Source organism: Coffea arabica, chromosome 7e (assembly GCF_036785885.1).
Source record: "Coffea arabica cultivar ET-39 chromosome 7e, Coffea Arabica ET-39 HiFi, whole genome shotgun sequence".
Classification (NCBI taxonomy): Eukaryota; Viridiplantae; Streptophyta; class Magnoliopsida; order Gentianales; family Rubiaceae; genus Coffea; species Coffea arabica.
The window spans coordinates 9332083-9446127 of NC_092323.1; the positions used below are offsets into that span (position 1 = coordinate 9332083).

Genomic DNA, 114045 nt, shown 5'->3' on the forward strand with positions numbered 1-114045 from the left:
AAATGCATCCCCAGAGCGTTACCTTTGCATTATCTGTCATCATGGTAGAAGTCTAATTAAGGGTGGCTGCGTGGAATCTGTTTCACCGATTAAGCTAGAAGGAAACTGTTTCCCACCATTATATTATAGGTCACCTTTGTCAGAGACAAAATTTAGTAGTGTCTCTCATCATTCAGCATATATATATATATAGATTCTTCACTTTGCACGAGCCATGAAAAGCTTCTTTCTTGGAGAAAAGGTTACTAGCTCCCTTGGATATGTATTTTGGCCTCCACTTAATTAAAGGTGGCATTCTCGAAATTTTTTGTTATTTTGAAGTCATGAAGCATTTTATTTAGTACTCGTTGAAGGGACTGCTATTAGTTTCAAAGATTTCAATGAAATAAACGATTACATTATTGTTATTAATATGGATTGATAGAATTTTAACCATGAGCTCTAGCTTGCATGCGCTTCTTTTGAAGAGAACACTATAACCTGTAAACAAAATTCCGGAATGGCCTTATTTCATGCCTCAAACGACGAGCTTGAAGAATAGCCTGCCCAACGAATAATGAGGCCATTGATTCATGGTCCGGTACTTTTCTGGTGCCCCTTCTTTTTGGCAAACAAAAATCCAAATGATGGCCTCTTCTTCAATTTCTTTTCTCCAACTGAAGAGCTTGAATTTACTCCCTCTTGACGATGATGAGGACGATCATCTTCTTCTTTGCTAATAATCACTCGAGTTAGCAGTGGAGGACTAGCAAACTTGACTGACCTCTTCCTTTCGAGCTCCTCGAACCCCTGAGTTTGTGTACTCTTGACTTCAACTTTGGTGCTTGCGTTTTCAATGAACTTGAGTTCTTCAATCTCAGGATCGAGTGATGGTGTTGGTTTGTGATGATCAGTTAATTCCCTCGAGCCCTTCAGCTGCTGTAGCTCCTTCTTTGTCTGCTCAAGCTCTAGTTTGAGCGAATGAAGGTAGTATGCCATTAGATTTCCTTCTTCTTTAGACTTTTCAAGGCTTCTTTTTGTCTCTTCAAGCTCGGCTGTCACTGTTCCTATTTTAGATTGGTGTGGCTGTTCAGCATCGCCTCTTGCTTGCATCTGAACACAGAAAGAAACGCATTCAGTCAGTCGGCCGTACACAATCAAAGTCATTTAAATACCCAGCCCTGTACCTAGTGGATTGTAAACTTCAGCAGAAACTGACTGAATATTAAAGAAAGAAACTAACAGTAAGGAAGTTTCTTGCGTACAATTCACTGACATTAAATATATATCTCGAATGTCTTTCACTTAAATTTCTCCAATTTCAAAGATTCTATAGAATTCTTTGCTATTCATTCAGAATTTTCGCTTAAAGGGTGCATGCTTGAAATTCTGTGGCTTGCCTGGAGTTGCAAGTTAGTACAAAATGCATGACTGACTATTGCGTGCCTCACATGACCACCATGATTTGTAGAATTTGATCAAACTAAGGTAAATGGATAATCCAGTATATATATACGCTGCCTGAATTGCTTATTTCTGATTAGAACACAGGAATATGATAATACAGAAAGATTAAAAGGGAGACAACGTGAGTTTAGGTAGGGGGGGGGGAAGAAGAAAGAAATAACCGGCTAGAACCTGTTTAAGCTTGTTTCCAATGACTTCACCGGCTAGAACCTTTTCCCCAAACAGCGTCACTGCTTCCTTCACAGAACGAAAAGGTTGCCTCATGTCGATTTCTACTCTTCCCCTCACCACCACTCCTCCTCCTTCACCCTCCATGTTCATCACTTGACAGTCAGCTGCCCAGCCTACACAGCCCACGGCATGTAATGTGTATTATTTATTCCTTCCTAGCACTTCGATCAATGGTATTTGAAGCTAGTTGATCGATGACCAAGACGACGATGTCTTTAATTCGGATGATTTCACTTCACCATGGTATATACTAGTTGAAGATCGAGAAGGTGTTGGTTGGTTAGTATTAGTTATGGTGGTGGTGGTGGTGGTGGTGGGATGCTGGGATATTGATTTTCCATATGATGATTACCTAAAGTAAGTACATAAAACGATATTGAATAAGTTAGTAAAACCATTTCTTCGCGTCCACTTCACTAGACATATCTGTTAATTGACGCTGATGTATAAGGTGGTTGCACCATCCTAATTCCTGTGATCAATCCCTTGCTACATCTTCTAAACTACATTTCTAAAGTGCGAAAGATAACGAGCAAGTTTACCGGAAGTGGACCTTTTATGGTCCCCCAATTCCGCCGCCTTGATTTCGACTTGCCTCCCTCTCTTATGGACCCCAACTACTTTTACACCAAGTACTCCCTGGATAATGCATACTGCGTATGCTATACGTACGTGAGGATATATAATGATGGTCAAAAAAATAGTTCCTTAAATGAATTCGTAGGATATAACGAACAGCTTCAATTTGATTGTTACATGTTTGGCTTAGCAGGTCAATTTCCTACTACGTCAGAAGTTGTTGCCTCCTTGTACTTAGCGTCGAGTTAAACATCAATCGGTTACGTTAACTCTTCTACTTCGCGCAGAAAGTTGTTGCTTTTACTCTGAATTACTCCGTTCACAAGAAGGCAAACATGGGAAGGTAAGTAGATTTTCTACTTCTTTACTTGTACATCATTACATTCAAGTCACAATACCGCATTTGTATTTGTAAAGGAGACCCAAAACGTACCTATGTATCAAAGCTGAAATTAAAGGTCCCTCCTAAAGGAACTGGCCAACCTTAACACTCGCGTGCTATTAAACCAAACTTCTTGTAAGTACAGAGTCAAGCAATGAATTTCTAAAATGTATTTGTTTTTCTTGGGTTAATTATAATTAATCTTCATAAAGTATACCCTGATTCTCACTTTGCCTCTTAGCATTTATTTTGTGTCGTTTAAACCCCTAAGAAATGAAAATACCCCTCTATTATGCTAAATTTTTTATCTTCGAGTTTTCTTCTTTCTTTTACAATGAAATTTTACTCGTGGTTGATCACTTTAGTTGATGGCGGTGAAAGGAATAGATGTAATTGATTACTTTAAAAAAATAATATAATAAACCCTAATAAACAATGATCCATTAGAGGGAAAAAAAAGGAACAAAAAATTGTCCAAATAACCGACACTTTACTATGCCTATAAAAATCGGTAACTGATTTTGAATCGTTCAGTTATAAAAATATATACAGTTTCTTTTATTTCAAAATTAAATAATGAATACCCTAAATTTCCAATTAGGATGAATTATAACACATAATGCAAAAAAGGAGGGACAAATTAATTTAGAATCTCTAACATGTAAGGAAATAATATTAATACATAAATACACTAAGGTTTGATTCTTTAATGAATAAAAGTTCTTAAAAGAGGAAACTCGTCGATAGAGAAAATTTTTTGTTGTTCAAATACAAATATTTGAAAAAAGAAAACTAATTTGGAAGAAACAGCTTAGAGAAGGCAAAAAAAAAAAAAAAAATCATAGCAGAGGAGTAACTTTACCTTATCGGGGTTTTTTTTCTTTTTTTTTCGGAGAAGACAACTGTAGTATATCCTAATCTATCCTACACTAGGGGGAGGGGGTGGACCTAAGGAGGTCCAAGTGTAACTCGGAGGAGATTGAACCACTACCGGACCAAATTGGTGCACTACGCACCTGTCTGGATTTTTTGAAGCAAATTCACATTTTAATGTGGTAATTGGTGTCTTTGCCTCCTACCCCACCAAGCCTTAAAGGTTTGATGGTGGCCACCAGCCAGACTGGTGGTTTAACTTATTGGGGTTAAGTGACACAAATTAATATTATAAAATAAATGAGAATTAGTATATACGTTAGGAGAATAAATTGTAAGTTTTTTTTTTTTTTTGCGCTGGGGTGGGGGCGTGGAGGTACCAACTTGGATTTTATTCACTATTCGGTCAAGAACTCGACTTTTTAATCTTCTATGTTGGAACGATCGGACTAGTCCGGTCCACTAATCTTATGGGCTAAGCTGTGACAAGCCTATCAATATCTCCGTACCGGGTCGCCCCGAAGCTCAACCATATTAGGATATACTACCGCCTAGTGAAATTTGAAATTTTTATACTTATGTGTTTTTCACGAATCAACCACATTTCTTTCATATAGTTATAAATTTAAACTTCTCTTTGTTCTTATTGCATTTTGATTGGTATGTATACCTAAACTTGAAAGCCTTACAGCCAAAACTATCTATGTTTTTTTTTTTTTTTTGGGAAACTACAGCATGAATTTCCTAAAAGTTTGCTTAAACAATAAAATGAAATCGTTTGGCAGAACATCAATCGAAAACAATGAATTGCATTAAAGTTACTACAATTTGCCTGGGGAAAAAATGATGAAAGATATAAATTTGTGATCAAAACGAAGTGCATCAATCGTTTTAACATGCAATTTGTGAGTGTATTCAGATAAGAGATTATTTGAGATAATTTTATTAAAAAAGTAATAATACAATGCATGTGAGATAAAAAAAAAAGATAATTAAAAAAATGTGTTGATGATAGAAGTAAACCAATGTGTATGTAAGTGATGTGTAAATAAGTTTTAAATGATGAAAGACATTTTTTACCGCTTAAGTAGTTTAAAGTATTCTTGTTCTTTATTTTCTTTAGCTTTCGAGTTCTTAAGGACAGCGGCAGCGAAAATCATTACAATTTTTTAAAACCATAATCTAAAATGACACTAGCGCCTCAAACTACAAAGCATGTTTCGTTCTTTTTGGGGAAAATATAATGTGTGAACACAAATTGTGATAATTGACATGTTAGCCAACTAAATATATTAACATATATTGTAACCTTTGCCAAATATTTATTCTGAAGAATGAGATTAAGGTTTCAATGCCAATAATTTGAGGCTCAATGTAGAAAATTTGTAAATTTAGTGTACTCCTCTTCATTTTGATTTTATTTTTTTGACAAAATAACGTATTATATAAAATAGCAAGGTGGCAAAATATTTGCTTATCTATTTTCCTTAAGAAAATTTGATGCAGTTGCAAAAATTTATGTAAGCAACCATTGTTACTAATTGTTGACTAGTATTATTACATCAAACAAGACACAATATACAACTTACCTCGTAAGAAAATTAATAGAATAGGGTTAAAGGCATTCTCTATGTTCGTGCACTTTTACTAAAATTAATATAATAAAAAAAAGAAAAAAGGGGAAGCAATGGACTTTTTTTTTTGGATTTTATCGTGGGTAATTATCTACCATCAGTGTGATTGGGTTGAGATATATAAAAGAGAACACTACAAATATTACACCATCCCCTTAGTCTTGTTTTTTCTAGGGCAGTAACAGAAATTGTGAAACATATTAAGATAATAAAAAGTAACCCTAATTAATATTGGTTCACAGGGCACAAACGAGATGACCGACAACTCGGGGGGCCAAAGTTGTAATTATGGACAAAGAAAATTACAACATCAACTAATATTATATTATTTTAAACAATTTATTTTTTGACGAAATTACATCAAACTCCTGGGCCAAAAAGGAGATTATAAAAAGAAAAAGAAAAGATTCGGGTGGTGAAGACACACTCCTACGGTGCGTGTGTGTATATCCTTTATTATTAACATATCTAGTCTATGCGCGAATGTCGTTGTTTCCAATTGAGTTTCAATTGCTGACGTGGCATCTCCTTATTGGCGAATTGGTGGTCGTCCTGCTCGTGTGAATTCCCTCGTGTGAATTGGACGTCCGGCAATTCTTTTGTTTCCTTGTTCGTTTGGAAGTCTTCCACTGAAATCTGGTCCCACGTGACTTTCACATCTTTTTCTTTTTTGTTTTTTACTTTGTAAAAGAAACCCATGTGGGTTTGGTGAGAATTGACTGCTCGATGCTTCAGAATTCAGAACTGTCTTTTCTCCTCCTCTCCATCCATTGTTTCTTGCTTTTCATGATCACCGAAACCCCCCTCAGCCTCTCATCTTCGTCTTCATCATCATCTTCATCTTCTTATCTTCTATCTATCTTGGTGAGAACAAATGGTAAGAAGAAAAAATAATTTGCTCTGAGGTTCTTTCTTCCTCTGCCAAAAATAATCTAGCCCTTTAATTTTTTTTTTCTTTTTTTTTTAGCTAAATGGGGGGGGTTTAGTTGTAGCTTTTTGAGCAAACTAATGCTGTTTATTTTTTTTATATTGCAGGATAAAAAGGCTCCAGATATTTCTACTTCTGCTTGGTCGTCTACCTCTCCTCTTCTTCTCTCTTATTTTTAATTTTTTTTGGTCAAAATCCTTTTCTTCCTTTCACCATTTTTCTATCTGTGTATGTGATGAGCAAGTGCCAGAGACAAATCTAAAATCCTTTTAGGTTTTGAATCTGAACATTTTGAGATTTTTCTTTCATTAAATTTTCTGTTCATGTTGTTTTATCATTTTACTTATTTGATCTGAACTTGACCTTTTTTTGTGATTGTAGGTGGGAAAAGTTGGTAAATTTCATGTTTTATTTTGGTAAATTAACTTTTGGTTGTAATTTTCCAGGTTTTCTGTTGTGAATTCTTGACAAGAAAATATTTTGTGTGTTCTTAGTTTCTGGGTTTTCTTTGACTAACGGCTAATAGCACTGTAAGTGATCATGGAGCCCTACTAATTTAGATACTTGTTTTAAATAGCTCTTCCTTGCGTATTTGCAGAGATCTTGCCTTTCTTTTTTCTTTTACACGAACATCATTTATTTATTTTAATTTACAAAAATGCCAATTTTTTTTGTTGTAAAAAAATTCCCGTTGATTTGGTTCTAAGAAGCTAAGATTGGCTTGTAATCATCTATTGGGGATAACATTTTGAGAATACAGCCTAAATTATAACAGATTCACTGGTCCCTCAAATGGTTTCAATCTTTGCAAGCAATAAAAAATTTGGTATGATATATTGGTCTTTCCAATTTTTTCATTTGTTGAAAAGGTATAGTTAATTTTTTGCAGCTGAAATAACAAGAAGATGTTAGGATTTGTTTGCATTCAGATTCTATTTTCTTACATTATTTGCTTTTTTTCCATACTGTTGGTTATGTTATTAACATACTTTACTATATTAAAGGCGTGACCAAATCAAGATTCAATCATTCTAAAACCAGTTTGTGGAATAGTAAAATTTCTAAGTTAAAAATGTTATATTTTCCTTTTTTTGTGGCTTTTTGATTGAAGGATGGTCACTATTGGATAGAGTGGTTCTTTAATTTTAGCCTTAGGTCCTTAATTATTTGCATGCTGCTAACACACTATTTTCAAATGGTAGATACCTTTTGAATTGTCTCAAATATGTATGATATTTATTTTGAAACAGTTTTGACATTTTTCCCCTTTTTTCTTTATACATACTATGACGATGTTGCAAAAAACACTTCAAATTTTGGTGCTATTGTATTGTACAAAGAACTGAATGAGTTTTACCCAATCATAGACTTATTGGATTGTGAAAGACACTACCACTGGAGGTCGTGGTTTTCTTTTTCCTTTTCATTTTACAGATGATCATTTTTTCCATAACTTTTTTAAAACTTGGTCCTCTGTGTATCTTTTCCTTGCGAATGGAAAGTACCAATTCGAGCAATCTTCTCAAAATTTTTTGGAAGATCTTAAGCCTCTGGACTGTATGCAAACCAAAATAAGATAGGTAAAGCATAGCTCTTCATCAATGAAATATCCTATCATCTTATATCTATGCTACCATTTTCTCTTACACTTTTCATGATTAATTTTCATATAAGTAGGAATGTATAGTAGCTAATAATATTTGTTAGAGAGCTAGGATGGTTTGTTATACTTTATGGCCAGTACTAATTCTCCAATGCATTTCATCACCGTAGAATTCCAAAGTTTAAATGGGTTCTATAGAACAAACATAACTACGATTTGGGAAAGTCAATTTCACGTCAGCAATTCTAAAGAATTATTTAAGGGTGCAAAAGGAGTTCAATAGTCACTTCTTTGTTTTAAGATTTTGACAATTTGCAGGGCCATTCAAATTTTAAGTTTTTTTTTGTTGTCAAGAATTTCCCAATTTGACACTTCATGAATGGTGTATATTGGTTTATCCTTTCATTTTTTTTTTGCATAGATGTGTCTTTTCACGAGCAATTTTCTCTTAATTTTTCCTTTGATCTAAATATTTCTTCATGTTTCCTTTTGTTTCTTACTAGGTTGTTACAAGTATAGATGGTAATTTTTTTGGAAAAAGGTGTAGCCTTCTGGCTGGAGTATTACACCAGATGAAAGTTATAAATATACTAATTTATTTTATTCACAATTGGGCTGTGATGATACAATTTTGATTTCTTTAGATGTATTTCAGGCTTTAAGTTGATTTGTCGTATCTTGGCGAGGCAACCCTAATGGCATTTGACGTTCATTCTCCCCTTCAAATGTAATTGGGTCTACAGCAATGGTGGTACTCTTATCTCTGTCTGACTTTTGCTGACAGACTTGAGCCTTACTTTAAATTATTATAATTGCTGCTTGATTTAATCAAAGATTTGATCACTAATTCCTTTTTTTTTCATTTGTATAATAATCTTCAGATCATGTAAATTTTTGATATTCTTATTGGTCGTTTTCGCCTTTGAAACAATCTCTAGAGAGCTATACCAGAAATTCTTAGGTGTGCTGCTTTGGTTTACAGTTATAGCTCATTCATCATATGATGTTTTACTTATGACAAAGCTTTAGCCTTTTCCTTTTGCTTTATACTATTTTGATCATGCTAGAGAAATTGCTTGATGCTTTGGTTCAATTTTTATAGTGACCCAAAATAAGCTTTTGTCAATGTGCCTTAAACTTTTGAGAAATTTTGTGGTCAAGTGTAGAAACTACATGATGTTTAGAATGAAATATCTAAATATTTGGGAGGTCTTGTAAGCATATACATCTTAATAGAGAAGTAAATACGATATTTGATGGTTGTTTTTTTTTTAAAATAGTGATACCTTTTTACTTCATTTTTTGGCCTCCTGGGTTCTAAAGAATTAGAGAAAAGAAGCATTTTTCTTCTTTGTTTTTTTTGTAAACTTTATTTTTTGGAGAAACGGGGATAGGCATTGCTGGAGTTATGTTACTTTCAAAGGGCTACATTTGATGGTCTATTTTGAGGATAGAGCCTTGTAAATCTCGAGCAATGGATAGTGCCATACAGCTGGCATTGCTGTTAAAGAGATTTGAACGTCTACAAGTGTGGAAGAAGTAAAATTGATCTGCAAGCACATAAAATAGAGGGAATATCTACAACAGTGGATGTGAATGGAATATTAGAATGAACAGTTTTCTCAATTCTTTTTATCATAATTGGTTTAGATTGACTAGATCAATTTCAAATCCCCTCTGATCACCCACCAAAGGTTTCTGAATAGCTTTAAATTGTGTACCCCTGACTAGGAAATGAATCACATTGCTACACGGTTATAGTTTTCCCTTTTTCTTTTTAGTTATTAGTTCAAAATCTCTTATATCTTTGCATCCATACAAGAAATGATTTTTGTTTCGTTCTTTTGATCCTATGTTACTCAACTAATTTGTTTGGTTTAATTCTTTTGCAACTTGATTGAGATGGACGACTATGAAGCTTAAAGAGTCAGTGATGGCAATTCTCTAGAAGCACTGAAGTTAATGAACTTTACTCGAGATGGGTTCAAAGTGAACTGCATGAGGTAACATGCTCGAACTAAAAGTTATCAACGGTTTGTTTTGTTATATGCCTAATTAACAATTTATGGATTTGACCATTTACATCTGGGATAGATAATACTGTCAAAATCCACAGTGAAAACACACTTTTTTTTGTGTTTCACATTTTTTGCTAAATAGCTAAAAGTGAAAGAATCTTTGTTATGCGGTTGACCTTTCTCTGTTTCTCTGATTTGAATGATGAAATGATGATATGCACATATTTTCAGCTTTTAGCTTCTACTGTTTGAAATTTTCTGCACTTTTTCTTTTGGTTTAGTTGATGTTCTGATACGAACTCGACCCAGCAAGAACCTGTCTTGAAGAACCAAGTCGATCAGGCAGCGGAAGGATATATCTTGATCAGGTTATGGAACAATAACTACCTTGCTAGACCTAAAGAGAACCCGCCTCTAGAAACCTAGTGGATTGGTTATTGGTTAAGGAACAATAACTACCTTGCTAGACCGAAAGAGAATCCGTCTCTAGAAACCTAGTGGATTGGCTATTGGCTTGAAAGAACAAGATGATGTAATCATCTTGCCTTGAACACCACAAGTATCCAAGCTAAATACTTGATACAGTTCAAGAAGAAACTCAAGTTCCATCAAGGAACTCCATAAAAGGAGACAACTCTCTTTTTATTAATTCATCTTCAATATCATGTCCCTGAATAGTTAAATAAAGTTGGCTATTTATAGCCTTACAAGACTCAAAACCCTAATCTAAATTGGAAATAATACAAACTTCCTTATTTGACTTGACACAACTTCCTAAATAAATTTGGAAACAATTAACTACTTTCCTAAAACTATAATTCAATTAGAAAAAGAAACTAATTGACTCAATTGGCTTAACTATGGTCAACATGACCTTAGCCTTTATTTCCCTTAATAACTCAAGACTAACTAACAAGTATTGCTGAAAACTTACTTAAATAAATAACAAGAAATAAGCATGACAAATCTTCAATGATTCTTGAACCCGATTGCACCATCAATCATCAATTGAATTTCCTTGAATTTGAAGGGAATCCAAATCTTCATGTTCTCATCATGTTCTATTGTTCATACATGTTATGTTGGTAAAAAGGTGGCATGAATGAAGGTATGTCCATGATTTCTAGGCTAAAATGTATAAGCTATTTTTTGACTTTCTATTCTTTATTTATTTGTCTACCATTCACGTTTTAGGAAAAATTGGCTGACAAGAGGTATTATTCAAATATAAGATGATGGCTCAAAATGCATATGCTGTTTATTTGCTTTCTATTGTTTATTTATTCATCCAACATTAATGTTTGAGAAAAAGTTTAAGTGGCAAGCTCAAACTTAGGAGTATGGAACATGTTCTTGATGACTTTATTTTTATATTTGGTACTTTAGTAGTTCCTTAAATTTTGGCAACAAAGCGTGGCAAAAACTACTGGTGCATTATTCGTGGTTTCACAAGATTGTCATTCTGGTAGTGGTTATTAAATTCTAATTTGATTCTTTTTTGGCAGGATTTAATTGATGTTTAGATAGTGGAAACTTGGTATCTAATGGAGTTTTGTCATGAATATTAGATACTTTCCCTTCTCTGTAATATCTTTAGCAAATTGTTATTACTTACTTCAAGAATTGCTTACTATAGTATAGATGTCAAATTTTGTGACAATTCTTTTTAATCTTTCAACACTAATACATAGCTCCAAGAGAATTGGCATTTCTCTAGATATAGCTGCAAGAGGGCACTTTTCGATGAATGTATCTTAAATTCTGACTTATTCCCTTTTCACAATTAGTGACATGCATAGTGCATTGGAAGAGCCTACCCCAATTATACGTGTTTTATACTCTTCAACTTTATTAGTATTATTTCATTTGTTAACTCTTATTTGTCTTAGTTTACACCTAAATTAATCACAACTGAAATGTCAACAAAATGCTTCAATTATCAACCACACAAAGAAAATTATATAAAAAATTAATTTTTAATTTGAAAATGCGACCATTGAGGGCTCTGGGTATATTAACCTTGCAACCTCACTTCTGGGCATATTAACTTTGTAACCTCACACCGCGCATCCCGCGGTGATCCCCTCCTATATTTATAAGGAGCACTTTGTGCTTCTACTGTTGGTGGGATTTCGAGTGCATCCGCTTGCTTTAAGCTGTTGTACGTTGGGCTGCTGATTTGTACGTTGAGTGGTGCGACCGTTCCTGCTAGATTGGAGCCAACCACTTGATGTGAGTGTTGCTGGTTTGTACGTTGTTGCTCCGAGTCTTGCTGGACTCAATGCGCCTGCTTCATCCTATTGTACTTTTGCACTGGTGGTTTGTACATTGACTGGTCCCACTGCTGCTTGAGCTTTTGCACTGATTTGAACATTCGACTGGTGGCTGTGCGGTTGGCTTTCATAGCTTCTGTTGTACTTCACAGCTGTGTGGATGGAGAAGGAAAAAAAGCTTTTTCTCTTCAAATTAAATAATTAACTTCACTTATAAATGATTATTATGATAAACTCCGCTTAAATGATAATGAATGTTTAGAATATGGAATGTCAAAAAAATTCCTTGTAGTTCACAGTTGTGTAGATGTGGAAAAAATTTCAACAATTTAATGAAAATGCTTAATTTCTGAAATACGCAAAAAAAAATCGAGAATCATGATGAATATAATAATTGGAGTCCATAGATTTACAGAAATATTAGATAGATTTCTGATATATAAATATACGTAAGTGATAATATATAGATTTATATATATTTTTTATATACGTTTGTGAGAAACATAAGATATACTTTATTCTTAAATTTTGAGCAACCAGTTTGATCATGTGTTATAGCGTTCAAAGTAACTTCACTTAAATGATAATCAATGTTTAGAATCTAAAACATGGAAAAAATTTTCTGTTCTACTTCACAATTGTGTGGATGTGGAAAAAATTTCAGCAATTTAATCAAAATACTTAATTTCTAAAATGTCCAAAAAAATTCAAGAATTAAATCAAAATATTTAATTCAAATGCAAAAAAAAGCCACGAATTGAACTTCGTCCCACAAATTAAATAACATGTTTAAATAAAATCCGAAATGTGGAAAAAAATCAAGAATTTAATCAAAATTTTTAATTGAAATGTACAAGAAAAAAATAAAACCATCAATTGCGTTTGTACGCGATAAAATTTCAAATTTGCAGAAATAAGAAATATACACGACAAATATGTGATATATAAATTTAAGAAAAATATGTGAGTACAATCTCTGGGTTTTTCTCGAACTTGTGGTGAGTTTCCCTCGATTCTCCTCCTCGAACGCCAATCCAAGGGCTTCGCAGCTTATTCTTGGATCCACCACCGATTCCTTCAAATCTTGGTATAGAAGATTTGAAGAACTTTTGAAGATATTTGAAGACTCAAGTCTTGATATATGGGAGACTTGGAGAGCTTGAAGATCCTGACCTTTGTAGCTTGTAGCTTGGAGCTTCAATGCTTTGAGCGTGTGAGATGCCTCTTGGTGTCTCTGTCTTTGTATATCCTTGATGTGGTTGAGAGACCACTATTTATAACTGTAGCAAGAGGTAGAAGTTGAAGACCTGTGTATCACTTTACTTGTCTTGCAAGACGTGCAGTCATATTAGGACTGTGCCAGTCAAATATTATCTCTTCATTTTATATTTATTAATAAAGAGATAAGTAATTCATCGATTGGCCAAACTCATGGGGACACGTGACGTGGCGCCGTTTGACTGGCCAAGCTATTGCAGTATATAAGAAATATATTTGGATTAAACAACTCTAAATATTATCCCTTTCATAAGAAATAAGTATTTAGATATTTATCCAATAGACATGTGACATGATATGATTTGGTTGGTGGAGATGTCCCTGCAATTTGAATTGATTTGGAACACCTCAACTTGACACGTGGCCATATATAATTGGCCATTTAATAACTAACCTTTCCAGGTGTACATGACATATGACAATATCCGATTGGATAAAAATAAACCATAAAAATGATTTATAGACCAATGGTAATTTTTAGAATTTAATTAAAATTCCATTGTCTACAAATGCCCCCTCGAAACTTGTTTGCGAAGAGTAAAACTTGAACGGACAAGTTTCGACATTCTTCATTTTTTTTCCCTCAATTTGATTTGAATGCCGCAAGGCTGAAATTTAAGCATCAATATAGCCACAGGTCTTGATTAATTCATACGATATAGCCATGGATCTTGATTAATTCACTTGAACTTCACATTTTATATGGGTTCATAGTCACGGGTCTTGATTAAGCCATACAACATGCCCGCCAGCTTCCAAGTAGTATTTGAATTCCAAATAGTATTCGATGTTGATGATGATTAGGAAAATACCGAGGCCGAATTACTCCATATTGGAGTCTTACAACAAAGTCCGTGAATGGACTTAAAGCTTTACAATTTCATGGCTTTTGAATTGGTCATAAGATGACCATACGGGGGCCATCAATCCATGCAACATTTAGTAATATCAATCCTAAGGTCAAAACATATCATGCCAAAGCTTCAAGTCCACCGTGCATCATCAAACAAGTTTTGGTGGCTAATTTCTAATATGACTCTCTCGTGGCCCACAAGACTTTTCCTATATCAACCATGATTGACCAATCCCAAGCCAAATTAGAATTCTTGACCGTAGTAAACTACCTGGCCGGCAATTACTGACATAGTCCACGAGACTCTTGATAAATTCGTTTCGGCTCAGTAAAGTCATTCCAACAAGGAATCGACTTCCTTTCCAAATTTTTACGGATAAGACTTTCTTTTAGGCTCGGATTCTCATCAAATTTTTTCCTATAAATAGTCATGTCTAGGCCACAACTTTTGAACGAGCTTTTTTTCTTCAGCTATATCATCACGCGGCCGCTGCTGCAAGGGACAGCCATCATCCGCCGGTTATACTCCAACAACTAGTACTTTCCTTCGTTTGTCAGGTACTTCAGAGTTTTTTTTTGTTTGCCTTACCCGCAACATTTAGTTGTTACAAGGGGTCTCGGTCAAGGCTCTTACGTGTCTCATCGTTAGATGCTTTGAACATGATCAGCACTTGAAATTTATTTCTTTACTCAGCGTGTGCCTTTGACTTGTATCCCCAACATATTACAAGGCAACTTGGCCCTTTGATTTATCTACTAAAATAACGCCAAGCATGATATTTGAGCTATTACTCATGGCTGAAAATTTAATCTCAATTTTCGTAACTTTTTTTTTTTTGGCTCATCTATTAGGATAATACCAATTATGATACTTGAGCCCTTTCTCTCTCTTTTTTTTTTTTTTTGCTCGTCTATTAGGATAATACCAAATATGATATTTGAGCAAAAACCTTTTCCCTTCTTTTGCTAGAACTCCGACCTTAAGTGTTTTTTTTTTTTGCCCCAATTCATGTCAATATTTCAACTTTACTAACTTGTTCTCCTGTAGATAATCCACCTCGTGCCCGAAAAGGAGCTTGAAACAATTTCAGAGATTTGAAGAAAGCCACCGATTAGGTAATTTAATTACCAAAATTTTGTAAGAAGTTCCCTTCATCGTCTAATACTTTCTTTTTCAAAATTTCAGCAAATATGCAAATTAAGGACTACACCACGCCATTGCCACATATTTCATTGACGGATGAACGAGATGGACCTCAATCAAAGAGTTTGTCACTACATGTTCATAAACAAGCAATTGGCCCGTTCGCTGAGTTTTTCATACCCCTTGCAGGATGTTTTCATCTCGAAAATTGGACTAGCAAGTGGACTAAGGAAGTGATGGCATCATCGACTTTCTCCACCACTTCGAGAGAAGAAGAAGTGATCGTATTAAACTCGTCACTTCACAATGGAGATTCGAAAATAGCCAAATTCACGCTTCCGTTCGTGGGTTTCAATATCGATAAGACTACATGGAAGATAGGCGTGCTTCACCTCTCATTATTGGGAGTGGGTTGAGGACATCCTTGGAAGATATAAAGAAGTGCTCACCCGTGCTGGCATATTTGAAGCTGTCTACGCGTCGAAATACTCCTACGACCGTTGTGAGAATATCTTGCGAGCATTCTCCAAATATTGGTGCCCCTCGACAAACACACTCCATACGCCCGTTGGGGAGTTGTCCATCACACTTTGGGACCTTTATCGACTTGGTGGCCTTTCGATCGACGGCTCGTTCTTTGATGAAGTTGTTCCTTCAGCGCAGGAACTTCTCACTCGTGATAAAGAAGGGAAGTCCTTTCTCCCTGAGAGCTGCAGGCATCTTTTTTTGGCTTACTACCACCTCTGGACGAATGACCAATGGGTATGGATGAAAGACTGGATTCGCTTCTGTTTCAAATGAGAGACTAGGTATAGGGCTCCTCCGAATAGGGCGAAGAGAAGAAAGACCACATCTAAACCGAAAATGACTTACAACCCTTCTGGAATCTTGGAGCCGCACGACCTTGCTGACACGAAGGACTTCAACGTCCCTTTCGACACACTGGGTATCCCGGGGTCTTTAAGAAAGAAAACCTATACTGCGACATTCATAGCGTGTTGGATTTGCAAGTTCCTTTTGCCAAGCAAAAAGGTCGATCGTATTCGCCCAAGTGTCTTCAAGGTTGCATACTTAATGGCCACAGGGAAAAGATTTTGCCTTGCAATCCCCGTTCTTGCGAGCATATATCATGGGTTAAGGGAGATCATCTACGCCCCTAACCTTGGAGAATGCGAGTTAACTTTTTCAATCCATTACGTTTATGCTTGGATTGATCAATATTTCGATGTATATTTTGAAAACAATCAAGTGAGTAGCCACCACGCGCGCATGACAAGATTTAGTGGTGAGAAAATGACAATATTTTATGGCCAATCAGAAGTTGAGAAAATCTTCAAAGAAGTGAATCCTTTGATGCTTCCCAAATTGTGCTGGACTGAGAATAAAGAAAAAGTGTTAATCGATGATGGATCCTTATCATCAAGACTCACGAGCTACTTTATTAGTTAACGCTCTTGCCATTTAACTCTACGTAAGGACAATACTTTCATTAATGAAAAATATAATCCTTGCAGGTTTAGCAGACAATTCGGCTTCTGTCAGGACATCCCCAGCAACTTGAAAGAGATCACTCACACTTATACCTTGGGTGAGGTTATTCAACTATGGAATTCCTCAGTTCGCACGCAAACGCAGTCTCAGATGATTATACCCACGCACAGAAAGTATCCATTGATCATAAAAGACTATGACGCCTGGTGGTCGACTCGGTCAAATAGTGTCTCTTCAACTTCCTTTAAATTCACCGTTAAGATCCCTCAGCAATCATCGAAGAAGGGTAAGATTACCTCCGCCAACGAGTCAGTGCATCATAATGGAGCTATAGAGATTGTAACGGGTCTTACCTCATCCACCTTGCGGAAGAACAAAATTACTAGTAGTCTCTCGAAAAATATTGTCACAAAAAATAAGTCTTTAAAGGACTACCGACAGGCCATCAAAGAGGCGCAACCAGTGATTCCAATAAAGAAGACGCCGTCCAAAATTTCAAGATCCGTATCCGTGACTCACATAGAAGAAGATGTCGAAATTGAAACGGTGGACGATTGTGATTCTATTGAGGCTATAGAAAAAGAAGGGACTCAAATTCAGGGCATCGGATCTACCCGAGAAGGAATCCATTCGTTGGCAAGCGGTAGCAGTAGTCAAAACCGTCATTGGAACCGATCAAAGAAGAGGACATTTTCTGATTTGGAGGAGGTTTCCTTTACACCACCGTCAGTTGGAGTGTCACCACTTAAGGTAATCATCTCGCTATATTTTTTTCCTTTTTTTTTTGTAATTTTTTTTCAGCCCCCGTTTCTTGAATTCTGTCAAGAAGATGTTGGTACCAACTCACCAATTGAACTTGAAACTGATGCTATAATTTCAAACAAGAAAAGTGACGAAATCGTTATCAGCATTCCAAAATAACTTGCCCCCAGTGGAGGTACCTCGTCAATGCATAAAAAGGAGTTGACTAGTTCGCACGAAATTCGAAAAAGATCTAAGGTAGCATTGGTTTCAGAGTTTCATGGCCAAAAGTTGATCCAGACGCATTGAAGAAAATACTTGCAGAGTTTGTGGATGGATTTTCGCGGACAGATTCTTGACACTCCTATTGAGCAGATCTTTTCTTTAAAAGAGTGCGCAGATAAAATCATTGCGAAAATCACAAGAACGGGTCCTACCAATGGTCTCCCTTTAAAGGACTTCTTGATAGAATTGTTTGCCAAGACGGAGGCATATGATGTTTCGGCATCTTCGTCATGAAAAAAGATGAGTAAAGAAACACATGCAGAAATCCTTTCCAAAGTGACCGCCCAACTCGGGAGAGTTAAGGCGAATGAAGAAAAACTAACTCGTCATCTACAAAGTCTTGAAGAAAAGCTGCAGTCTATTGAGGACAGGAAGAAAACTCTGCAACAGGAACTTATTGATTTGGAGAAACAATGTCTGAAAATCAGGTCAATTATCGATCAAAAGTATGAAACTTTCAAAGAAATCCAGACTGAAATAACCCGGGCACATGATGAGCTCTCTTCTATTGAAAGTACCAGCATCTTGACTGATGACGCAGTGAAAGAACTTGAAAACATGAAGTCTGCACTTGAATCATGCAAAATAACTGTAGTGGATTACAAATTTGACATTTAGACTTTTCACCATGTCTTTTTTCTGAATTTTTCTTTTTTTTCCTTGTAATGAATTTTCTTTTTTTTTATGAATAATTAAATGCTTTTCATTTCTTATCTCTTATTATATATTTTTTTTTCTAAGAGAAAAGTACTTTTAAATTTGGCATTTTATTTCAAAGAATAAAAAACGATTTTTTTTTTACAAGGAAAAAGGGTTTGATTTAGAAGATATAACTGAACTTAGAAGTTACCCACCAAACTGCCTACGTATCCCAACAAGGGAATCAAGTCACACGTAGTTCCTGCCGTTCACATTTTAATCTCATGCGGGTCAGGAGTATTTATTTGTTTACCACCTTAGACTTGGTGGAGTGTTTTAGCAGTTTAACCACATACTACACTATTGGTGGTTGTCATTCACAGTTTTAACTCATGCGTGCCGGGAGTCTCGCGCGGTTCCCATTACGCATAGTACTTTTTTAGGTACTTTCCATTAATGGGGCCAATCCTTAATCCATCCTCAGCAACCAACTTGTATGAGTCATTTGTGTACACTTCTTGAATAACATATGGACCATCCCACTTAGGAGTAAACTTTATTTGTCCGCCATGAGTGAGAATGATCGGCCTCCGAACGGTGAGCACTAACTCTCTAATTTAGAAAGAGCGAGGTCGAACGTGCTTATTGAATACTTTTGAAAGGCGAGACTAATAGCACTCAATCCATTGCTGAGATTCCAATTTCTTTTCGTAGAGTGTTTCTAACTCCTCAAGGCGAAGACGAACATTATCTTCTTCATTGAACCCTTCTTGAATCGCAATTCTTTGCGAAGGTATTTGACACTCAAGTGGAAGAACAGTTTCAACACCGTAAACAAGCGCGTATGGGGTTGCTTGTGTGGGAGTTCAAAAAGTAGTTCTGTATGCCCAAAGCGCTCTCCAATTCGAAAATGCCAATCCCTTTTCGATTTATCCACGATTTTTTTCAACAGATTACATAAGGTCTTGTTGAATGCTTCCGCGAGTCCATTTGCGGCCGCATAATACATGGACGAATTGTATTATTTGAAATGAAATTTTTCGCAAAGCTTGTTCATTGCTACATTGCAAAAAGGTTTACCATTATCAGTGATGATATAACGTGGGACTCCATACCGATAAATGATGTGTGAGCGAATGAAATCTACTACATTCTTCTTTTTGACCTCTCTTAGAGGAACCGCTTCGGCCCACTTTGAGAAATAATCCGTCGCTGCCAAAATGAAAATGTGTCCTCCAAAAAATTTTGGGAACGGTCCAACTATATCCAAATCCCAAGCATCGAATGGCCAAGAAGCCACAGTTGGATGCAATGGTTCAGGAGGTTGACGGATGAAATTGCCATAAAATTGACAAGCTTGACATCTTCTAGCAAAATCGATACAGTCTTTTACCATCGTCGGCCAGTAGTATCCCATTCTCTTAATGCAGAAATGTAATTTTGGGCCAGATTGGTGAGCACCACATATCTCTGAGTGAGCCTCCTCCATTACTTGCATAGACTCATCTTCTCCAAGACATTGTAAAAACACCCCATCGAATGATTTTCGATAAAGCTTCCCTTTGTAGTAAATGAAACGTGACGCTCGACGACGTATATCAACCTTTTTCTTGGGATCTTCTGGTAACTTCCCATGATTAAGGTAATCAATGATGAGGTGACGCCAATCCTCTTTTTTGATCTCGTGGACAAAAATATGATAAGCATTTTCTTCCTCACCAGCATCTTCTTCACCGAACATCAGAGGTATGACCCAATTTTGACATATTGAAATTTGATTTCGATGAGAAGATAGAGTGATTAGGGACGCCACCCTTACCAAAGAGTCAGCCTGTTGGTTGAAATTTCTAGGGATATGTTCTATAGTGACATTATCTAAATATCCCATGAGTTGTCTTGCATACTTATAATATGGGATCAATTCAGGCTTTTTGACATCATAAATACCAAGAAGTTGATTTACCATTAATTTGAAATCACCATAGACCTTAAGATGCAACTGTTTCATGTCTACGGCCGTTTCCAAACCGAGAATCAATGCCTGATATTCGGTCACATTGTTTGAACACCGACGTGTTAAAGTGAAAAAGCATAACAATATATCTGATTCAGGAGTATAAAAGATAAATCCTGCACCAGCTCCGTCACGATGCGCGGCTCCATCGAAATACATCAACCACGGGGATTCGAACATAAACACTTATTCTTCGGGGAGTTCATCAGTCAACTCCTACTCGGCAGGTATGGGATGATCGGCTAAAAAGTTTACCAATATTTGTCCTTTGACAGCTTTTGCAGGTACATAAATAATTTCGAATTGTTAAAACTGGAGGTACCATCTCACGAGCCGATCAGACAGTACTGATTTTGTAATGACATATTTAATGGGATTAGACTTTGATATGAGTCGAATAGTGTGTACTTGAAAATAATGTTTCAACTTCTGGATGACAAATATAAGTGCCAAACACAACTTCTCGATGGGTGAGTAATTTAACTCATTAGATGTCATCATCCGACTCAAGTAATACAGCGCATTCTCCTTACCTTCATCGTTTTCTTGAGCAAGTAAAGCCCCAACCGACCGTTCTTGAGTAGAAATATAGAGAATCAATGATTTCTCTGGAATGGGTGCAGCCAACACTGGGGGATTCATGAGGTACGTTTTGATGCTTGTAAAAGCTTTCCTACATGATTCATCCCATTCGAAGGGTACCCCTTTCTTTATCAGTCGACTGAAGGGTTGGCATCGTCCGGCCAAATTAGAGATAAACCTCCGGATATAAGCCAACTTCCCTTGAAGGCTTTTCAATTCATGAATATTTCGCGGCTCAGGCATGTTCACAATGGCATCAATTTTAGATCGATCGACCTCTATTCCCCGTTGATGAACGATGAAATCGAGAAACTTGCAAGAAGTGACTCCGAATGCGCACTTCAAAGGATTCATCTTCAGTTGATATCTTCGAAGGCGTTGGAAAACTCTTCGAAAGTCTTGAATATGATCATCTCGCTTCTTTGATTTCACCATAAGGTCATCAACGTAGCACTCCACATTTCTATGGAGCATATCATCAAATATTCTTTGCATTGCCTTTTGATATGTTGCTCCAGCATTTTTCAAGTCAAATGACATTACTTTATAGCAATAAATTCCTTAGGAGTGCGGAAGGCAGTGAGCTCCTCATTCTCGGTCGCCATGCGTATTTGATTGTATCTAGATGATCCATCGAAAAAAGATAGTGTTTCATACCCGGTTGTTGCATCTACCGTCAATTCTGTGATGGGGAGCGAAAAATCATCTTTGGGGCAAGCCTCATTTAAGTCCCGAAAATCAACACAAATTCGGATTTGCCCAATCTTCTTCTTTACAGGGATAATGCTAGAAATTCATATTGGATATTTCACTTCCCGTATGAATCCAATTTCAATCAATCTATTCATCTCATTTTCTATCAGAGAAATCAATTCGGGTCGAAAGCGCCTTTGAGTTTGCTTGACGGATTTTGTTCCTCGCTTGACAGATAAATTAGGAACGGCGATCATTGGATTCAAACCAGGCATTTCTGAGTAATTGCAGGCAAAGACGTCCCTGAACTCGAGCAGCAAATCAACATACTCTTTCTCTACTTCAGAAGTCATACAAGAGTTTATGTAAAATGGGCGAGGATCGCCGCTTGTGCCAAGCTTAATCTCCTTTAGCACATCGAGTGTATTTTTTACCCTTTGTTCAAGTTCAGGGGGAGCGTCATCCGCATCTTCTTTTTCTTGTTCGGGATAACTGATCGTAATATGTTGACAGGAAGCCATACTTTCTTGACCCTGTTCTTTAAAAATGATTTTAATTCTTACATTGAATAAGTCTCTATAGTGCATGAAGAAATTGGAGACTCGCTTTCTTGGTCCGTTCTTCTTTATTGGAGTAAGACTTTCTTCCTTGGCAACTTGGTACTCTTGCTTTTCACTGCCTAATCTTTCATAGACCGGCGGTTTCAAATTTTTTAGCTGCAGGCTGAGTCTGTCAAACACAGAAGTACGCTTTGACTTATTTCTCAACCTATCGAACACAGATCTCTTTCGACTTGTGACCTCAATTTTCTTCGTTCACGTAGTTACAATTTGCCCTTTTGATCATTATACGCACTGGAGAAAGCGGTTTATAACCAAGACCCATCGATAAACTTTCAACATTATAACCGTTTTCTTTCAACATTTTCTGCATAGGTGTTAATCCATGAGTCTTCTCACCAGTTATCTAAGGAGGGAGTTTGCCCAATGCATGCTTCTCATTTGGGTTATTACCGACCTTAGTCAGAAGTCTATATGCGTTTGGATCAAAATCTTCTTGAGTTCGATTAGTTGGTAGTGAGTAGTGTTCTACTGCCGGTTCTTCTTTGGGACGAACAAATCCTTGCAAGTTCACTTTCTCACTTTTAACAGGCTCTATTTTGGTGAGCGAAACATTTAATGTATCATTCCTGATAAAAGAAGACTGACATTCTTCCCTCTTTGATCTTGAAATATACCGCAAAATAGGTACTTTGAAATCTTGACTTTCTTCCTTTACTGATTCTTTTCTTTTTGCATCTTTCTGAGGGTAAAATTTGGCGTCGGTAAAGTGAGCCTCGATTTCAGTGAAAGGTTTATCATTGGCAACAATCTTCATAACTATCCCGTCTCGACAATATTTGAAACATTGATGCAGAGTAGATGGTATAATTTCATTCTCGTGAATCCAGGGTCGTCCCAAGAGCATATTATAAGAGGTTTTGGCTTCAATGATATGAAATAACGCACTTGAAAATAACTCACCAATGAGCAATTCAAGTCTTATGAAACCAATTGCTCTTTGCCCACTTGGTTAAATCCTTGGATCATGTGGCGGCTCTGGGAGAGTTAATCGCTTGAGATTTCTAGTTCTTTCATAGTACATACGGACATAATATTGACACCAGATCCCCCATCAATGAGTATCTGATTCATCTTCTGTTCTCGGACATACGCACTAACAAACAAATGTCGATTGTGGGTTTTGAACTCAACAGTTAAATAGTCAACATCAAAAATAATAATTGTTGCACAATCCACTGGTGGTTTATCATCGATTTTGAGTTTTTCCTCAAATTTAGTGCCAATTTGTGTGATTTGACGATTTTCAACTTTAACGACATTGCAAGAAGTGGAGTTATCAGTATCGTCTCTTAAATACCCCTTGGGTATAAATTCTCTCAATGTCACGGGCTGTCGAATCTCTTGAAGGAGCTGAAAATCTGAAAAAATTGGCGTTGTAGCCACCCCTTTTTGTTTTCTTTGTTGCATTTCGTTGTTTCATTATCACTTTAGACTTTGTCGAACGAATATTTTTTGAAAAGATGTGCTTCTTTGTTTTTGGCTTGCAAGTTCTCTTTCGAGTGACTAAAGTCCATCTTTCGTTGTCATCTTCATTAACGTCTTCAATTGAGGATTTTTTAAGCTCTTTAGACAAAGCACTACTTGATGTGGATAACACTTCTATCGGACAACACACAGATCTAAACATTATTGTTGTTTGGTTTGCCGATACCTTATCCTCCTCAAGAAAGATTTTTTCTTGATGGGTTAATTCCATAATTTTGTCCTTAAAAACAAATCATTTAGTGAGAGGGTGGCCAATCAAGCGGTGATAACAGCAATAATTTGGATCATTGACTTGCCCGGCTTCCTCTGGCCGCTTCATGTCAGGAAGTTCAAGGAGCTTCTTCTTGAAAAGATCATCGAACATCCCTTGTAAATCGGATTCAAGGAAGAGGTATTCCTTTTCTTGCATTTATTTTAGAGTGAGTTTTCTTACCGACCTATTTTGAGGGGAGTCTACCTTTTCAGTGACCTTTCGGTTCACCTTGGTGACAATCTTCATGGGAGTTGTATTTATTGTCATGGATTCCTTATTACTGAATCTTGAAGGAGACTAGCCCCCTTTTTTATTTTCTTGCCTTTCATTGCTTTGACGAGGCGGCTACACTCGCGGAGCTTGAATAGGAAGCCCATCAGTTGCATTGACTGTGATGCTTAACTCCATATCATGAGCACGAGTAGCTAATTTTTCAAATTTATTTGGACGTATACCCTGTAGAATGTAGCTCAGGCTCCAATGCATTCCTCGGATGCACATTTCTATGGCAGAGAGTTCAGACAGTCTGTTCTTGCAGTTGACACTCAGACTTCTCCACCTATCAATGTAGTTGACCACTGGTTCATCCTTTCATTGACGAGTGTTAGTCAACTCCAGCATACTAACGATTCTTCTAGTGCTGTAAAAGCGATTCAAGAACTCTTGTTCCAATTGTTTCCAACTGTCGATGGACCCCGGAGTGAGATCAGTATACCAATCAAACGCGTTGCTCTTCAAGGATCGGACGAATTGTTTGACTAGCAGGTCAACATAGGTTCCAACATTATTGTAGGTTTCGACAAAATGGGCCACATGTTGTTTTGGACTTCCTTTCCCATCGAACTGCTGAAATTTAGGCGGTTGATATCCAGCAGGCATTGCTAGGTTATCAATTCTAGCAGTGTAAGGTTTGCAGTAGGTAAAGCTTGACTTTGAACCACCCTCTTTTTTATCTTTGATCACGCCTTCAACAAGTTCCTTCAATTATTTCATAGGGATAGTTCCATCGGCGGTCACATATACTTCCTTCACCTTGTCTTTGCCTTTAGATGAGGGAATTTCACGCTCTTGGTGCTCCTTAGGGTTCGCATGGGTTCCTTCAGGAGCATGATCTTTTTGGGTGAGCAGTTGAGCAATAAGAGCATCTTGGTCCTTGATGCGTTTCATCATGGTCTCCATCATCTTGGACATTTTCAAAACTTGTTCTTCGAGATTTAAAGTATTTGTCATCATAGCAGGCATTGCAGTAGAAGAGCCAGCAGAATCTTCAATAAAAAATCTTGAATGAAGAGTTTCATGTGAAGAGGCTAATCCAGTGCTTGATGAATCATCGTCATGCTTAGAAAACTTGGATTCGGATCCAAATTCGAGCATGGCAAGACACTTCTCAATCGAGACAGAAAAGTCTTGGATCCCCATCGTGGAAGAATAGCTCATTGGTGATGTTGAACCGAAGACGGGCGTTGGCGCCGATGGAGCTTCCATGCTACTTTGGGTGGAGACTCGTCATACTCCTTGTTACAGGACCAATAGCGCGGGTATTGGTGGCAACATGTTCAGCTTCCTGAACAGGCTTAGCATCAGTAGCCTTGGAACGTGCAATCATGATTTTGTTGCTCTTTGGTGCCATTGATGATGCATGTAGTTGAATATTCGAAAAGAAGAGATGGAAGGCATAGATGGTCCCACCGGGCCAAAAATTTGCACGCGATAAAATTTCAAGTCTGCAAAAACAAATAATATACACGACAAATATGTGATATATAAATTTAAGAAAAATATGTGAGTACAATCTCTGAATTTTTCTCGAACTTGTGGAGAGTTTCCCTCGATTCTCCTCCTCGAACGCCAATCCAAGGGTTTCGCAACTTATTCTTGGATCCACCACTGATTCCTTCAAATCTTGGTATAGAAGATTTGAAGAACTTTTGAAGATATTTGAAGACTCAAGTCTTGATATATGGGAGACTTGGAGAGTTTGAAGATTCGGACCTTTGTAACTTGGAGCTTCAATGCTTTGAGCGTGTGAGATGCCTCTAGGTGTTTCTGTCTCTGTATATCCTTGATTTGATTGAGAGACCCCTATTTATAGCTGTAGCAAAAGGTAGAGGTTAAAGACCTGTGTATCACTTTACTTGTCTTGCAAGACGTGCAATCATATTAGGACTGTGCCAGTCAAATATTATCTCTTCATTTTATATTTATTAATAAAGAGATAAGTAATTCATCGATTGGCCAAACTCGTGGGGACACGTGACGTGGCGCCGTTTGACTCGCCAAGCTATTGCAGTGTATAAGAAATATACTTGGATTAAACAACTCTAAATATTATCCCTTTAATAAGAAATAAATATTTAGATATTTATCCAATAGACATGTGACATGATATGATTTGGTTGGTGGAGATATCCCTGCAATTTGAATTGATTTGGAACACTTCAACTTGACACGTGACCAAATATAATTGGCCATTTAATAACCAATCTTTCCAAGTGTACATGACATATGACAATATCCGATTGGATGAAAATAAACCATAAAAATGATTTATAGACCAATGGTAATTTTTAAAATTTAATTAAAATTTCATTGTCTACAGCGGTCATGTACTGGTTTCTAATATAAAAAACCATCAATTGCGTTTATATAATTTCCAATGTAAGGATAATGATGTATATTTATTCAAACAAAATTCAAATCTCAAAAAAAATTCACTAATTGCGTTCATGTGGTTTCTAATATAAGGATAATATAAGGATAATGATGTATATATTTATTAAAAAAATTAATAAATTGATAAAGCTAATAATCATGAAAAAAATCAAGAATTATGGTGGATATAATAATTGGAGTTCATAGATTTAGGGAAACACTGGATAAATTTTATATATATATAAATGTATGTAAGTCAAAATATATAGATTTAGATATATATCCAAATTACTGAATTGAAATCTGAAAAAAAGATTCATCAATTGCCTTCATGTAGTTTGTAGTTTGTAATATATTATTATTCTAAATATAAGGATGTATATATACTTATATTTATATTTCATAAAATCATGTATATTTATTAAGTGATAAGTGATAATATATAGATTTAGATATATATATATTTATATGGATATGTGATAAACATGAGATATACTTTATTCTTCAATTTTGACCAAAGAGTTCAATCATGTGTCATAGGGGTTAAATTACTTGTCTCCCACTACCTTCTATTTTTTACTGTTTTGGCCATTTAGATGCTTATTTTGTGGACCAGTTTCTTGCTAAGATTGGCTATATTTGTCATTTCCAGTTTCTTTGTCTCGATTTTGCATATTTCTTGTTTTTTACTGATGAACGATGAATACATAGCTACCAGAGATTTCATGCAAACAGTTTCCTACATTCACAGAACCAATTTACATGCAAATTACAGTGCATCTTGCATCTTACAACTTGCTTCATACAGTTTGCTTGAAATCAGGTATTCTCTTATGCCCAGCCAAACTTACTTCACATGAGCTGTTCAGTTGTTCCATGCTACTGGAAATTTCTTTTATCTCAATCTGTACTCAAGTGGTCGAAATTTCTTATAATACGCAGTAGCAGAGGTACTTTGATCAGCTTCGTCTGCTGTGTCCATGGAGGTCTTCTACTCTTTCTGCTTCATTCAGCTGCTTTTCTATTCTCTTTTAATATATTTAGTTCATAGCTCATTCCATCTGTACTGATAGCCTTCATGCTTTTTAGCTGAATAGTTTGTTCCTTACGTATCACCACATATATACCTATCTACCGATGTATGTACAAACAATATATATCTGTCCATACGCCTAGATTTTTCTCTGTCTATATTTGTTTCTTCCTTCGTGTACACCTATAAAAAACATGAGCTGCTCCAAGCTATCCATAAGGGATGATCCTGATAAACTTCGTGAGAAAAGGGGTAAGCGAAATCGTAAAAAAGAGAAAAATTTGCTGCTCTATCTGTCGAAGAGAAACAGGCTCAGCGTAAAAAAAAACAGAGAAGCTTATCAGAGGAAAAAATTGGAGAAAATGCTTTCCAAGTCCTTGCCACAACAATTTCAAGGGGCTTGTCAATCACCAGTTTCTGCATCTGTTATACGTAGCCTTTCTCCTCAACAATGTTCTCGTGGTACATAGTGATTCAAAAACTCTTATTATATTTTCATAATCTGTATGTCTATAGTATATTCATGATAACCTGTCTATTTCCCTTATTTCGTTCATGGTTAGCTTTGAATGATAATGTTACCGAACCTATTGCTTCTCAAACTTCCAAACACAACGAGAATGTTCATGGAATTATTGGTTGTAATCAAGGTTAGTCATAGAATTTATTGTTCTTTACCAATTTTTCTTACAATTTCAACCACTGGCTTTACGTATATTGAATTGCGAATTTTTTTGCCTGACCTTCAACTGATTCACGCAGTGAAATCTCATACTCTCATTTTACAGAACACTTTACAGGTACCATTTCTATCTACTTTAAATCAATGAATTCACCTAAACTTAGTTGTATATGTATCTGTGTTTCCTGTTACATTGTAGTCAATTAGACTGTTCATTGTTTCTTATCCTATTTCAATTCCATTTCCTTTTTTATAATATTCATGCCACCAATCTCAACTCTATCTATTGTAACAGGTGCTTCAAACCTGGTATTTGAATTTCTCTCTCTCCAAACAACAGTGATGAACTACCTTCTGCTGAGTTGGGTAGAAAATTAAAGCAACAGATTTCTTCCTTCTCAAGCTATGAGAAAGGTACATGGTGTAGTTTATTTTTAATATATCCCTCCTACTCAAATTATAAACACTATTCTATTGATACAATGCTCTACCTCCAATTTTTATATGCATGATCTGCTGCTAACTCTGCTACACAACATACATGTGTAGCTACTGACATGATACACAATGCAGGTCATTTAAGCTTCAAAATTGATCATTGATTGTTGCTCATTATATATAACCATCAACATTATGATCATCAGCTATATTAGTATTCTTCTTTACTTTTCAGATAAATCATTTATATGCATGAACTGCTGCAAATTCTTGACAGAAATAGCTGAACAAACTTCAGGTCATAAATCTTCTTTCAGCTTTTTAAAAAAACTGCTGATGCGATTGTGTCTAACAATTCCATGAACTTTATCTTGAATAGATTTGTCAGCTATCCTCCCAACATACCAGGTGTATCAAGTCCCTGATAATCGTTATGCTAAAACAATGAGAACTGCAGGTTACTAGCTTTGATGTGAATTTATTACCTTGTGTATAGAAAAACTCAAATTAGCATATCAGCTGCTTGACAATTGTCATAAGATTGTCATTTTATTCTCAATTTTGTTGTGTACCAACAAGTTTCTCAGTTCTGACTATGGTTGTTTTATCAGATGATAAGCACAAATCTCAACTATTTTAAATCTTGTTCTTCCATGCTCATACAGTTTATTTCAGACTCATATTTTAGTAAACTATTTGTAAACTAATTTGAGATGAACAATCCATCAAATAATAATCTGATTAAAATATATTAAACTCTTTAATTGCTTCTGATGTTGATCAAAATGCTTCAGTATGCATTATATAACCTCAAACCACTTCTGTTCATGCAAATAGCTTGGTCATATTGGTAGCACTATGTGTATAAAGGTTATGCCTTCTGTTTCTAATTATATATACTTGAATCATTCAGGCAAAAGCCATTCATCAGCGAAACAAGTGAAAGCTATTAATAACAAAAAGAAAAAAAACAGAGGTATAGATTACAAATCACTGATTGTTCCTCTTTTACCTCCTTATTTTCACTTCCAACCTTTAGTTTAGCTGAACTAATTGGTAATTCTATAGGTAATCAGGCTGTTGATGGAGTTCATGCACTCCAATTTATTAATGATCAGGCAGATAGATTACCTCCAAAAGCTGATTGTCAGTACTGTGGAGCAAAAAAACTGCACTCTGAGACACCTAATTTCTGTTGCTCTGACGGACAAGTAGTTCTACATGAAAATAAATTGCCAGATATTCTTGTGAAATTGTTCACTGGTCATTCTGATGAAGCTTTATCCTTTCACACATATGTCAGAACATATAATAATATGTTTGCCTTTACTTCCTTTGGTGTACACTATGACAAATCGCTTTGCAAAAGAACAAATGGCATTTATACCTTCAAAGTTCAGGGACAAACCTATCACTTTATCAAAGACCTTATTCCACATAGAGGATCTGGATTGTATCTACAACTGTATTTTCATGATACGGACCATGAGCTTCAAAACAGAATGGCAGTTTCAGAAAGATTAACAGAGAGTATAGTAATGAAAATCATGAAAGTCATGATGTCTAATCCATACGCATGTTTTTTCCACAATCTAAGAAACGTTCCAAATTTAGATTCATATCAGATAGTCCTGAAATCACATTCACAGAATGATCAACGAGTATTCAATCACCCAATAGCTTCTCAGGTTGCAGCTCTTTGGACGGAAATAGAAAGTTCAGGAACAAGTTATACTAGACACATTAAAATTTATACAAAAGAAGGAAGGGATCACCTCGTGCAGTACTATTATAGGTGTTACGATCCTCTGCAATATCCACTATTATTTGCACTTGGTGAAACAGGCTGGCATCCTGGAATCAGAAGATTGGTCAAAGAAAATCCCAAAAAGAGAAAAAATGTATTCAGAGAAACAAATCTACTGCTCTCCTGACCAATTACAAATCTGCTGAAAACATGATATCTGCTGCAGAACAAGAGGTATTCCTAACATGAATAACTAATACATTATCTATATGCAAATGATTTATACATTACTTATATACATTGCTCAGATGTTACTTATATAATTACTGATGTCCAGCTACTTGTTTCAAGAACATAGTACTCCCATTATTTTCCATTAACCTCAGATCATGCTATATCTTATCAAAGCATGCAACTTCATATGCTGAAACCAGTAACTGATACCTTATTTTTGTAACTTTCAGTTTCCAATGATCCTGAAAACAACGGTGAATTTGTGTCAATGCGAGAATATTATGCTTATAAATTGCAGATCATAGACAAATATTCTCCAAACATACTTAACACTGGCAGATTACTTCAGCAATATGTTGTGGATATATACATCAAAATTGAAAGTCAAAGATTGGATTACTATGAGAGCAAACAAGAATTTATAAGAAAAGAGCAGCTGCAAAGCATAATGGATAATGTTATAACAGGTCAATGCCAAGGTTCAAAAGTAGGCCAACGAGTAGTGCTTCCAGCTTCATTCATAGGAGGCCCTCGTGACATGAAAAGGAGATATGTTGATGCTATGGCTTTGGTCCAGAAATTTGGTAAATCAGATTTATTCATTACAATGACTTGCAATCCTTCATGGCCAGAAATAAAGAATCTCATGCTTCCAACAGATGAAGCGCATAACAGGTCGGACTTGCTCAGTTGAATCTTTCACACAAAGCTTGATGTTTTAAAACTGAAGTTATTCAAGAAAGAAATATTTGGATCTGTTGCTGCTTACACCTATGTCATAGAGTTCCAGAAACGCGGTCTACCTCTTACTCATTTCCACATAATTATGAAGCCATGTTCAAAACTTTACTCCACAGATTCTTATGACAGGATAGTTAGTGCAGAGATTCCAGATCAAAGCAAAAATTCACATCTTTTTAACATGGTTCACTGACACATGATTCATGGCCCCTGTGAAAACAAAAATCCAACCAATGTTTGTATGCGAGGAGAACATCAGAGAAAATGCAGGAACAATTATCCAAAACCATTTGCCGATAAGACATTTCATGGAGATAACACATAGCCCACTTATCGAAGAAGAAACAATGGATACAAAATAATGGTCCGTGGACATGAGGTCGATAACAGATGGGTTGTTCCATACAGTCCTTACCTTCTTGTAAAATTCAACTGCCATCTGAACGTTGAAATCTGTTCTACAGTCAAGGCAGTGAAGTACATGTATAAGTACATCTACAAAGGTCATGACAAGATTCATTTTCAACTCAATTCCCAGAATTCTAATGAGCTAAATTTTGATGGTCATGTCTCTGCAATCGATGAAATCAAAGACTATCAATCAGCTAGGTGGGTATGCGCTGTGGAAGGTATATGGAGAATATACAGATTGTTGATGTTTCAAATACATCCTGCTGTTATTCACTTATAGCTTCACTTAGAAAATTGTCAACCATTGAATTTCAGAGAAGACAAAGACCTACGTGATATAGTAACAAATAGATTTGCTAAGAGAACCATGTTGACAGAATTTTTTTACATGAATTCTACTGATTTTCTAGCTCAGAACCTCAAATGCACTTACAAATAGTTCCCTGAGCACTTTGTTTGGTATCCAGGAAGGAGAAAATGGGAACCAAGAAAACTGAAAGACTGTATAGGTAGGATAGTAACAGCCAGCCCAATCGAAGGAGACGATACTTTCTCAGATTGCACCTCATACATGTCAAAAGTCCAACTTCATTCGATGACTTAAGAACAATAAATGGAGCATATGCACATACTTTTCGTGAGGCAGCAATTCTCAGGGGTTACTTTGAGTTTGATAAGTCACAACAACAATGCCTTAAGGAAGCAGCTATGTATCACATGCCATATACTTTGAGAAGATTATTTGCCACACTACTTGTTCATTTTCCTCCTTCAAATGCCAGATATCTTTGGGAACAATTTGAAGAGCCATTATCTGAAGATATTAGCAGAACTCCACAAATATCAGTTGATCAAATCCGCTTCTAGGTGCTGCACCAGATAAATGAGTTCCTACAATCAATGGGAAAAGACATCAATCAGTATGCTTTAGTTCCAAATATCATGAATTTTGATAGCTTGAACAAGAACACTCGTGATACAATAGCTGAAACAAGAATCTGTGTACCAGAGCATGACCTATTAGCAATTGAGCAATTAAATGCTGATCAGAAATTTTTTTTGATATTATCATAAATGCAGTTTTTGTTGAGAAAAAAGGAGCCTTCTTCATTGATGGACCAGGTGGAATGAGAAAAACATTCCTTTATCGAGCACTACTAGCAGAAATCAAGTCAAAAGAATACATAGCTCTTGTTATAGCATCCTGTGGAGTTGCGGCTTCGATTCTCCCAGGTGGAAGGACAGCTCACTCAAGATTCAAGATACCAATTGGTGGAACACGAGATAAGCAATGCAGAATTAGTAAATAAAGCTCATTAGCAAAACTGCTGCAGTCTGCAATTCTGATAATCTGGGATGAAGCTCCAATGACACATAAGACTTCAATTGAGAGTGTTAACAAAATTCTGAGGGACATAATGGACTGCAACAATTTGTTTGGATCAAAGGTTATTATTTTTAGAGATGATTTTCGTCAAGTCTTACTAGTAGTAACAAAAGGATCAAAATCTGAATTTATTGATGCAAGCATAGTGAACTCATATATATGGCCACAGCTACATAAGTTGCATCTCACTCAAAATATGAGAGCAAGATATGATGCACAGTTTACTGAATATCTACTCCGTATCGGAAATTGAACAGAGCCACTTATCTCCAAGAATTCTATCCAGATACCTGTATTAATGCTGATAAGATATACCAATGAGAAAGAATCAATGAACACATTGATCCGGACAGTCTTCCCAGATTTGAATGCTTTTTGCCAGGACAATTTCTCTGCAATTAATCGTGCTATTCTGACAGCAAAAAATGACTTTGTCGATCAAATTAATCAGGGGTTCATTGTACAGTTAGAAGGACAATTGCAAGAATATATCAGCCGAGACAAGTGTATAGATAGCTCTAAGCAGACAATCATGGAAGATTTGCTAAATAGTTTGACTCCAAATGGTTTTCCCCCTCATAAGCTGCTTCTCAAACCATACTGCCCTATCATGTTACTGAGAAACATTGATCCACCTCAGGGATTATGTAATGGCACCAGACTGATATGCAAATCCTTGAGCTCCAATATTATACATGCAGTCATAACATGTGGAGAATTTGCTGAAAAAGAGGTCTTCATTCACAAAATCTGTTTCAGAGCACAGAATAATTCAGACTCACCAGTATTATTCGAACGAATTCAGTTTCCTGTTCGACCCTGTTTTGCTATGACAATAAACAAAGCTCAAGGACAAACACTTGATTTTGTTGGCATATATTTGCGTGAGTCGATTTTCTCCCGTGGACAGCTATACGTAGCAATATCAAGAGTTAAGAATAGTAGTTCTATTAAAATTCTGATTAAACCATTGATATTTGATGACCAAGAAGACTCAATTACTGAAAATATAGTATATACAGAAGTACTAGATTTAGCTTATCAATAACTCCCCTAACCATGTGTATATGAGTTATTTGTCTATATTTATGATTTTACATCTCTTTTTCCCTTCATCCAGTATTTACCTACTCTTATTATGAGTTGTAGGAGGAAAAAATATGGTCTCATTTGCTGAAATAATTCCTGGACTACAAAACTGGACAACTATGGTTCATGTTCTAGACAAGCAAAAGCCATTACTCTCAAAGACAGGAAATCGATATCAGAAGCTGATATTAATTGATCAGCAGGTAATCCAAATTGTCAATTTCAGCACATGTCCTTTATTACTCAATTTTCACATTCATATCAAGACAACCATGACTGTTCTCAGGGGACAACAGTTGAAGCAATGATTTATAAATTAGACATAGAGTTTTTCCAAAATCATTTCCAACTCTACAAGCGATATATTCTCTGCAATGCTAGAGTTGAGTACACACCATCAGAGTATTCCACTCATCCAAATCAGTGTACATGGTACATAGACAATTCTACTGTTGTTCAAGTAGTGAATGAAGTCGAACCACCTCAGATTCCAGCTGTGTTCAAATTCTCGCCCTATAGAAGATTCCACCAACATATGGATGATAACACAGATATAGGTAACCAAGAAATCTTACTACTAACTTGCTACTACACGTAATTATCATTAGAGTTATAACTCGGCAGAATTCAAAATCAGATGTCCTAGGCATTGTCATTGAAGTTCATCCCCGGATAGAAAGGGCCACTACAGCTACTAGAGAAGTGGTACTTATAGATAAAAGGTGTGTAAAACTATCCATTTATTCTATATCAGTTCTGAACCACCACACATTCATATAAATACTCTGTTCTAACAAATGTTTCACGTATCAATCAAATACACTACAACATGATGCCTGTTATTCTAACACTATGGGGCAAGCATGAAACAGATGAAGGCCAAGCACTTGCAAATATAATTGATACAATGCCACTGATTGTTGCACTTCGGATTCAAGTATCATCATATCACAGTGAGTACATAAGAAATTCATTATGCTCCACATATTTTCTAACTTAGAACATACTGATAATACCATATACATTATGGGGCGTAAATATTGCAGCACTGAACCTGTCAACAAAATTTGGATCAAGCATTCTCCTTAATCCTCCAATACAACAAGCTGCTGATCTCAAACACTGGTGACAATTCTTCTCAGAAAATATGATTCAAAAATATTTTCTATTAACTATATATTGTGAACCTTACAAATAAAACTTCTCTCTTCACTCACAAGGGTTGCTGAGAATGAAGCAGAAATCAAAAAACTGATAGCAGAAAAATCATACCACAACCGAGTTAACCTTCTACCATAGCCAAGGGATGACGAGCTGACCACTATTCAAGACTTCCTCGCATTTCCTACGGTAAATTTTACATCCCATCATTTATTGACAATAATATTTTCAGATTTCTAACTACTCACTATAATTCAATACAGAAAAAAGCTTACTGGTTGCGTGGTACTCCAAAATTGCTAGACAAAAGCCAGCGATTATGGTATAATACTTGTCCACAATGCCATAAATCATTCAGAGCAAAGCCTATCTGGAAAATTGTTTGCACCTCATGCAACAAACACGTGAACATAGCTGCAAGATGTCGATTAACTGTGGAACTTGTTGATTATTCTGGAGTTTTAACGTTTGATCTTTATGATAACGATGCCTTTCAATTACTACCTTTCACACTTTCGCAGATGCAAGAGTTAGAAAAGAAGGTAAGAAATATTGTTTCCATATGCATATAGAATATTGTGATTAACAAGTAAGTATAGCGTATCTGATGTCAACCTGTTGATTTTAATTGCACAGCATGAACTGAACTATCAAGCTATTGAAGAGGCCATTAACAACACTCTTATAACATGCTTTGTGAAGAAAATGGTAAACAGCCATGGATCTGGCAGTACTGAAAAATACTCTGCCATTATTCTCCACAAAACCCTCATAGCAGAGGTTATATCACAAGTTCCTTCGACCATTGGCTATTCAGAACCAAATCCATAACTTCCTTCCACTAGTATTGATGAAAATGTGGTCAGTACTACTCCAAAAGACACAAATGTGAATTCCAGTTGTCTCTCTACTCTTAAGATCAGTGAGAGCCCAACTAAAAAGCAATACAGCGACAAGTATCAAAAGCAAGATTGAAAATGCCATATACTGGTTTTTGCTATTACATATTTTTGAAGCTCTACTGGCTTAACTTTTGATAGCTGAAGCTTTCCTGTATTTTGTGGTCTTCAAATATTTTAGCAGCTTTTGTATACTTGCTCAGCTTTCCCTGCACTTTTGCTTAAGGATAGTTAGCTAAGCTTTTTCAAAGTGGAAACGTACCACAGTTTCATGTATAACTTTTGATATTTGCAACTTGGCTACTCAACTTTCTATCCCTTAACGTTTGGTTCGTCAAGTTTTAGTACAGTTTGTGATTTGCAAATATTTCAGCAGGTTTTGTACACTTCATCAACTTTCCCTGCATTCTTACTTAAGTATTGTTACCTGGGCTTTTTCAAAGTCCAAACGTACCAGAATTTCATTTATAGTTATTGAGAACCAATCACATAACCAATACTTGCACCACAGAAACTAATCTCCCTTCACTCCCTTTGTTTTGCTTTCTGCTATCAGTCAAAAGTGATTCGAAATTTACAATCATTTATTCATTCCACCTTCATTCCCAAAAAAACCAAACACCACACTACAATGCAACTGATTAATAACTCACTAAATACAAAAATAGATACACCAAGTACAAATATCATCCAACTGAAGTTGCTGAACACAATATCTAAGCACCAACTTACACATGGAATACACTAGAGTACAACAGCAAACAATTCCATACTACAAATTATAAAAACTCATGGAAACATGCATAGCTATCCCTTACAAATTTCTGCCAGCCGCATCAGAAAATCCACCCATAGCACTTTGAATTGCTTTTCTCTGTTCTTCAACTTCTACTTCCATACGACCAGCAATGATCTGCAGAAACGATAATTCTCCAATATTTTCTAATGTATTTTCCGTTGCACGAGCTTTCTCCGGATGTCGATAAAAAGATTTGAACAAATCATATATCTCATTCCTAAGTAGAATATTATTTGCTAAAACTCGATCTGCACCCCTCAACATCCCATTATCTTCAGTATGCCTAGCCAAATTTCCCCGCACACCACTTAATGATAACCGATTAAGCATAACCTCAATATTTGGATGCAAATCACAATATCTGGATGCAAATCGCGCAATACTCCAATACGATTGTGAGTGTAATTCATGTTAAACTAAGAAAAATCAGAAACATCAATCACAATATACCAACTAAATAATGAAATCACAGAACTAAGAAATTTATACACAACAAGTACATCATAAACCAAAAACAGACAAATACAAAAAACAAAATCATACTATACACATGTGAACCAAACAATAATAACAATGACATATATACCAGACAAAAAAACACTATACACACGTGAATCCCCTACTCTTTCTACAAACCAAAACAAAAGCAATCAATCGTCAAAACACATGTCAACCTCCCAAACATGAACCTGTCCCATTACATTGTCCCAACATTCACAAAAAGCTTGGTACTCTGTATTATCTTCAAACACACGCCTCTATCAATTTTATCATATCCACTCGAATCTCCTACAATTATTCATCATTCATTGGTCCCAAATCTTATACATAACATGGAACATATTAACATATCGCATAAATATCCTTCATTTTATTACGCATTTAATCCGGATGTAAATTTTTAAACACATTCATCAGTTTATAGATACAAATCTGTAAACACGTTCAATTCACAAGTTTTGCTTATTGCTTTATTGCATTTGTAAATTCTGATCTTCTTTGCTAAAAGAATTATATTCTTGGCAAAAACTGCACCCTACATTCCTATGAATTTTCCCCAATCGAAAACTAATACATTCCATATTTTAAAATTTTTACAAATTTTCATTGCATACCATCGTAACACACTCATACAAATAAAAGCATCAGTACTTTATACAACAGATACAAATACATATGATGCTACTTTATGTCGCAAATACAAGATTATCATATCCTTCACAAACTGACAAACACATCTTAATGGCTAAAAACCATACGCCAAAGACCAACAATATGCAAACTAACAAACACATCTTCGCAAACTCCAACTCCTTAATCACTTTCGCCATCCAGTCACTAGAAGATGGCGGACTGGGAAAGTAATACTTTTCTTCTAACACCTCCAGCCTCATTCTGTTGGCAATCAACCCCAAGATCGGATAGCCTCTTCCAGTCCTAAGCGCAGCTTCCAAAACTGAAGCCCAATCATCATGCCTGTAAAGCTCTTTAAACAAATCACATAATTCATTTTTCAGCAAAACATTTGTCACCTGAGCTCGTGCAACAGGTTCTGCCGGACGATTTCGACACCCATTTCCCATAGGATAAGCTGCTCCACGAACAACAGCCAGTTGATTGACCTCTTCATCCACCTCTGGATAATATAATTGAACAGTAGGAAATCTTGCGCTTCCGCTCGCCATTTGCAAACGCTAACTATCTACAGACAAGTACCGAATATATACTACTTCTCACTGTATGAGCTTCAACTACGTAAGGAACAAACAATACTACAGACCCGTGAATTTTCTGTACTTTTTACCCTGCTCCCTCCCTGCAAATTACACGTCTCATACCACCTGCACACGGAAACAACTAGCTGCCATGCAAATGTCAACACCAGATATATTCTAACACCGTGAATAGGGATGAACATTCTGGTACATCTATGCCTTTGTACGGTAATAAAACTTAATAGACTAACATCCCTTAATAAATTTAATAAACGTAATAAAGATATAATAACTCAAACATATTATAAACATATAAAAAATAAATACTAGTACATAATTTAATAAATATAAAATAAAATAATAATATATACCAATACTAATCTATATATAATTTAATAAACCTATATACTAATATATATAATACTAATATATACTAATACTAATTTACATATAATTTAATAAATTTACATATACACAATATTAATTTAATATATACACATACAAATTAAGCATTAATAATCCCCCCTACACGTACAAATAATTAAGTATTAATTATTCATCCATCTAAACCAAAACCTCTTTTTTCTTAACTAACTTTTTAAAACCATTTTATTCAACACACATTTACAAACCAGAAACCAAGGGCCTGTTTGGAAGCCAAGTTTTTAAGCAAGTTTTTTACCTACTAGTTTTTTAACAATTTTTGCTACAGGAACCCCAAAAAATTTATTCAAAATTTTTAACCTATACACTTCAAAAATACACAAAAACTTTCCCTTCAACTTTTCTTCTTTTTCCTCCCCCACCCAACCTACCACATCCTCCGCCGCTGGCCACCACCTCCACCACCGCTTTCGGCGCCGGTCACTATTCCGGCCGCCAGTTCCGGCCTTCCTCTTTTTTTTTTCTCTCTCCCTCACCCCCTCTCCACCTCTCCACTCCCCCTTTGACCGATCTGTTGGTGCCCTTCTGAAAATTTTTTCATTTTTTTTTCTCCCTCCCCCTCCCCTCTTCGCCTCTGCCTCCCCCGTCACTCTCCCCCTCCCCCTTTGACTGATCTAGTTGCGCGACCAGATCTCAAAAGAGGAGAGGGGAAGGAGAGGGGAAGGAGAGGGGCGGCGGGGGAAGGAAGGGGAAGGGGAGGGGCGCGACCAGATCGCTTCGCGAAGGGGGAGAGGGAGGGTGGTGGGGGCGGGGAGGGGCGGCGGGGGAAGAAAGGGGAAGGGGAAGGGGAGAGGGAGAGGGAGAGGGAGAAGAGGGATGGCGGGGAAGGGAGAGGGAGGGGTGGCGGGGGAGGGAGAGGGGAAGAGAAAAAAAGCAAAAAAAAAAAGGGGTGGCGGGGAAGGAAGGGGAGAGGGAGAGGGAGAGGGAGGAGGAGAGGGAGGAGAGAGAGGGAGGGGTGGCTGCCAAGGAAGAGAAAAAAAGCAAAAAAAAAAAAAAAGACAGAAAGAAAGTTGCTGCCATGGAAATCTCCGGGAGAGGGAACACGGAAGGGAGAAGAAGCGGGAAGGGAGGAAGGAAAAGAAAAAAGAAAGAGATTAAAAAAAGAAAAAAGAAAAAGAAAGAAAGAAAATGAAAAGGAAAAAAACTTTTTATCTTACAAAAGTTTTTCTACAACTTCTACAGTGATCTACAATAAAGTTTTATACAAACATCCAAAAAACTCACCTTCCAAACAAGCCCCAAAGTTTAGCAGAATTATACTCTCCTACCGATGCGCGGGCCAGTCCCCTAGTATATATATATATATATTATACCTCCGCTACGAGGTACCATTTCGGAGGAGCTGAGCAAAATGCCCTTCGTGACGGAGGGAAACAAAACAACCGAGCACCGCCGTGCTTCCTCTTCTTCCGAATTTCCTGTTTGTCAGATCACTAATTGAATTCATCTAACCTAGTAATAACTCCCCTTTCATCATTAAGTTCGCTTTTCTGTATTCGCCCCGGTTAAAAACCCTCCACCTCCACTCAAACACTCTCTTAAAACCCCCGTTCCCTTCTTCCTCAGTCCCCTCTGTACAGTTTAATTTTCTTTCCCTCCCTCTAATTTTCGCTGCTCCTTACCCTGAGCCTAACTTATCAGTTTTACCGGAGGAATCGTTTTTTAATCGTCTACAATGAGTCCAGTTCAGAATTTCGAGCAACATTCTCACCACCTCGTCGAACCCGACCTCCGTATACTCTCTTCCCTGATGCCTTTATTTTGTAACTGTTTTTTTTTCTTTTACATGTAATTTATTGTTCAATTAATTTTTTTCTTTTTTGTTTGGTTGTTTCTGGGAGCAGCAATTAAGACGAGGTTACAGATGGCAATGGAGGTTCGGGATAGTTTGGAGATAACACATACGGGGGAGTATTTGAACTTTTTGAAGTGTTATTTTCGAGCATTTTCAGTAATTTTATATCATATTACGAAGCCGCAATTTACTGATAACCCTGAGCATAAGCTGAGAAATATTGTGGTTGAAATTCTGAACCGTTTGCCACATAGTGAGGTTTTAAGACCATTTGTTCAGGAGCTTCTTAAAGTGGCAATGCACGTGTTGACTACCGATAACGAAGAAAATGGCTTAATTTGTATTCGTATTATATTTGACTTGCTTAGGAATTTTAGGCCTACACTAGAGACTGAAGTTCAGCCCTTTTTAGATTTTGTTTGCAAGATTTATCAGAATTTTAGGGTTACTGTTAGTTACTTTTTCGAGAGCGGGGCTGTGGCAGTTCCCCCACCTGTTGCACCAGGGTCATTGGGGTCTGCATTGAGTGGGGATGATGGGAAGCCAATGGATGTTTCTGATCAAGTGGGCCCCTCAGGCGGGCATGTTACGCAAGGGCAGCTTAATCCTAGTACTAGGTCATTTAAGGTTGTTACAGAGAGCCCTTTGGTGGTGATGTTTCTGTTTCAGTTGTATAGCCGGCTTGTTCAGACAAATATTCCACATTTGTTGCCGCTAATGGTGGCTGCCATATCAGTTCCGGGGCCTGAGAAGGTTGCTCCTCATTTAAAGAATCACTTTACTGAGCTCAAGGGTGCACAGGTTAAGGTATGGAGTAGAAAATCTTGACATCAATTTTTTGGTTAATATCTGAAGTTGTTACCTGTACTTTTCCTTTTCGTCTTTTAGATATGGAAAACTTTGCTATTGTGAGGTGGTGTGTCCATGGGATCCTTTTTCGTTTTCAATTCTTTTTTGGGGGGTGGGGGCAATGGGAAGGTTGAACTCCCATAACGTCCCGTGACAAAGTCAGGCCACTATACTGTTTGAGAGACATTGAAAGACTCTGGAAAAGTCTATTTTTCTAATTCATGTGCATGTTCCAAATTGTACTGCAGTTGCAGTTGATTTAGGGGTATGCTGCTTGTTTACACGCATAAGCATATTGTTTGTCGTAGTTGGTGTTCCTGCTTGACCAACTGACAAAATTTTTAAGTTCTGTATACTAGACTGTATGATACTTGACCATCTTATGAAATTTACAGCTGAATGGACATATGGACATTCATCTTTTCTTTTTTTCTTGCTGTAATTCTCTTGATATTTGTTGCTAGGTTAGTTTGACACTATTAATCTAGTAGACACCAGTGAACTTTCTTTGCCACTGGTTCATGTACGTGGTATCATTGTTAAGCAAAGAATTGTGCTGTGGAGATTGTGAGTGGAAGGTTGGTACTGTGATGTGGAGTTTTAGCTACATGGTTATGAGAAGGGGGGGGGGGACTTGAAGTACATATATGCTTGTCCCATATCTTTGAGATCATGTGGAATTGTTTACCATTTTTCTTACTCCTTTGACTTGTATGTGTATGCAGACAGTTTCATTCTTAACTTACCTGCTGAAGAGTTTTGCTGATTATATTAGACCACATGAAGAAAGCATTTGCAAAAGCATTGTGAACCTGCTTGTCACGTGTTCTGATTCTGTTTCTATACGAAAGGTGAATGGTTTGTCGTACTTCATCTAATGCAGCCCCTTTAATTGTGTATACATATTTTTGACCAACAAAGCTTCTTGGCTGCAGGAATTGTTGGTAGCTCTAAAACATGTTCTTGGAACTGATTTTAAGCGGGGTTTGTTTCCTCTGATTGACACGCTATTGGAGGAAAGGTAAACATTTTACTTCTTATTTGATGTTGCATCCATATTTCTAAGGTTGTCAAGTCACTATCCCCTTGTCTTGACAAACCAGAAAAAATATCATTATTTTCTCTATCTGGTTTGGTCTGATATGTACTGCATTCTGTACTATATTGCTGATTTTGTGTATTCTGTAAGGCCCTGAATTTGTTGTATGCAGTGTATACGATATAGCTCGGTAAACTGCTTGGCATGCCTTAATTCTTCCCAAAACCTTAATTAATGCTTGAGTCTAGTAGTGCTCATCAGCGTGTATTTAGATCTATTAATTGATGAAATAAAGCTTTTGTTACATCATTTCTCTCCATATGTGGTGCTTTGTGGGTGAGTCATTCTTTCTGTTAGCTTTTAGAGGTCCCACTATTATGTGATCAATCTTTTGTGAAAAAAATATTTGGCCTTTGTAGACTGAATGCGTGAATTACTTCCTGATGCATGCATCTTTTAGTTGCTTGTTTTCTCAAATCTATTGGTTTGTTACAAGTAAAAGGGTAATTAATCAATTTGCTCTTTTGCTTTGGAAGTCATTCTCACCTCTGAGATTTATGTTGCCATGAATTGTATCAGGGTCCTTGTTGGAACCGGGAGAGCATGCTTTGAGACTTTAAGGCCTTTGGCCTACAGTTTACTGGCAGAGATTGTTCATCATGTTAGGGGAGATCTTTCTTTGTCTCAGGTATGATCAGAGTAATGTTGGTTTATCATTTTCTTAGAAACAGTAGCGTAAATTTCTTTGAGTGATTTTGGGAAGTTGGTGTTGGTTGTAATGCAACTTCCTTTCTGCTGGCTTTATGACTATTCATCATACAAGAAGCTTGCCCTGCAGAAAGTTTGTGGGTTAAGGACCATGTTGTCAGTGGTTTTTTTTTGGGGGGGAATAGTTGCTGTACTGATGTGCCTTTTTGCTGGCATTGTTAGGAAGTGTTATGATGTTGATCCGTATTCTGATATTCTATTCTTTGTGCGGGTCTGTGAGTGCCCAAAGTTGTACATTGACCCTATAGGATAAAGATAGTTGGATTGAGCAGAAACTTGTTAAAACAGAGTGTGATGGAAAATATCTGATTTTTTCTCTTTCTCCTTACTATCACTTCCTCTTGACTTAAGAGTATGTTTAGAAGACAACTGCATTTGAAATTTGTCTGGGGACATAGCAAGGATTCTGGATAAATAATGGTGCAAAATGTCAATGATAAGGCTAATGTCTCATGAGTACTGAAACTGCATTTCTTGCTAGCACGGCAGCTAAGTTGTGGGCTCAGTTTTTTAGGAAAGAGTTTAAGCTTTTCCAAGGAGCTTTGTGAGATGAAACCTTTTTGAGGTTAACAAGTTATGAGGTTGTCCAGCATTGGAAGGCTGTGTAACCTCAGATGGGCATGTCTAGGACCAATGAGCATGTGTTCCCATTTTAGCACATTTGGGGTTGAGATGAAGTATGATGAAGGGGATCGGACAAACAGGGGTGAGGAGCAGCTCAGATTCTCAGGAATCTGTTCTTGAAGATGTTGGCAGAACCCTTTTCTAGAGGACTGCAAAAGCTGAAAATCATTTGCTTGGTCAGCTTTTCAAGTGCTTCCGGTTGGAGCATAGAAAATCTCTTTGAGCAAAGTTCATTTTGATGTCTGTGCACTTGTTTTGGTGTTTGAACTCCACGAACTTCTGATTACTTTTAATGAGAGCAAAAGTTTTTTTATCATATCAGATGATACTGGGACGTTATTCCTTTGCTGGAAAATTGAACATGGGATTTAGTTGTCCTCTTCCTAAAAAAAGTTTTGCCTGAGATTTTTTCTTTGAGTGTCCATGAACTTTCTATGAGACTAAGCACTACAGGATTATCTGGTGTGCAACTTGGGTTGTATTGGATGTTCTTTGTAGTATTTCATCAATAGTGCCCCAATATGAGCAATTGAGGTTTGCGCAAATCCTGATTTTGGACAAATAAGCCAATTTACCTTTAAATTATTAGTATTTGGAAGCAATTTATTTGGAGATGTGGAAAAAAGGTTGATTGTCCAAGTTACTTGGAAAATAACTTTTTTTTATGTTAAATAATTTAAACCCAAAACGTGGGTACTCAATCTAGACCTGGTGTCATTTTGTTTGAACTAACAAGTTTTGGCAACAGCACTTTTTCTTATAGGATTGATTATACATTTACTTACAGTTCTCACAGTGTAATTGTCATGGCATTCATGATTGATTTGTAGTCTATGGATCCTTACATGCAGTCGTAATTTGTTCCAGCCTGTGGTATCATATGAACTGTGACCACGTGTCTCCGGAACTTGGACAATGTTTTCCAATAATTGATCCATTGATTTCCTTGTGGTGCAGTTATCGAGGATCATTTACTTGTTCTCAAGTAACATGCATGATGCTTCATTGTCACTCAGCATTCATACTACGTGTGCTCGCTTGATGTTAAATCTGGTAGAACTTCTAATCAACTCTCTTAGAAAGATTATTATTTCTTTTATCGAGCAAAATATTTTCTCAATACTAAAGCCTTGATAATGTGAGTTTGCAACTGCTCTTCTGATGATATGTATAATTGTCCTCTTTTTCTGATTGTAGGTAGAGCCAATTTTTGAGAAAGGCGTTGACCAGCCATCGATGGACGAAGCACGGATTTTATTGGTTAGAAACCCATTCAACCAGTTTGCTATTTCACACACACACCCACACAAAAGTGTATGAGTTATATTTCCAGAATTGGAATAAATTATGGTTCTCTTCCATTTAGGGTCGAATTTTGGATGCTTTTGTTGGAAAATTTAATACTTTCAAGCGCACTATTCCCCAGGTATTAGAACTTTCACATACTTTTCAACATTTAGTTCCTCTTAAATCATATTTAGAAAAGTATGTGCTAAACTATCTGAGCATTTCCAACTTTTTGCTAGTTTCTCTGTTCCTCTATTGGTTGGCTGGTCACATCTTTGCTGAATTGATTCAGGTGGTGCTGCTGGCGTAGGTTTTGGTTTTATGATGTATGACTAAAACAACCATGTAATATAGACTGAAAGAGTTGCTGTTATCAGGCTAATACAGCCATGTTAAACATTGACCAATTAATTGCAATTTGATTTCTGCTATAAAATCCAATACTTTTACTTTGAAATGGGCTTTCTAGTAGCCTGTGTCTTGTTAAGAATTGTAAACCAATTGCATGATCTGCACGCTACCTGCATAAAAGAACCTGATGGAAGTGATGGTCCTCCTTTTAGATGACTTATGACATCGATAAACATCTGGTTCAGCATTACCTAGAGTAATCTGTAGTTTGAGAAAAAGGAGAGCCTTTTCAACCAATAATCTTTCTGAATGTGAATGGAAAACCATCTCCAACTTTGTGAGAGATAATCTAAAATTCAAGGTACTACACTTCTGATTTGAACTACACAATTTAATTAGAAAAGCATCTCAAAGTTTGCAAGAAATGATTTGTAGTACAAGCACTTGTAAGATGAACTGCTCACCTCTATAATATAGGTACTTGCTTTAGCATGTATTACATGGAGGTGAAACATGTCGCTCTATGAAAAATTTGTAATTTATCAATTCATTCGGTTTCTAGAGGCTCTAAAAGATTGTTCATTGTGCAGTATTCTTATCATGTCATTGATATTTTTTAACCGACTTTGTCCCCCAAAATTTAGATTTGCTGGAAATTTTTGGCCCCGTGCGCTGATGAATGCTTAAGTTCTTCATCAAAATGTGCTCTTGTTTTCCCCCTCAAGTTTATACATATGCAAATTATTTTGATCACTGCCATTTCTCATAAATTGAATTTGTTGCTCCAAAATACTCCCACTGTCCCAAAAAGTTTGTCACTTTTTTGGGAACAGAGCCTTTTGTGAATAGTAAAGAAAAAGAATAAATAAACTCCTAAACTCGCTAAAATGGCCATTATTGGGCTGCCCAAACCTTGTACAAAGTAAAGCATTTATGCTGCCCAAATTGTGTCTGCCGTCAAGTCAAAGTGTGGACCCCATACATTTAATTAAAGGTACCAACCCACTTATTGTTGTGTGCTGCATGCACAAAACCAGTTGGTGCATACTGTTGACACACTGCCTTAATGCATGCATAATTTTTGATAAATTTTGTTGGACCCACACATATAATTGTAGTACTTTGAGGATAAAAACGGAAGGAGGAGAAAATTTCACTTGCTATTTTTGGTAACATGACATAATTTTGGGATAGATCAAAAAGGAAAGTTTGACACTTTCAATGGGATGGAGGGAGCACGTTTTATTTGTTTAAAAGTTCGGTGCTGGTTATATATGCCTTTACCATTTTCCATTTGATTTTACAAAGTCGTTTGCTTTGCTATTACGTGTAATATGACTTTTGGTTATTTACTTTTCTGTTTTCTTGTGGGCAATAGCTACTGGAAGAGGGAGAAGATGGGAAGAATAGGTCAACTTTAAGGTCAAAATTAGAACTTCCAGTCCAGGTACTTTGAGAACTTTACTCTTCTGTAATGAAATTCTGCTTCTAATTTTTTCTGTTTTTGGGTGATATGCTCATAGGCCTTTTGCTATGATTTTGCGGAATGTTGTCTAATATTATGATTAATAATAAAAATTAGGAAAAAGAATTGTCAGATCTACTTTATGACCGTCTTTCTCTAGAAGCTAATGATTGCAGTTGCAGAGAAGTAGTCTGGTGTAGTTCTAATCCTGTGATTTTTCGATTATATTGGTTATTTCTTCGTTACCGTAATGGTTTTGAACGAGTTGTGTACCACCAGTAGCAAGTCCACATAGATGAGGCCACATCCAGGAGAAGGTTTAAGTAACCCCAAGAGGGGATAAATATTGTGCAAAAATTGTCAAGCTAATTTGGACATGTTCAAGTATGGGATAGTGGAACTCACTATGAGTGCGTCTCATGAAGTTGCAAAACGAATATGGATACTCGTGGATTAAAGGAGGGACTGTTTTGGATCGAGTTAAAAGTGGAACAAGATTATAAATAGGACCCTGAGTAAATGGCTGTCAAGTTTAGTGGATACCTGTCTACAGCTACAATTCTTCCTTTTGGAGTATAATTTAACTGTATTTTGGCCATTTTGATTAATTTCCAAAGAGGGCCTACGAGTCACTGAAAGACTAATTTCCGATCAGAAGCTGCATGCACGTGGAGTATAAGAATTTTAACAACAGTAAAAAGCAGTCCCATGCAGAAGTACTTTCTGCGATGTTTTTTGCAAATGCTTTCCTGATCTTCAACAGAGCTTACAGCACTGTTTCTGGATTTTCAAGTCTTACATTTCATAAATCAGAGGTTTCCTTGCTTTGATGTTGACATACTTTTGCCATATAATGTTAAAACTGGGTATGCATTTGACTGCCTTGCCTGCATATTGACTGCATGCATCATGACATGTAAACTCTCTGTTGTATCTGTATTTCTATATTTCCCTTTTGAATTAACACTGCCTGCTTTTGATCACTTGTCATACTTTGCAGGCAGTGCTAAATCTGCAAGTTCCTGTGGAGCACTCCAAGGAAGTTAGTGATTGTAAGCATCTGATTAAAACATTGGTCATGGGTAATTGCCTTCTCCATTCTTTACACTTCAAATTCAGTTGACTATTTTGAATTATTGAAAATTTGATACCTAATGTATGATTTTTTTATTTTTATTTTTTAAAATGAGTTCCTCTTTGTTTGCTGATTGCTTATTTTGTATTATGGGATTTTGTTGCTATTCCAGGAATGAAGACCATTATTTGGAGCATCACTCATGCACATCTACCCCGATCACAGGTTTTTCACGTCTCTTCCTTTATAATTCATTTCTATCATCGGTTAGTTTTATATCAGGTAACCTTTTGTCGTTTTAGGTTTCACCATCAACACATGGGACATCATCTCAAATTCTTGCTTCTGCAACATCAGGTTCATCAGTACCACAGCCCTTCAAAGGGATGAGAGAAGATGAGGTACCATCCTTATTATGAAGTTTGCCTAGTCATTCTTTTGCTAGGATGTTCTTACTCAATTTTCTACAGGTGTGGAAAGCTTCTGGCGTATTGAAGAGTGGTGTGCATTGCTTGGCTCTGTTCAAGGAGAAGGAAGAGGAAAGGGAAATGATTAATCTCTTTTCCCAAATTCTGGCTATTATGGAACCCCGAGATTTGATGGACATGTTCTCCTTGTGCATGCCTGAGCTGTTTGAGTGCATGATTTCAAATACTCAGCTGGTCCACATCTTTTCAACCCTTCTGCAGTCAGCTAAGGTTTTTCGGCCATTTTCAGATGTTTTGGTGAATTTCCTTGTGACTAGTAAACTTGATGTTCTGAAGCAGCCAGATTCACCTGCAGCAAAACTTGTTTTGCATCTTTTCCGCTTCTTATTTGGTGCTGTTGCAAAGGCCCCTTCGGACTGCGAACGCATTTTACAGCCTCATGTGCCTGTTATAATGGAATCTTGCATGAAAAATGCAACTGAGGTTGAGAAACCAATTGGTTACTTGCAACTTCTTAGAACAATGTTTCATGCACTTGCGGGTGGCAAGTTTGAACTTCTTCTCCGAGACTTGGTTCCTATGCTGCTACCCTGCTTAAATATGCTGTTGGCTATGCTTGAAGGACCTACCGGTGAAGACATGAGGGAACTTCTTCTGGAACTCTGTCTAACTCTGCCTGCAAGGTTAAGCTCATTGTTACCTCATCTGCCTCGCCTTATGAAGCCTCTGGTGATGTGTCTAAAAGGAAGTGATGACCTAGTTAGTCTTGGTTTAAGGACACTTGAGTTCTGGATTGATAGTTTGAATCCTGATTTCTTAGAGCCGAGTATGGCGAATGTTATGTCTGAGGTGATTTTGGCATTATGGTCTCATTTGAGACCAGCACCCTATCCTTGGGGTGGAAAATCATTGCAACTTCTTGGTAAATTGGGTGGTCGTAATAGACGTTTTCTCAAAGAACCTCTTGCACTTGAATGCAAGGAGAATCCAGAGCATGGACTTAGATTAATTCTTACATTTGAACCCTCCACACCTTTTTTGGTTCCACTTGATCGTTGCATAAATCTTGCTGTGGCTGCTGTCATGAACAAAAATGGTGGGGTGGATCCGTTTTACCGAAAGCAGGCTCTAAAGTTTGTCTGTGTATGCTTGTCATCTCAACTTAATTTGCCAGGGATTGTTACTGATGAGGGATCAACATCTAGGCAGTTGTCAACTCTCTTAGTTTCATCTGTTGACCCATCTTGGAGAAGATCTGAGACAGTAGAAATGAAGGTTGGTTGTGTGGTTGATTGTCTGTGTCACAGTACCTTACTGGTTGATTCTATTATTCCACACCTGTTGTACGGACGTTTTTCCCTGTTGCTTTATAGCTTCATTGACTGATTAAATTTTCCTTCTGATACTTGCATGAGTTGTAATACCAATTTTTTTTTTTTTTTGTGGGATTTATTGCTAGCCTTACTTCTCACTATGACTGCTGAGTAGTGGCACTCAGTAATACGTATGCTACAAGACCTTATCCAAGTACTCGCTTACATGTTTACCCATCATGGCACAGCTTTTCATGAGCATATGTAGTCTTCTGGTTATTTTTTGACCTTTCAAATGGTTACAGTTCTAAGCTTGCTGCTTCTCACCACTGCTTCCCTTCTTGTCGTAATTGCAATTTTAGTCTTTTTTAGTCTTTTCTTTTTATCGCTGTTTGTGTTATTATAGGAGTGGTGAAAATTAGGATGAACTTTTTTTGGTTAATCAGTTTACTTTCAAACATGCAAAGTAGTGAAAGCTATCATAATTTTGCAGTTTTTATCTTTAACACAAGTCTCCTGATGATATTTTGTACTTTTTACGCAGTTCCCGACTGATTTCCATTTTTAAAATGGATTTGTTCTCATCTTAGTAAAATAAGTGCTTCTTTGTTTCAATGACCAATGAGAATTAATCCAAAAATGAAGCTTGATGTGTTTTACTTGCCTTGAATTTGTGCTTTCATAAATTTTGTTGCTGAGTGGTTCTGAACATTTTACGGCAATAATCTCTGCTACATTCCAATCTATTTATGTAGGCTGACTTGGGTGTCAAGACGAAGACCCAACTCATGGCCGAGAAATCTGTCTTTAAGATTCTCTTGATGACCATCATTGCTGCAAATGCTGAACCTGATTTGCATAATGCTAATGATGACTTTGTTCTCCATGTTTGCCGACATTTTGCCATGATATTCCACATAGACAATTCTCTGACACATACATCAATTGGTGCCTCTTCACTTGGTGGTCCTCTTCTTGCTCCCAGCTCCAGTATTAGTTCAAAATCAAGAAATACTGGACCTTCTAACCTGAAAGAGTTGGACCCATTAATATTCTTGGATGCTTTGGTAGATGTACTGGCAGATGAAAATAGACTACATGCTAAAGCAGCTCTAGATGCTCTGAACATATTTGCTGAGACACTTCTGTTTCTTGCTCGCTCAAAGCATTCAGAGATTTTAATTTCAAGAGGTGGTCCTGGCACCCCTATGGTTGTTTCTAGTCCATCAATGAGTCCTGTGTATTCACCACCTCCAAGTGTACGTGTTCCAGTTTTTGAGCAACTCCTGCCACGGCTTTTACATTGTTGCTATGGCAGTACTTGGCAATCACAAATTGGAGGAGTTATTGGCCTTGGTGCCATGGTTGGGAAGGTTACTGTTGAAATTTTATGCCATTTTCAAGTACGGATTGTTCGGGGGCTAGTATATGTTCTCAAAAGGCTTCCTATCTATGCATCAAAAGAGCAGGAAGAAACCAATCAGGTGCTAACCCAAATTCTTCGCGTGGTGAATAATGTTGATGAGGCAAACAGTGAAGCACGCAAACAAAGTTTCCAAGGAGTTGTTGAATACCTAGCATCTGAGCTGTTCAATGCAAACTCATCCATTAATGTAAGAAAGATCGTGCAGTCTTGTTTGGCACTTCTGGCAAGTAGGACAGGCAGTGAGGTTTCTGAGTTACTTGAACCTTTGTACCAACCTTTGCTTCAGCCTCTTATCTTGCGCCCTCTTCGGTCAAAAACTGTTGACCAACAAGTAAGTTCTTGTTGTGTTTGTTTTCTTGCATTTGTTGTTTGTTGTTCATTACAGAAGAAACAACATAAGATTTATTTTGTGGTCTGTTTTATACAATTCCTAGGTTGGGACGGTCACAGCTTTGAATTTCTGCCTAGCTTTGAGGCCTCCTCTGCTTAAGTTGACTCAGGAGCTAGTCAATTTCCTGCAAGAGGCTTTGCAAATTGCTGAAGCTGATGAAACTGTGTGGGTTGTGAAATTTATGAACCCAAAGGTGGCCTCATCATTGAATAAGCTACGGACGGCTTGCATTGAACTGCTGTGTACTGCTATGGCGTGGACAGATTTTAAAACACAGAATCATTCTGAATTGCGTGCAAAAATCATTTCTATGTTTTTCAAATCTCTAACAAGTCGGACACCTGAAATTGTAGCTGTTGCAAAGGAAGGTCTAAGACAGGTCTGTTGAATTTCTTTTCCGTTTGTTGTCTTCACTTTTTCTTCTGGGCTGTACTCTATAATTCAGACACATAGCATTATTACCCCAGACCTGACCTAGATCTAAGTCTCTTGTCTGATTCTGTCTTTTGAGGCTTTAGACCCTAGCTCAGCAGGGCACCTGTGTTAAGGGGTCTGGAATTTCTTTGAAAAACATTTTCCTATGTCTAGTATTATGAAACATTTCTGTGTCACCACCTGTACTTGCAATTTTCTGTTCTTTTCCTAGATTCACAAATTCAATTACTGTCAATCCACATGGTTTGGACTTTCCCCGTTGAAGTTTTAAATTTTTTCAAAATTTGAGGTCTTGCCTTTATAATCTCCCGGCATAATTTCTACTTTCCAGAAATAGAAACTCTAAACACAAATAGTTGCCTAGCTTTAAGAATTGTGGATTCACATCTTCTCCACTTGCTTTTCAAATTCAATTAACCATTTATGAGTGGTTTCCTGTAATTTTATTTTCTCTTTAAGTTGATTATTATTTACTCTTTATTAAACCCTGTGACCAGCAAATTAGGTCATTTAGTTTTAATCTGGGCTGAAAGCAGGGTATATTTTTCAATTAATTTTTATTCATGCCAAACCAAATCCAGACATACATTTTGAAGGGAAATTCTATATTTTGATGTGTGTTTGTTATTTTAATTTTTTTTATTATTTCAATGGGTGATGGTGATATGTGACTTGACTAAATTGTGTTTCTTTGATTTCTAAAAGTATGTTAGCATAATTTTGTCAATAGTTTTCCTCAAAGCTCAGGTGTCTTAAATTTTCTTTTAGCCCTCATTGAGCTTTAAAGTTGCTCCTGACTGCATATGATGCATTCTGATCAATTGTTATTGAATTCCTTATTCCATAGCATTAGTGGTTAATAGTTGCATTGAAATCTGTTTGACTATTGCGCGTCTGCCTGCAGTGCCTTAAAGCACTAAGACTAGGAATCTCTTGCCTACACATCTCCACCTGCACATTTTTCTGATGAAAGATGTTGTGATTTGCACATATTTACTAGTTTATGCTGAGTTAGGTTTTATTTTTACATCCCTAGTAGTTAATGATGCTACACAAGCGCATGCATGTTACAATGCCTAATCGTCATGCTTAATAGGGTTGGTTCTTAAATAAACTCTGCTATTTGATGTCATAAAAGTTACCATCCAGCAATTTAATAGTTGTTAATAACCTTTTGTAGGTTATACTTCAGCAAAGAATGCCTAAAGAACTTCTGCAAAGCAGCCTGAGGCCTATCTTAGTTAATTTGGCACATACAAAAAATTTGAGCATGCCTCTTCTGCAAGGGCTGGCCCGTCTGCTTGAGCTTTTGTCCAACTGGTTCAATGTAACTTTAGGCGGTAAATTGTTGGAGCATCTGAAAAAATGGTTAGAACCTGAAAAGCTTGCGCAGACTCAGAAGTCTTGGAAGGCTGGTGAAGAACCTAAAATTGCTGCTGGCAAGTCATATAGCCTGGAATTCCTTTTATCGGTGTCTGATTCATTAAGCGCATGTTAGCATATACTGTTGTTTGTCTAGATGAACTTATATTTTTTTCGTTTTGTTGGTGAATTTTCTTGCAGCAATTATTGAGCTTTTCCACCTGCTTCCTTCAGCTGCTGGGAAATTCCTTGATGAGCTTGTAACTTTGACTATTGATTTGGAAGGTGCCCTTCCACCAGGGCAGTTCTATAGCGAGATTAACAGTCCTTATCGCCTTCCTCTCACTAAGTTTCTAAATCGATACCCAGCTGCAGCTGTTGATTATTTTCTTTCTCGGTTATGTCAACCCAAATACTTCCGCAGGTAATATTTGTTTTGCAGATCAAGAATTCTTGGTGTACTTTTAGGTTATACCGCTGATTGCTTTTTATTCTATAATTTGTGCCTTTTAGGTTTATGTATATCATACGGTCGGATGCTGGCCAACCCTTGAGAGAAGAACTTGCTAAGTCACCTGAAAAGATAATAGCAAGTGCATTTCCTGAATTTTTACCCAAATCTGATGCATCAACAGCCCAGGGATCTTTTAACCATCCCACCACTGTGGGGAGCGACGAATCACTTGGCTATAAACCTGAGAGTTTAATTCCGATTTCTACCAGCACTAGTGGATTGGCAGATGCTTATTTCCAGGGTCTTGCTTTGATCAAGACTTTGGTTAAACTGATGCCTAGCTGGTTGCAGAGTAATCGGGTTGTTTTCGACACATTAGTTCTTCTGTGGAAGTCACCAGCAAGAATTTCACGGTTACAAAACGAGCAGGAGTTGAATTTGGTGCAAGTAAGTTTACTGCTAATCTGAAAGTTCATAGCCTAAAATTTCTTGCCTAAAATGAAAATGAGCAGAATTTCAGATATCTGTTTCATGGTTGGAAAGTTATCTGTCTTGATTTTGACATGACCAGGATAACCATACTTTATGATTGATGTATCTGTTGGTGCTGCCAGTGACAAATCATTTATATGATGTCTGATGTGTTGATTTGTAGTGTTCTTATGTTGTTGTAGTCATGGTTTTTTCCTGCCTCCTTGCAATGTTTATTTTTTCCTGGGGTTAGGTTAAGTGTACCTCTTTGCTATCACTTATACTTCTCATATCATTTTTGTTCTGTCACTAGTTTTCAATCTACATCATACCTAGGGTCTCTTTTTCCTTACGTGTGGGGAGAGGGTTGATTTAATGGTCGAGGAAGAATCTTGGCCTCTCTAATCTCTATTGTGAAGTCAAAAGGAGAAAAAGCAGGTAAAAAGGTTTCAGATAATTATGATGCCATGAACACTTAAGGCTTCTCCGACCTTTTCTTGTGGGATTGGTTGCTTTGCTTGAACTTAAACTTTATGCTGTGTCATGCACCATCAGCCCAGCATTTGAATGGACATATCTGTGTGCGATTATCAGATTTGTAAGTTGTTGAATGTTCTTCCTGTCTTTTTTGAATGTACATATCTACGGCTTCAAGTTTGAAAGGTGCAATTGTTTTCTGATGTTGGTGGGCTAATTGTTGTGCCTTTCAACTCTCCTGACTTGGAGGTCTTTATGATACAACTGTCTTGTGCTTGTATGACAAGATTTTTCCAAATCTGTGGCCAAGTTTTTATTAATTGGCAATAGCTGCAGTTCACCTAAATGGTTTTAATCCCTCCCTAACTAGTCAACCTCGACAAATTTGGAATTCAGGGAAGGTAAATGGGTGTAGTTGCGGAAGGATTAATAAATGTCTGTCACTTCCTCTCTCTCTCTCTCTCTCTCTCTATATATATATATATAACACAAGCACAACGCTTTTTTTTTTTTTTGCGGAGAGGAGGTGTAATGCCATCATGGACAGAGCTACCAATGATATGATTTATCCTTTGCCTACTGAGTTCTTATGTTTTGCATTGGATGATGTCATCATGAACTGCCAACTGCTCCTTGAATCCTCTCTCTCTTTGGTGGATGAGAAGGTAAAGATGTGTTATTTTGTGGTGAACTTGCTAACTCATTTTCGCACGGTTTTGTTGCATACAGGTTAAAGAAAGCAAATGGCTGGTCAAGTGCTTCCTGAATTACTTCAGACATGACAAAAACGAAGTCAATGTTTTGTTTGACATTCTTTCCATTTTTCTTTTCCGTACTCGAATAGACTTCACCTTCCTGAAGGAGTTTTATATAATTGAGGTATGTTAAAATTGCTGTCATGTTTATATTTTTTAGCATAATGTTTTACAATTTTAATTCTTAGTGTGCTCTGTTTAAATACAAAGTAGCAATCTGTGGTTTAGGTTGCCGAGGGTTATTCTCCAAACTTGAAGAAAACTCTGCTCCTGCATTTCCTAAATCTTTTCCAATCAAAGCAACTAGCTCTTGATCATTTGGTGATTGTCATGCAAATGCTCATTCTTCCAATGTTAGCCCATGCCTTCCAGAATGGCCAGACCTGGGATGTTGTTGACACTACTATTGTTAAGACAATAGTAGACAAGCTTCTTGACCCTCCAGAAGAGGTAATCCTTTAATGCAGTGCTGCCTCAGTGCTTCACCACATTTTCGTTCTCTTCGTAGTTAATTTCTGTGTCTTCTGTAGGTTTCTGCTGATTATGACGAGCCCTTGAGGATAGAGCTTCTGCAGCTCGCCACTTTACTTCTCAAGTATCTCCAGACTGACCTTGTTCATCACAGAAAGGAGCTTATCAAATTTGGGTGGAATCACCTCAAGCGTGAGGATAGTGCTAGTAAGCAGTGGGCCTTTGTCAATGTCTGCCACTTCTTGGAAGCGTATCAAGCGCCCGAGAAAATCATACTGCAGGTAGCTTTATAACCAAATTGCCATGATGTCAAGATCATTACAGCAGAATACTGTCTTACTATTGACTACTTAATGTCATCTGACTGGCATGGCTAGTTTATAGTTTGCTTGATGATAGTGGTTTTGCAACTGGTGGCATTATCTAAGACACAAATTAAATCTCTTTCTCTAAATATGTAGACACTATAATATTGAGAATAATATAAAACGATGGCAAATATGATAAGCATAATATCTTCAAGGTGATCCTACTAACTTGAATAGTGTTTTTTAAACTCTCTATGCTTAATCGGTATGGCCTAAACTGGGTTTTGTTTTGGTTTTTCTTTTCCTTTTCTGCTGGGAGTTCTAGATAGGAGGGAACAAAGCAGACTTCTGGAGAGCTTTTCTGTTCACACATACCCTTCTAATAACGTCAGATATTTGTAATCTATGAGCATTTCTCTCTCTTTCTTGGCTTTTTCTGTTTCATCTTCTTCTTCGTTTTTTTTTTTAATTAACTGCATTTGAGTATCAATCTGTACATGATCTCTAATTGCTTTCTCCAATGCCTTCATGTTCAAAGCTTGCTATTAAGTTGTTAATCGTGTTCTAGGCGTTTCTTCTTTTCTAATTTTAGGATTAAATGGGGGTGCCTTATTTTTTCTTACATGAGAACATGATGCAGTCCTTTTAGCTGAAATTGGTAGTGAAAGATGGGGTGACCTTAGGTTTGTCACTGGCGTGAGGATTCCAGTCAGAGTGATGATTTCTTTTTCCTGATGTGGATCTAGCATATTAGATCGCTGTCCTTGTTATTTTCAAGTGGTGCTTTGAATTCTCACTGTGGCCTTTTCAAACACACATTGTTTTGCGAGATAGTAAGTTTCATGGATATATGTATATTTTTTGAGAACGATTATCATGAATACCGCTCAGTATATTTTGGGGAATGCTTGAATTAATAATTTGGGCTTTGTTTGGATTAGCAGTTTTTGGGGGTGTTTTTGAAAAAATTTACTATAGCAATGCATATGAAAAACTTTAATATAGATGTTGTGGTGTATTTGGAGGTGTTTTTGGGGGATATTCTGGGATATATTTTGGGTATTTTTATAGTTTAAAACTTTTTTGGGTACTTTTTAAAAAAACTCACCACCATCACCCACTGCCACTACCAGCCTCTCTCTCCTCCCCTTCTTCCTCCTTCCTCATCCCCTCCCCTTCCTCCCCCCCCCCCCCCCAACCCCAACCTCCCTCCCCTCCAGAAGCTGCAACCTTCCAGTAGTGACCAGAAGCTGTGACCTAATGGCAAACAGAGGGCGTGGCCAGATCTGGGTGCGGCCTTCCAGTCGCGACCAGAAGGCCGCAATGGGGAGGGCCGGAGGGGAGATCTAGGGTGGTGGGGGAGGGAGGAATGGGAGGGGAGGAGGGAGAAAAAGAAGGTGAGGAAGAGGGAGGAAGAATGAGAGGGGGGGGGAGAGAGGAAGAGGAAGGAGGAGGGGGAGGAGAGGGTGGTGGTGGGTGGGTGGGTGGTTTTTTTATTTGTTGTTTATTTTTTTTGATTAGTTGTATTTGAAATGTGCATGGATAGTTGTTTTTGGGAGTCTATTACTGTGGCATTGTATATGAAAAACTTGTTTTTGAAGAAACTTGTGTATGTAAAGCTTGGTTTTGCATTGGAAATAACAAGCTGAACACAATTTCAGGTATTTGTAGCACTTCTGAGGACCTGCCAGCCAGAGAATAAGATGTTGGTAAAACAAGCACTTGATATACTAATGCCAGCACTTCCTCGAAGATTACCGCTTGGTGACTCTCGTATGCCAATTTGGATACGTTATACAAAGAAGATTCTTGTTGAGGAAGGTCACTCAATTCCTAACCTCATACATATATTCCAGCTGATTGTACGCCATTCAGATCTGTTCTACAGCTGCAGAGCGCAATTCGTGCCTCAGATGGTAAATTCTTTAAGTCGCCTTGGTTTGCCATATAATACTTCGGCTGAGAACAGGCGTCTTGCCATTGAACTTGCTGGATTGGTTGTCAATTGGGAAAAACAAAGGCAAAGTGAAATGAAAACTGCTGCGGCTTCAGGTGGTGGTCAGAATAATGATGTATTCAACCAAATTACTGCTAGTGGTGATCCAGCAACTGCCATTGATGGATCAACTTTCTCTGAAGATCCAACTAAGCGAATAAAGGTTGAACCGGGTCTGCAATCGCTTGGTGTCATGTCACCTGGTGGTGTCTCTTCTATCCCTAACATAGAAACCCCAGGGTCTTCTGGACAGCCAGATGAAGAATTCAAGCCAAATGCAGCAATGGAGGAAATGATCATCAATTTTCTAATAAGAGTATGGCTCTTTTTCAGTTTAGTGTTTTTCAGTTATTATTTTCTAGGTTAGTGTTCACAACAGAACTTGGATGCTATCTGATAAATTTTAGCTTTTTCATCCATTTTCAGTTTGAAGAATATGATTAACAATCCCAAGGTTTATTCACATTTATTAATAGATAATCACCTGGCTCACAAAATACTAGTATTTCCTTGATTTTTGACATTAACTGCATTTTTTTCCTGCTTATCTGTCCTCCTTTGAGCTGCATATCTTGTTATCCAACTAAGGGTATAGTAGATATCAGATGTACCTTGTTTTGCTGGAAGATGTTTCTAGTGCCTTTAGTATTGAAGCTGAAATTTCATGGTTTCCTTGTATCCATCATATCTGAATTGCTCATTTCTGGCTTTATTCCGCATGGATTGTAAATTTGTACCACCTACTAAGTATTTATGTTTGATCAGCTGCCCACATTGGTTTACATACAGTGCAACATCTATGTAATTTCTGGTCTTAATTTTTTACTTTAATGCCCTTGTACTACTCGAAAGTTTTTCTGTGGTCCTAACTAGCATACGTGATTATTTATTGATTACTTCTAGTTATGAGCACTTTGGGTTGATAAATAATATCGTGGGGTTGTTGTCATCAGGTCGCATTGGTGATAGAACCAAAGGAAAAAGAAGCAAGTCTCATGTACAAACAAGCTTTAGAGCTGCTATCACAAGCATTGGAGGTGTGGCCAAATGCAAATGTTAAATTCAATTATTTGGAGAAGTTGCTAAGTAGTATTCCACCTTCGCAATCAAAGGATCCATCCACAGCTCTTGCCCAGGGCCTTGATGTGATGAATAAGGTTTTGGAAAAGCAACCACATTTGTTCATCCGAAATAATATCAACCAGATTTCCCAAGTATGTGCCTTGGCCTAAATTCTTTTTCCAGTTGCATGTCCTCTATCAAGTGTCATTTATATTTACTATTTATTGGCACATTTTCTCTGGCAGATATTAGAACCATGTTTCAGGTATAAGATGCTAGATGCTGGGAAATCATTGTGCTCTCTTTTGAAGATGGTTTCCTCTGCATTTCCTCCAGAGATGGCCAGTACTCCGCAGGATGTTAAGATGCTGTATCAAAAGGTGGAAGAGCTTGTACAAAAGCACCTTGCTGCAATTGCGGCTCCTCAAACATCAGGAGAAGACATCTCAGCTAGCATGATTAGCTTTGTCCTCTATATCATTAAAACTTTAACAGAAGTGCAGAAAAACTTTATTGACCCTTCGAATTTGGTTCGTGTACTTCAGCGCCTGGCACGCGATATGGCAGCGGCAACTGGTTCTTATGTAAGACAGGTACAGCCCTGCTTAATGATTTATATTTACCTTGTCTGTTCGGTTATCTGTTTTGCCTACCTACATTGTCTGTTTTAGTTACTCTGAATCCATGAACCGAAACATTTTGCCATCATCTGATAAGCTGAGGCTGTCAAAGCCATGGCCCCTTTAAAATACACCCAAAAAAAAAAAAAGAAGAATACGTGTTCTAGTGCATAAAAAACACAGAGAAAGAAGGTCAAGCATCAAAGCTTCTTAGGTGAGTTGGACTAGTGGAACAGATAAGGGAGATTGTTGACTGGTGTTGGGTGAAAAAATCCTGTGGAAAGAAAGAAGGAACAGGCTATCAGTAGGCTAAGGTTTTCTTTTCGCACTTTGTCTTATCTCAGTAACTCCATGCTTTGCTGGAGCTGCATTGGTGCTTTTCCAGTTCTATTCTATTTGTTGGTGTTTTTGTTGGGCTGGAAAAGTTGGTTTTTCTAAGAAGTAGATAAATTTTCGCAAGTAAAAGAGAGACATTGCTCTGTCTGCGTCTCTCTGGGAATTGGTGTCAGCCTTCTAACACTAAAAAGGGATTATATCTATGTTCTTGTTCTAAGAGATTGCGCAGGAATTGTAGAATTCATGCGGCATTAAAGACTGGTGAACTTTTGTTCATCCTAATTGTTCAAAATGTGCTGGTTTTCAAAGTCACTTATTCGGAATGTTGGTTCTAAAGAAATTTAAAATTTCAAAGGAGGCAATTAATTTGACAAAATTCAGATCAGCCTTACTTATTATTCTATGTCAGGGATTTTCAATTGTCCTCTAAAATAGTAATTTGGAGCATATCTCCAGTTTATGCTGTAAGATTCTTTGGACATTCCTGTCTGATTTCCAGGGTCAGAAAGCAGATGCAGATTCTGCGGTCACTTCTTCTCGCCAAGGTGCTGATGTTGGAGTAGTTATTGCTAATCTGACTTCTGTCCTCAAACTGATAAGCGAAAGGGTCATGCTTATTCCAGAATGCAAGCGTTCTGTAACTCAAATTCTGAACTCCTTGCTCTCTGAAAAGGGGACCGATCCTTCTGTGCTTCTCTGCATATTGGATGTAATAAAAGGATGGATAGAAGATGATTTTAACAAACCTGGAATGCCAACCACGTCATGTAATTTCCTTACTGCTAAGGAAGTGGTTACTTTCCTTCAGAAGCTTTCACAGGTTGACAAGCAGAACTTTTCAGTCACTGCTGTAGAGGAATGGGACAAGAAATATCTTGACCTTCTTTACGGACTTTGTGCAGACTCCAATAAGTAAGTAAATCCTTATTTATTTATTTGTTGTTGTTCTCGTAAGGTATGTGGACAATCATACTATCAATCTTGACTTTCAGATACTCTCTTTCACTAAGACAAGAAGTGTTTCAGAAAGTGGAGAGGCAATTTTTGCTTGGTTTACGTGCAAAAGATCCTGAAATGAGAATGAAGTTCTTCTCTCTTTATCATGAATCTCTTGGGAAAACATTGTTTGTGAGACTACAATACATTATCCAAAATCAGGACTGGGAGGCATTATGTGATGTCTTCTGGCTCAAACAAGGTCTAGATCTTCTTTTGGCCATTTTGGTTGAGGATAAACCTATTACACTGGCTCCAAACTCTGCCAAAATCCCCCCACTTATGATGTCAAGTGCTGTTCCGGATTGTAGTGCGGTACAACCAATGGTTACTGATATCCCAGAAGGTTCAGATGAGGCATCTCTAACATTTGATGGCCTTGTCCTAAAGCAATCACGGTTCCTAAGTCAAATGAGCAAGCTTCAGGTATTTATGTTTGTCTCCTTTCCTTGTGAGATGGCCTTCCAACAGGCGGTTGTCTTCTTTAACATTATATCAAGCACTCATCTTGCAGAAATCTTCATCCGCACAATTGTTTAGTCTAACTTGTTTGATCCAAGCAGGTATAAATTGGAGAAATTGTGTTCTGTTGAAGACTATGGCCAGAGTTAATCATCATATTATGTAACTTAAGGCATGTTTAGGGTTTTCTACTTAATATGTGATAAAGGAATGGTGTTTTCATTTGATGATCTAGTTTGTTACAGTTGAGACAAAAACCTTGGTTAGGTGGTATTGTATTGACTACTGATTCCTCTGTGAGAATTTATCTCTGCTTGTGTCAACATTTTTCTGTCTCCAAAATTCTGTTGTCATTTTGCTTTGTAGCAGCTGTCTTCATTCTTGAGTTATATACATTGATACCACTAGCAGCTAGGCATAAAGTTTTCCTTTACCACATTTTTCTCATTTTACTCCTTTTTTGTAGGTTGCAGATCTTATTATTCCTCTCAGAGAGTTGGCTCATACAGATGCCAATGTTGCATATCATCTGTGGGTGTTAGTATTTCCTATTGTCTGGGTTACGTTGCAAAAGGATGAACAGGTAGCTCTTGCTAAGCCAATGATAAATCTCTTGTCAAAAGATTATCATAAAAAACAGCAGGGGCACAGGCCAAATGTTGTGCAAGCTCTTTTAGAAGGCCTTCAGCTGAGCCATCCTCAACCTCGTATGCCTAGCGAACTCATTAAATATATTGGGAAAACTTACAATGCTTGGCATATTGCACTTGCACTGCTGGAAAGTCATGTAATGTTGTTCTTGAATGACACAAAGTGCTCTGAGTCTCTGGCTGAGCTCTATCGTTTACTCAATGAGGAAGATATGAGGTGCGGATTGTGGAAAAAGCGGTCGGTTACAGCAGAAACTAGGTCTGGGCTTTCGCTTGTACAGCATGGTTACTGGCAGCGGGCCCAAAGTCTCTTCTATCAGGCAATGGTCAAGGCAACTCAAGGTACTTACAACAACACAGTGCCTAAAGCTGAGATGTGTCTTTGGGAAGAGCAGTGGCTGTGTTGTGCTAGTCAACTCAGTCAATGGGATGTGCTGGTAGAGTTTGGCAAACTAATTGAGAATTATGAGATATTGCTTGATAATCTCTGGAAGCAGCCTGATTGGACTTATTTAAAAGATAGTGTTTTTCCAAAAGCTCAGGTAGAAGAAACTCCCAAACTTCGTATAATCCAGGCTTACTTTGCTCTTCACGAGAAGAACACAAATGGTGTAGCAGAAGCTGAAAATATTGTGGGCAAGGGTGTTGATCTTGCTTTGGAACAATGGTGGCAATTACCTGAGATGTCTATTCATGCAAGAATTCCTCTATTGCAGCAATTTCAGCAACTAGTCGAAGTTCAAGAATCAGCAAGGATAATCGTAGACATTGCCAATGGAAACAAGCTTTCCGGGAATTCTGTTGGTGTACATGGTGGCTTATATGCAGATTTGAAGGATATTCTAGAGACCTGGAGGCTTAGAACACCAGATGAGTGGGATAATATGTCTGTCTGGTACGATCTCCTTCAATGGAGGAACGAAATGTACAATGCAGTGATTGATGCATTTAAGGATTTGAGCTCCACAAACTCACAGCTGCATCACCTTGGTTACCGTGACAAGGCTTGGAATGTCAATAAGCTTGCCCACATGGCCCGTAAACAGGGGCTGCATGATGTTTGTGTATCCATACTGGAGAAAATGTATGGACACTCCACCATGGAAGTTCAGGTAGTATAAATCTTCACAGGATATAGTTTTGTTTAGCAAATTTTTGTCTCTATGCTTTTATGTTCCTGGAGATGGCATTTAGAAATACTATAGTGTAGTTCTTTTACACTGGTTTCTTAATTTTATGCATGCAGGAGGCCTTAAAATTTACGTGCTGTCTCACTGGTTTCTCAATTTTATGCTTGCAGGAGGCCTTTGTGAAAATTAGGGAACAAGCCAAGGCTTTTTTAGAAATGAAGGGAGAGCTTACTAGTGGGCTTAATTTGATCAACAGCACTAATCTGGAATATTTTCCAGTTAAGCATAAAGCTGAAATATTTCGTATTAAGGGAGATTTTTTGTTGAAACTGAATGATTGCGAAGGTGCTAATGTTGCATATTCACATGCCATAAGCCTTTTCAAGAACTTGCCAAAAGGGTGGATTAGTTGGGGAAATTATTGTGACATGGTACGCATCTCCTTGATTGATTCATAAATCTGATTCTGGTTCATATCTATACTAGTTGAATCTTTAGTTGCTGATGCTGTGAATTTCTCAGGCTTACAGAGAAACACATGAAGAGATGTGGCTGGAATATGCTGTGAGCTGCTTTCTTCAAGGCATAAAATTTGGAATTCCTAATTCTAGAAGCCATCTAGCTCGTGTTTTATATCTTCTCAGTTTTGACACTCCCAATGAACCTGTGGGAAGAGCATTAGACAAGTACTTGGAGCAAATACCTCACTGGGTGTGGCTTTCTTGGATTCCACAACTGTTACTTTCCTTGCAAAGAACTGAAGCTCCACACTGCAAACTTGTTTTGCTAAAAGTTGCCACTGTCTTTCCTCAGGTAAATATTAGGTTGATTTTGGATAGGTAAGTGATTCTTATTTTCCTCAACAATATTTTGACTGGCTTTAAATGTTAGGCTTTGTATTACTGGCTGCGCACATATCTGCTTGAGCGTCGTGATGTCGCAAACAAATCTGAATATGGTAGAATAACTATGGCTCAGCAAAGAATGCAGCAAAATGCATCTGGTCCTGGTACATCTGGTTCAATTGGCTTGGTTGATGGAAATGCAAGAGTGGCTGGTCAGGGTGGAGGTCAGTTGGCATCTGATAATCAGCTTCATCAGGTAAATCAGTCTGGTGGAGGTGTTGGATCTCATGAAGGAAGTAACACTCAGGTGCAAGAACCTGAAAGGTCAGCAGCTGTTGAAGGGAACATGCCTGGGACTGACCAATCATTACATCAGAGTTCATCATCAAATGATGCTGGTCAGAATGCATTAAGGCGTAATGGTGCTTTGAGTTTGGTTGCTTCTGCTGCGAGTGCTTTCGATGCTGCAAAAGACATAATGGAGACCCTGCGGAGTAAACACACTAATCTGGCTAGTGAACTTGAGGTACTTATTTTGACCTTTCCTGTTAGACGTTCATTTCTTTAATCATCTTTTGGCTTTTTCTTTTTTCTTTTTTGAGAAATATGCAGGTTTCTCTGCTGTTGTCTCTCTTTAGTGAATTTACCATAAAATAGAAAAGGCTGTTGATCTTGTAATATTTTCCTTGCAGATTTTGCTCACAGAAATTGGTTCACGGTTTGTTACCTTGCCTGAAGAAAGACTACTGGCAGTCGTTAATGCTCTCCTTCACCGTTGTTACAAGTATCCTACTGCTACTACTGCTGAAGTTCCACAATCTCTTAAGAAGGAGCTTTCTGGTGTTTGCCGAGCCTGCTTTTCAGCAGACGCTGTAAACAAGCATGTAGAATTTGTGAGAGAGTACAAGCAGGAGTTTGAACGTGATCTTGATCCAGAAAGTACGGCAACATTTCCTGCCACCCTTTCTGAATTGACTGAACGACTGAAACACTGGAAAAATATCCTCCAGAGCAATGTTGAGGATCGATTTCCGGCTGTTTTGAAGCTGGAGGACGAGAGCAGGGTGTTAAGGGACTTTCATGTAGTTGATGTGGAAGTTCCAGGGCAGTATTTTACTGATCAGGTATGAACCTGCATACATGGCACGTGGAATGGTTGTTTTACACAACCTACAGCAGTGTATTCTAGTTTTGAACTGCTAGCTGTTATCTGAAGAAGAGACTTATGCTTCTATTCTTTTATATGTTAGCTCTGTCAAATTTAGCTTCATGTTGCTCTTTTTGAGGAAGTCATATTTGAAGTTTAATGAGGGAGAAGCTTATACTTGTATGATTTGTTGATTACCTTCTCTCTCACTCTCTCTCGCTCTCTCTCTCTCATAGGAGGTGGCACCTGATCATACAGTAAAGCTAGACAGAGTGGGAGCAGATATTCCAATTGTGAGAAGGCATGGCAGCAGTTTCCGGAGGTTGACTCTTATAGGTTCTGATGGCTCTCAGCGTCATTTTATTGTTCAGACATCATTGACTCCTAATGCTAGAAGTGATGAACGTATCTTGCAACTTTTCCGTGTTATGAACCGAATGTTTGATAAGCACAAGGAGTCGAGACGTCGCCACATATGCATTCACACACCTATAATAATACCTGTGTGGTCACAGGTGATGATCTTTGATGAAATTTCTGTTGTTGATTCTCTTTCTCTTGCTGTTACTTCAATAGCACATGGTATTTTAATTGAAAATCAGAATTGATTATTTTGACCTGATTGTAGTTCTTTTAGCTTTAAAATAATAACATCTCTCATTTTCTGATGTAGGTCCGAATGGTGGAAGATGATTTGATGTACAGCACCTTCCTTGAGGTATATGAGAACTATTGTGCAAGGAATGACAGAGAGGCAGACCACCCTATTACCTACTTCAAAGAGCAACTGAACCAAGCTATATCTGGCCAGATATCAGCGGAAGCTGTAGTTGATCTTCGCCTTCAAGCTTATAATGATATTACAAAAACTCATGTTCCTGATAGCATATTCTCGCAGTATATGTACAAGACTTTATTGAACGGAAACCACTTGTGGGCTTTCAAAAAGCAATTTGCTATCCAGTTGGCTCTTTCAAGCTTCATGTCTTTCATGCTTCAAATTGGGGGAAGGTCTCCCAACAAGATATTGTTTGCTAAGAACACTGGGAAAATATTCCAGACTGATTTTCACCCAGCATATGATGCAAATGGTATGATTGAGTTCAATGAACCAGTACCCTTCCGCTTGACAAGGAACTTGCAAGCATTCTTCTCCCATTTTGGCGTGGAAGGCCTTATTGTCTCTGCCATGTCTGCAGCTGCACAAGCTGTCATCTCACCGAAAGTGAGTTTTTCAATCTAAAGTTATTTTAGTTTCAGTTGAAAACTCAATATATTTTTGAGTGCTGATTATATGTTGTCTGGAGTATTTTTTGCAGCAAAGTCAGCACTTGTGGCATCATCTTGCAATGTTTTTCCGTGACGAACTGTTATCTTGGTCTTGGAGAAAACCGCTGGGGATGCATTTAGGTCCGATGGTTGGTGGAGGTGGTCTGAACCCTGTTGACTTGAAACAGAAAATTATCACGAATGTTGAGAATGTGATTGGCCGGATCAATGGAATAGCCCCACAGTACGTCTCTGAAGAGGTATGCTTTTTCCTGCTCATGCTGTGTCCCCTGCTGTTGCTATCTCATGCAGCCCGCTTTTGACGTGTATTTGATGCTATTTTATCTAAATACATGTAGCTTTCCCCCTCAATCCCTGGGTCAGAATTCATAATTGGGCTAATAAAAATGATCTTCATTTTCAACTGCTATTGTGACTGTCTTCATACGACTAATTTGGGGCTCTCTCTTATTTATCACAATTAATTAAAAAAGAAAAAGTACTGGAGCCGTCTCTTGCCAACATTATTTTTAACAGTGTACAACAGTTTTGAGTGAATGAAGTGATGCCTGCTTTTTTGTTCCAAAGTCTCTTTGGGCACATGCCAATTTTTTCCATTGACTTGGCCATGAGATTGACCTGGTTGTGTTTTAAATGTTATTCCGTTAGGAGGAGAATGGTGTAGATCCTCCACAATCAGTCCAGAGAGGTGTGGCTGAGTTAGTTGAAGCTGCCTTGACACCAAGGAATCTGTGCATGATGGATCCAACATGGCATCCTTGGTTCTGAGTAGTTGAAGATTTGTAAATTTAGCTGTCTTATGTACATGGAGGAAGCTTGATGTAGTGTAGCTTCTCGAGATTATCATGTAAATATTGCTAGCAACTCACAGTATATGGTGATTATCGTGCAGAATAGCATTATATATTTTTTGCTAGACTCTATATTGGAAATAACGGTTATCTTTTGGGGAATAGCATTATATGTTTATTTAGCTCAACTCTCTTTGGATATATTCTTTCCAGCCCATTTTATTAATCTTGATTTCTATTTTAGTTTGTGCCAAATTTATTTATCATGGTCTTAAAAGGAAAATGAAAAAAGACTTAAACAGCTAGCAATGAAAGTAACATTTCACTTATTGAAGGCCGATTCTGGCCGTACTGGTAATCAATCCTCCTACTTTTTGTCAAAACTTCATTTCTGCAGAAATTACCTTTATTTCCGAGTGTTAATATTTTTTTTGGGGTATATTCTTTATGTGCCGAATAGGTGAGAACACACATTCAACTATTTGCATGAAAATTGATGGCTATGAGACAGCACTCATCTTAGAATTTGGAACTTTAGAGTGAGCACAAATTAGATTTTGCAATTGAATACGCTACCTGGATTCTGTGTAAAATATGTTGCATTTTTAGTAGGATGTGTGACTGCTCACTACGAAAACGATTGCTCTCGCAAATTGTGACATATTAGCTCAAAAATTCCTTGGCTCCTCGTTAACCAAAGGCTATGTTTCATTCACTTCTCAACAGAAGCTTACTTCCGTCACCAAACACCTAGAGGCCAAATGATCTTTTAGCACCAGTTTTGACTCAAAACAACTTTAAGAAATTGTAAACCAAAACATAATAATATCGCAAGAGATAAAACTGAATTGATGAGTATTGTAGTATTCCAGAAACAAGTTCAAACGAATAGGTCAACGAGAAGACAGAGAACAGAAATGATGCTGTCGCGAGCAAGACAACCAAGAATTCCATCATGACAAAACAACCAACAATGAACTAACTGGAGAAATTCAGTCATCAGGGAAGCGAAGGTGTTTCCCTTTTGGTGTTGGCAAGCCCTTCAATTTCAAGACGCTTGGCGAAGCAGTTGATGCCGATTCACTCTGTAGACCACAAACTTCCTCCTCTCCTTCGAGCTCGTCATCACTGTTGTAGACAAACCGAGTGTGCTTGCCAGCAAATTCTCCCATAGTCCCCTCACCATTCACACGGATCTTGCTGATTGCATCACACAGTTCATCAACCAATTCTAAATCATCTTCCTTTTCTTCTTCTTCATCATAATAGTAGTCATTGTCGCACTCCTCTTCAACTCCATCAAGGCCTTCCTCATCGTCTTCTTCTAGATCATCTATAGTACTTGCATTAACCTGAATGGACCAAATAGATGAATCATCATCATCAGTGGTTGCCCTTTCTTTGCCTTCGCTCTCTCCCCCTTGGTACGTCACCCCAGATGAACATTCAGATCCTTCTGATTTTTCAGAAAAATCCAGTATCAGAGACCTTGTAATCATCGAACTCTTGTCGGACTGATTGCCCTCTTGTTTCTTTCCATCAAAAATCTCACTAACCATCTATATAAACATTCCAAAAAACAAAAAAGGTATGAATTAAAAAAAAGGCCATATAAAGACGAAGAATACAAGAAAATACAAATTTAGTTTCTCTTAATTTAAAAAGAATAAAAAAGTTTAGAAGATGAAAAAACCTGAGAAATGATAAAATTTTCTTCTACAGGAGATTGGGTTAAGGAAGCCAACCCACTGGTGTGGGAACTGCCATTGGCAGAGAGGTTCAGGATTTGTGGGGTATTCGCTGGTGTAGGGGCTGCAAGAGTCAAAGGAGAATTAATGAAGGCTTGGAGGTGGAGGAAAGGCCTATTTTCCGAAGACAATTTGGAGAGCTCAGCCTCTTCTTCAACTTTCTGCAGTAAAGTCTTGACTTGCCCCCTCAAAAGTGCTTCCCCTGAACCAGGAGTGCCATCATGCTTCGCTCTGCTGCTAAATCTTTTCTTGGACATGGCTGACGATGGGGTCTCCAAACTTCCCATTGCAAGCCCAACTATTGGAGAATCATTGGTGATATCAATCAGGGCTGAGCGATCTTGCTGCTTCCCGTTCTTTCTGTGTCTTGATTTTGTCAGACCAGTTTCAGATTCTTCAATTTTCCCTGAAGAAACAAGAAAAATCAAAATTAAGTCCTTAAATTTATTATCCCAGAATCTCTTATTTTGCACAGAGGAAAGAAAAATGGAATTGAACTGTTATATTTACTTAATGTGGAAACGCTAGTAGCACTGCTGTTTGCGGCAGCAGCGGACAAGGTTTGTGATCTTGTGACTCTTCTCGTCGATGATGGAGTCTCCATTGGAATTGCGGAAAACCAAGAGGAAAAAAAAAAAAAGAAATAAGAAGATTACGTCTTGGCTGCAGAAAAAATTGAACTTTTCCGATGAGGGATGAAAGCAGATGGATGGACACAAATTGTAAGAAAGGAAGAAGGAGATGTTTTGTGGGCAGAAAGGTGATGGTCTTATACAAATATTAATTGAGAAATATAGGGTTGGGACTTCGGAGACGGAAAATGTGACCGTTAGAGCGTGATAAGGCGGCGTTACGTAACTAGCCGTTGAGATTTGAATGGAGGCAGAGGCAGGGCAGGCCTGGAGCTACTACCCATTTATCTGGTTTTACTGGGCACGTCGTGATCGTTGGATGCTCAGAGCCCAGTCCCAAATGGGCATGTCATTTACAGCCCAATAGTTCAAGTCTGCGAATTGGAGACCGCGACGTCCCATCAGACAATGCCCAGTACTTATTTGATATTCCTATTTATTTCCCGAACAAAAAGGCAAAAGGAAATCTGGGAATTGTTTCACACACCTGTCTAAAGACAGATACAGCCTGTCCTTTACTTTCCTGTCCATCTTCTGGACCAACTAATTTCCTTGCTCACTACTACGGCCCTCTTTACAATTTGTGTCAATAATGCCTTTCAATATTTGCCAAATCCCACAGGAATTTGGCGCATAAAGCTTTTTTTTTTTTATTATGCATAATGTGACCAATTATTTATTATTAGTAAAATCAGGTATAGAATTTCAATTGGACTGCATTTTACTTGGAGCATGCACAAATTTTATTTTGCTTTATTTTTTCGAATAAAAATATATTTCTCGACCGTTTTTTCAGTTCACATGTATTATTGAAACTTTACGATACATTTTTTTTTTCTACAAAAATTCTAAAAAAACAGACGGGCTATTAACATCGCGCAAGCCAGCTGTCTCTGAGAAGGCAATTATCTGTCTTCCACCTCCGTACTGGATGCATGATCATCATATATATATATGTATACTTACTGTACAATGGATGACATGTAGTAAGTAATAATGATGCATGTACTCGAAAAACAATAAAGGAGTGTGACAGCTAGGGCGTGGACCGTGGAGACAGTGTGGGTCGCCGGGGTTTGTTTCTGACATTTGATCAGAGTCAGACCTACCTGCCCGCCCTGGTAAAGCTAAACATTTGTCCACCTGATTTATTCAAAGCTCACCGGCTAGTTGTACCATTTTGGATTTGGTGGGACACCCACACCACTTGAAATTGGATACTGTTAAAAGAGTGGCATCATAATTAAATAAGATTTTTCTCTCTGATGAATGTCCAGTTTTTTATGAATACATTTATCATGTGAATTCATACAATTTTTTTTTTAATTAAACAATTTAACATATGAACTGCACCTTATTAGGGAGTGTTCACTGGGCATTTGCTTGACAGATCTATAAGGGGATTTTCTCATAATTAAATACTTGAGTCGTCACACACACGGAGTATGCTTGGATAAGTTATTATTTGAAAAAAAATTAATTATGTTATAAATACATTTTTGGCCTCACAAATCCCAATCACTTTTTTATCTTCCCAACCACCTTTTTATCTCACATACATCACATCACAAAAGTGCTACAGTAAATATCTCAAATAAATCATCCAAATAAACTCTTATCCAAACAAACTCACTATTGATATTCGAATAAGCTGTTATTAGATGGATGCTCACAATTATTTTTAGCTCTTGAATTGCAAAATAGCTTTTTTATTATTGCTATTGACAAATGCGAGTGGTTAGATCTAAACTATCATTTAATAATTACAACATAGCTTTCAAAAGAGTAGAGTGTTACGCTGCCAACTGTGGTTGACCAAGGCATTGACTTGAAATGACCATGTCCTATGATTTCTTTTTAATAATTACTGTATTACTTTTTCAATTTGTAATTTTTTGGAAACTGCCCTTTCTAAATTAAGCTAGAAACCATAAAATCATAGGACATGGTCATTTCAAGTCAATGCCTTGGTCAACCACAGTTGGCAGCGTAACACTCTACTCTTTTGAAAGCTATGTTGTAATTATTACAACATAGCGAGTGGTTAGATCTAAACTATCATTTAATAATTACAACATAGCTTTCAAAAGAGTAGAGTGTTACGCTGCCAACTGTGGTTGACCAAGGTATTGACTTGAAATGACCATGTCCTATGATTTCTTTTTAATAATTACTGTATTACTTTTTCAATTTGTAATTTTTTGGAAACTGCCCTTTCTAAATTAAGCTAGAAACCATAAAATCATAATCCTTCCTTCTGAGAATGGATTAACTACTCCCCTATATATGCAGATGCTATACGCTGGAGTGAGTAGTTAGTTCATTTAAACGGCCGCTTGGTGTCTTCCCACTAACTAATAAACAAGAATGGATTAGTGAGAAGTGGGAGGGACGATAGGGACTCGTTTAGCATCGCTCGTAATACTCTCTCATTCTCATCGCTCCTGGCAGGAAATGAATTTGGATCCCCACTCGAGCAGCGTAAATATTGAAGAATATGAATTTGGATTTTGGAGTGAAGACCATAAAACCAACACGCCATCAATCAAGAGATTTGAGAATGAGCTAGCTATTGATTCCACTTGATTGATACCTACTACAACGATAATAATAGCCTCTCACAACAATGAATATAATTAAATTGGAAGAAAAATATAGATAATATATAATGAGAGCGCTATAGCAGAGGCTCTCTCTTATTCTTTCTTTATGTGCACACACACTTGTTGTTTTGCAGAGCAAATCCTGAGCGGAGAAGTACTCAAGGACACTTGCGGACAACCTTTCCGGTGGATTTATTGACTGTGGTGAGCTTGTAATAGCAGGGACAGGCTTCGTAGTTGCCAGAAGTTCCAGGAGGGACGCAGCTGCACTTGGCACAGCAGCTCCCGCAAGCCCTCTTGCAAAGATTAGGCCTCTTTGTCTTCGAGCATCGATACCCACAAGCAGCACCACAATCTGAATTAGTACACGACAGAATCAAATGAAAATCCGCATTGAACCCAGATAGGGAAATCTACTGTGAATGCAAGTTAACGGTATGAGGATTTAAAGTCATGCAAATTCACTGAAGTTCACGGTACCTATCGGCTTGGGGGCTGGCAGAGGGCTCGGACTTGGACTTGGAATCCCTTTGCTCACCTGCCAAAATTATTCACACAAACGGGTTATTCCAAATTGCCAGAAAAGGTTGATTCCGCGCTCCATTTTTTTTTTTTGGCCTTCATAAATTCAAAAAGAAGAAGAAGAAGAAGAAGAAAAAGAAAAGGTGGCAGGGCATAAAGGGAGATTGTACCACTTGGGCGGCGTCAGTGAGGTGGATCAGCAGAAGAGCACTCAAAATGAGAAAAGCACAGGCTTTGAGAATTGCCATCGTCTAAGAAAAACACACAACTACTACTATTATTAGCAGCAAGAAGCTGAGAGCAATGGGCAATATGTAGATGGATTTGCTAATCGCTACAGCTAGTGAGATCAGATGGGATGTGAGGAAATGAGGGACAGGAGAGATGTATATATAGCAGAGGAGAAGGGCAATTGAATTAAGTAGTACAGGGACAAAAGTGGTGGTGGGGTTGTACTTTGGAGTTAGGATTTAGGAACTTAGGAGCTGGGGTTAGGCTTAAGCAAGGGCGGGAACATTTTCTTTCCCACTTGCCTCACTAATCACTAGGTTTGTAACACGGCTTGAGCTAAATTGAGCAGGAAATTGCTGGGAAGGTTGGTTTTGCTGTACCACCTCGAGCAGGGATCACTATTTCAATTTAATATAGCAAAAAATGGCCAAGGTCAGCTTGTAATTTAGAGTGGCATTCCAGATACTTCAATGGAGACATTACACTCATCGATTTGTGGGCAATAGTGGTTGCACAAGTGCAAAGGTGACAAAGGAAGCATCTGTGAAATTGGAATAAATGCCTTCATCTAACTATTTTATGAGCATGTACGACTCATCTCCTTGAAATTCTGCCCATGCAAATGCAGCATTGCCGATTGCTTATGGTTTGCCAGCAGTTTCGCACCGTCTCTTTCTGTGAATTGGTAGTTCTCAGACCAATAATATCTCACAATTTGCCACCCTGGAATATTAAGGTTTGTACTAAGCAAGCTGTAACTGTGCTCGTTATTCACCCCTTTGCCTTTTGGACGCGCTTTCTGTAACAAATAAATTTTGTTTTTGAAGACAAAACACATTACTAATTGTTGAAAGCACATTTAACTGGTGGAGATACTTATGAAAGTCTAATTGCATTTATATTCTAGAAACGGCCATCTTCAATAATGCCGTTTATGGTTTTGGTCAAAAGAGAGAAAAATTTTACCTTTTTATGGTTGGGACTTGGGATGAGGCCATCTTCAATCCATTTATTTTATATTTGGGAAGTCAGCTTGTTTGATAATCTAATTCAATATTTAAACTTAATATGGGTTCAAATTTTAATATGTTCAGACACTTTCGATAATCAAAACTAGAATAAAATATCTGAATTAATTAAATGATATTGAATTTTATAGACAAAAGTTGCTCTAATAAATAAGTGATAAATTATTCATTTATCACTTAATGTGATATACACTTAAATGTATCAAATTTAATACTTATAATTCAGTAATTTAATGAATTTCAAATTTTAAATTTTAATTTTATCGAACGCACGGTAAAGAAATTAAGAAAAGGTTAGTTCAAGTTTACCAATGTTCTTGATTTGTCTTAAAGATTAGACAATCGGCCCAAATAGTTGTGGGCTCAACCTTTCTATTTCACTAACGGAAAGGATTTATGCATTTTCTCGGTCGCATTAAAACGACATTAAACCCTTTAATGGGCCTTGTTGAAACCTTTTTTCTAGTTATATTACGACGAACAGCTTTGTGGGACAACGTGGAGACATTTTATGGGCTAACTCTGTCTATGTCCGCAAAGAGCCATTTTGGAACATTTGGGGAAAAAAAGTCACTCAGGGTTTAGCAGGTCTACTACCCCTCGGTAAGAAGGAAAAAAAAAAAACTAGCCCTTTGACAAGGATTGCATTAGATAATAAGATGGACGGATTATAAATAGGAGATACTTTGTTCAAAATCTCCCACTTCAAAAGAAGACAAAAAAAAGTCTACAACCTCTATTAGAATAACGTCAAGGACACCCAAAAACTACCTCGAAAATATGGAAAGGCTGCACGCCAATAAATTTCTTGAAAACTTGATTTTATAGGTTGATTTCTTTGAACCTCATCTAATCGACTCATTGCTAAATTGGTCTCAGAGCTGAAGCAGCAGACTGCATTTGGCCTTGACATTTTTAGCTTGTTTGTTGCTGTTTACTGTAACACAACAAAAATCTGGCTACAAACAAAGCAAATTAGTTATAATCTCTAGTCTTCTAATTAAGCTTCCCAGATGATGCCTTCAATATATAGTAGTAACCCATCAAAATAAAAAAACAACGAAAAGGAAAATCAAACCTAAACTTGCTTTGCTTGGTTTAAGCCTAACTACTGACAACTGCGCATTCAAGTCGGGGGCAGATGTGAAACTTGCACTTTGGCCTCATGTCTCATGTGTACCTAACAGTCTCTTAACTCACGCTTACCCATCCGTTAGGCGTCAACAACATCTGTATTTTTATTTTTTTTATAACGCCATATCAAGTGTAATTTAATCTACTCCTACTCTTACAGGAAGACTCTATTCTAGGAGATGGTTCAATTGAGTCGAAAGAACCTGACGGGAACTGAACCATCATCAGACCAGACACATTGATGGGAGGTAAGATTTGAACCATTTACCTCTCACCCCATAATTAATATGGTGGTCAGCTTCTCTAGAGGGAGTTAACAACATCTATATGGAGAACGCATTTCTCGTCGGGAATCCGATAATATGCAGACGCATCACTTTGCTCAAATTAGTCATCATTTGCTTTCTTTGATGTAGAATCTCAATTTTCAAGCCAAGCCAAGTGGTGAGAATTAGTACCAAGCAAGCCATTAACGCAAGCAAAGATCATATGCTAATTCAAGTATCACAAAGCCCGCCATGCTGTATTCGGATGTCCACGTGTTGGTAGTTGTCTCCAAGAAGGGTAGCTAGCTAACTAGCTGCCACGCCATTGCATTTCCCCTCCTCCTCTTGCTACAAACCTGTGCCGTTCAATCAATCTAACCTCCCCAAACCAAAATTCCTAATAGCCGTTCAATATAGACTTACCAACCACTCTCTATATATATGAATCAAAAAACATTATTGTTCTTCATCACAAGAATCGTGTTGGTCCGCCGATATGTAATTCATTGTATCCAGTGTAGGCAAAACAAGGAAGAAAGCTGACATACTGAAACAGTGAGACAGATGGCTCCCTCAACTCTCACAGCTCTAGCAGAGGAGAAGACGCTTCAATCAAGCTTCATCAGGGATGAAGATGAACGTCCCAAAGTGGCCTACAACCAATTCAGCAACGAGATTCCTATCATTTCTTTAAAGGGTCTTGATGACACTGACGGTGCAAGACCTGAAATTTGTAAAAAGATTGTGGAAGCCTGCGAAGACTGGGGGATTTTCCAGGTTATTGATCATGGGGTTGATGACAAACTCATTTCTGACATGACCCGCCTCGCTAGAGAATTCTTCGCTTTGCCACCTGAAGAGAAGCTCCGATTCGATATGTCAGGCGGCAAGAAAGGGGGATTTATCGTCTCAAGCCATCTACAGGTATATATCATGCATTTTTGGATCATACTCTTCTTCCATTTTTATCTCTTCTGGTTTGTTAATGACTACTCTGGACAAATTTTCATGAATTCAAGTCTCGAAATTCTATAATATCAGTAATTGGCTCGTGTCAATTAAGCACGCAACCACAAATTGTAATGGTGAGGAGAGATGGACGATTCTTGATTTCAAGTCTGAATCCAATTGAACTAAATTGGCCAAATGGATGCATGATCTTGAAACAATTATGCAGGGTGAAACTGTGCAAGACTGGCGTGAGATTGTGACATATTTTTCCTATCCAATTCGGGCAAGGGATTCCTCAAGGTGGCCAGACAAGCCAGAGGCATGGAGGGCTGTGACAGAGAAATATAGCGAGAAGTTGATGGAGCTGGCCTGTAAACTGTTGGAGGTATTATCAGAGGCAATGGGATTGGAAAAGGAAGCCTTAACTAATGCATGTGTGGACATGGACCAAAAAGTTGTGGTGAACTTTTACCCAAAGTGTCCACAGCCTGACCTCACATTGGGCCTCAAACGCCACACCGACCCTGGAACCATCACTCTCTTGTTACAAGACCAAGTTGGTGGACTTCAGGCCACCAGGGACGGTGGCAAGACCTGGATTACCGTCCAGCCTGTTGAAGGTGCTTTTGTTGTTAACCTTGGTGACCATGGCCATGTAAGTAAACTAAATCTCCTCGTAATTTACTCGCAAGATGTTAGAATTCCATTCTCAAATTGCTCTGCAGCTGTAGCTAGGTGGTAAACTCCTGCTTCAGAAGATATCAGTGGTCTTAATACTTGAAAGCGATTGAGAACAATTGTTGTTTTCCCTATTGTTGATAATGTGTGTGTGTGTGTGTAAGTGTGTGCGGTTTGAGATAGTAATCCATGATGAACCTTAGTTGTGAATCTTTATTTGCTGCTTGGCTTGGACAGTACTTGAGCAACGGGAGGTTCAAGAACGCAGATCATCAGGCTGTGGTAAACTCAAATTGTAGCAGGTTGTCCATAGCCACATTTCAGAACCCGGCACCAGAGGCAACTGTGTATCCACTGAAGATCCGGGAGGGTGAGAAGGCGGTGCTTGATGCTCCCATGACCTTTTCAGAGATGTACAGGAAGAAAATGAGCAAGGACCTTGAGCTCGCGAGGCTGAAGAAGCTGGCCAAGGAGCAAGAGTTGCAAGCAGTTGAGAAAGCCAAGTTGGAGGCCAAGCCCATTGATGAGATTTTTGCTTGAAACCTCCATAGTTTGTTGTTTCACTACTATTACTACTTGTTTGTGTTATGCATTCTCAAAATTAGTGTTGTGGATTTCATGAATAAGAATGTATGTTGCCAGAAGCAAAGCATGAACTTTTATTCAGATTTCTCAAAGTAATTTCCAAGACGCTATATTCTTTTTCTTTTTCTTTTTCTTTTTTAAGCTTTTATATGATAGACCGTGAACATTAATTAAGCGATTATTACAGGTGGGAAAGAAAGCAAGAGCACTTGATGAACCATGAACTTGGTGCTTGTTAGGATCGAAAGTATTTAAATTCAAAGGTTTAAATTAAGTGGACTAAAAAATGCTCATTAACCACTTATTAAAAATATTTTTTAACAGGTGAAATTCAATTGAGTGCAAATAAATGTGTGTGTGAATATGTTATATGCTTTTCTACCGGTCCCAAGGGACACACGTTATTATATTACATTAATTATTATCAAACATAGCATATGAATGCACAAACTTACATTTATTGCACTCACATTTATTTTTTTTCAAATAAATATCAAGTTTATCAAAATTAACGCTTAAGGCCTCCCTTAATGAGTACCAAATAGATTTTAAGCACATAATTATATTAAAGAAGTACCTCAAGTGCTTCGTTTTCTTGAATGAGTAAAGTTAAATTGAAAAAAAAAACAAAAAACAAAAAACACATGTTTAAAAGGGTAATAAATGCTGGTCTATGTTTACATATTAATCATATATGTACTAACTATATAATTGGCAGTATATACACTAACATCTTTGAGTATATCTTATATGTGCAGAAAAATAAATTTCAAATTCATATTAAGATTAAATAGCAGACATCAAAAAGGTATTAGTGTTACTCGGACACAAAGATTAATCCTGTATTTCAATGACAAGTTTGGGTGTAAATTAAGTGTGTTGACATCAAAAGCTTGTCATCCCAGCAAATTTTTTTTTTTCCCAAAACGTTAAGATAATTTCATTCATTGTAAAAAACTTTACTTGTCCGAGCAAAGGCTCAGTAAACTGTACGTTTAGTATTCAATGACGCTCAGAAAATTCCATTCCCCGCCCAAAAGAATGCCTAAGGTCGTCCCAGTAAAAGGTCTAACGGAAATCCAAAGCTTTTTTTTTTTGTAGGGGATTTGACCAATTATAGAGTCCATATGCACCCGTAATTTCGCCATTCAACACTTATGGGAACGAAATTCAAATCCTACACTAAAGTATCTGATTTTCGTCCAATTAGTTTATGCAATGTATTGTATAAAATTATAACTAAGAGTATGGCTAACCGATTGCAGCATATTTTGCCCCATATTCTTGACGAATCCCAAAGTGCTTTCGTCAAAGGTCGTCTTATTAATACTGATAATGTGATTGTGGCAGTTGAGATGTTTCATTGGCTGGACCATCGAAAGGAGAATCAAGACAAGTACCTAGCCTTGAAGTTTGACATGAGTAAAGCATATGACAGAGCAGAATGGAATTTTCTGGAGCATATGCTTAATGCTACGGGTTTCCCAAGGAAATGGAGCAGACTGGTAATGGATTGTGTGAGGTCAATTTCTTTCTCAATTTTAATTAACGGAACCAATCTGATTGTTTCACTCCTTCCAGAGGTCTAAGGGCAAGGCGATCCTTTGTCACTTTATTTATTTATTTTATGTCTGATGGACTTTCATCTCTTATCAGGAAAATGGAAAGACAGGGCCTTTGGAACGGAATAAGATTGGGTAATGGAGGCCCTTTGATTTCCCATCTTTTATTTGCTGACGACAGCTTGTTCTTTGTCAAAGCTGATGAACAAGGTATTCAAGCAATTATGGAAGCCCTTAAAACTTATGAAAGGGCATCGGGGCAGAAGGTGAATCTTGGTAAATCGCGACTCTATTGTGGCAAGAACGTATCAGAAGAAATTCTGTGTGACAAATTAGGAGTACAAGTTGATGATGGGAAAGGCGCATACTTAGGAATGTCGTATATGATTGGCAGATCAAAAAATGAAGTCTTTGCGTTTGTCAAAAATAGAATATGGGGTAAACTCAAAGGCTGGAAGGAGAAAATCTTATCACGAGTTGAAAAAGAAGTGCTAATCAAATCGGTGGTTCAAGCTATTCCAACGTACATGATGTCTTGTTTCTGACTCATCACATCGCTCATAAGGAGTTTCTGGCGGGGCCAAACGGGTGAGGAGAAGAAAATATGCTGGTTAAAATGGGAAATTTCATGCAAACCAAAGGCAGAGGGTGGCATGGGTTTCAGGGATATGGAATCTTTCAATCTAGCACTCTTAGCAAAGCAGGGATGGAGATTAATCAAAAATCCAGATTCTTTGGCAGCAAGAGTTCTAAAGGCAAAGTACTTTGCTAAAATCGTGTTTCTCTCAGCTGAGATTGGGTCAAATTCTTCCTACTTATGGAAAAGCATCTTGGAGGGAAGGAAGCCGCTTAATAATTTGATGGAATATTTGATGTTAAATTAGCATATCATTTGGCAAGAAACTCTAAAAATCTGGGAAAAGGTGAAGAGGGATTATCATCGAGTGGCAAGGAAAAGAACTTTGGGAATGGATTATGGCATCTAAACATTCCTCCAAAAGTCAGTGTGTTCATGTGGAGGGCATGCTCAGGTATTTTACCCACTGGGCATAATTTAAATGCTAGAATAAGATGTGAAAATAAAAATTGCAGATGCTGTGGGTGTGAAATGGAAACTGATAAACACATATATTTTTTTGAGTGTGAGTTTGCCCAAGAAGTGTGGAAAGGACTTCACAAACGGAAGTAGTTGGAGAACTCTTTTGCCCCTAATTTCAAGGAATGGTTTGGTTGGCTTATGAATTCACAAGGAAAACAAGAAGCAGAGTTAGCAGCAGTAATTACTTGGCTAATTTGGAGATGCAGAAATGAGAGGATTTTTGAAGGAAAAGTAAGGGATGCATGCGCTCAGAGTTGGTGAATATGCAGTAGATTTCTTGCAGGAGTACTGAAATATACACTGCAAAGCTGAGTTACCAAAGACTGATAATCTGACCAAGTGGGTAGCTCCAGAAGAAGGTATTTTAAAAATAAATGTTGATGGAGCCTTCTCTGATGCTGGGGCTGGAATTGGAGTTGTGGTGGTGAGAGACCATCAGGGACAAGTGGAAGCTTTAATGGCTGCAAAGAGTTTCTGAGGCCCTTAATGCAGAGCTGCGCATGTGGAATGCTTGGCTTTTCTTAAAGCTTTACAGTTTGCCAAAGATTTTGGTATTTCTCACCTCATTCTAGAAGGGGATGCCTTGGGCATTGTCCAGAGAATCAATAGTACGAGTCTTGACTTATCGGTGTTAGGTAACTTGATTAGAGGCATTAGAGATATGCTGAAGGATTTTTGTTACAAACGGGTTTCCTGCTCATTTATTATTGTGTCATTTGTCTCTGTCACTTGAGGGAAGTCACGTTTGGTTTGTAAATTTTCCAAAGGAGATTATGTACGCTGCAAATGCAGATTTACTTTAATGAAGTTCAGTTTCATTATAAAAAAAAATAATAATAAAATAAAATTCCGACACAAGTATTTTGACCGGACTGATCAATACAACCCTTCTCTTAGTGGATTTCAGCTCATCATTGGTTAAATTTGACAACTGGGCCTAGTATCCTTGACACTTTCTTAGGCTCGAGCCCGCATCTAAATAAAACCCTTGCACGACCCCCGTGTGAGGCTGATTTTTGCCCAGAATGTTTGTTTGTCAATCTTTTTTGCCCAGAATGTTTGTTTGTCAATCTATTCCTACTTTTGGATAGAGATGTCAATTGGATTTTTTGAACTTAGTTTTACCAAGTTCAAACTCGGCTCATAAATTAGATGAATTTTTGGATTTTGAACTTTTGAATTCTGATTGATATTAAAAGACTCAAACTAAGGTCACACTATTATATGAGTTTCAGGCTTATATTGGGTTTGGTCCAAACTCATAATTAAATACATAATTATATATAATATATATTTTATAATTATGAATTAATACAAATTTATGTGTAAATTATTAACATTTTATGCCACAATATGTATAATTAAAAATTATAGCTATTATTATACTCCCTTCATCCCATTTTATATATCATGGTCAACTTTGCACACAGTTTAAGAAAAATAAATTTTGACTAAAACACATAAACTACTAAAAAATGTCTTTTCATTATTGCCCTTCAATTAAACCTTAAAAATTTGTAAGTCGAGTTTGGAATTTTTAAAAAGGCACAACTACCTAAAAACAAAAAAGATAGTTCGTAACATGATTTAATAAGAGAATATGACATAAATGCTTTATCTTGGGAGTTGTATTAAGGGTATAATAGAAAAATTGGATTTCATTTATTTTTCTTTTAAATCATGACAAGTATTTTGGGACAAATCAAAATAAAAATCATGACATATAAAATGAGATGAATGGATTGTATATTTTACACATGTAATTATACTCATATATGGGCCGGGCTTAATCAGGTCTGAGTTTAGTATGACCCAAACTCAACTCATATTTAGTTTAGACCTAATATTGAAGCACAAGTTCTGCTCGGTTCAATTAAATCTTAGGGTCAATGAACTTTTTTTGGGTTGAACAGATCGATTTTGGATTGGTCCGATCCTATTGACAGTGGTATTTCTTTTGGATTTGAGGTTTAGTCAGGAGGAAAATGAAATACGAAAGTTGCAAAATGTCCTTGCTTGTTTACTTAAAGTGACGACAAGTTAAAAACTACTTAAGATTTACAAAAGAAATTGTTAATCATTTTAACAACAATTTTTTTTTTTTTTTTGTAAAAAAATGGTGAAAATACATCAAGATAAGCAAGTGGGAAAAAAAGAAGAAAAAGAGACAAAGATAAGCAAGTGAAATTTATCTTTGAATCGTAAGGTAAAAACAAGGAAATAAACAAGCATCACTCGCCTTTTATTTTCCAGTTCTTTTTTATTTTTGTTTTTACCTTTAATTAAACTTGTAGGGCCCTGCGTCTTTAATTTATGGTACTTTAGATAGGGGGACATGAGTTGCAGCACATTCAACCTTCAATTAGATTTTTCAAATTTTGAACTGCAGTTAAATCTTCTCTTACCAAATTCAAGATCCAAAACGGGCCTATACTCCCATACGAAAACAGGCGCAGTTGGTTGGTATATTACTTCCAGCATTAAAAAATGCAGGCACGTATTAATCCAAGAAACTGCAGGCAATTCTCGTTCTGACTGATCTTTTTCGGCAACGGTAATCCAAGAAACTTCTAATTCAAGCCCGCAGCTTTGTACTGAAATATGTTTCTTCCACGCCATTTTACAGCTTCTTTGGTAATTGAAAACCAGGAATTCAGCAACAATAATACACTTCGTAATGGAGATAGTTACAAAAGAAAAGAAAAGAAAGCAACCCATTATCGTGGACTTGACACCTCAAGTCCTCGCCTTCACGTAGCCCTTATCTTTCTTGCAAGTAACACAAAAAATTGGCCTTTGCTGTCTAATCTTGTGGGTCAAACAAAACCTGCAGCATTTCAGCCTACTTCCTGATTCCCTTTTTCCTGCTTTTACTCTCTTTTAACACCGACACGAACTTCTAGGCAATTGATCACGTTCCAAATTACATGGGTTTTGTACTTGAAAGGGACGGAAAAGGCCGTGAGTCAGATACTCAAGATCGTGTTCATATTAATCTGAAGAAAATTTAACAAAGAAAGATTCCACAAGCAAATGATTAAGCATCACTCTATTTGTCTTCAATAATGTGCTGTCAACACAGATTTTGTTATGTCTTAGGACACGGTGGAGTGCTAGCTCCACCAACTGAGGCAATGATTAACCACTTCCTTTTTGTTTCCAAACCCCCTCTTTAGCTACTCGATCATTCCTCCTCCTAAAAGTCCCTAAAAAGCTGTTTAGCAAGACTATAAAACTCCCTAAAAATCTTGAATCTTGCTTTTGATCATCAAGATTCAACGTCTAAAATCTTGACGTGTTTTGAATCATAGATATGGACGGGAAATAAAACAATTGCCAAAACAATTTCGGCAGCCTAAATGGCCTATATAAATGACTGAAAACCACATAGCAGTCAAACACATTAATAGTATTATTATTTTTTGCTTAAGATTAGTAGTATTCAGGTTAAGTTTAATGTATTGGGATATGGCGTTGGCCAAATGAGATTTACCATACCGTACAGTTCTTGAATGGAAGGAAATAGAGGCAGATGATAATGGAGATGTAATGTGCCAATTAATTCATCTTAGTTGCTTGGTCGAGTCAAGTCTACTAGTTCTATTTTTATTCAACCAGTCTTGGTAAACTCGTACATGAGCTTTGAAAATAGAAATAGAAAGAGGAATAGTAGTTATTCTAGCAAAAAAGTGCTTCAATTTCTGCGAATTTTACCGTGTGAAATGTGAATATGCTGCTTCGTTTACTTATACAGGAGTACTTGTTTTCGTGTGATACTGCTATACTAGCTTGTTTGCTTGGTTCTTTTCCTACTTTGTATTCGGCAGCTCTTCCAATAACTTGTCATCCATTTTCTATGCATGAGAATCACGAAATGACAAATATAAAACTCTGTTATAGTGTTCTTACAGTCAATGAAGGGGACTCAGACAATGAATTCTTTTACATTAAGTTGTCAATTTCCTACAGCAACCGGCATCCCAACTGACATTGATGCGGGTTACCTAGTCAATTCCTCTTATTAAGAAATACCCAGAAGTTTGACTAGTTCCTTTTAATTTCTTTTTCAGGCATCAAGTATCCAAGGTTCAACATGGAGAGGGTTGAGTTGGATTGGGTGGTTAAAAAATATACCATTTCCGTGAAGGTAATTAGAAGGGAGTGTTGAATCTCCTCAATGAGAAACAAAGGTGTGAAATTATTGGATTAAACTATCTTAAAAACATGAGGAGATATTAATTGCTATTTATATGGATTGAACTCTAATAGCTCGCCCATATAATTGGTTTATATTATTGTTTTCTAGCTTTGACGTAAACTTTCTCTGAATTAATGATGAAGTGTGAACCATAACTTGAAGCGTGAGTGGCTAAATAGAGTGTGAAGATAGAAAGATAACCTTCTTTCTTGTCGTCTTCTTCTTTGAATATATGCGAATGGTTTTCGACTATTACAGTCCATTAGCACTTGCAAGCGCCTCCTACACTCCAGAGTAGAAAACAGATTTAGAGATGCAAATGAGTGGAACTTAATCGAATAACTCGCGGATTTGCTCGATCAAAGCTCGAGGTCGAACTTAAGTTGATCGAGTTCGAACAGTTCGAATTATTTGATGAATCAAGTTCAGACTTAATACATGAAGGTTGAAAGCTAGTCGAACTTAATCAAACACAACTGAGCTTCACACAAGTATATTTTATATTTATTAGTATAAAATATCTATTTTGTCCCTTTATTTAAAATAATACAAAATATAAATTTATATTTGTTAAATTCGATTAAACTCAATTAAGTTCGACTGAATTCAAATAAAACTTGATTCGATAAGCTCGAGTTCGAGTTCGAATAATACAAAATAAAATCGGATTCAAACTCGAACTATGATTCAATTTTTTTTAACTCGAGTCGAATTTAAGTAGTGTGCTGCTCGAGCGACTCAAGTTTGCACTCATAGTTTCACCATATATTTTTAATATATAAGAAGTTAAATCTATACTTATACGTGTAATTTATTGTAATTAAGAGCAATGAAATGTGAATTTGGATTTAATATCACGGCTAATGTTTCTCGAGCTCTCGTTGTCAATCTTTTTTATTTTTTTTTCGACAACGATAATATTTGTGTAATTTAATCTATCATATTTTAGAGAAAGGGGAGCCTAAAGAGACTGTGTAAGAGACTAACAGACATGCTGCAGATCTGACTAGACCCAAGTAACACAGCTAAAGAGCTCTCGTTGTCAATCATTGTAGTGGAACGCGAAAACTTTGGGATTGAGCCAACTTGATCGTACTGCAGATTTTTGAAGGAGTCGTAAAGAGACCTGGTCAATTCTTATATGTCGACAATTAGTGATCCAAATGCAGCAATTTGAGAGTTGAAACTTAAGGTTGTGTTTGGATTGCATTTTCCGTCATTTTTCATGGAAAAATTACTGTAGCGATTTGATATATGTGAGGGAAAAAGGTGATAGGGAAATGTGATCACGGAAAACGATAATATTTTCCGACGAAAACCTTCAATCCAAGCAAGGCCTAAGGTAATACACTTTCTCATTATTGAACGATATCTGATGATCAAACACGGTAGTCCAGAGGGGGATTACCTGTTAGCAGGGACGGGATAATTTGTCATCAGTTATTGTTTTATGGGAAAAAAAATCATTTGACAAAAACTCATCACATTAAAGATGAACCCCAAAAAGAAAAAAAAAAAAAAAAAAGCACACAACAATTATCTCGAAAAAGAGAAGCCAACAAGTGTACAAAAGTAGAATAATGGAAGATGGGACACATTCAGCAAATTATTACATCAACCCAATACTTTTTACATGGACACATTCAGCAAATTATTCTGTTGTCCTGCTAAACATTTTTCCCATTGCATATTTCATTCCATTCATTAGAAAGTAATAAAAAATCGAAGCAAAAGAATCCAGACTGAACACTTTGAAGGGCTCACTCATCTTTCTTGGTCATGAAGTCAATGGTCATGTTGAAAACCCTTCAAAAATTAAGCAAAAGGTCAAATTTATTACCAAAAATAATTGACTTGGTCCTAAGGTATAAAATGGAGATACCTCAAGAATATTACCCCATTTATCCGCATGTTATTTAGAAGTTTTTCGAACACGAAAAAGCTATACTAAAATGGGTAAGCATCCTAAATTTCAACTCCATCCTTTTTTTTTTTGAAAAAAAAATTTCCCCCATACCTTTTTCCGGCTTCAAGAAAGAAAACAACTACATCTGATTGTATTTTATGTTATTGATAAGATTATCGAACAGGACACAAGAGGGTCTTGATTAAATTAATTGTAAAATATCGAACTAACCCTCTTCTTAGCAGCTGCTGGGGACGGTTGGTTCGTTTCACTCCATTTTCCTAATTCACACACGAGAATTAAGAATGTAATGCAGTATACATACAAAGCAAATTTTTTTTTTTAAAAAAAGAAATACAATATTAAAGTTGTTAACAAAATTCAAACATAAACAAAATTCTGAGTTCAAATTTGATGTGCATAATTTTGCAATTGAAACATCGGTTGCAAATTTTTAAGCTAAGTTGAAAATATTTTTCTTTTCTGTAAGAAAAATGTTGTCAATACATGTGGAATATAAAAGTCAAAGAAGAAATGAATAAAGATTAAGAAATTTGGTCGAATTCAATAGTAATTATAAAAAACTTTTAAGTACTACTAATATCTTGCAAAGAAAAGAAAAGATGAAACTTGACTGTAAAAAAAAAATGAATCTTATATGCACCGTTAATGTATACACGGTTTAAAATGATCTCCTCACAAGTATTAGTTAATGAATGCATTACCAAATTTAAAACATGGTATTAATCCACTCAACCCTTTGATAAATACTCCCTCCGTCCCACTTTTATAGTCCTGTTTTCCTTTTTCGTCTGTCCCAAATTATAGTCCACTTTCTAATTGAAGAATGTAGTTGTATTTTAATTTTCCTAAAATATCCTTATTCAATGTAAGTTGTTGTTACTATAAACCTACCCCATTTAATGAGAGTTGATTCTTTTTTTACTATCAATTCAAGTTCCCATAAAGTTGTACTCTAATTAATGTGAGGGTATTTTAGGAAAATAACTAATTAAATTGATTGTTCCAACAAAGTTAACTATTTTTTATTAAACTGTGTGAAAAAAGAATCAGGACTAAGTGGAACGGAGGGAGTAATTGATATCCCCACCCACATTTAAGAACCCATGCTTTTCCTTTAAAAAAAAAAAGAAAAAAAAAAGAACCCATGCTGCAAATAAAAACATGTCTCTTGACTTGACATGAGTCCGATATTTAGATGAGATTTCAGGTCATATCAATAAGTATACAACTACTCCTATATTTTCCTTTTATTTTTTGGGTGGTAATCCAAGTAACATAAAAAAACATAAAAGTTTGAGCTGGTAATCAAAAGCCAAAAGTAATTAAATCATACTATTTTTCCTATATCTAGCTATTTTTTTATTTTGATAAAGGTAATTTTCTGTATGTTTGTTTTAAATTTATAGCAAGATGGAAATAAGAGCTCCAAAATTTTTTTTTTTTCTTAGTCCAAATTTCCAAATTGATACAGATAGACAATGGGAAGCAAATCCAATGAGCGTTTTTGCCAACGCCAACTCTTCATCCCTGGCCCTTAGCCCGACTTCGCAGCTCCCTCCAATTTCTCTCTCATGACCGTCTTCCTTCCAAAAGTCTCTTTTGACCATCGACACCACCATCACCACGTCTCCCTCTCCTTCTTCCCTTCTTCCTCCAAACTTTCCTCCTGTAACCTGATTATTTTATTATCACCATTTCACATTTCTTCCCTTTCATATATATATATATATATATATACACACACACACACACACACCTTTTTTGCCTACATTTCCACCTATATATGTTGATCAATACTCATCTTTCTTTGAATTTCTTTTTCTTGGTCTTATTCTCTGTCCTTTGAATCCTTAAAACCCATTGAAAGGATTGGATAACGAAAAGGTGGGATTGAAGAAAAAGGCAGGATTTTTATTTATTTATTTGCTGAAAATGGGTAGCTGCTTTTCAACCACCAAGGTGAGTGGTTCTAACAGCAACACCCCGACCACCACCACCACCACCACCGTGAGCCACCAGCAGCAGAATAGGAAGGTGTCCACCAAGGCAACCACCTCAGGTAATAACTCAGTGGCCTCAAAAGAACAGGAGTTGCATTATAAAGGAAAAGGAAGCCATCCTAATCAGCAGAAACAGAAGAATACAGAGCAGGGCAAAAAGCCCAGTTCTAGAAGGCAAGGAGGGGTTATCCCTTGTGGAAAAAGAACAGATTTTGGGTATGATAAGGATTTCGATAGGAGGTATACGCTTGGGAAATTATTGGGTCATGGTCAATTTGGGTATACATATGTTGGCACAGATAAGTCTAATGGCGATCGTGTGGCGGTTAAGAGAATTGAGAAGAACAAGGTAACCTTTTATTTTCTTTACTTTTTTTTTTGGGGGGATTGGGGGAGGGGGGGGGGTTGTTGTTGGCTTCGGCTTGGTGATAGATATTTATGGTCTTATTTTCCTTTGCCTTATCATTTTTCCTTGAAATGATATAATTAGAGACTTCATTTTCGCTGTTTGATTAGTACAGTCAGCTGCTTGATTTGATTGATTTGAGTTCATATTCTCTCCAATAAATGGTTTATTTTAGAGACTGTGTTAGCATCTTCTGATCTTTCAGAGAAAGTTGGATCCTTTTGGTTATCGGAATCAAGGATACCTTGAAACATCCTTATAAGTTCATGATGAAATATTCACCAGTGGAAGTTGGGATACCATACGTTCTAGAAGGGTATACTGCTACGTCCTTTGGGATTCTGCTCCTTTCTTGATGATTTGAGGAGTATCTACTGTTTTGGTTGGCTCAATGGTCAAACTTTATTCTTCTGCTCATTGCCATTTAGTTGGTGATGTTGATGATTATGTTGTAATTGGAGTATTTACTTAGAATGAAGTCAGTTATAGTGAAGGTTTTTACGATTTTCATTAGTATTTCCCTAAATGAAAAATCAGCAGTTGGTTAAATAGTCGTGGATTAGTTGATTAACCCAGGGGAAAAAGGCTCTGAGATACTGCATGGTTTTGTGTGCTGAGGTGCTTCCTACTGGTGTTGGAACAACATAAGCTGGACTGGGTTGAAATTTGATAAAAATAAGTGTGAATGTGCTTGCCATGGATGATGACCTTCTTGGCTTGCTGTTTATTGGCTACACAATGTTTCATAGCAGAAGGAAGCGCTATTTATTCATGATGTTAGCAGATATTTGAGATTTTTTTCCTTTTTGGCAGAAATTTGCGTAGATTCCATTTAGTGGATAATATCTCCCGCAAAAATAAAGTTCTTGTATGGGAAAGGAACGAATAGAAAGAGCAGTTATCTTAATGTATTTTTTCTGATTCCATGGCAGAGTGAAGCAGGAGAAGACTAGGAAAATCGTGTCAGCAATGAAGACGTATTCTTATCATGCTGTAGAATCTCTGAAAATGGCAGTTAGTTAGTTAATTGTATGAGGACCTCAAAGCTAGAATAATTTCAGCTGTAGTAAAAGAATATTCTATTCAAATGAGAACCTTAATTCCTGGTAGTTTTCTGCTGCATGATGTTTCATGAGTCAAGCAGGTTTACACAACAATGTCTATTTGTGGATGTGAATATGGTGATCCAGAACTTAAGGAACCCCTCTTTGCTTTGTATGGGTTTAAAACGAATAATCAAAAAGGGATATGCTTCTTTTCTATGCACATTGGTCATGTGACGTGCTTGATATCTTCCTGAATGTGCATCCACCAACACATATGTTTTAGAGTCAACAGTGCTTTTATTTTTGAAATTTAATGAGCTTTGGGCACCATTTTGTACTCTGAAATCAACTGATGCATTTTTCTTAGATGGTTCTTCCAATTGCTGTTGAAGATGTCAAACGAGAAGTAAGGATATTAAAAGCTTTAGCTGGCCATGAGAATGTTGTGCAATTCTATAATGCATTTGAGGATGATTCTTACGTATATATAGTGATGGAGTAAGTTTTATTTTGGAGCAGTATTTTACACGGAAGTTTTTCTTTCTTTTTTCTCCCTGGTAGTAATGTTAGTTAACCGAGTTCTTGATTTTTATTGATTTTAGGTTGTGTGAAGGTGGAGAATTACTGGATCGTATTTTGTCCAAGTAAGCATCGTGAACTATTTAAACATGATTGTAGTTGAACCGGCTATGCTATATAAAATGCATTCTTGATTAAGAAAGATGAGTGTAGGACTTAACCAAGAATTTCTTCTGATCAGAAAAGACAGCCGATATACTGAGAAAGATGCTGCAATAGTAGTACGTCAGATGCTAAAAGTTGCTGCTGAGTGTCATTTACATGGTTTGGTACACCGTGATATGAAGCCAGAGGTATTTGAAAGTTGCTAATTACCTGTCTGGTCCTATGCCATGTGATGTTGCTGCAGCTTCTTATTCATTATTGTCTCTTTTAGAACTTTCTTTTCAAGTCACCAAAGGTGGATTCATCCTTGAAAGCAACAGATTTTGGTCTTTCTGACTTCATCAGACCAGGTGATTAGATGTTCTTTTATTTTTTATTCAAAGTTCAAGATCTTATGTTTCTTGTTTCCCCTCGGAATAAAAAATCCAATTACAATACTGTCTGATGTACTTTCCTTTAGTTCTTTTTCTAATCAGAGCTTTGATGGTCGAAGCTGGGTGGGACACTGATACGTATTTTTCCAAATTTTTTGGCTTCTTTCATGCATATATTGCTTAGATACTCTTTTTACTTTTGGCTCAGTTCGAGTTTCTGGGTGTGGGGGTTGAATTAAATTTACAATGTCCTATAAGTACAGAAAAGTTCTAGTATATAATGCAAAAACTGTCTTTGTCTTAATTTTCTATATGCTTGGTAGCATCTGGAAGATTTATATGTACATTCGTTGTTTCGTTGTTTCCTTTTGTTTAAAAAATTTAGATTTGGTTATTTGTTTAGTATATCACCTAATCGACTAATGATCAAATCCAGGGAAGAAATTTCAAGACATTGTTGGTAGCGCGTATTATGTTGCTCCAGAAGTACTGAAGCGCAGATCGGGTCCTGAATCAGATGTATGGAGCATTGGCGTTATAACATACATTCTACTCTGTGGGAGGCGCCCCTTCTGGGACAAAACTGAGGATGGCATATTTAAGGAGGTAAGGATGCTGCAATATTTGCTATCTCTTTCTGTGGAATTGAAACTCATATCAATGATATCTCGACTTTATCCACCTTTAATACAGGTGTTATATAAAAAGTCTCAAGAATCTGGTTAAGTGGAATGAAAGCTCCCTCTTATTTCATTTTACTTTTTCTACAAGCCTAGTCTTTCCCGAGCCACATCCATAGATCATATTCCTCTGAAGCTTATTTGCTTCTCTCTCTCTCTCTCTGTCTTTTTTAGTTGATTTTTTATTCCTTCTTGCTTTCTGCTTCCACAAGAGAAGATTTTTACATCGAATTATTAGTTTTTTAAGGAATATTAGTATTGTTGGCTTTACAACATTTTTCTCTAATTTATGCTTTGTTATATTTTTGACAATTATATGTGCTATATTTGTTGTTACATGGCATGTAACTGTAGAGTCTAATACTTTCAGGTTCTCAGGAATAAACCTGATTTTCGTCGTAAACCGTGGCCAAGCATAAGCAACAGTGCTAGAGACTTTGTAAAGAAATTACTGGTGAAGGATCCTCGTGCCAGACTTACAGCTGCTCAAGCATTATGTATGTACTTTTATTCTGATTTTAAAAGTTTGTGAGCTTCCTGTAATGCATTTTCATAGATAAGAAAACTTGAGAACAAAAGTTCCATTATTTATCATTGGCAGAAGACATAAAGCTGATCAATGTAGAATTGATTGGAATCAATTTTAGTGCATGCCTATCCCGTTTCACCTCCCTATCAACAAATTTATAGACCAATATCAAAAAAAATGTTTTGGCCCTTTTTTTTGTGGGGCGGGGGAGGAAGTGGGGGTTGGGATGAAGAATGTGCTGCTTCAGTTTTTTAACTTTTCAGATTCTTCTGTTGACCTTTCTTTGTGACATTTTTGAAAAACAAACACTATAGTCAACCTTTATTCATGTAAAATACTGCAACTGCAACTTATGAGAATTAGTGGCACAAAATGGGGTCTCAGTTCTGATGCTGTAGGTAGATGGTGTCACAACTTGTGTATTGTTCTTATTGCTTGCATAATCGCTAGTTAGTACAATCTACAGCTCTATTGAGCTTTATAGTCATAGCGTTGTAGTTTCATTCACTTGGATTTGGGTACCTAGAGATTGAAAGTCATACTTTAGTTTACGTAGGTCTTTTGGTATCTTATTATGGATATGTTATTGATGATTGAGCTTAGCTTGTGTTCTACTGTCGTTCTTGAATGCATTCTTGCATATGCACTTTTACACATATAAGTCGCGTATTCAGGTTATCTCCAGAAGAGAATAATGAAAAAACAAAATCAAGATTTTCAATGTTACCTTGTAAACCATCTTTTAGATGACAGGATAACAAGTAGATTCTTGTCGAATAAGCTTAAGGTAGTGCCCTGACATATGATAGTATGGGGCACAATGCAACTGTACGAGTTCTCGGTTTAATCCTATCTCATCCCAAACTCTAGATAATGGATAGCAGTCATTGAGTTTAACTTTTTGTTTATTTTGCGTGGTGCTGAAGAAATATGACGAGCACTAATAATCATTTGAACATTTTTGCACCAAATATCACAGCATAAGATTCTATTTGAGACAAACAAGTGTGCTTTTCTGAATTTTTGGCTTGGGAAAGTCAAAACTGGAAACTTTAGTGGGCATTGAGATAATCAACATTTTGTCACCAAGTACATTTGTTGTGCGTCTTTTGCACTGTAAGATAATCTACTGACCTTAACCAATTTTTCCAGCTCATCCCTGGGTTCGAGAAGGAGGTGATGCATCGGAGATACCAGTTGATATTTCTGTTCTCTCCAACATGCGGCAATTTGTAAAGTACAGTCGTCTAAAACAGTTTGCACTAAGGGTAAGTCTCTTCTTGTCTCTTTATGATTGTGTCAGAACCTATAATGACCAACTCGAAATGCACGTCTTATTATGAGGGTCTTTTATTGCTTTCCAGGCTTTGGCTAGCACACTTGATGAGGAGGAATTGGCTGATCTCCGCGATCAGTTTCATGCAATTGACGTGGACAAAAATGGATCTATAAGTCTTGAAGAAATGAGACAGGTATGTGCTTTGCAAGAGGAGGCAGAGAGGTTGTCCTTATATTTCCTTACTATTATCAGTCTGATTAGCTTTATCATAAAAGTTGCTTTAAAAGGTTCTTCCTTAGAAATTTTTATGCACTAGATTATCTTATATTTCTTTCCTCATTCATAACTTCTTCAATTTCAACACAGGCCCTTGCCAAAGATCTTCCTTGGAAAATGAAGGATTCACGTGTTCTTGAGATTCTTCAAGCAGTAAGCCTGTTGACTTTGATTTATGGTAGCGAATAGCGGAATTTATTGACGCAGAAAATTTCCATAATTTTAACTTTTCTGTTGCTAGTAAATCTACTAGTGCAAGATCCTTCCCGCATACGTATCAAACAGCTAAACAGATAAAGGATCGGGAACCAAATGGTTGATAGTTGTGGGATGGTCTCATTTTAATCTAGATAATTAAGCATACATGCATGAATAAGTATAAAACTAGCTTCAAAAGGAATGCTTTTTGTTTGCTCATTGTTGTTTTAAGAAATTTAGCCCATTAGTCCATGTTTCAGAATTTGGTGTTCTTCTACTACCACACATGCTTACTTTTGTTGTGATTGTTATTGCTCTTCTGTGATGTTGATTGATAATCCAGCTTGTTCTCATCATCTGGAGCAGGTAGATAGCAACGCTGATGGGCTTGTGGACTTCTCAGAATTTGTTGCGGCCACTTTACATGTCCATCAGCTGGAGGAGCATAATTCAGAGAAGTGGCAACAGAGATCACAGGCTGCTTTTGACAAGTTTGATGTTGACAAGGATGGATACATAACACCAGATGAACTCAAAATGGTCAGCGTTTTATGGTGTAACCTATTAAGTGACTAATGCTGTTATTCTCTCAATTGAGCATAAATCCAGAATGGAAGATTGAATCTTATGTTGCTTTGTCTGCTGCTTTCTATTACGTCTATTTGCATTTGCTGCCATATTGCCTTGGACAAAAGTAGCATGTGTTTATCCATGGTTTTAATTGCTTCCTGGAAGCAAAGTTTGAGAGCAAAACATTTCTTTTATACTTTGTTCAAGCTGCTGCGACCTTTGGTGTCAAAAACAAAGAATGTCTAACATGCTTGTATGCAAGTAAGTGGATGTCTATTTGATTTGTTGTTCGTTCGCTAACATGATATTTGTTGGCTTGCAGCACACGGGTTTACGAGGCTCTATAGACCCACTCTTAGAGGAAGCGGATATCGACAAAGACGGAAAGATAAGCTTAGCAGAATTTCGTAGACTGTTGAGAACTGCTAGTATGAGCTCACGAGTTGTCAGTAGCCCAACTGTAAATAAAGTTCCGCGGAAGTTAATAGCTTAATACAGTTTTGCATCTTTTGGTCTAATTGAGGATGTCAAAACAGTTGGATTTCATCTCACTTGTTAAAAATTGTTCGGCAAATCAATATTTTACGTGTTCGCTCTCGCTCTCATGCTTTTGGAAGGTAGTTGTTAGAGGGACGTATACAAAGTATCATTTGAAGGGCACCCCATGTAAAGCTGATTTGGCCTTCCAAAAGAAAAATCGGCTAGGTGTGAGGTGTATCTTTCCTGTACATTATATTTGTTAGCGTTATGAAGCACCGCTGCTTCCCGCATGATGTATCATATGGTGGTAAATTACTCAATAAGATATGATATGGTTGTCCATGAACTGGGTACTACTGGCATGAGGTTTGTGTATTCGAGGAAATTGTTGCCTTTTGAATCTCTAGCTCTCTCTTGATGTTCAATTTAACCTTCGAATTACATCTGTTTTACTGGTTCATAATTTTCTTCTTATCCCAGAACCCGTATAAAAGTAAATTTAAAGCAGAGGGGTTCTAAGAACTAGGATTACTGGGATAACAAATCTAAACCCCTCTTGAAATGGGAAACACTGAAGTCATTGGACCAAAAATGATTGATAGTCAAATGATTCCAAAATTCACGTACACACACACACTTATCTCTAAACTAAGTTGGAAATATGTAATTGATCTCACAATTGAATCATCCAGGAAATGACTTCTCCCAGGGTAGAAAAAGAATTAAAGAAACATTTCTGCTTGCGTGTGGTGTTCAGTGATGAAAAATCTTTATTTCGTGGTGCTATAATCATTACTTCATCGGGCATTTGATAACATAACTAAAATATATAACTAAAGCAATAAATAAGCACATTGCTGGAAATCCATTCATGTAAGATAACATAAGTCTAATATTCATGAACTAGAGTTTCTAACAAGCTTGTCTTTAGCTAAAGATGTCCAGCAAATTGCTAAGACTACAGCTTCATTTCTAGCCTCATATATTTGTATCTGAAGACTCAGCTGTGTAGGACTCGGACTAGAAGATCACTGGGGAAAGAACAGGCTACCACAACATACATATATGCAGGCTATGGGGCTCATGATATTTAACACAGTGAAATATTGATGACAGTGCTTGGGGACCTTCAGAGGAAAGAACACTTCCTCAAATAATTGGCTAGTCCCTCAGTGGTCGCTTGCCCTTGTCTCGAGGCAATGGCTGTATCATGAAAAAGCAGTTTATGTTTCAGATTAAAGATGTTTCAGGTTTTGACATTTATGCACTACCATAAAGTTGTAGATATTATGTAACACAAACCTTCTGAGCTGTAGATCCTGGAATTGCAAGCTCCAAATCAGTTACCATATCAGGAATATCACCACTTTTCTCACCATTACCACTTCTGTCTTGACCAGATGATCCATTTCTGGCAATTTCCTTGCCAAAAATGCAAGGTGTTGAAGCATTCCTGGAAGATGGCTTATTGATGTGCGGAGTTGCAGCAGCTGAACGCAGGATCATCATCACACCAGGATCAGATGGGACAGCAGATTGATTTGCCAAAAAGGGCTTTGGATGCAGAGATGGAGTATGCCTTGGATATGGACCAGAGGAGACAGATTGAGCAACTGGATATGAAAATGCACAAGCCATGACAGCTGAAGGATCAATTGCAGATCTTGGAAACATGGATCTATGTCTTTGCTGGCGTTGCACTTCAAAAGCCCCAACATCAAATTGCAGAGAAGTCTTTTCTCTTAACTCTTTGTTCTCCTTTGCAAGCTTATTCAAGAACAACACTTTAGTTGACAGCAATTTAAGGATGTTTAAATCCATGAACAACACTGTTAGAAGTCATTACCTTTTTAATATCTTGAAGAATTGCTGCTTGTTCAGACTGTAGTCTGCTGACTTCAGAAGCTAAATCTTTCAGTGCTTGGATTGGGCTGATAACGATCGTTGCCTCGTCATTCTTGAGCCTAACTGAATCTGTATCTATTTATCAACAAGACACGCTACATATGTTAAGGTATAAAAATGCTTCAAATTCTAATCTACACAGAAAGCGTACCAACCATGGGATTATTGTCCAAGGTCCACGGATGTAAAAACCATATATGAAGTCAATCTTCAATTACTCAACAATGATTTGGCCCAGTCCAAATTGAATTATCCCAATACAAATTTTTAGAATGTCCATAAAACTATGCTTAGAGGAATTCAAAGGCATGTTCAGACGTGCTAAAATGAAGAAGAAAAGTTGTACGATAATTTGATTAATCAATCAATTTAATATGCACATTTATGCTAAAGTAATGGTGCTACTGCCTGTTGACATGGTATCCTTCATCTAATCATACTCCCAAGTATTGAACTGCAAAGAAAAGGAGAACATCTGCTTCACCATGGAACAGGATATAGAAGCTCTTTATTTTGATGAATGAACATAAACACTTGCATGAGTGCTACAGTTTCAGGAAACTTTGTCCACGACGTTAGCACTTTGCAGGTTGAAAGAATAAACTTGAAACATCTTATGAGTTTAGGGAAGAAGACATGCTCTAAGGATGCAAAGTCTTCTTAAAAATGAAGGAAGAGGTTTAGAAACACTTTACCTAGTATATTTCCCAACTCTTGAAAATGCTCATTAAGCTCATTTCTTCTCAACTTTTTGCCATGTGCTTGGTGCCTTGTTTTTGCAACCACTGCACCGTTCGAATCTAAATCATCCTCTTGCCTGCAAAAATGTGAGTTGAAATATAAAGAGAATGATGAATAAATTGATTCTTGATACAAAACCTAGAAGTGACTGCAACATGTCCAGATTTAGAGCTGAAGATTTCCACATGGAAAAAGCGCAATCCAATGTGCTTTAGAAAAGACCAGTTAGAAGATAATAGGGAATGAGAGGACTAAAGTAATTTCTGCTATCTTTGCCTTGTAATGCTACTTTAAACATATCCCTTCTTCTCCTCTCCTCTATAAGGTTTTAGTTACTAGATGGTAAAGTGGTGTTGAAATTTCTGAATAAAGTAGAAGGTAAATCTCCAGCATAATTTGTCAAAGTTCTTCCATGAAAAGAGCTTCCATCAAAGCTTTTTGTTTTTGACATCTCTAGTCCTGAGTGAGCATAAGGTGCCCACATTTAACTTTGAAATGTTAAAACAAAATGAGTCCAAATCAACCTCCTAAAACATTATTGTAGGTAAAAGTAGTTTGATTGCCCAAGTAAAAAGGTTCAATAATGGAACTTAGTCTTCCATCTTAGGAGGTATACATTGACTCCATGTAAAGAAAGAAACCTTCACTTTCTGTTCATATGTCGTTGGATGGAAACAACCTGAATGTGAAGACAAATTGGTAGCAGACAGATTTTCTGAATGTTTAAATTACTAATTAAATAATACAAGGGGGATAATAAACCAGCTAAGGCCTCCAAAGTGCCGTGTTTGTTTTCAAAGAAAAGTCATTGTACTAAAATACAGCACTGGAAATTTGAATAGGGAAGACTTATCCTCAATTTCTTAACATGCAGAAGTTTGTGGAACCCGCAATCCCCAGTCCCACCACCCACACAACCCCTAACCCAAAAGAAAAGTTTTTACGTGCATAAAATTGCAGAGAAATCAGAAAAGGCTACAACATAATCTCAAGAAAGAACAAAGTTACTATTTCGTCCCCAATAGATCGACAGACATAATCAAAGTCATAACTTCTTCATTCTACATTTTACAGGATCAAGCGATCTGACTTAAATGAAATGCCCAAAAAGAAAATGATTTAAGCAAATTGATGCACACATTCAACATTAAATTTCTTAGGACATTGTGTTTAATTCTTCAAAGGATAGAATTTTATGCAACATGTTTCCCCTTCCCCAAAATTTCTCATCCACCATTACATCTGGAAATCACTTTGATACATGAATTCCTAGTATCTAGAGGATAGATATTATGCGTCCTATTCCTTTTCCCTGAAATTCTCACCCACCATTACCTCATGCAACCACCTTGATATGTGAATTCCTAGTAATGTTAACTTAGCACCTAAATGCAATTCTTCAGAGTTTGTGCAAGATTTACTAAGGTCCTCACACATACAATTCCTCATCAATTCTTTACACTGTTAAGTTGTCATGAAGCTTTTGTGAAAAAGGATGTTCTGCATACATATCGAAGGCAATAGTGAATGCACGCCTATATCACATGCATTTCTTCTCCCAAGTTCGAGTTGAAAGTTAAACAAGGAAATAATACTTATATATAACTACCAGACAAAGCATATCTATTGCAATTGCTTTCAGCATGACTTTTATGTTGTTATACGGCACAAACATGTATAACAAGAGAACCCTACTTGTTATTGAAAATTCAAGACCCAAATAATCTAGTTGTAGTAGTTATGATCAACAATGGCAGAATAAATACTTAAACCAGAGGGAGATAGTCTCAAATCCAAATAGTAAGGGTATATGAAAAATTTCCAAATATTTCAGATTATTTACTTTCATATGAGATAGAGGGAAAAGAAAACACAAAAAGAAAGCAGTACAAAACTAAATAATTACTTGCTACCAGATTAAAGTGATAAGGGAGAAAAATCAGGGGGATTGTTAAAAATGCAAAACATACTGAAAATGTCCAAAAGAATGTATCAAAGGCATCGTTTTCATCAGTACGCACACCGTTATTTCTTTCACATCATATATTGTTGCTAGCACAAATAAATTAGTCACTATATCACAAGCCTCCTGTTACTAAGAATAACTATACATATGAAAGAGCCATCAAACCTTCTTTTAGAGCCAGAGCTATATGGTCCAACACCAAGCCTCAGTTCTGCCAAGGCTCTTTTCTCTTCATTTCGAGAAGCATGGTCAAAACTTCTGTACGGTCCAATACCAAGCCTGAGTTCCGAAATGGCTCTTTTCACTTCATTTTGAGAAGACTGGTCAGAACTCTTAAGTATTGGATTGAGACTAATAGGTTCAAACACTTCCTTAAATATTTTCTCTCGATCCATTTGATGATATGAAAGCACGGTGTGAAGGCAAAGAAGATTCAGATGAATAAGGAGGCATTTGCTAGTAAAACACTTGGAAATCAATTTATTTCAACATCTTGATATGAATAACATGATCGAGGTATATAGTGATTTTGGAGTACCAAAAGGTTTACCACAATCCACTGCAAGAGTAAATGAAAGCCAGGTTCCAATAGTTTCCTTTGTCGCTACACCATCCTAGGCAACCTTCTCTTTGGAAAAGTCAACGCTAGTAAATACTCAATCTTTAAGTGCAATTGTCGTTCGTGATCAGTAACTTCCCGAAAACATGAGTTGGGAAGAAAATATTAATGAGGTGGTTACACAAGGAATCACTTTAAGATCTTTCCCTAGATAGGTATCACTTTAAGAGTTGATATTACATAAAAAATTATCAATGAATCGCAACTGCAACTCACATTAATACAAAACACAATGAGAAAACAAAGTCAGAATTTCATTTGCCATCACGTATATTTGTTCGTAAGCTGCAAAAACTGTTACTACTTCATGAGCTACTTGACAGACAGATTGCAACCCAATCACTGTCAGTCCAGTACCTAGCATGATTTGGTATCTATTATGAGAATACACAATCACAGGTAAAAGATCTTGTATCACTTCCACTGATCAAGATCTTATCTTAAGTCAACTTTTGCTCTATGATTTCCTAGAGGCAATTCTGTGAGGTACTTCAAAACACTAAGTTTAGAATCAAACTAATTTCTTAAATAATTGCCAAAATCCCAGTCATCCAGCCTAGTAGTATTCTGATAAGAAAAAAAAGAAAATCACAAGATCCCCTTCGAATACCTCAACACGGTGATTCATCAAAAATAACAATCTCAACGATATATAACTTACATAAAAAATGCATCCGTATATGTGATCTTCTTGAGTCAATGGAAACTACATTTTACAGGCGTATTGTATTCATAGACACGATAAAGGTATATCAATAAATCAGTGAAAAAGTTTTACCACTAAGTACACATTTATGCTCGAGTGTGCTCGATTCTTTCTAATGTAGCATGCAGAGTGATTGAAGAATTATTACTACTACTACTACTAATGGGGATAGGCAGTCAGGAGCTCAACCCCTAACCTCCTGCATTGTGGAGCAGGCATCCGACCACTTGGCTACCAGCTGAATGGCATGCGGATGATTGAACCTTAACATCGCATGAAAAAATTTATGGAATCATCCTTCATCAGAAATACTATCAGTTTAAAGTACTAGGAATGAAAAAAATTTATGGATCATCCTTCATCAGAAATACGCTATCAGTTTAAAGTACAATTATTAACTACAATTTTCTACTTCATGACTGCCTATGCACACTTATTTTCCTTTTCTTACTAGCACATAATTGCAGAACTTAAATACAGGATAGCATCGGTTGAAAGTGGAATTTTTATTAACAAAATCTTAGGGACATCATCCAACTAGCTGACATGGCCAACTCAAGATTTTGGCAAGATGTAATAGGATGTTTCCATTACAGCGAGAGATGATCTCTATACCAGGGATGTGATTTTGCTGCCTGAGCTGGATTATACATTCTAACCATGTCTTCTCTGGCGTGCTTATTTGACCAAAATCCTAACTTTTAACTCGATCACTACGATACAGTTTCTGAGATTCCCACTCTTCACTCATGATGCAACTTGATAACACTCAATTATACAACTTAGACATAGCAGGAGAAGCAGCACCATACACACTATCCAGCATTTGGCATCTCAATACCAATTCATTTACAAGAAGGTCACTACTTAAATGTTGATGATGGTAAAATGTGTGCTCCATTGTGGAAATCTCTTTTCTAGCATAGAGCTCTTCTCAAGTTGACAAACTGTTCGACTAAGAATGAACAACCCCTTTTTATCCTGGGTCAGTCCGCAATATCTACACTACTCCTAAGCTAAGGAGAGGGCTCAACTGGGCCAAGGTGGGCTAAGTGAGCAACTTGCATTCCAGTAATTTAGGCAGTTGTCAAAAATACAGAAACAAGGGGGAAAAAAAAGTGCAATAAATCTTTCTATTATCGCGAGATTATTGCAAGTAGTCCAGAAAGGGAACGCTTCCTCAGAAACTATCCCATAATACCCATCTAATTCTGTATCCATGAAGAAATGGTGTAAACAGAAGACGCCGAAGAAGTATACAAGTAACTAAGCAAAAGTTGGAGCATGCAGCTTGTACCACAAGCCAATAACAAAACAAGAATTCGATAAGCATAAAAACTATAGTTAATTCAAGCCCAGATATACTGACAACGATTACTTGTACAAAAAGGAGGATAACAACAAACCTGGAATCGCTAATGTCAGATTGACAATCAACCATCCAAGTTAAAGCTGTAATATTTAGTTTTCAGAGTGGAAATAGCAGAGAATTAGTGAGGCATTTTTTACAAGATAAAGGAAACTTTCAAGAAGGTTTCTCAAGAGGATTAAGATTGTCAGGAGGGTTACTTTGTATTCGTGGTTGATCGTGAATTTGACGTAGATTTTTGGGATTCTTGAATCCAGTAGTAGAGTTCCCTGGAATGGGAAGCTGGCATTTTTTGGGGCATCAGCAGCATTCAACAATGGACTCGTGCAAGTGGAAAGAGCATGTCGTATCTGCTGATCTGGCTCTCCATTGACGAAATTTCGGGTCGACCAATAGTACCATCCCAGGAGTTCATAGCCAAACACAGACCAATTCCATTTTTTTCCCACACGATGATATTCTTAATATTAATTATTTTTTAGGCAATAACTTCTATTAATTTATCCTACCAAAGAAACTGAACTCTTGATTTTTTTTTATTTTTACTTGGAAAAAATTAAAATTTAGATTTTGCTGGAATTTTACTACTTGTTTCTCCCTTGAATTAAAAAAAAAAACTTTTTCCTAACTTTTTTTTTAAAGTACAACACTAGTCCTATACGAAGAGTATAGGGAGGGAATGGGGATAAACCCAACAAAATTATTGAGAATTCAGAAGAAAGTAAAGTACGTCCATTTTCAATAATTCTAAAGAAGAAATATAGGCAAGGAATTTTGAATTCCATACATACTAATACTCATACAGAGTAATTTTTAGATGGGATGAACACAGCTAATTCCTTCAAGGGCACATAAAAAATGGTGTGTACACAAGTAGCCTCGGTCAGGGATCCAGCCGCACTGCTCCTAAAAGCTTAAGCTGTTAGGGCCAGCTTCCCCCTAACTTAAGTACCGTAGCCACTCCTAGCCAACCTTCGATGTGGGACTACCAAGATTTGTAAAATCGGGATCCTACGTAGGATCGATTTTAATTTCACAGAATCGGATTGTAGGATCGTAAGATCTCACCAAAAGTTTCTAAATTTACTAAATTAATGAATTTCAGATTCATATACCATTTTGTATATTTTAAAAGATATCAAATAAATAAGTTACTCATAAATATATAGTATTTTTTACTTACTATCTGATAAGTAATAAATATATAGCATTTTTCTTTTCACAGTTATAGCCATTGCAAAGTAATACTATGAGAAAAGCCAGACTAAATGTTGATTTGAGCTGAAAATTTAGAAGAAATTAGATTTTTCAAACTTGTTAACAAAAAGTTCAAAAGCATACGTCCACACGGCAGCCCATCTTTCTGGTCCAAATAGGAAAATCTGGGCAATTAATGCACCTTTCTAGCTTAAGAACAAAAATAAAGGCCAAGAAATCATAAGTTCGAGTGACACCCAATATTTTTCGGCTGAAGGAATGTGCTTTAAGGAATGAACTTCTTGGACACAAAGTCACCTTACAACCTTGTCTAAGAAGAAGAAAAAGTTATCTGCCGAAATAAAGTTTTCAAGATATCAGAAACTCAATCTTGCATGAAATGCTTAGCTATTGCAATCAATAGCAAGCAAACAATAATCTATGTGAGTTGAAGCACTCTTGTAACAATGAAGGTTGGTTGGTTGGAGCTGCAGCGGTGGAGAAGAAGTGAAAACTGAAAAATGAAGGTTGAAATGAAGAATGAAGAAACGAGTCAACGACAGATGACTGAGTAGAGGAGAAGAATAGGAGCTTTTTTGACTTTTTGAGAAAAAAATTGTTACAAAATTACAATTCTTTGATAAATTACAAACCTACCACAAATTTTTTCATTTACTTGCAAAATGGAGTCTCGTATTTCACAAATTTGCAAAAAATTATAGGATCGTACGATCCTATGTAGATTAATACAATTTGCGACTCTGAATATGATTCGGATCGATTTTGATTATCCGGCGATCCGGATCGCAATTTTGACAACACTGGGGACTACTTTTTCCCCTTCTTGGTGCATCTTGCATTGGGTACTATTTCACCCCCACCGAAGGTCTGGCTCTAATACCACAAGTAGCCTCGACCAAGGATCCAACTGCACTGCTCCTAAAAGCTTAAGCTGTTAGGGCCAGCCTCCCCCTGACTTAAGTACCATGACCACTCATAATCAACCTACCTCTTATTAAACCTTTGTTAAGATTTTTGAACTTTACCCTAGAAAATGAATAATTGACCCTCTAAAAACAAAACCTCCACCCTCTAAAAAAGAAAAAGAAAGAATGGTTAATTTGCCTACTTTACAAGAGAATCAATCTTAAATCAAGTTAACTTGAAAATAAATTTTAAAGTTAATCTCATACATTGACAATACATACACGTTAACGAGTATGAATGCATATCACTTATTCATTGGTTTTTGATTAATAAAATTAGGAGCCAGCTTCCTCGTGCACGAGGTTTACGGCTAAAAAAATATATACTTATAAAAGTCACTTATTCATAAATGGAAATTGAATTATCGGCCGGTCAATGTTTACCATGTGAGTTTTATCTCAAATTTTTTATCCTAGATTCCGAGTAGAAATTTCAATAGCAAACGGCGTCGTTGGGAGTTGCCGTTTGACGGTTCCCCTTGCTAGCATTTCCTAGGGACAGCGCTGTCGTTTTGGTTTTCTGCGCTATTCTCTGTGTCACTTCCCTCCATATTTTCTGCAGCAGCTATCGAACCAGCAGAAATCCTCCGCCATGGAAACTACAAAATTCGAGGGCTGTTGAGCGCCATAAATTGTAGTAGAAAGGAAGTTCTGGTAAAAGAAAAAATATATAATGAAGATAGTGACGTACAACATAAACGGCTTAAGGCCTCGCATCTCCCAGTTCGGCTCCCTGCGTAAGCTTCTCGATTCCCTCGACGCCGATATCATCTGTTTTCAGGAGACCAAGATCTCCAAACAAGAACTAAGAGCCGATTTAGTTAGAGCTGATGGTTATGAATCTTTCTTTTCTTGCAATCGCAACTTCGACAAATCCCGCGCTGGTTATTCTGGTACTGACCCCACGTTTTCCTATAGTGTGTTCACTGGTACTAAATTCGGAAGTCCAGAATAAAAGAGATGAAGATTTTAGACATGGGATTTTGTGAAAGTTTTTATCTTTATGCTGAATATTGGAAATTCAATGGTTTCTTATTTTAGCAATTGCGCCATTTAATTTGCTTGTGAGTTTTTCTTTTGCTATGCACAGGTGTTGCGACATTTTGTCGAGTGAAGTCTGCATTTTCGAGTGACGAGGTGGCGTTGCCAGTTGCTGCAGAGGAGGGCTTTACTGGGCTTCTTGAGAGTCCTCGAGTAACCGGACCTCAAAAAGATGAATGCTCTTCAGCTTTAGAAGGGCTTGAGGAGTTCTCTAGAGATGAGCTTTTGAAAGTTGACAGTGAGGGGCGATGTGTCATCACTGATCATAGCCATTTTGGTAAACTAGCAAGCTTTTGTTACTGGCTAAAAAAAAAAAAATATCTGTATTGCCCCAGTGGCTTAAGGTTGTTTGATGTGTGGAGCTCTTTCCTATTTAGTATCTATGTTTATTTTGTCTGGCTTTCTCTGAATTGACTAAAAAATTCAGGAGTATATGAATATTCGAAAAATGATAATATTGTTGAAGTACGGCTTGATAACTGGATTTTGCAGTTCTTTTCAATGTGTATGGGCCTCGAGCTGATTGTGATGATACAGAAAGAATTCAATTTAAGGGCATATTTTTTAAGATAATACAGGTATTTTTTAAAACTTTTTTCCTTCTCCATTAGAATGAATGATTCAACAAAGTATTAAATTTCTGAAGCTAGATCTATTTTTCATTGATAGTTTAGATGTAAAGGCAAAGGCATTTTGGGGGAAATGCTCTTTTACGGTTATGCAACACATTTTTAGCTGTACAATGAGATTGTATGAGCCTAGTATTTCAGGGGAAAAAAAGGTGACATGTTAATATTCCCATGCTTCATGCTTTACTCTCTTGGAGTCACACTGGGTGTTCAGGCTAATTGCTTTTTGCATACATATTCGAGCTGGTTGTGCACTACGGAAATCATTGAAAGTTCAAATTCTTCTTCTTATGTTCAAGATTTATAAACTCTCTGAAGTTGGAAACTATGCTGTTGACTTGGTTACCATACCATGTGATTTCTAAAAGGGAATCGGGGAAGGTAGTTCTGGATCTGGCATGTTGTTATGTATCTATCTGCTGTTGTTTGGTTAAGTTCTAGGATTTTGCCCTTTTGCATTGGAATTCCTGGTCTCATGAGATGCAATGTTTTGTGAAATAGAATGTTGGGTCACTGGAAAAGAAGCACAGCAAATTAACTGGGTGTTAACAATGAAATGTATTAGAACTGTTTCAGTCAATATCTTTGGAGATTTGGCTTGGCTTTTTCCTTAGCCAATACTTTTGAAGTTAAACTCTATGTTGGTTATGACATTGATTGTGAAATCTCTGGCGTGTTTAACTAAAAGTATAGATGCTCATTGAAATCGAGGATTTGGTGAGATATGTCACCCAGAGTATTCCTCCAATTCCACCCAACTTCCTACCTCTGCAGCGGCAACCATTTAAGATTTCCTTCTTGTGTCTAAGAAGGTTATAGATAATGTCTTTGATGGATTATAGTATGACTAACTTGTGGTGATAGGAATTATTACTGTTAGATGTGTAAGCTTCAAACTCTTTGATTCATGTTAGCAATTTCCTTTTAGAGAAGATGGGAATGTCTTCTACATCAAGGACGGCGAGTATTTGTTGTTGGGGACCTCAACATTGCTCCTACTGCGATTGATCGTTGTGATGCTGGACCAGATTTTGAGAATAATGAGTAAGCAATTCTTTAGTTCTCAACTTACTTGTAGGTTTTGCCATCACAATGTACTTTTTTGAGTTAATGTGTATTTTCATTGATTGCAATTTTTTTCTCACAGGTTTCGGAGGTGGTTTAGATCTTTGTTGGTGGAAAATGAAGGACAATTTGTCGATGTTTTCAGAACAAAGCATCCTGACAGGTTCATTTTGTTGATTCCTTTAGTTTTTTTTTGTTCTTTCCTCTTGAAGAAATGTGTTTGAAATGATGAAGATTTTCATTCTTTGGGAATTATACGTATGAGATGATTTTGGTCTTCAAAAAATGTTCTTAAGAATTTATGAATGTAGATGTTCTCAAAGTGATATTTGTGTTTGAAATGATGAAGATTTTCATTCTTTGGGAATTGTATACGTATGAGATGATTTTGTCTTCAAAAAATTATTCTTAAGAATTTATGACTGTAGATGTTCTCCAAGTGATATACTGTCAGTCAAGTTATTTATTAAGTTTAACTGTCTAGGGTATAATTTCAATTCTATGATTCTCTGATTACTCATTATACTTTCCAAGTGAGTTTTATTCTTTTTGTTTTTTCGTGGATTTTGATTTCAAATCACTGTGCAGAAGAGAAGCCTACACATGCTGGCCAACAAATACAGGTGCTGAGGAGTTTAACTTCGGGGCAAGGATTGACCATATTCTTATTTCTGGATCATGCTTACATGAAGAGTCAGGTCAGGAAGAGCATAACTTTGTAAGTTGCCATGTTGAGGACTGTGAGATTTTGATCCAATTCAAGCGGTGGAAACCTGGAAACACACCCAGGTACTATTGATTTTCTTGGATTTAAGTGGATGAAGAAATTATAATTATTGTCATGGAAATTTGTAAATTACCTTTTCAAGAAGTGTAGTTAGTTTGGCTGTACAAGCATAAATTATCGTTAGGCATGCTTATGTGTCTCAATTATTTTGCATTATTGTCCGGATTCAATATGTAAAATTGTTCTCATCTCTATTGGTAGGTGGAAAGGAGGAAGAAGCATTAAATTGGAAGGTTCGGACCATGTTCCTGTCTGTGTGAGTTTGGAAGAAATCCCTAGTGTTCCACCACATGGTGCTCCTTCATTATCTACTAGATACTGCCCCCAGGTCTACGGATGTCAGCAAACACTAGGTATGAGTTTCCTATTGTACACAGGAATTGCTTATCTGGATGTCACGAGATTGGTTTCACTTCTGGAAATCCATTTACCATGTCTTTTTTTTGTTTTTTTTGTCACTATCTAGTAGTCTTCCATTTCCATAAGCAATATGTTTTAATGATTATACTAAGGTTTTTTTTTTTCTAGTTTGAATTTTAAACTGAAGATTATTGATGTTGCATTACCATTAGTGAGAAAACTTTTGAATTTTGAACTGAAGATTGTAGATGTAGCATTACTGTGGGTGAGCTAATGCTGTGCTGGGATATTATACTGCAGTGTCGATGTTAACAAGGAAACAATCGGCTGAGAGTTTTAAGAATTCTGAAGAGTCAAGCTCATTTTTAGGTACATCAGATGGACCAACTTTATACATTCTTTGTGGGATATTATTCTGATGCACCATTTTTCTTGATATATGACTGTTAAACTTTAGTACAGAAGCTCATGACTGCTCTGAAGGCTCAGCACGTCAGCGTTCCTGTAGCACAACTTTTTGTTTGGGTAGCAATCTTGCAAAAGCAGGGCCTCACGTGGAAACCAGGAAGAAAGCAAGACAAAGTCAGTGGTCTCAGCTCTCACTCAAATCATTCTTCCAGAAAAGTTCCAGTCACAGTGAGACTTTTGCGAGATCCACCAATGACATCAAGCTTAGTAGGACAGATGTCTCTGCTTCTTTCTGTTGTTCCAACAGCTCCCCAGTACACGTTGAAGTGAGTAGCAACCCAAAGGATTGCATAGCAGATGTCTCTGCATCCAGTCCAGCAGACAATGGGTGTGATACAATAGCAGACTGCCAACTTTCAGTAAAAGAAAAGTCTAATGTTGCCTTATTGGAGTGGCAAAGGATACAACAGCATATGCAGAACAGTATACCTCTTTGCAAGGGCCATAATGAACCTTGCGTTGCTCGAGTTGTGAAGAAAGCTGGCCCTAACTTGGGCCGCAGATTTTATGTCTGCGCTCGCGCTGAGGTATAGAAAGTTGGTTCTTAGTCTGTCTTGAGCTTGCAGTTTGTACACTTATTCATCGTCTCAAAGAATTTTGCTGCTGCTAAATTACGAAGATAAGAATTCCCTTGTCAAATTAAATAAAGAAAGAAAATTTGCTCCTTGTTGATAGTTTTATGCATTTGATGTTGATATGGCATTCGAAATTATTATAATGGATTGAGCAATGCTAGAGAAATTCTCCACTTGATTCATCTGTCTGTATAACAGACTTCTAGATCTTCTAAATTCCCAATTTTAGGAACAATCTTAGATTTATCATTGTTGTCATTGCCTCTAGTTTTTCAATTTCATGTTCTTTTAGATTTTTAGGCTTAATTTCACTGCTGGAGATTTTAGCTGTTCTCACCTTGCCTATTGTCTATGCTGAAAATAGAAGGAAGTATATGGCTCTCTCTCTCTTTCAATCACACGCTTTCTCGGTTTCCAGTTTCTTGATTGGGCTACACAGGTTCACGTAGATTAATATTTTTGTCGTGGAGAAATTGTGCTGAAAAGTGAGAGTCTATGTGATCCTTTTGGTTTAACTTATTACCAAGAATATGTCATTTCCCTTCTTTCAAAATGCTGCTTTATTCATTCAGGGGCCTGCATCTAATCCTGAAGCAAACTGTGGGTATTTTAAGTGGGCTGCTTCAAATTCCAAGCACAAACGGTGATGTTGACTGAACTCGTGGTCAGGCTGTGTCGAGAATGAAACCGTCTTAACATTTGCTTATTCTTCACTGCCTTACTGATGAAGTTCCAAGTATCAGGTACGATTCAAGTGATATTGATTTAGATTTCAAATTCAACATGTTTCTGGCATGCTTAATGTCTCTGAACTTCTACTCTGAACTTTAAATTACAGGATTCTGCTTCCCTGTAGGATCTTGTACCATCATCTTTTTGAGAGAAAAATCAACTTAGAATTTGTCCTCTTCCATACCGGATCAAGATTTCATGTTGGTTTATTTATTAGTGAAGATTGAAGTTTTAGAGTTCTTGAATTCAAATCTTACCAGATTGTATATAGTATTTGTGTTATGCTACCAAGTGATGGGGAACTGGAGATTCAATTGAATCTCTTCTATTGGTTCCATAAATATGAATCTAGACGTTTTTGGTACTCTAATCTGTTGTTCTCAGAAAAGGGGAAAAGGAGAAGAATAGAGCTGCTTCACGTTCTTAGTAACGAAATAAGTAGACAGAGAGAACTGTAGAGTGTAATCACATAAAAAGCCATAATAATGTTTACATAATAATAATGTGAACTGGGGCAATTATTATTATTATTATTTTTTTGTGCTGCACTGTCAATATGAAAAACACAATCCATATTGGATATATGTCATGCAATCTAATTTCAAATCTAAAATTCAATTATTACACACATTTATCTATAACTATTAGTAAAACTTGACGGTGTATAAAAAATTAATCCAATAGCGATGATATTACATTAGTGCATGTTGACATTAGCGTATATCAAACATAATCCTCCGAGGATGATGTAGCCGTCCATCACAAGATTGCTTAAACGAATCAATGAACCTGTCTTCTTGTCGTGGAATACAATAAAATGTCTCCATCAAGATTGCATTAGATTGCTAGTCCATTACGATCGGTACGCATAATTAAAAAGAGCTGCAGCCGGACAGGGCTAAAATTTGAGTAGCAATCAATCCGGTCAGATTCACCAGAGAAAAAGCAAAACAATAAATGATTTTACCAAAAATAAGTGTCTGTGCAGCACGTTGGTGTATACTACTACACCAAATTTGTAGTTGTGGATGCAAATTTGGAAACGTTAACTTCTCTAATTTCATATTGTCTTCTACAGACAATTTCATCCCAAGTTAAATCAAATCACTACCATGTTTAAGATAGACCCCCTCCCCTACATTCTGCCAAATTTGATGTTGCAGTGTACTGAACTTCTCTAAAACTGAGTGCGCTACAGCTAAGATAAAAGATCGTAGATCAAACAGGGCACGATCTTTTTACTCTTGGAGGTACACACCACATCACATCTAAAGCGTCTCTTGGAGTTGGAGGCTATTTCTTCTGTCTCCAGCTTCTTCTCGTCAATTTCTTCCAGATAGATTCACGCGCACTTTAATTACACCCTTGATGAAGGAGGGATTCGTCACTAATTAATTCGACTCCATCTACTTTACATGAATCGTTCAATTCATGAGAGGCGCTCGCTTTTCTTTCTCTTCGATTTTCTGTTTTTCTGGCATAAATGGTGTAATAGTACGGACAGGTTTCGGATGGGTCCTTCGCTTTCTTTGTAGCCACAATTATGGATACATATATACATATATATAACGACATGATTGGCATGGTAATACATGTATTTAGGGGACAATGATGTGTAGTCTAATTGACAGTAGGTGGCTTTGAGTCATTAAAGAGATAAGTCGAAAATCACTGTTCATCATCTTTTTAAAAAAAAGAAAGAAAAAAGGAAAAAAATTATGCCATGACTTAGTAGTCCTTGTATACTTGTATCATAAATTTTGGAGGGTCAATCAACTGATTGGAAGCCCGCGTTGGGTTGGTCTGCTGGTGGAAGTAGCCTCCTTAGGTAAGTTTCACCTGGATTCGATTCCGGGCAACAACTCAGTTATTATCTTCTTCAGCATCGGTCGGGCCCGCTCTACTGGAGCGCTGTGGGATTAGTCGGGTGTAGACCCGGATACCCACAGTGATGACAAAAAAAAATAATAATAAAAAAAAATCAACTGATTGGAATAATCAACAAGTAACGCATAAGAAATGGACAATTGCAAGTGTGCTAGTACGACGATTTGACTTTCCTGGGATTAACGCTGTTGTAAATGCATGCCAATGTATTTATCTAGTGGCAGAAAATATTTTGGATGGGTGAAAGTACCCGTGACAAAACATACATGTTATTAAATACAAATGGTATAGTGGAAATCCAGTGCACATAGATTTTCCGCTATACCTTATTAAAAAAAAAAAAAGAGAGAGAGAGAAAGAAAGAAAGAAAGGCAAAATACATATAATTTGCATGGTATGGCGTGTATTGAGCTGCCAGCGGATCTCGGCTGCTGTCAATATCATTTGTTGGAGGGTCAAGTTGGGCAAGTGTCCAATAGGCTTTACCCGTGTTCTGGTTTTCCACGGCACATTTTACGACCGGCATCTCTGATTACAAACATCGTTACCTTTCAAACAATGGATAAGCGGACAAATGGTGACAACCGCTTGATGCTGATGTCCACCTTAAATTCAACTTTTTTAGCTGTCGCCTTAGACAAGCTAATTAATTATCCAAAAATCAATTGGCCGGAATTGGTGCAATTATTTACTTCTTTTTTTTCTGTAACGATAATATTTATATAATCTAATCTTTTCTATTCTATGAGAATGAGCCTGTTCTACAGAGAGAGGAGTCTAAAAAAACTGTGTAAAAGCCGTGACCTATTCTATAGGGAGGGGAGTCTAAAGAGACTGTGTAAGGGACTAACAAGTATATAGACCTGACTAAATTAAAGAGGTGATCTGACATCTCTTTTGAATTTTTTTCATTACAGGTAAAATTTAAATTTCGGACCTACTGTCCAAAGAGAAACTTAATCCCCTTTTTTAAG

The 114045-nt window shown here is 37.0% G+C and overlaps 8 protein-coding genes and 2 long non-coding RNA genes across 22 annotated transcripts; 5 read left to right on the forward strand and 5 right to left on the reverse strand.

The window, feature by feature from the left end:
* Window positions 1-362: 362 nt before the first annotated feature.
* Window positions 363-2088, reverse strand: LOC113700186 (WEB family protein At2g17940-like). The gene is made up of 2 exons (XM_027220701.2): window positions 1618-2088; window positions 363-1092 (listed from the first exon to the last, which is right to left on the reverse strand). Exons 1-2 carry the CDS (start codon window positions 1765-1767, stop codon window positions 571-573), a joined length of 672 nt encoding a protein of 223 aa, XP_027076502.1. The 5' UTR covers window positions 1768-2088; the 3' UTR covers window positions 363-570.
* Window positions 2089-5749: 3661 nt separating this feature from the next.
* Window positions 5750-11438, forward strand: LOC140011446 (uncharacterized). Of its 11 annotated transcripts, none has more exons than XR_011818609.1 (5): window positions 5753-6022; window positions 6181-8424; window positions 8558-8637; window positions 9579-9679; window positions 9976-11438. It is a non-coding gene; the product is annotated as an uncharacterized lncRNA (long non-coding RNA). The 11 variants fall into 11 exon arrangements; XR_011818612.1 differs by having other exon boundaries at window positions 5756-6022; window positions 6181-6603; window positions 8332-8424; window positions 8558-9679; XR_011818611.1 differs by lacking the exon at window positions 8558-8637 and having other exon boundaries at window positions 5757-6022; window positions 6181-7653; window positions 8332-8424.
* A 27018-nt stretch (window positions 11439-38456) lies between these two features.
* On the reverse strand, window positions 38457-40155 carry LOC140011421 (uncharacterized). Its single transcript, XR_011818574.1, has 2 exons — window positions 38854-40155; window positions 38457-38777 (listed from the first exon to the last, which is right to left on the reverse strand). It is a non-coding gene; the product is annotated as an uncharacterized lncRNA (long non-coding RNA).
* Window positions 40156-40790: 635 nt separating this feature from the next.
* LOC113700377 (uncharacterized) lies at window positions 40791-68550 on the forward strand. Its single transcript, XM_027220809.2, has 35 exons — window positions 40791-41213; window positions 41325-42082; window positions 42850-42975; window positions 43060-43145; window positions 43743-43851; window positions 45513-45608; window positions 45753-45815; window positions 45922-45981; window positions 47572-47640; window positions 48659-48740; window positions 48906-48958; window positions 49036-49134; window positions 49204-50436; window positions 51230-52231; window positions 52335-52670; window positions 53907-54165; window positions 54290-54512; window positions 54602-54989; window positions 56220-56369; window positions 56474-56695; window positions 56776-56997; window positions 58686-59336; window positions 59974-60234; window positions 60328-60675; window positions 61538-61950; window positions 62031-62460; window positions 62963-64258; window positions 64447-64707; window positions 64799-65089; window positions 65168-65647; window positions 65814-66245; window positions 66505-66783; window positions 66942-67493; window positions 67588-67797; window positions 68207-68550. The coding sequence occupies exons 1-35, from the start codon at window positions 41156-41158 to the stop codon at window positions 68324-68326; spliced, it is 11718 nt and encodes a 3905-aa protein (XP_027076610.1). The 5' UTR covers window positions 40791-41155; the 3' UTR covers window positions 68327-68550.
* Window positions 68551-69187: 637 nt separating this feature from the next.
* Window positions 69188-70864, reverse strand: LOC113701230 (uncharacterized). Its single transcript, XM_027221780.2, has 3 exons — window positions 70608-70864; window positions 70043-70503; window positions 69188-69908 (listed from the first exon to the last, which is right to left on the reverse strand). The coding sequence occupies exons 1-3, from the start codon at window positions 70699-70701 to the stop codon at window positions 69342-69344; spliced, it is 1122 nt and encodes a 373-aa protein (XP_027077581.2). The 5' UTR covers window positions 70702-70864; the 3' UTR covers window positions 69188-69341.
* Window positions 70865-73282: 2418 nt separating this feature from the next.
* Window positions 73283-74348, reverse strand: LOC113702254 (gibberellin-regulated protein 11-like). The gene is made up of 3 exons (XM_027223368.2): window positions 74025-74348; window positions 73813-73870; window positions 73283-73687 (listed from the first exon to the last, which is right to left on the reverse strand). The coding sequence occupies exons 1-3, from the start codon at window positions 74100-74102 to the stop codon at window positions 73491-73493; spliced, it is 333 nt and encodes a 110-aa protein (XP_027079169.1). The 5' UTR covers window positions 74103-74348; the 3' UTR covers window positions 73283-73490.
* Window positions 74349-76860: 2512 nt separating this feature from the next.
* Window positions 76861-78832, forward strand: LOC113699400 (naringenin,2-oxoglutarate 3-dioxygenase). The gene is made up of 3 exons (XM_072059355.1): window positions 76861-77437; window positions 77691-78119; window positions 78380-78832. The coding sequence occupies exons 1-3, from the start codon at window positions 77078-77080 to the stop codon at window positions 78680-78682; spliced, it is 1092 nt and encodes a 363-aa protein (XP_071915456.1). The 5' UTR covers window positions 76861-77077; the 3' UTR covers window positions 78683-78832.
* Window positions 78833-88994: 10162 nt separating this feature from the next.
* LOC113698194 (calcium-dependent protein kinase 18-like) lies at window positions 88995-96380 on the forward strand. The gene is made up of 12 exons (XM_072058728.1): window positions 88995-89865; window positions 91336-91466; window positions 91571-91612; window positions 91729-91840; window positions 91924-92002; window positions 92463-92632; window positions 93077-93203; window positions 94388-94503; window positions 94600-94707; window positions 94881-94943; window positions 95355-95528; window positions 95881-96380. The coding sequence occupies exons 1-12, from the start codon at window positions 89449-89451 to the stop codon at window positions 96049-96051; spliced, it is 1710 nt and encodes a 569-aa protein (XP_071914829.1). The 5' UTR covers window positions 88995-89448; the 3' UTR covers window positions 96052-96380.
* An 819-nt stretch (window positions 96381-97199) lies between these two features.
* Window positions 97200-101045, reverse strand: LOC113702013 (transcription factor bHLH121-like). The gene is made up of 5 exons (XM_027222944.2): window positions 100816-101045; window positions 98639-98760; window positions 97885-98018; window positions 97341-97805; window positions 97200-97241 (listed from the first exon to the last, which is right to left on the reverse strand). Exons 1-5 carry the CDS (start codon window positions 101043-101045, stop codon window positions 97200-97202), a joined length of 993 nt encoding a protein of 330 aa, XP_027078745.2.
* Window positions 101046-105976: 4931 nt separating this feature from the next.
* On the forward strand, window positions 105977-111554 carry LOC113701784 (DNA-(apurinic or apyrimidinic site) endonuclease 2-like). Of its 3 annotated transcripts, XR_011818122.1 has the most exons (11): window positions 105980-106420; window positions 106618-106845; window positions 107061-107146; window positions 108126-108241; window positions 108345-108425; window positions 108851-109051; window positions 109251-109402; window positions 109710-109778; window positions 109872-110404; window positions 111025-111195; window positions 111291-111554. XR_011818122.1 is itself a non-coding variant. In XM_072058590.1 (10 exons), exons 1-10 carry the CDS (start codon window positions 106201-106203, stop codon window positions 111097-111099), a joined length of 1761 nt encoding a protein of 586 aa, XP_071914691.1. In that variant the 5' UTR covers window positions 105980-106200; the 3' UTR covers window positions 111100-111196. The 3 variants fall into 3 exon arrangements, 2 of the variants coding, with proteins under 2 accessions (XP_027078382.1, XP_071914691.1); XM_072058590.1 differs by lacking the exon at window positions 111291-111554 and having other exon boundaries at window positions 111025-111196; XM_027222581.2 differs by lacking the exons at window positions 111025-111195; window positions 111291-111554 and having other exon boundaries at window positions 105977-106420; window positions 109867-110276.
* Window positions 111555-114045: the final 2491 nt, after the last annotated feature.

Coding starts and splice junctions, on each gene's coding strand:
- LOC113700186 (XM_027220701.2), bottom strand. CDS start 1,767: ATGAACATGGAGGGTGAAGGAGGAGGAGTGGTGGTGAGGGGAAGAGTA. Junction 1,093..1,617: donor TTGGAAACAAGCTTAAACAG/GTTCTAGCCGGT, acceptor TTCTGTGTTCAG/ATGCAAGCAAGAGGCGATGC.
- LOC113700377 (XM_027220809.2), top strand. CDS start 41,156: ATGAGTCCAGTTCAGAATTTCGAGCAACATTCTCACCACCTCGTCGAA. Junction 60,676..61,537: donor CTGGTTCTTATGTAAGACAG/GTACAGCCCTGC, acceptor TCTGATTTCCAG/GGTCAGAAAGCAGATGCAGA. Junction 65,090..65,167: donor TTGCCACTGTCTTTCCTCAG/GTAAATATTAGG, acceptor TTTAAATGTTAG/GCTTTGTATTACTGGCTGCG.
- LOC113701230 (XM_027221780.2), bottom strand. CDS start 70,701: ATGGAGACTCCATCATCGACGAGAAGAGTCACAAGATCACAAACCTTG. Junction 70,504..70,607: donor TACTAGCGTTTCCACATTAA/GTAAATATAACA, acceptor TTGTTTCTTCAG/GGAAAATTGAAGAATCTGAA. Junction 69,909..70,042: donor AAAATTTTATCATTTCTCAG/GTTTTTTCATCT, acceptor ATGTTTATATAG/ATGGTTAGTGAGATTTTTGA.
- LOC113702254 (XM_027223368.2), bottom strand. CDS start 74,102: ATGGCAATTCTCAAAGCCTGTGCTTTTCTCATTTTGAGTGCTCTTCTG. Junction 73,871..74,024: donor TCACTGACGCCGCCCAAGTG/GTACAATCTCCC, acceptor TAATTTTGGCAG/GTGAGCAAAGGGATTCCAAG. Junction 73,688..73,812: donor GCCAGCCCCCAAGCCGATAG/GTACCGTGAACT, acceptor GTACTAATTCAG/ATTGTGGTGCTGCTTGTGGG.
- LOC113699400 (XM_072059355.1), top strand. CDS start 77,078: ATGGCTCCCTCAACTCTCACAGCTCTAGCAGAGGAGAAGACGCTTCAA. Junction 77,438..77,690: donor TCGTCTCAAGCCATCTACAG/GTATATATCATG, acceptor ACAATTATGCAG/GGTGAAACTGTGCAAGACTG. Junction 78,120..78,379: donor ACCTTGGTGACCATGGCCAT/GTAAGTAAACTA, acceptor TGGCTTGGACAG/TACTTGAGCAACGGGAGGTT.
- LOC113698194 (XM_072058728.1), top strand. CDS start 89,449: ATGGGTAGCTGCTTTTCAACCACCAAGGTGAGTGGTTCTAACAGCAAC. Junction 92,633..93,076: donor AGGATGGCATATTTAAGGAG/GTAAGGATGCTG, acceptor TAATACTTTCAG/GTTCTCAGGAATAAACCTGA. Junction 94,504..94,599: donor TAAAACAGTTTGCACTAAGG/GTAAGTCTCTTC, acceptor ATTGCTTTCCAG/GCTTTGGCTAGCACACTTGA.
- LOC113702013 (XM_027222944.2), bottom strand. CDS start 101,045: ATGGATCGAGAGAAAATATTTAAGGAAGTGTTTGAACCTATTAGTCTC. Junction 98,761..100,815: donor AGCTCTGGCTCTAAAAGAAG/GTTTGATGGCTC, acceptor ACATTTTTGCAG/GCAAGAGGATGATTTAGATT. Junction 98,019..98,638: donor AGAGTTGGGAAATATACTAG/GTAAAGTGTTTC, acceptor GTTGATAAATAG/ATACAGATTCAGTTAGGCTC.
- LOC113701784 (XM_072058590.1), top strand. CDS start 106,201: ATGAAGATAGTGACGTACAACATAAACGGCTTAAGGCCTCGCATCTCC. Junction 106,421..106,617: donor ATCCCGCGCTGGTTATTCTG/GTACTGACCCCA, acceptor TGCTATGCACAG/GTGTTGCGACATTTTGTCGA. Junction 109,779..109,871: donor AGAGTCAAGCTCATTTTTAG/GTACATCAGATG, acceptor ACTTTAGTACAG/AAGCTCATGACTGCTCTGAA.